This window comes from Cibotium barometz, chromosome 53 (assembly GCF_041138505.1).
Source record: "Cibotium barometz isolate CiBa-2024 chromosome 53, ASM4113850v1, whole genome shotgun sequence".
Classification (NCBI taxonomy): Eukaryota; Viridiplantae; Streptophyta; class Polypodiopsida; order Cyatheales; family Cibotiaceae; genus Cibotium; species Cibotium barometz.
Genome location: NC_141098.1, coordinates 16,902,820 through 17,046,998, shown reverse-complemented (window position 1 = coordinate 17,046,998; position 144,179 = coordinate 16,902,820). Strand labels below are relative to the sequence as shown.

Genomic DNA, 144,179 nt, shown 5'->3' with positions numbered 1-144,179 from the left:
AATCATGGGTAGCCTTCAAGGAAGCCTCTTGCCAAGCTTGCAATCCTTCCCTATGGCTTTCAACATAAAGTTCTTGTTGGAAGGTTTTCTTGCCAATGTCAATTAGATGCCCACCATTCCTCCCTTCATAATTGCTGACTTGAGGTTGACTCATGGGTTGGGTCCTCGTTAGGTCAACCTTTCCTCCATAACTCCCATCTTTGTAACCATGGTAGCAAACTTGGAGTTCAAAGTGTAGTTGATAGACTCCATCTTTTCCATGAGAGGTTTGAAGTCATGTCGATCCACCAATAGTTGAAGGAGGGCATCATTTGATGTGGGTTGTGGGGCTTGAGAGTTTGGCTTATGATCGCTTCCCACATTCAACTCTGAAAAGATGCAGGGAGGAAGAGAGCTTGATCTCTTGCAAGCACACACACTCACACAAACCCTAGAAGAGAAGACACAAGATGAGAGGCTAAAAATTGTTCTTCTTCTTCTCAACAAAAGGGTTCTACCAAAAGATAAGGGAAATATAACATAAGTACTAAAGTACTATATACATGTGGTCCATAATGTGAACACGCTAAGTGAGTGAGTTGGAAAGATAAGTATGCCATAACTCAATGGTGGACTAGTAGCTGGTGTAGTCCAGCTGTAGAATCACTGGGCCAAGATCTATCATGTCAGCATCCTACTAAACACGCCAGTGATGTAAGTGGCAAAAATGGTCACCCAAGCATATCATAAGTGTCAGCTCCTGTTGAGCTTGACATCTCAACACTCCCCCTTAAGCTCAACTCCATCTCTAGGACTCCAAGAATGGTCCAAAATCTACGAAGCTTCTCTGCTCCCAAGTCTTTTATGAAAATGTCAGTATCTGGTCCTCTATGCTAACATACATAAGATCAATGTCTCTTGGTAAGACCCTCTCTCTGATAAAGTGATAGTGGACCTCTATGTGTTTGGCCCGCTCATGAAAAATTGGGTTCTATATACTGCTAAGGTTGTCACAATAGATGACAACCTATCTGTCAACCTATAGCCCCAAATCACCAAGTAGCTTGCACAACCAAGCTACCTCACATGCTACCGTTGTAGCACTCCTATGTTCTACCTCTATAATCGACAAGGCAACTGTTGGCTGCTTCTTGCTGCTCCATGTCCTAGCTTGGTAGCTTGCGCAACCAAGCTACCTCCATGCTACCATTGTAGCACTCCTATGTTCTGCCTCTGTAATCGACAAGGCAACTGCTGGCTGCTTCTTGCTGCTCCATGTCACAGCACCACTCCCAAAAGAGAACATAAATCCAGGTAGATCTCCTATCTGCAATACTACTAGCCCAATCTACATCGGTGTATCCAAACACCTGCAACTATGTACCAGCCTTATAAAAGAGACCATAGTCTATTGTAGACTTCACATAGTGCAATGTGTGCCTCACACAATCCAAATGTGGCTTTCGAGGAACCCGCATAAACTGACTTTGCAATCCAACTGTATAGTTTAAATCTGGCCTGATGATCGTCATGTAAAGCAAGCTACCCACTATCTTCTTATACATAGTGGGGTTCTCCAAAATCTCACCCACAACTACGATCAACTTGCCATTTGAATCTAATGGCATAGAAATTGGCTTACAACAAGCCAAACCATATTTGGACAGCATTTTCAATGCATATTGCCTCTATGACAGCCATATGCCCTTGGCCATCCTAATAACCTCAATGCTAAGGAAGTACCTCAGCTCACCCAAATCCTTCATGCCAAATTTTTGCTTGAGGAGACAATTCACACTCTCAACTTCCTCTCCACTATCACCCCCAACAATCAAGTTATCCACATAGATTGTGATGACCACAAGGCCCTTATCACTCTTCTGCACATAGAGTGAATGATAAACATCTGCTACATGAAAACCAATGGTGATAAGATATTGTGCTATCTTTGTTAGTTAAAGAGGTTGAAAATAATGATTAGCAATAGTCATAATAATACTACAAATGATAGAGAGTAAAGATGCACAATTTCATTAATTTGATGCCTCTTAAATAGGCTCTGAATACATGAGGTTAACAAGTGCTTAGGCAAGTGATTAGGTACTAATTTTTTTCATAATCTCCTCCTCTAATAACTCCTTGATTTTCTCCACCTCTTTGCTCCAAGAATCTCTCTAAGGATGGTGGATGAAGGCGTGCAGATTATGGTGGTTTTTATGACCTTGTTACATGAGTTAAAGGAGCCAATGCTAATACCTTGATAACCTTTGAGTTTGAATCTTGACCAAGAGGAACTTCATGTGTGCATGTGATGGAGCATATCCAACATTCCCTCCTTGATTCATTCATGGAACATGCAAACATAATGCAATAGCATAGCTCTACATGAAATAAAAATGCATGAGTCTATGTATTTTCTAATCATAGTGAATCCCTCCAAAACCCCATCATAACTCCATGAAAACATTGTGCCTCATATGCACTATCATAAGTTGGGCATGGAGACCCAACACTCCCATCAATCTCCCCTTTGAGGACTACATGGCCAAGTGAGAGACAATGTGGGCATAGACATATCACAACCTACATCATAGGTGGTTAGAGGTGATTTTACATGTGGGCAATGGAGAGAATTACATGGCTTTAAAGAGCCCATGATGCCTCTTCATCATCATAAGATACATTTACATGGTTGCATAGTGTAACGTTTTCTTCAAGTGTAGAGGTTCCAGCAATGTTTGCTTCACTTTTGTTGTTGTAGCATTTTTTTGCAAGATGTCCTAGCTTTCCACATGTTGTGCATTGAAGCTTTGGTTTATCCTTGTGATAACAATTCTTTGTAAGATGGCCAATCCTAGCACAATGAGTGCATTGGGGCGGTTTGACATTCTTCTTTTGTGACATATGTTTGATCCATCAGCTTCTCTTCAAAGGTTTCGGGTCTTAGTTGTTTCTTTTTATATTCTTCCATAAGAGAGGACTCCACATCTTGAATTTTGAGATCCAAAACATTCAGAAGGGTAGTTACAATATTATCATATTCTTCAGGCATATTTTTTAGCAATAAAGCTATTGTAACTTCATAATTGAAAGGTGCCTTGCTATCTACTAGTTGTGCAAGGAGAGTTTTCATCTTATTAAGATGATTGGGAAAGGAGTCTCCAATCTTCATATTGAGCCTAAAGATTTGTAGCTTCATATTTATCTATGAATTCTTTCCACTAGCACCAAAGAGTCTATCAAGAGTTTCCCATGCTATTTTAGCTGACTCTATGTTTGAAATATGATGTAAATATTGATCGCGAAGCCTAAGTGCTAAAATACCAAGTGCCTTAGTGTCACAAAGTTCCCATTGCACTTTTCCTTCCCTTGTGGTGGGTCTATCATTTTTAGATGTAGTAATTACTTTCCACAAATCTTTCTTTTGAAGGATAAACTTGTGCCTAATCTGCCAAGTATGAAAATTTTCCCCAATAAATCTTTCTAACTGTGAAGTTTTAGACATGATGGCAAGGTCTTACTTGAGAGACTCTCTTCAAGCAGTGTCTAATGCCTTGTACAAGGACACTGAATTAGAAAGAGATTAGTTATCTATTCCACTTCCATACAAATGCATGTTTGTGGCATGAGAATCACCTAAACCAATATATTTGGCATAATTAAAATACCATGGTTTTCTATCGAGCCTTGATTTTGATTTTTTAATTACTTTTTTCTTAGGCTTAAGAGTAAGTTTAGGTGGCTGATTTATAGAAGCTGATTTATAGAAGCTTCTGAGTCAAATGAAATTTGTATGATTTCTTAAATGATTTCTTAAGAGTAAGTTTAGGTGGCTGATTTATAGAAGCTTCTGAGTCAAATGAAATTTGTATGATTTCTTAAATGAAATTTGTATGATTTCTCGACATGAGCTAGTCATATCATTAGTAATTCAAAGAGTATTGCAAAGAGTGTTCAAAGACTTGCCGTTCAAAGAAAACCACCTTGTATTTTGTTGTTGCAGATTTGGTTGAGTTGAGCGGGGCTGAAGTTCACCAAGGCGCGGCCATGGTGAGCAGATGAGAAACTAAAATTTTTTTAAAGGCCTTATTACTAAGGTTTATGAACCTTATAAAAAAGGCTTTACACAAAGCCTTAGTTAAAGGCTTAACAGCGTGATGGCCGCATGGCTGTATTAAGGTAACGTCACAGAAGATTAAACGGGCCGCGTGAGTCAGCTCAGGGTCAGCAGGTAGCGCCACTGGGCCGCGTGGCTAATCACAACAAATCGTCCTGCCATCAACAAATCACATCAGCTCAGGTGTTGAACGCAGCTAATTGTCTTGCTATCAGCAAAGAAGGAAATGATGAGAGAATGCGCAGGCTGCTCAAAATTCAGATGAAAAAAAATGCGCCTAGTCAAAGCTTCAGAATTTCTGTGATGAAAGAATGCTCCGGTCAAAGTTTCTCTGGTATCATGTTAATTAAGGAGGTTGAAAATAATGATTAGCAATAATCATAGTAATACTGCAAATGATAGAGAGTAAAGATGCAAAATTTCATTAATTTGATGCCTCTTAAATAGGCTCTGAATACATGAGGTTAATAAGTGATTAAATACATGAGGTTAATGAGTGATTAGGTACTTGTTTTCCCATAATCCCCTCCTCTAATAACTCCTTGATTTTCTCCACCTCTTTCCTCCAAGAATCTCTCCAAGGATGGTGAATGAAGGTGTGTAGATTATGGTGGCTTTTACGACCTTGTTACATGAGTAAATGGAGCCAATGCTAATACCTTGATAACCTTTGAGTTTGAATCTTTACCAAGAGGAACTTCATGTGTGCATGTGATGGAGCATGTCCAACAATCTAATCGTGGCATGCTCTCGGTGCCTGTTTCAAGCCATATAAAGCTTTACGCAACTTGCATATAAAATCACGGTGACCCACGTCTTGGTGGCTGATCCATATACACTTCTTCTTGCAAATCACCATGCAAGAACGTATTCTTAACATCCATTTGCTATAAAACCCATCCTTTTGATGCAGTCACTCTGCAATAACAGCTCTCATGGTTGCCATCTTGGTAACAAGACTAAACATCTCCTCATAAAATATCTGCAGCAGTTGGATAATCTCAAGCATCTCTGATGCCTCCTCATGTTCACCTTCAATGTAGTCCCAGGAACATTTTTCCATTAGAAAATTTGTTAATCTAAACCTCCAAGCATGGAAATTATTCTTGTCAAGCTTCTCTGCAATAATCTCGTTAATTATATCATTCGACATCTTGTCTACAACACAAACTCACCAAAAACAGCACTCTTGTTTGTCTTGCACAAACTGTTGTATTCTCTGTAGTGGTATCATACTGCACCCAAACTGTCATAATCAGTGACCTCAATTTTCATACATACACCCAATAGCACCTGTAATATCTCTTTGTAGTACACACAGTGTCGGCACAACCAATTTTCCTTCCTGTAGTTTCAAAAACAGAATTCTGTAGAGAATCGAAACTTACTCGCTCGCAGTACACGTGAACGCTTGCAAACTGAAAAACAAAGGTCAGGATGCACCCAAAACGTATTTTCAGCCACATTGTAGTTGCCCTGCAGCGCTCCGCTCCCATGAAGACAATTCCTCAATCCGAGTTCGTTTGCCGGTGCCTTCCGAAGAGCTCCCGATAAGGGTGTAATAGCCAACACAAAGGGGAAAGAGTAGGTGAAGCTCTTCGAAACAGAATTCTGTAGAGAATCGAAACTTACTTGCTCGCAGTACACGTGAACGCTTGCGAACTAAAAAACAGAGGTCAGGATGCACCCGAAACGTATTTTCAGCCACATTGTAGTTGCTCTGTAGCGCTCCGCTCCATGAAGACAGTTCCTCAATCCGAGTTCGTTTGCCGGTGCCTTCTGAAGAGCTACCGATAAGGGTGTAATAGCCAACACAAAGGGAGAAGAGTAGGTAAAGCTCTTACCCTCATACCGCTTCCTTGCTTCACTTGCTTGTAGCTCAGCTTCTTAGCATGAACTAAGCTCTGATACCATGAAAACGTGCAGGGAGGAGGAAGAGAGCTTGAGCTCTTGCAAGCACACACACACTCACACAAACCCTAGAAGAGAACACACAAGATGATAGGCTGAAAATTGTTCTTCTTCTTCTCAACAAAAGGGTTCTACCAAAAGATAAGGGAAGTAAAACATAAGTTCTAAAGTATTGTGTACATGCAGTACATAATGTGAACATGCTAAGTGAGTGAGCTGGCAAGATAAGTATGCCATAACTCAATGGTGGACTAGTAGCTGGTATAGTCTAGCTATAGAATCACTGGTAAAGATCTATCATGTCAGCATCCTACCAAACATGCTAGTGATGTAAGTGGCAGAAATGGTCACCCGAGCATATCATAAGTGTCAGCTCATGTTGACCTTGATATCTCAACAAACTCCTCTTCAAATTCCCTTGAATCTTGACCCATAGTGTCTTCCATATTGTCACACTGTGTCATTGAAATGGGAAAATACACGGGACCTCGAGAAGCATGCCAACCAAAAAACACAGATGCGAGAGAACACCAAATTGGGTCCCAACTGCCCCCCCCCAAAGCATGTGCCAAAAGCATCCCTGGCTGAGTATTTTTATTCCATCAAAAATAGATTACATGGCTATTTTAGCCCAAGCTTGCTCTACAAGATTTCTTTTCACAAAAATTGGATAATAAAATATTTCAAAAATCTCACTCCTATGACAGTCCTCCCGTTTTAAGAGCAACTAACCTTAGTTGCGTAGAAGATCACAGATCGGTAGCTTTGCAGAAGTAATTATAGTTCATATGTGGCGCACTAAGCTATAGTTCAGTCACACACCATACAAGTGTTGCGCAAAAAGCCGTGATCTGAGTACCCACAATAGAGAAAGAAGTGGCGCACTAAGCTATAGTGAAGTCTCACACTACATAGGTGTGGCGCACAAACCCTCAACTTACTACCCACCATAGTCACTCACCCTTAGGTGACGCACACAGCTGTGACTCACACGCAAAGTGTGATGACTATCGCACGAAGCTTGAACGCAAATTGTATTTCGTACGGAATCACCCGTGATACAAAGCATTCAATATTAAGGTTATCATAAAATATTAATGAAAATTTTGCAAGATGCTTAAACATCAATCGCAAAGGTTTTTCACGTGTGGTCTATGAATTCAAGATCGAAAAACATTAGAGTTGAGCTGGCACAATCAAATAGGCACATATACTTGAAAGGATACAAGTTTCTTAAGATTTCTGTTGATTTGTTGTTTCAAACAACTGAGTCAAGTGGTAATACAGAGTTGAGACTGTCTGAATCCACCGTCTTGTAGTAGAAATTTGTCAAGAGTCCGTGCATAAATTCCATCTAGAATATTGCAACTGGTATTGACCACTCCGTTCTCAAGGTCGCTTTTCTGTGGACGAGTTCTCAGGGCACTACTGTCTCACAAGACTTCTATGAATCCTCTGGTCCACACGAATAGACATCTTGGCTGACTTGCTTTGCAACATATACGTTTCCATGCACCTTAAGTATCTGATTGTCTTGAAATTGCCTTGAACGAGCCACCAACACCTCAGGCCCGTCCTCATCCCATCGATGGCACATTATTGAGGCACCACGCGGATGTGGTGCCGCTCAAGAGGGGGGACTGTTTCCCAGGATTACTTATGGCTTTAGGGTACGTCTTTTTTGTGAGCTCAGGCCCATGTATATATATTTTTACATGTTAATACAAAATTATAAAACTGTTAAGTTAAATTTAATTTTAAACTAAAGAATATTTATATACGACATGTAAGGATACATGTTTTCCCTGCAGTATTTAAACACATATAGTGACTGACAATAATCATTACTTTAATAGGAGAGAATGGTTTCTTTTTATTTTCAATAGGCTAGTAGGAAAACATTAAAATTATGAAAACATTCACTTACATGAATTTTCTACAATTTTCTAAGAATTAAAAGTATTTTACAAGTAATTTAATGGTTAGACAAATCATTAAATAATTAATTTAAAATAAAAATGAGAAAAACAAAACTATTGAAATTTTTCTAAGGGTCAATAAGCATGTAACCATTAACCCAAAATTTACTCACAATTTTCAGACTATTTAAACTAATTTTAATATAATTTTAACTAATTAATGAAATAACTTATTAATATTTATCAAAATAAATATGAAAATTTATTCTTTAAAAAAAGTATACAAATTTTTACAAATTTTCTAACATAAAAATGATATTTTTAGACAATTTTAACTAGAAATAATGAAATAAATGCTTTAAATAATTGTTTTAAGCTTAACAATTAAATGAATAATTATGAAAATTACTAATCATCACTAAAATAACATCAATGATCTATAAAACTTATTTGGCTTAAAGGATATGGCTTGAACAAATTTTTAGTTAATTATTAACCCGAACAAACAATAATAATTGATTAAATTAACATTAATTTAGAATTAACAATTAATAAAACTTTTTTGAAAAGTTGAAGCCAATCTTCAAGAATGAATTAGGATCTCATTAAAGAAAATCTAATTATAGGCTTCTAAGAGGGATTAAAAATAAATAAATTAACTAGCAAAAACTCTAATGAAATAAATACTAAAATGAATGAGAAGGAAATTCACTCGAAAAAAATTTGATGCATTGTTCTGATTAGGAAGCTATGCGAAAAGTTATAAATTTTCGCTCATCATATCCTTGGACCTTGCTTTAGCCTAGAATAACGTTGTCGTTGAGCTAGTAGAATAATTCTTTCTTTCTTCTCCTTCTCTCTCTTTTTCTTCTTCTTCTTCTCCCTCTTCTTTCTCTCCTTCTCTCTCTTCTCCTCTTCTTTCTCCTCTTCTTCTCTTTCTTCTCTCTTGTCTTCTTCTTCTTCTCTCTTTTCTTCTTCTTCTCTCTTTTCTTCTTCTTCTTCCCTCTCCTCCTTCTTCTTCTCTCTTCTTTCTCTTTCTTCTCTCTCCTCCTCCTCTTCTTCTTCCGCGACTCGCTAGAGGCTACCATGCAACATGCTATTATCCCATGTAGTGTTTGTGCTCTGGTGAAGAGGGTACAAGGGGAAGTTTGGATCCCCTTTGTCTATTGTCTGTTAGGAGACATCCATGATGATTGCAGTGGTGTTGATTGCTAGTGATGTGCCCTGGCGCGCGATCGCCGTGGAGTGGAGTTGTACAGCTCTGCGCTGATGTCGATGATGTGTGTTGGTAAAAGCATAATGAGTGATAATGCAAGCTTAATGTGAGCAAGGAATGATAAATGAGCTATGGTGGTTCAAGATAAGCCATGGTGGTCACATGAGCAAAAAGGTAATTAACTAGCACTTAATCAAGGATTAAGGGAACAAAATGGCAGCATAATGAGGAGCTTCACATAGCATAGGAACAAAATGGCAGCATAATGAGGAGCTTCACATAGCACAAAAATTCGTGTTTTTCTCATTAGGAGGGCCATCATTTTATAGCCATTGTGTACAAGGTTGAGTGACATCATTGCTTACATATCATCAAGGGCATCCAAGGCCATCTCCCCCCACATGGCTCCCTAGAATATAGCCTCCAGAGCATCTTCTGAAACTCACCTCTTCCAAGTGGGGGTTTACCCTTCATTCTCTTCATATTACATTGTCCTTTTACATTTCATTGTGTGCCTTAACCTTAGGCCATGACATTGATCACATATTCCAACACCCTCCCTTGATCATGGCATGGTATATTGCCCTCCCTTCATCCAAACATTACATGAAAGAAAAGAAGCTTAACTCATAAGGAGTATAGCTCTACAGTACATACAAGAAGTTAGCATAGCTCATAGGGAGCATGGCTTCTACATTGCGAAAAGAAAATAGCAAGACATGAAAACATTCCTCTCCCATACCCCATCATCATCATAGCATCATCATCATCATATCCATGGGCATCATCATCATTTGTTGGTCATGGAGACCCAACTCCCCATCAATCCCCCCTTGAGGGCTGCATGGCCTACTGAGAGATATTGTGGGCATCATAAAAATAACACATAACCTACATCATCGGTGGTTAGAGGTGTCCATACATAAACATTTGGGTAAGAGAGGGCATAAACATTGTTGGCTTTCTATGTTGGCTTTAGAAAGCCCAATCTGCATCTACCGCTTCATCAAAAGAGGTAGTAACATTGTTACATGCTTGAATTGCTTCTTCGGAATCATTCGAAGTGCTTGCCATATTTGCCTGGTTGGTGTAGCATTTGTCAGCGAGGTAACCTGGCTTTCCACATTTGGTGCACATTCGCTTTGGCTTGTCTTTGTAGTAGCAATTCTTGAGAAGATGGCCTGTCCTTCCACAATGTGTACATTGGAGTGGTTTGCCGGCTTGCTTTTGAACAAGGTATGCCTGGGTTGAGACAAGATCAATGGCCCTACCTTTCAACTTCTTTTCTTCCAAGAGAACACTCTCTATCCCCTCCAAAGTGGGATCCTGCATGTACTTTAAGGTCAGCATGAGTGTATTAGCCATTGTGTACAAGGTTGAGTGACATCATTGCTTACATATCATCAAGGGCATCCAAGGCCATCTCCCCCCACATGGCTCCCTAGAATATAGCCTCCAGAGCATCTTCTGAAACTCGCCTCTTCCAAGTGGGGGTTTACCCTTCATTCTCTTCCTTACCTTCACACAAAGGACCTGATGGTCCTGGGCCGTCTGAGTGCCAACAAACAAATCTTTTGAGTGACGGAGCGTACACCAGCTCTAATACCACTGAAATAGAAAAACACGCGGGACCTCGAAAAGCGTGCCAAAACCAAAAAACAAAGACGTGAGAGAACACTAGATTGGGTCCCGACTACCACCCCCTCCCTAAACATGTGCCAAAAGCATCCTCGCTTAAGTATTTTTATAGTATTTTTATTCCATCAAGATTACATGGCTATTTTAGCCCAAGATTGCTCTACAAGATTTCTTTTTACGAAAATTGGATAATAAAATATTTTAAAAATCTCACTCCTGTGACAGTCATGATCATTCATATCCCCACCATCCATTTCTTCAATGGCCAATGACAACTTCCTCGATCTCCCTTTTGGCTTGCCGGCCATGAGAATACACTTTTCCAAAAGTGGATGATCAAATAGAGTAGATATGTCGGAATGAGGTGATCTAAGACTTGTTAGAAAGCTCTTAAGATACCCTATCCATCTATGGAAAAATAGTGAAAATTGGATGTGCTCTAGTATTCTCTGTTTTAGGGTTATAAGGATATAGCTGAAAATGAAGATTTACTCCTAAAATCCTCAAAATTTATCAGAATTGAAAGATTCTTGGCTCTTGAAAATGCTCAAAGAGTGTATTAAACAATGGTATAAAGGGTTTGACCTTGGTCAATGTGCAACCATTCTCTATTTTGACTTTTGGGTCAAAGTCAATCCTAGAGATTTTACCATACAAATGACATCGGAATTGGGTGTACTTTAATTTGTTGTAGAGCCGTAAGGTGTACAACCATTCCACGATGTCAAATGCCCCAAACAACTTGTTGTTTTTTACTGGGCCAAAGATTGCCTTCCGGTGAAGTTTGGAGATTTGAAAAGTCAAATGGTGCCCGATTTAACAAGTTGATGGCTTGATACGAAGATCTAACGGACTACTTTGAGAGTATCTAAATGCCCAAACCTCAATCCAATTGTGTGAAAAGATGCAGGGGAGGAGATAGCTTGCTCTTGCAAGCACACACACACACACACACACAAACCCTAGAAGAGAACACACAAGGTGAGAGACTAAAAATTCTTCTTCTTCTTCACACAACAAAAGAGGTCTACAAAGAAGATAAAGTGACTAACACACATAATAGAGTATATACAAGCGGTCCATAATGTTAACACGCCAAGAGGAGTGGGTAGATGTGGACTAGTCGGTGTAGTCTAGCTATAGAATCTCTGGCAAAGATATGTCGGTGCCAGCTACCAAACCCACCAGTGATGTAAATATCGAACGGTCATGTAGGCACCTTGTGAGTGTCAGCTCATGTTGAGCTTGACATCTTAACACTCCCCCTCAAGCTCAACTCCAGCTCATGAACTCCAAGCATATCTCGAAATCTTAGCTCCCAAGGCCTTCGTGAAGATGTCAGTGACCTGATCCTATGTGCTAACGTAGGCCAAGTCGATGTCGCCTGCCAAGACTCTCGCTCTGATGAAGTGGTAATGTACCTTAATGTGTTTTGTCCGCACATAGAAAATTAGGTTCATGGCCAAGTGTATACTGCTAAGATTGTCACAATATATGACAACCATTATCTCCACATGCAACCCCAAATCAACAAGCTACAAGTAGCTTGCGTAACCAAGCTACCTCAGACACGTCCACCGCAGATCCTCTGTACTCTACCTCTGTACTCGACAAGGCGACTGTGGGCTGCTTCATGCTACTCCATGTCACAGCAGCACTCCCCAATGAAAAGATAAATCCACTGGTAGATCTCTTGTCTGATATGCTACCTGCCCAATCTGCATTTGTGTACCCATATAGCTCTAATGGTACACCTACTGCATAAAACAATGCATAATCAACACTGGCCCTCAAATACCAAAGTGTGCATCGCACACTATCAAGATGTGGTTTGTACGGGACCTACATAAATTGGCTCTCTAATCCAATAGTGTAACTCAAATCTGGCCTGCTGATTGTGACAGATCAAACTCCCCACAATCTTCCTCTACATAGTGGGATCCTCTAACACATAACCTGCATCTGCACTAAGCTTGCCATTTTGATCTAATGGCATCGAGATTGGCTTACAACAATCAGCCATCCCATACTTGGACAACATGTCCAATACATATTGTCTCTGTGACAGCCAAATACCCTCAGGTGTGCGAATGACCTCAATTCCCAAAAAATAGCGTAGATCTCCCAAATCCTTCATCTCAAACTTTCGTTTGAGAAGAATTTTCACATGCTCAATCTCATCCAAGTTGTCACACTAAGATCATCTACATATATGGTGATGATCACAATACCCTTATCACTCTTGTGCACATATAAAGAGTGATTTGCATCTGCCATATGAAAACCAATAGTGACAAGATACTCAGCAATCTTGTCATGCCATGCTCGTGGAGCTTGCTTCAGCCCATACAAGGCCTTACAAAGCTTACATACATACTCTGGGTGACGTGTATCCTAAAAACCAGGTGGCTGATCCATATACACTTCTTCTTGCAAGTCGCCATGCAAGAACACATTTTTTACATCCATCTGATGATGGAAAAACCAACCTTTAACTGCAGCCACCGCAATCACAACTCTCACAATTGCCATCTTTGCAATCGAGAAAAATGTCTCATCATAATCAATCCCATGTGTTTGTGCATATCCTTTGGCTACCAATCTAGCCTTGTACTTGCTTATACTACCATCATTGTTATGTTTTACCTTATACATCCACTTACAACCAATAGCTTTCTTGCCTTTAGGCAATGGCACCAAATCCCAAGTATCATTTCCATACAATGCATCCATCTCCTCATCCATAGCTTTCTCTCAACACACATTACCAATAGCCTAATCAAAACATGTGGGTTCTACAACCTTCAATAACTTTTGCCATATAAGCATAGTGATGTGCCACATAACCATCATAAGTCAACCTCTGCATAGGGTTTTTGACTCTTCCAGATCTTTGTAGCTTCGCATTCATGGTTTCCATAGCCTTCTTCACACAAGGTGTCCTCATTGCTGGAATCCCAAGCTCCTCATCAAGGCTCATCTCTAAGCCACTAGAATCTCCATCAACAAAAGAATGCCCTGCAAAAATATTAGGCATACTAAGGGCTCAACCACTTTCTCTTTGCCTTTATGTGAAATACCAACTACATTTTCAGGATTGGTATTATGACGCAGCCTTCCACTCCATGGTCTATCAACAAAACCGCTGGATGAGGACTCTCTTGGTCCACTTAATGACTATGATTGCTGACTTGCATTCTGTGCAACCACATTTCCACTTACATCAGTCCCAACAACATCTTTTCCACCAGCAGTATACCAGCTACTCATCTCATCAAAAGACATCAAGTGAGACAAATCAAGTTTCTTGCCAATAAACTTCTCCTCACGTTACATCATGTATGGCTACAGTAGGAGTCTTGTTCATGATATAAACTGTTGTAGACACAGCCTCATCCCAATAGCTATGTAGCATATTCTTCTTACCATCAATGTTCGTGCTATCTCTTCAATGTGCCTGTTTTTCGCTCAGCAACTCCATTTTGTTGCGGAGTGTATCTATATGTAAATTATCTCTGAATGCCATTCTTTTGCAAAAGAATTTAGAGAATTCATTGGAGAAGTATTCTCCCCCTCCATCTGACCTTAGGCACTTCACATGCTTTCCTATCTGTTTTTCAGCCACCATCACTTTGAAATTTTAAAAATGATTGAACACTTCACTCTTCTCCTTCATGAAATACACCCACACTTTCCTCATGTAGTCATCAATGAATGTTACGTAGTACCTGCAACTACCCATAGACATAGTCTTCGTAAGACCCCATACATCTGAATGCACAACATCTAGTATATCTACTCACATTTCTGTCATGTGGAAATACATGTTTTGTTTGCTTTCCAAATTGACATACTTCACAAACTTTCTGCATACCTTAAACTTTAAACTTAGACACCCTATCCTCACAATTTCTTTAGTTTGCATAGACTTCATTCTTTGCACATTTACATGCCCAATTCTCTTATGCCAATTGTCTGTATTATCTGCAACAACTCCTGAATCATTTGCAAACATTGCAGCACTCACTTTAGGCATATTTACATTCAATGTAAACATTCTGCCCACTCTATTGCCTTTTGTATACTTATCTTTAAAGTCTTCTACATAACAGCCCCATCAGGGTTAAACTAGACCTTCAAACCCTACCCAATCATCTGGCCAACAGAAACCAAATTCTTTGTAACGTTAGGAACATTGCAAGGTACTTCACCTTACCATCCTGCATAGACAATGGCACATCTCCAACATAGGCAATCGGATGAGCAGTGTCATTCCCTGTTTCAACAAACTTGGTCTTTCAAGACTCTTCATTTTCTTGAACCACTCACCATGACTTGTCATGTGGTTCGAAGCACCTGAATGAACATACCATACATCATCCTTACATGCTGCTACATCATTTCCAGGCATAGCATTAACTACATGTTGCATAACAAACAACCTCTCATTATCCTCATTATTTCTGCTAGAGGATGCATAGTTGTTTTGCTGCACTTTTTAGTTCCACATGTCACTTTGCTTCTTATAGCAATCTACATGCACATGTCCAAGCTTACTTTAGTAAAAAAAACCCTCATGTATCATTATGCTGCCTTTGGCAATTACCATGACCTCTTTGACTCCCCTTGCCTCTAAACTGGCCTCTTCCACATATGTGTGTTGTTGTTGTGAATCCTGGGACTGTTGCTGCATGACTATAATTCTAATTACATGTTCAACCACCACCTTGGCCACGTCCATGACCTCTACCTCGTCCTCTACCTGCATTGTGTGTAAGGCCTGCTGCTCTCTGAACTGTTTTTGTTTTGTGAAGACTGTTGATCTCTTCACCCAAGTTCTTCTCTTCAATGATCAGCATTGACACCAAATATGTGAAGTTGGGAATGTTCTCTTGAGTCTAAATAAACGTCTTGAATGCTTGTATTGTGGCCCGAGACCACATAGACACATTTCCACCTTATCATCATCAACAACAAAAACACCAATTGATGCAAGGAATTCCATAATGCCCTTGATCTTCAAGGCATAATCATTCACAGACATATTTTTCCTCTCCACAGTATGAATCTCATTCTTCAACTGAATCTTTTGTGCCTTGATGTTGGTTTCATACAGCTTCACCAAGGTGTCCCATGACTCCTTAGGTGACTTGGCATCCTATATATGCCCAATCATGGTGTTCTGTATACTAATAGAAAGCAAATACATGACTTTCCTTGCTCCTTGAATTCTCTGACATCTGCAGCAGCTGGATTAATCTTCGGTATCTCTGGTGCCTCCTCATATTCACCTTAATGTAGTCCTAGTACCCTTTTCCCATTAGGAAATTTTTCAATCTAAACCACCACGCATGGAAGTTATTCTTGTCAAGCTTCTCTGCAACAATCTGGTTATTCCATCATTCGACATCTTTTCTACAACACGAATTTACCAAAAACAGCACTCTTGTTTGATCTGCACAAATTATTGTATTCTCTACAGCGATACTATACTACACCCAAACTGTCACAACCAATCATACACCCAATGGAAACTTTAAGACCTCTTTGCAGTACACATAGTGTCTACACAACCAATCGCCCTTCTTGTAGTCCTAAAAAATAGAGTTGTATAGAGAATCGAAACTTACCCGCAATGCTCATGAATGCTTGAGAACTGAAAAACGGAGGTCCATACGCGTCCAAAACACGATTTCGGCCCAAAAATTTATCCAAAGGCCCAAATAATTACCATGTAGCTTTGTTCCCATGAAGAAAGCTACTCAATCAAAGTGTTTTTTGGTGCCTCCCGAAGAGCTCCGGACAAGGGTGTAGTAGCCAACACAAAGGGGGAAGAGTAAATGAAGCTCTTACCCTCGTACTCCTTCCTGTGCTTCTCTTGCTAACTACTCAGCCCTTAGTATGAACTAGGCTCTGATACCATGAAAAGATGGAGGGGAGGAGAGAGCTTGAGCTCTTGCAAGCACACACACACACACACACAAACCGTAGAAGAGAGCACACAACGTGAGAGGCTTAAAATTCTTCTCTTCTTCACACAACAAAAGAGTTCTACAGAGAAGATAAAGTGACTAACACAACAAATAGAGTATATACAAGCGGTCCATAATGTGAACACGCTAAGAGGAGTGGTGGGAAGATGTCGACTAGTCGATGTAGTCCAGCTGTAGAATATCTGGCGAAGATATGTCGATGCCAGCTACCAAATCCGCCAGTGCGCCTTGTGAGTGTCAGAGTGAATTGGGGTTTTCAATTTCTGCAAAAATTGTCAAAGTGACTCTAAAGTGACTCTAAAGGGCTTCCAATTGTCTTCCAATTACACTAGGTCATTCTCCCTTGCATCATAAGCATAATAAGCATTCCAAATCACATCATCATCACGATATTTTCCTTTAATCCCTTATGTGCATATAATTTTAGAAAATTTTTGGCATGTTCTCCTTTGCACTTGGAACCAAATCTCAATTTTCCTAATGCATCTAATCTAATATCCAAACAGTCACTTACACTTGCCACCACCATTGTAAAAGGCATCTTATTAGCTACGCAAAAGTGATAAGAGAGTAGCACTATCAACATTAGTAGATGTTTTTCTCTTTCAAGTTGACGTAGATCTCTACATCCTCTCTAATAAATTAGTTCAATCACGATTAAATCCCATATTCAGGCTTCAGCGGATGATGTGAGCAAAAAGAGCACCACCTTTTGCACGTGTGGTAGAGAGAGAGAGAGAGAGAGAGAGAGAGAGAGAGAGAGATCTTGGAGAGTAGCACTATTGATTGATTGGCTTCCCTTATGTGTTCCAAGGCTCAGCAAAGGAACGGCACAAAAGTGAAGAGAGAGGAGAAGTCAATAACAACCTTCTTCAACCCCCAACGTGGTAGAGAGAGAGAGAGAGAGAGATCTCAGACAGTAGCACTATCAATTGGCTTCCCTTGTGTGTTCCGCAACTCAGAAGGGGCACAGAAGTGGAGAGAGAGAGAGAGAGAGGAGAAGGCAATGCCTGGCAACTTGCGAACAGGGCTGCATAAAAGATCACACAAAATGATAAGGTCTTTTCATTTCAAACCCTATGGTTTACCACATTGGTGTTAAAAGACTGAAATAAGAGTGTGTTCATATGCTTGCCATGTGCACATACATATAGCCACACTCTTTTGCTTCATTGATCGAGAAGGTCTTTATTAATTCTCATCGGTAAAAACTTAGGTGACATCATTAACAATAACTCCACTCAAGTAATCATTAAACCCTTGAGACATACTCAAGTGCAAAGACCTTCTCATTCACCTCATTCACATACAATGGCAACCCCATTTGTGTTCAAAACATTCCCTCTCGTTAAGGGTTTCATACTTGGCAAGTCAAGGCCACGTTCTTGCTAATGAAGGAATCACTTTGGTGTGGAAAAAGGATGATTCTAAGCTATGCTATGGAGGATCAAGGCTGATGAAATCCATTATTAAGAAGACTTCTTAAAGATTAAGAGGTAAACGTGACTTGTACAAAATGAAGAGACTAATCACAAAATAGATAATACCATTGCATTTTTCTCTAATGAGAGAACCCAATTACATGATTTTATAGCTCTCAAGGAGCCTCATCCCACAAGATACATGCACCCTTGTGCCATCCATGTGTCAATAAATTCTCACACTCTATGTGCCACTGTGTGCTTTCCATGTGTTACACTTTTGACCATTGACTTTATCCGTAAGATACATGCACCCTTGTGCCTTGATATATAGCACACAGGCACTTGGCCAACGGGCACCTAACTAGCAGTTGGAGGTTGGACGGCTCCGTGTTCTAGATGTGGACACCCTCTGGAGTTACAAGGGCATTGCCTTTGGGATTGTCCAAAGGCATAGTAGGTTTAGTTGTGGATCCTCCACATTTTCACGATGGACTAAGCACCAGCCCCACACCATCACCTTGGGGGGCGGTAGCTTGGGCTTCCGAGACACCACCGACCTTGGCATATGAGGACAAGACTTTGCCCTTCTCCTCTCTCACCACCACAATATCATGACATTCCTCTTGAGTCTCATCTATTTATGCTTGTGTAGCTTGTTCATGTGTTAAGCACATAAATGATAGCTTAAGATAATTGTAATTACTCATAATTGATTGCATATTATCTCTTTGTGTGATCAAGCTCTCATCGTTTCTTTTAACATGGTTTGGAAGCTTCCTCTATGTGAGAAGTGTGTAGGTATGGCTGAGTGATTTGTTCACTAGCCTCCATTTCATCACATTTGTGTTAAAGATTCATTTGTGAACAAATCGCTAACCTCCTAGTGATTTATTCACTAGCCTCCATTTCATCCCATTTTGTGTGGAAGATTCATTTGTTGTTTGTTGAGCTAATTCATTGCTTCTTAAGTGACACTTTGAAGCATTAAGAAAGCCAACAATTTTAATTTCTTAGTGAGCATTGCTTTGTGACATGCATTCACCTCTATGCTTGTGTAAGTGGCATACATAGGAGTGAGAGAGGGAAAGCATTAATCTCTTCATCTTGAGTGGCACAAGAGAGGGAAGAGAAAATCATCTATGAAGAGATCTTTGTGAGTGAGAAGAACTGGAAGAGAAATCTCTATTTTACCCTTGTGTGAGGGATCATCACTTTGTGTGAGAGAGGGTGAGGAAATTTTACTCCTTTGGAGCTAAGTTTAGTGAACCTTTCCAAGCCATCATCAACAAGTAAAAGGTTGTGGAGAGCATTTTCTTCATCCAAATCCAAAGGAACATCAAGGACAACATCAAGTGCTCAAGAATTAGAGGTATAAAGTTTTATTTTTTTCTGTATCAAAACAAAGCCAAAATTACCTCTGTTTGGGGCTTCCATTCAACCTTTGTGCCCTTCCAAACTCGTCATTGGTTGAGGGCTTTAGTAGCCCATCTCAGGGTGACCATTCCTAGCTCATGAATCTATTGAAAACGGCCATAAATTGGCAAGTGTAACCTCATAACCAGGCAGCAAGAACTAAACCTCAATGTAGAAATTAGTGCCAAAATGGAGGGATTAATTAAGCGAGCCTTAATCAGCTGTGAATCAGTCCATAGTTATGTAGCTTTGGTAGTCTTCTCAAGGCGGTGAGCCCAGCCCAAAAGCCCTCTCAAAGATGTTGTAAATCATGTGCACAACAGCAAAACCGTAGTTGAGAATGAGCAACAAAAACCTGTGGTTAATAAGTGGATTAATTGAAATCTAATCGGGTGTTAATCAATATAATGAAGACTACTGGTGTGTGGCGCAGCTCAAGGCAATCCATCTCCAGCAAAAATCTCAAAATTTGATGTATAGGCCTGGGAGAAATTGACGCTCCACAGATCTCTACCTTGCTCCTCCATTTTAGGAGGGAAAGTGAGGTTTAAAATCCTTCACATTAAAATCTCTTCCTCATACCCATGAAGCCTGATGACTAAAAAAAACTCTATCTATTCTAGAGGATGACCCCATATATATATATATAAGACTGAAGTAAGTGTGTTCCAGGTCAAAGCCCCAAGGCCCTAATTTCCATTCCAGATGTCCTATTTCTTCTTCTCTTGTACCATCATGATTGTGCTTCCCCCACATCTGGCTAATTGCTAAGTGTCTATCAAAGTGGAAACCTCCTCTATGCCAGAGGTGTTAATTATAAATCTTGGAGGCCTGATTACAAATCTTGATCAAGAAAGTGTGCAAAGTTGAAATCTTAGAGTAGTGATTGCAAAATCTTAATTAAGAAGGGTGTAGAGTGAAGTTTCTGTGTAAATTTACCTACAGCAAGTTATTGGAGTGTAAGAATTAAAATGAGTGTTTAATCTTTCATCCTTTCTGTAGTTCTTACTAATTTTCTTAGAAAGAAGCATAAGGAAAAGTCTATTAGACAACAAGTAGATTTTGTAGAGATTAAGCAAGTTTGAGGTTTAATGAAGGTAATTAATCTTTCATCCTTTTTGTAGTTCTTACTAATTTCTTGCAAGCATGGAAAGGCTAAAGGAAAAAACTTAGACAGCAAGCAGATTATGTAAAGATTAAGTAAGTTTGAGGTTTAATCAAGGTGATTAGTAATAAATGTTGTATCACTTGGTGCTTAAGAATAGTTTCTTAATCAAGAAAAGAATTTAACATAATGAGATTAATGCTAATCTTGTTAAGATTAATGCCAATCTTGTCAGGATTCACTCAAATTATTAATATTAATGTGTAAAAGGAGGCTTAATAGTGCCACAATAGATTAACAAGAAGATTGCATGGCTGATCTCCCTAGGGACACATAAAAAGATTGAGAACCTTCTTGGATGTGGGGGAGCCCGCCGACTGGTCTCTTAGATTGCAATGGCCCCGACGAGCTCAGATTGCAGCAATCCAGCGATCAACGATCCAATGCTCTCAGATCACAGACGATCCCAGGTTGACAACCCGATGATTGGGCTCTCAGGTCATATAAACGATCAAGGCTTCTGATGATTCTCAAGCTCTCAGATCATATGGACGATCCAACTTTGGGCTCTCAGATCCAGCTCCCAACAATTTGAGCTCTCAAATCGTGGTGGACAATCCAACTTCTTACGATTCGAGCCCTCTCAAATCACAGCTTTTTGACGAGTCTGATATGTTTTACGATCCTGACAATCCTAGCGTCCTACAATCCTAACATTCAACAATCAAACAAACCTCCTATAGCCCCAACATTCTAACGATCCAACGATTAACAATGATTTCAGTATTCTCTAGATTTTCGGGTTATTGACAAGTCTCTTAGATCCTAGCCTAAGATCCTATAGCCCTAACATTCTAACGATCCAACGATTCTATTCTTTCAATGATTTCAGTATTCTCTAGATTTTCGGGTTATTGACAAGTCTCTTAGATCCTAGCCTAAGATGATCGATTCGAAGGTTCTATGTAATCCCAACCTAAGATGATCCGATGTAGCCTAAGATGATCGATTCGACGGTTCTATGTAATCCCAACCTAAGATGATCCGATTTTTAGTGAATCTTAGCCAAAGTTGATCCAACAGCTCTGTGCGATCCTAGCCAAAGATGATTCGAATGTTTTGTGTGATCCTTAGATTTGATCATTTTGTGCATTCCTAGCCAAAAATTGCTAATTAGCATCATTTTGTAAAATCCTAGCCAAAGATGATCTGCAAGTGCAAGCTTCGGATAAAGTGGGAGTGCAAGCATCTTTAAGAACTTAAATCCTAGACTTGTATGGTAACCCAAAGTGTAGGACTAAGGTCCTATGCTAGTATTAATGGCTTCTGCTTAGGACTTTAGTCCTACATTACTTCAAAAACAAAGTCTAGGACTCGATTTCTAGATTTGTGTGAAAGCCTAAAGTCTAGGACTTAAATCCTAGAATTGGATTGATGGTTTAAGCCTAGAATTTAAGTCCTAGGGGTTTGGTATGCTTGAGTATCTGACTAACCACCTTCACTACCTGAAGTCCAAAGTCTAGGACTTGATTCCTAGACTTGTGTGTAGCCCAAAGTTAAGGGCTCAAGTCCTAGACTAGTGTTGATGGCTCCAACCTAGGACTTGAGTCCAAGATCACTTCAATACCAAAGTCTAGGACTTAAGTCCTAGACTAGTGTTGAAGGCTTAAGCCTAGGACTTGAGTCCTTGATTACTTCGATACCAAAGCCTAGGAGTCAAGGCCTAGATTTGTGTGACGGCCAAAGTCTAAGACTTAACTCCCAGACCTAGGCCCAAACCTTAGGCCTTGTAATCTTGTGTGCACCATTCATAAGAGCTTATGAATAATGGCATTAATCTTAAAAGCCCTTAAAGTTTTATCCATAAGGTATAGTAAAATAGAATGACCGTAATGAGAAAAGAGAATCAAATAACTTGATAGAATGATAAGATTACCTCAAAGAAAATGAAGTTATAATATAACAATACCAACACTTTAAAAAGCTTCAAGAATTTATGGAGAAAGTCTTAAAGGCTTCAAGAATTTACAACTACAAAGAAAAAAAGATTATCTAAAAGATCAATAACGCCAAGAATCATTAATAATCTCCTCTTTAATGGATTGTTAACCTTTAATGACATCAACTTTTTAGTGCTGGCCACACTCTCCTTCAAGATCAACTACTAGAATAGCTATCATAATAACTACTCATTCAATAAGCAAGAAGTTGGTGCCATGTCTCACCAAATGAGCAAGCTAATGTGGCACATGCTACCTAATTCAAAATTCAATTCCACCTTGCTTTGAACATGCTGCCTTAGTTTTGTTTTGTGGAATTCTCTTTATTGATTCATGTAAAACTTAGTATTGTTTTGTAAATTTCTCTTTATTAAGTCATGCAATTAATGATAAAATTCCAAGTCAAATTTACAAACTATTAACAAGCTCATAAGAGCTTAACTTATGAGATCCTTTTTAAACTAGTCTATATATAAGTATACTATTATAAAAGTAACCAATCTATATAAGTATACCATTATAAAAGTATAAACAATATTATAAAAATATCTACAAATTTACAAAATCTATATATAAGCTAAGCTCATAAGAGCTTAACTTATGAGATCCTTTTTAAACTAGTATATTTATAAGTATAATATTATAAAAGTATGCATAATGTCACAAAAATATCCACAGATTTATGGTTACAAAAACTATTTCAACATGCTTCTGAAGAGATGTTATTTTTTCCCAACACAAGTAGCTGTAAGAAGAGGTTTGTAGCTTTTATATATGAGCATAACACTACCTAAAAATATATAAAATCTAGTTGACACTATAAACTTATCAGTCTTAGATTCTATGTTTGAAGCATCAAGACTTTATGGATAAAGTCTTAAAGGCATCACGAGAGAGAGAGAGAGAGAGAGAGAGAGAGAGAGAGAGAGAGAGAGAGAATGTTTGATGGTGAATACAATGCTATTGGGACAACTACTCAATTTAGCAAAATTTAGAAAAGATTATCCACAAAATTATTCTTTGGTGATATCTCCTAAAGATCTAGAAATTCTTGGAGAAGTAACTTCTTGGAAATCTAGCAACCAAAGAAACAAATAATCTAAGCAAGAAACCTTTGGTATCCAAACAAGCCCATAGTAAATAAGGCACAATAAAGGCAAGGTAGGTAATTGCCAACATTCCAATTTTGCTTTTCATCTTCTAAAAGGCCCAGTGTGTGGCATCACTAATAGATACATTTAAACCTAAAGGGAAGCCCAAATGTCTACCAATATTTGTTGGTGGAAAAGCATTACAAATGCCCACATAAGCATTACAAATGTTATCTATGCTTTTTGTATTCTAGGTATAAAACCATATTGGGCTTGATGTGATCCTCTGTGCAATATCTTTATGACTCTCAAGTTTTCATCTTAGTGATGATCTTATAAATAACAGGCATATGAGTAATCAGATGCTAGTCCGAAAGATTTTGATAAAGCTACTTCTTTTGAACTAGTTGGACTAGTCCTTCTTTCCACGATATGGCATATCCTATTGCCACGATTGATTAGTCATAAGTAATAGCAGATCTCAAAATTACAAAAAGAATTCCACAGTTAACCCATCACATCCATGAGATGTCCATTTTTCTAAAGTCTTGACTACATTGTGTATCTCCATAGACATAAATAGGCTTTCTAGTTCAAAGGCTTCCTGCACATCCATTATTTCTTTGACATTCTGAAGCAACTTTGTAAGAGCCTATGTTGTAGGGAAGGGTTTCAATAAGAGGCGATGTAAAATCTTACTAAAAGTGAGTTACACATTCTTGCTCTAGGTGCATTACATTTTGTGTCCACTCTCCATTCGTGAGATGCATTGTTTTTCTGGTTACATGTAAGCTTTTAAAGAAATCTTTGGATGAGCAATCCTTGTCCAAGATATAGGCTTTTGTCTAGACTTAACTTGCCACTTTCGCAACTTGACACTTGGCATAACATATCTGGTCCTCTTCTTCATCAAGAGACAAGGGATGAACATAACTAATTCCTTCAAGAGTTTGTAGGCTGCTGAATTTTCTCTCTTCTCACCAATATACCATTTACCATAATCTGTAGTCACCCTTTGCATTCTGAAAAAATGGTACCAACATATCTTCATAAATTTTATCTATCAAATCAACATGTCTTTGAAATATTGGTGCGTCAAATAACTATTATTAATCAACAATGATCTCTTAGCTGATAGCTATAAGTCATAACTGGTATGTCAATTTAGTAAAAACTTGGTGGAGCATGATCAAAGAGCTATAAAGAGTAATCCACAAACATTCTACATGTAAAAGGATCAATCCGAGCAACATTCAACAAATACCATCTATGAAGCCTTGCCCTATAAGTTTGTATATGCATTACGATGAAAGGTATACCCCTTCTTATTAGGGCACGCAGTTGCCCAAATGTCAAGTGCGTCCATGTGACTTATTGCATTTCTCCAAACAACTCTTTCAGATGTTGATAGGTTTTTTCGTGCTCAAAGAATATGTCAAATGGATGTGCCTATCTCGAACCCCAAGAAGAAATAAGCCCATAGATGTATGGTTGAAACTTTAGAAAAGATGACAGTTGCGTAGCCAAGTGGGTTAACGAAGGTGCAAAAATGAAAATGGAAAGAACATAGATGATCAAGAAAGACGGGCGGCACTAAGTTCCAGAAGAAATCAACACGACGACGAGGTAGAAGAAGGGGGACTTTGCAGGAGGTGGTTTTCATGAGTGTGGCTGGAGAGACCACCAAAGAGAGGTGAGTGTAGACTCTGCAGTGGAGTGTGTCTCCTGCAAGATTTTTTCTTTAATCAAAGGTTGCAAGCTAGAGTTCATGCAGTTTATTTTCAAAATAGCAGATAAAGACATCACAATGTGGGGGGATTGGATGTGTAAGAGCGGAGGGAGAGCTGAAGAATGGAGAGTTGGCTACTAGGAGGTGTATCCATCCCCTAGGCTCTCTGGGTAGCTTCTCTGTTAGAGACTTGACCCATTTCAATTCATCATCGACTGTAGCTGCTGAAATCAATCCTTTGAAGTTGTGTCGTTGGGGTTTACTTGGGGGGATCCTTGAGTTTCATTGGTGTTTTTCTTCTGATATGTGTGTGCCCAAGTCTCAAGGCTGTTGAGACGTTCATGTTTTTTTGCCTATCTGATGAATTCTATGAGCTTGGATTATTGTGAGACAGCAGTCAATCAGCTATGAATGGATACATAGTCTTTTTTTTTATGTTTTTGTTATTATGAATGAGTGATATTCTTTGAGTTCATGGAGATGAAGCCTCTGTGAGTATCAATCTGATGATTGGGGAATAGTTTGTGAGTTAGTGCTGACTCAAACAGCATTAGTTATGAAGGCACAGAGTTAGTTCATGGAGATGAAGCCTCTGTGAGTATTTGTTTTTGTTATTATGAATGAGTGATATTCTTTGAGTTCATGGAGATGAAGCCTCTGTGAGTATCAATCTGATGATTGGGGAATAGTTTGTGAGTTAGTGTTGACTCAAACAGCATTAGTTATGAAGGCACAGAGTTAGTTCTGTGTCAGTTGAATAGCAGTATAATCAGTTGATGGTGTAGACTGCTTAGTTTGGCTTCTCTGAGGTTGGGAGAAGTGTTTGTAAGTCACAGCTAGCTGTCGAAAATCTGTCAGATGGGTATGTGGTTTGAATGGTGTTTCTGTTTGGTAGTTATGAGTCAACTGGAGTCAATTGAGTGTCCATAAGGTTGGATTCTTACTTGGTTTGAGTGTCTTGAGGGTATAGAAGTGCCAGCGGCGGATGCAGAGGAGAGGAGACCTGAGTTAGTTGAGTCGGTTTTGGTCAGTTCAGATAGTTTGGGATCAGCTATTAGTCAGCTTTACTGTGTCAGCATGAAGTTTTAAGTGTGATATCCCTAAGAAATAAGTGTAGAAGTTTTGCGTGTGATATCCCTAAGAAAAAAGTGTAGCCTAAGGATCGGAGGATATCAGAGGACACCAGAGGAAAGGTTTTGTTTCAATTGAAGGTCTGAATCAATCAGTTCTGTGTCAAATTGTTGAGGCAATTTTCAATCAGGTAGGTGTCCCAACTGAGGGTTAGAAAAGAGTCTAGGAAGGTCCTAGAATTGTGAGTCTAAGGTTAGCTGATGTTGGAGGATCCAAGAGGATAGGTTTTCTAACTAGAGTCGGCATCAGCATTTGGAAGCATTTTACAGTGTGACTGTGTCAGCTAGAGAGGATTGTGGTCAGTTGAGGTTGGCTGAAGGGTTATAAGGGGCGATCGAGGCCACTAGAGGCCAGAGCTAACCTGGGAGGACCATTGGGGTAGTCTTTTAGGCTATTTTGAAGAGTTTAGAGTGTGCTCAGGCATCCACCGGTGTTAGCCAGAGATCATATATCATCAGCTGAGTGTACTGGTGCTTTCATTTGGTGTTTGTGCTGGGTTGTGGTGGTAGGTGGTAGTTCACTCCTCACGGTGGTGTGTTTTGGATGGGCTATAGAGGCAGGTATCCCCGACACATCATTGTTTTGGTGCCCCCACTACGGAGGTCTTTGAAGCACTCTTTCAAGTTGTTTACAGGTCCGAAAGTACTCAGTAGAACAAATAGCAACCATGATGACAAACCCGGTGTTCCATGGACATGCTGGAGAGGATCCAAAGGAGTTTTTGGTAGGGATGGAGTTGGCAAATTTCACCTTTGGGAAAGATAGAGATGAGGACAAGCTGACATTATTGTTTATGTTGCTAAAGGGAGATGCCAAATGGTGGCTGCAAACATGGAGAGCTCAGCTAAATCAAGGTCGGACATATGAAGACATCAAAGGGGCCTTGGTGCAGCATTATAAATAAGGTGAATCCCAAGATGCTCTGTGGCAAGAAATTGAGAAGTTAAATCGTAACCTGTCTGATGTGTTTGATAGATTTGTGGACCATTTTGAAGACCTATGGGTAAGATGGGATATTTCCTTGGGAACAGAGCACCCACTGGTTTTACTTAAGAAAAACATGTTTATCCAGTCTCTTCATCCAAATTTAAAGGAGAAAGTGGAATTGAAGAGACCTAGAACTTTTGACGAGGCCTTGAGAACAGCCAGAGAAGCGGAGTGGAAGCTACAGAGGTTGGCTCTAAATCAGAGGGAAGCTCAGATTGAAGGAAGGCCAGCTGTGCATGAGGATAGAAGAGTAGAATAAGGGAGGACTTTGCTCCAATAGTCTTGGTGGTTTCAGTCCAGCTGATGCAAGGTATACCTATCAGGAGGATGGGAGGTTATAGCTACTTTGTGCCACTTATAAGAGAAGAAATGCAAGATGTCAGGATAGGGGAAGATGTCAAATCATCAGGGGACAGGCAAGAGGTATCCAGAGACTTGGATGGATGATGTTCAATGCTTTAACTATCGAGTAAGGAGTCTTATGGCCCCTCAATGTCAGTAGCCAAGGAGAGCACCGGGTGGAGTCTACACTGTCCTTCAAAGACAAGAGGTCAATAGAGCTGTTGATTATTGGGATGAAGTTAGAGAGAATCAAGTGCCAAGACAACATCCACCCACTAGGTCGTCAGGTAGAGTGGCTATGTTTGATTTGCTAGATATTTGTCATGCTAATAGCAGTCCACAGGTTGTGGGTCCCTATGTGAGTCATGTGTCAATGGATACAAGGGCAATGGATCAACATGATTATGAAGTTATCGAAAGTGCAGGTTGTATGTCTGTGGACACAAAATTGGAGGTAGTAAATACTGGCGAAGAGATGAAGGTTTGCTCAAGGGTTGGTGAGTTGTTTGTAGAGGCGCAGGAGGTTCCTAGTAAGCTAAAGATATCACAGGAGCCTGAGTGGAAGATTGGTTCATTAGAGGCTGCCGGTATGGAGCCTGTAGATTTGTTTTATGATGTGATAGAGTGTGGGGGTGAGGGTCTGTTAGAATTGCCTTGGTATGATGACACATGTGATGAAGATGCTGGCATGGTTCAGCTTGCATATGTGCATGAATATATGGATGGTGGTGTGGATAATGATGTAGACGCCTTGTTGGATATCGCCTTGGAGGGTGTCCATGTTTTGTTTGAAAAATCTGAGGATCAAGGTGATGGTGAGAGCAAGTTGATGTTTATGTGGGTGCTGGATTGTGTGTTGATGTTGATGAAGTTTGGATGTTGTGAGCAGGTTGTGGGATGAGGAAGTCCTGGATGTTGATAAAGAGTTGATAGTCGGTCTTTGATTTGGGTTGTTTGGAAGATGGTGTTCAGGTTGCTCTGCTGGGACATTTTTTGTAATGATAAGGATGTATCGAGGGAATGGGATGTTAGAGTTGAGAAGGGCTCTAAGTTGTGTGAAGAACTCAGAGCTGACAAGGGTGAAGAGATTGGAATGAGGCTGGACACTAAATTTACATGCATGGTACATGTACAGAACTCAGAGGTTGTTTGAGGATTATGTGCAGATTTTTGATTCAGGTGGGTGGAACAATTTCATTGGTTGGTTTTGGAGAATGATGTTGTACCCATTTGACCCAGTGGAGAGTCAACAAGAATGAACTTAAGCTAGCTGTAGGGTTTGCAATAAGGTTTTGCCAAATAACTCGTTAAGCATAAAGACTCTAACCAAAGGGAGTTCTGCAAACTATGATAGGTTTTTTCATGCTCAAAGAATATGTCAAATGGATGTGCCTATCTCAAACCCCAGGAGGAAATAAGCCCGTAGATGTATGGTTGAAACTTTAGAAAAGATGACCATTGTGTAGCCAGGTGGATTAATGCAGGTGTGCAAATGAAAATGGAAAGAACATGGATTAATGCAGGTGCTCAAACGATCGAGGAAGATGGGCAGTGCTAAGTTCTAGAAAAAATCAAGGCGAGCGACGGGGTAGAAGAAGGGGAATTGGTGGAAGGTTTGGATTAAAGCAGGTGCACAAACGATCGAGGAAGACGAGCGACGCTAAGTTCTAGAAGAAATCAAGATGGGCGATGGGGTAGAAGAAGGGGAATTGGTGGAAGATTTAGGGGACTTTGCAAGAGGTGGTTTTCACAAATGTGGATAGAGCAACCACCAAAGAGAGGTGAGTGTAGACTGCAGTGGAGTGTGTCTCCTCTGCAAGATTTTTTTCTTTGATCAAAGGTTGCAAGCTAGAGTTCCTGCAGTTTATTTTTCAAGATAGCAGAGAAAGACACCATAGTGTGACGGGATTGGATGTGTCAGAACAGAGGGAGAGCTGAAGAATGGAGTGTTGGCTCTACGAGTTGTATCCCCTAGGCTCTCTAGGTAACTTCTCTATTAGAGACTTGACCCATTTCAATTCATCACATTGATTGTAGCTGCTGAAATCAATCCTTTGAAGTTGTGTCCCAGCGGTTTACTTATGGGGGATCCTTGAGTTTTATTGGTGTTTTTCTTCTGATATGTGTGCCCATGTTTCATGACTGTTGAGATGTTTATGTTTTTTGTCTATCTGATGAAGTCTGTGAGCTTGGATTGTGATAGCAGTCAGTCAGCTCTGAATGGATACATAGACTTTTGTTTTTTATGTTTTTGTTATGATGAATTAGTGATTTTCTTTGAGTTCATGTGGAGATAAAGCCTCTATGAGTATCAGTCGCGATGATTGGGGAACAGTTTTTGAGTTAGTGTGCTAACTCAGACAACATTAGTTGTGAAGAAATGCAGAGTCAGCAGTTCTGTGTCAACTGAACATCAGTATAGTCAATTGATGGTGTAGACTACTTGGTCGGGCTTCTCTAAGCGTGGGAGAAGTGTTTATGAGTCACAACTGACTATTAGAAGTCTATCAGAAGTCAAATGAGTATGTGGTCGTCTGAGTGGTGTTTCTGTGGCAGGTGTGAGTAATCTGGAGTCAACTGAGTGTCCACAAGTTTAGATTCCTACTTGGTTTGAGTGTCTTGAGGGTATACAAGTGCCAGTGGATGCAAAGGAGAGGAAGCTTGAGTTGGTTAAGTCAGTTTGGTCAATTCAGACAATTTGGGCTCAGTTATTAGTCAGCTACTATCAGTAGGAAGTTTTGAGTGTGATATACCTAAGAAATAAGTGTAGCCTAAGGATCGATGGATATTAGAGGACACCTAAGGAAAGGTTCTGTTCCAATTGAAGGCTTTTGAATCAGTCGATTGTGTGTCAAATTTCTGAGGCAGTTTTCAGTCACACAGGAAGGTGTCAGGCATGTGTTAGAGCTGAGGGTCAACAAAGAGTCCGGGAAGGTCGTGCAATTGTGAGTCTAAGGTTAGCTAATGCTAGAGGATTGTAGAGGATCCTAGAGGATAGTTTTTCTGACTAGAGTCGGCATTAAGATTCGGAAGCAGTTTACAGTCTCTTTGTGTCAACTGGAGAGGATTGTGGTCAGTGGTCAATTGAGGTCAGCTGAAGGGTTATAAGGGGAAATCAGGGCCACTGGAGGTCAGATTTGACCTCTAGTGGTCTTGATTTCCCAGGTCGAAGTTGACCTCCAGTGTCCTCCCAGGTCAGAGTTGACCTCCAATGCCAAGTCAGAGTTGACCTCGGCGGAGGACCATTGGGGTAGTGAGCTGGGATATTTTGAAGAGTTTGAAGTATGCTTAGGCATGCGCCAGTGTCAGCCAAAGATCAAATATCATCAGCTGAGTGTACTAGTGCCTTCATCTAGTGTCTGTGATGGGTTGTGGTGCTAGGCTGTAGTTCCCTCCTCACACGGTGGTGTGTTTCGGATAGGATATAGAGGCAGGTCTCCCCAACATATCAATGTAATCATGTGTGAACAAGTATTATCATCTCTTAAAATCTCCACATATGAGAGCATTCATCAACCAAGGGTAATGCTTCAATTGTGACCATATTCTAGCTCTTTGTGCACATTGAGCATATATTGCACAATGAGTAATCCGCCTTCTAGATCATTGTAAGAAATTACCGATTGCAATATTTGTTTAACAAGAAAACACAGACCAGAGAAAGTAGAATAACTAGCATAATATATAAAAGTATCCACAAAAAAATCCAGACCAACCAAACAAATCATGTTGCTTATGTTCTTGAAGACATACCATGTTTGGCTTCATTCTATGTACATAGTTCCAAACCAACCTCCATTTATTCAAGTTGCTTAAAACAATATAAAATATACTTTGAGAGTTTCCTTCATGATCATTTTATTGAGAGGTGTAAGTCATATAATCAAATTTTGCCTGCATATTTTGCTGCATATTCTGTAAAGTTTGCATTCCGCCTTGAACTATTGCAACCCAAAGCCTTCCTGTCGATCGATGAGCAAGCTTTACTCAAAAAGGTATAAGATTCGGTCCACATTCTAGACTATAATGGTCCAGGTCAGATAAAGATAATCTTTCAAGGGTTGGAGGTATGCCAACCTTCTGTATCTATCACATTCTTATCCTTATTTGCAGCATTTTTCACAATTTGTTAAGTTCTAGTAGGCATATGACTAGCTGCCTTACTTTTGCTCTTATTTACACACTTGTGTTAGCGAACATGCATTGTATTTGTTGTTTTCAACAGAATAGGCTTTGCCTACCCTATTGATATTTCCACAATTGGAGTCGGAGGAATAGAGTTAACTGGAGGCCCCAATGTAAGAGTAGGACAATTACAAGCCAAACTCCAAACTTATGGGGCAAGTGTAACATGCTCGTACAAATACTCCCCTTTTCAGTTCATAATATTTTTCTCCCATACAGACATCATCAACCTCCACTACCACATGGATGGTGGGGTGGGTTTATCTGTATCGCAAAATCTATTTCTGTTACCCAATATACGTGGGGAACAGATGGCAGCGCCCAACATTCGAGCCAATCCTAGCAATGCATCAGAGAAATCTACCGAGAAATTAGCCACCTCAACCCACACTAGGCGATGATGCTTTAAGAGGGCCTGATAGTCTTTTGTGGGTGTCCATGGAGGCACATGCACCATCTAACTTTGACAACCATAGAATAGTGGCGATTTTTCTAACAAGTGATGTTATGTATTGGTTCTGAAGCACCACTTCACAAAAAGCCACGTGCAGCATACTAAACCCCATTAACATAGCATCCACCCAAGAAAATTCTTCGCCCATTGAGCAACATCATTAACACTAGGCATTTTCCATGCCTTTAGGTCCATTTCCAAAATTTGAGCTTACACTCATCGATAGATGCAGCCACATGACCTCTTACCAGAGAAAGCGGTTGACCATTAAGCAAGAGAGAGAGAGCAACAATCTGTGGCATGAAAAAACAAAATGATAGCACATTCCAAGAATTCCATAACTTTTGATAGTATTATAGTCTACACTGGAATTTTGTATTTCAAATTGGGATTTAGGTTTATCCCATGCATTCTCGTTTTCCTCAAAATCATTCATTATGTAATACATCAAACAGGTACTATACATCATGGTTATCATGGTAAGTTCTTTGGGTCTCTTGGGATCCATTTCCTCCTACGTCCACGATGGCAGTAGACTACATGTTGCTGCGTATCCATTTTGAAAATCGACTTTAACCTTAATGCATATTAACCATTGCTTTAGGTATTTCTAATTTGAAACCCCTGAACCTTATTTATATGCAAACCTTTTACATATAAATAATCTTTTCTAGTCTTACCTTATAGTGTTTCTTCTCAGTCTTATATAACAGGGCTAGTCCTACACTAGCAAGCATATTGATCCCCATACAGAATCAACATCATTAGCAAAGAGATTAGATAATAATTAAGATGTGATTAGTGAGTAATTAATTGATAATTAGCAAAGAGATTAGATAATAATTAAGACGTGATTAGTGAGCAATTAACTAATAGCTTAATGTAGGCATGGATAATCAAAAACCAGCAAATTCTCATTAGGCCAATGCCTCAATTTATAGAGTTTACAATTAAGTGTGTGATTAAAGGTTCACTTTCCTTCATATCCAGTTTGTAGAATTGCATTAACAGATTTATCTTTGCTTGCTTGAGTGCCAAATAATTTATTAAGTTCATCCCATGCATCTTTTGCCCATTGTATCCCTGTGATGTGATGAATGATTTCATCATTTAAACTGAGTGCGATATTTCCTAATGCTTTCTCATTCCTACTCTTCCACTCCTTTTCCCCACTCACCTCTGGGCATTCATCTCTTCCCTCAACTAGCCCCCACAGATTTTTCCTCATGAGCAGATACATGGTTTTTGTTTGCCATGTATAAAACTACTCCCCATTAAATTTGGCTATCTCCTGTGCCGTGCTCATGATGATGTGAAGGGGGTCTTACCTCTTAATCCAATTTCAAGATTCAAGGGCAGTGTCTACCATTTTACAACTCAATCTGGTGTTTAGGTGGTGATGATTACAATAGATTTATCAGCATAAATTCACCAAAAATTACATAAATTCACCAAAAATTACATAAAACCAAGGGTAACAAATCTGTACTTAATGGTTGGAGTATCAAACCATCTCCGAATTGCAATCTGAAGTTATAGGGATCTGTATGAGATACCCAATAGTTAATTTGAACCCTCAATTGCACCAAAATACAGTGATTAGTATTGATTAATAATTGATTAGCAAAATAATCCTCTATTTTGTGTGCTGAAAACAGAGTATGCGGGGAGTCCAGATCTGGGGCCTTAGAGCTCAAATGAGCTCAACTCCTTTCAAAGCCATCAATAGCAATTAGTCTAGTAGAGGATTAACCCAAGAAACACAAGATTTGACCAAACATTGAATGCTTAATCTCTGTTTTACCAAAGTCACCTACAGATTTGATGCACAGCTTGGATCTCACTGTAGACTTGATGAAATCAAAAACTGTCTTCACCAGCTTGTAGAGCACCCTTGAAAACCCCTAGGGCCAAGAGGAATTAGACCCATTGTATCTGTGGAAGACAAGATCTCCATTTTCTTTCAGAAAAATGGCCCTTGAAGAAATGCGAAATTCTGTACAGCTGGCAGTTTGATGCTTTGTGTTGATGGGGTGAAGCACAAGGAGTATGGCTACATGTGGCTAAGAGGTTTTGGGCCAATGTTATGTGTGAAGGGAGAGAGAGCTCCTCCACCAACTGGGGGTATAGAGGTTAATTGAAAAAGAGCTAAAAATTTGATTTTTTTCTAATCCTAATTAACTAGGTGATTAGCAAGATAATGGGCTTATAAATTTGATGGATTCTAAGCTAGGCTCTGATACCATGTTAAATTTGCAGCACTGTGATGAGCTATGGTGGATCAAATGCAAGAATCAATATCATTAGCAAAGAGATTAGATGATAATTAAGATCTGATTAGTGAGCAATTAACTGATAGCTTAATGTAGGCATGGATAATCAAAAACTAGCAAATTCTCATTAGGCTAATGCCTCAATTTATAGAGTTTACATCCAAGCATCTAATCCCACTGATCTCTCCTTGATTCACTCCACCTCTTTTGCTTGATTCTCTCCACCTCTTCACTTTTCCCAGAAAATCTCCACACATCCTAAATCTTTTCATGCTACCCTTTATTCTCTCCCAGTAGATACCTCTCACCTTTTCACAGCTTCTCACTTATTTACAGATTCTCTTTTATAGCCTCTTGCTAAGGGCTTGTTCCCGCACACACCCTATTCACTTGTATATTTCAACACCCGCAGCACATGCTAGAGTGACATGGGGATATTCAGCCTTGAGCTTACTTATCATGTGACCAAGATCGGCTTTACCCTTAGCACCTTTGCTAACAGATTATTGACTTAGCATCACATGCAAGAGTGAGAGCGAGCAAACGACAAGTGAGAAAGAGTAAGAAAGAGCGCACAATGAGAAAGAGCATGAAACAACACTTTGCAAGAAGGAGCCAGGTCTGGCATGTATGCACTCACAAGGACTACTAACCTTCTGTCTACGCACAGCATGCGAGGACTTTGTAAAGATGCCTATCGGACCCTCCAGCTTGCCCCAATCAAACAGGCATCCAAATCGCAGTCTATTGAGTCATCGGACCCTTGTACCCACATGGGGATCTTCACACAAAGAGAATATTCTCAATCGGGCTCTGCATCTCCCTCTAAGGCACATAACTTGCATACAACCGTGCTAATAAAGCAAGTTAGAGATGCCTAAAAGGTTAAAGGAAAGCCACATGCCCAAGGTTGGCATTGTTAAACAGTATGAAAATTCACCCCTAAGCTGTGCAAGCTTTGTAATGCTTCACTTCTTTCCTCCACCATCACCATGCTTCAAACAAGAGGGCCGATTAGCCACTAACTCTTTAAGAAGAGGCTCATAATTTCCCGGATCCATTCGACCATTTCGACAAGCCACCTGCAGCTCTGGTTTACCAACGTGCATGCCATACCAGCTATACTAAATTCTTCTATTCTAATGGACAACCTAACTTCATTCACAACCACCATATCGGCTAGCCTCCTTACACATCAACGCTCAATTTCCTATCCATAACCATAAGATTCAAAGAAAAAGTAGAAAGATAAGAGTCAAAGAAAGCGGTGTGTTAGAGTTTTCACATCGGAAGGAGCTTCTACACGGGCACACATTTAGTTTGTCGCCTATGCACGACATCTCTTATAATATACACACGGGCTTTGCATTTAATAGATACACCTAGTAGGAATATACACTGACAATCTCAAGCACTTACACTAAGCCTTATTGTTCCACATCCGTCTTGTTAATTTTTAGATGGGGACCATGGTGAGCATAAGCCTAGCCCATGGTGCAATGACCATTGCCTGGATCCTCCTCGAATCTATTAAAATCTTTTGTGGCCTTTTCTTTGGCCACACCAATCATGTCGTTATCATATAGAAGTTTCCCATTCCTTTGCACATGTTAATACATCATTATCATATAAAATTTTCCCGTTCCTTTGCACATTGACTATTCAAATGCAAATCAGTGTATCAGAGTTTATATTTTGATTCTTTGTCATGTTATTATTTGAAGGTTTACATTTATTTGTTTCTTGTGATGCAAACTATATGCTAAATGGTTTCAATGAACTAAGAAGACAATTATCCTACATTAACACAGAATAAACACTCTATACATGGCATTTTTACACTTCCAATTATTTAAGTTAGGCTTTGGATTGTTTTAAACAAGTTTCTTCTTGAGGTTATGTCGATGAACATATCTCCTATAAGTGTCACACACACGTGGTGGATCTAGCTATGCAGTATAAGAAGTACTTTCTTTTGTAGGAAGGGGAATTTCTTGTTGCGATGTGTTGAACCTCTCCCCCCCTCCCCCTCTTTCTTGTTGTGATGTGTTGAACCTTTCTTTTGTAGGAAGGGGAATTTCTTGTTTTACAATGCGTTGAACCTCTCCCCCCCTCCCCCCCTCCCCCTGTTTCTTTTAGGAGGGGGAATTTACCCCTTCTTGTTTGCAAGTATTGAACCTCTCTCTCTCTCTCTCTCTCTCTCCATCCATCTTTGTGTGTCTCAAATTTTCCTTGGGGTTTTTAACTTTGAGATCACTAAAAATAAGGCACATTAAGCACCCAACATCTACTTTTACTATTAATTAATTAATAAAAAAAGTAGATGCCTTCGGGTGATTAAGGGTGAGTGGAGAAAAAAGTATGGGGTGATGATGAAGGTCGTAAAAGATATTTTTAAATGATTTATCTTATCATTTGATTATATATTTGCATGCCGTTTGACACATGCCCCTCCCCACGTTGTAATGGCATTGTTCAATAAAGCAGCCAACGTCTATTTTTGACACTTGCCCCTCCCAACATCGTGATGGCGGTGTCCTCGACCTCGTGCTCCGTGGCTTCCGATTGCTGCAGGTTCCTCAACCTCGTGCTCGCTGTCCCTGCCTTCCGATTCTAGGTAGTATTCGAGATGGACATCCTTGGCTTCCGATCTCGTAGGTGATATGTTTAGGATTTCATCATGTGCTCTCGTTCTTTCTCTCTCTATATCAAGTAGATGTTAGGTGCTTTATTTATCACGTTAATATGGTTCTTTGTATGTCATCGTGTGCTCTATTTTAGGGGTAAAAAATTTATGGTTGATTAATCTTGGCCTTCATGATGGCATTATTCAAGAAAGTAGCCAACGTCTACTTTTGACACTTGCCCCTCCCAACGTTATGATGGCGGTGTCCTCGACCTCATGCTCCATGGCTTTCAATTGCTATGGGTTCCTCGACGTCGTGCTCATTGTCCCCGCCTTTCCGATTCTAGGTGATATTCGAGATGGACGTCCCTGGCTTTCGATTTACAGGTTATATGTTGGGATTTCATCCTGTGCTTTAGTTCTTTCTCTGTTTGTATCAAGTAGACGTTGGGTGCTTTATTTATCATGTTAATATGGTTCTCTATCTACTATCATCGTGTGATTTGTTTTAGGGGAGGGGGAATTTATGGTGTGATTAATCTTGGACTTATGATTAATCAGGTTGATTAAGGTTATTGCATGGGCTTTTGACAGTTTCCCCTCTCTTGTTTCGCTCGGTCCTTGCACCGCTCTACTCCTTTTGGCTATGGTGTTTTAGTCATGTTCTTAGCGTCTCTTGTAATGAAGCAACAACTTTTAGATTAGGTCTAGAACCATGGTCATGGGCTCATGGGCCACTATTGTATCTTTTGGACATCTTTTGATATTTGGTGACTTTGACTCTTGTTCATACTTCGGCTTATGGAAGGTTATCTTCATTCTCATGGTGGGATATTTTTCCACTTAGTCATTATGTGTTATATGTGTGTGATTCTTAATTGCATGCTCATCTACATGATGGTGGGAGATTAAACCACTTAGTCATTTTATGTGGGAAATGTGTGTGATTCTTGCTAATTGCATGCTAATCTACATGATGTTTTTTTCCATGTCTTAGCTTCTTAATCTTGATTAATATTACTTGAATCTACATTAGTGATTCTTCATTCCAATTGGTATCAGAGATCTTGTGTTTTGATCTATCGTTCCATTAATTTTTGCACATATTTGGTTAGACTATGGTTCTTGGACCAAATCTGAGCACATGACCAAATTTTTTTAAGGCTATGGACCAAGTTTAAACTATAAGTGAGAGTGATTAGTTGTTAATATTATAATTATCTCATTTATACTTTCTCTCCCACTTTCCTTCAAGCTTTGAGCGGCTAGGATTCACCACACAAATAGCCATTTACAATTACAACATTGGGACTTTGTTCGGGGACATTCTTAGCATCACATAGAGCACCATTTTGAGGTTTTTTTAATCTGTGGATTTTTTTTTTTCCCTCTTCACATGATGCTAAGTAACCCTAGAAATAGAGATCTTAAGCTTCCAAGGTGACCAAGATCCATCCTACTCACCATCCAATACTCATTTGACACCCTTGGGAGCATTGTGTGCTTGAGCACCTCTTCCAAAACACCCTAGAAGCAAGTCATGAAATTCAAGGCTGCAAGGTCTTCTTCTTCTTCACATACAAGCTTGGCTATAAGCAATGATGGCATTTCTAGAATAGAAATTCTCATGGGAGGCCAAATGGGACATACACAAAACATTCCTTGAAGATCTTGGTGGTTATGGAGCTTCTTGAAGTGGACAAAATCAGAGAATAGTTCTTCATAAATCAACACGAAGAGAGGCTAAATCTTCATCAACTCCAAGAATTGGTGGTGCCTAAGGGTCATTGGTGATGAGTAGCTATTGCCAATCTTTGATTCAATGGTTATCTTCTTGAAAACTTCCATGGCATTTAGGGATTTCTCCCAAAAACCCTAATTTCTCATAAATTAGCCATTCCCTCTTGTTATTGGGAAATCATTGGGGCTATTAGAAGCATTATTGATGCCATAATGATTGCTTAAGCTTTCCCTTTTGGACATTGGGACAATATTTGGCTTATTTTGGTATCATTATGTTTGATTTTTGCACAACCACCCTTTGATTTTGAGGACGGAATCATTATAGGAGGGGATCATTTATAATGAAGCAACAACTTTTAGATTAGGTCTAGGACCATGATCATGTGGTCAAGTATAAAGGGGGGCTCATGGGCCACTATGGTATCTTTTGGACATCTTTTGATATTTGGTCACTTTGACTCTTGGAGCCTCTTGGCTTTCATACTTTGGCTTATGGAAGGCTATTTAAGTGCAAGTGCCCCCCTGGCCCATGAAGGGGGTGGGAGGGGAAGGGACATTGTAAGAAGTCCCATGGTGGAAGGGGTGAACCTAAGTGGAACTGACTCTACAGTCTAAGTTTCCATGCTATGGTTGTCGCCTACACTTCAAAATGCCCATGGTGTGCTTGGATGGATGTATGCAGGAGCATTTGTCTAACTGTTCGCGATGGACTTGGGTGGATGTGTGGAGGAGTATTTGTCTAAGTGTCCGTGTGGGTGGATGTGCGAGGAGGGGTATTTTTTTGCCAAGGTTATTGTTTGGATGCCCCCTCCTCTCTTTGAACCGCCCCTTTAGCGTCTTGGAAACGTGGAATGTTTGCAATATAGGAAACCTCCCCCTATGTTTTTCTTGTAGGGCCTCGGATTCGCCTCCTTTGATGTGGTGTAGTCATACCAATGCTAATTGTTAGAATTTATGCATCTTAGTGTTTTGGGGTTGTACAATTTATTTGGTATTTTATGTATTTTCTCCAACATTTATAGGTTGTGGACCTGTTGGCATGTTCTAGGAGCAGTAAGATAGTTCACACATGGACTATATAAGGAGTTCCCCCATTTCCCACTTTATTCATATACAGGATGTGTAGGAATTGGTCCCCTATAAGGCCTCAAAAGACTAATATGAAAAGAATTATGAATTCTCCAATTAGAAGGAAGTGAGAGAGGCATATGCTAGGTCATTAATCTTATGAGTAATTTTAAAATGACCATAAAAACGAGGAGCTAACTTAACAACAGGGTTAGTCTCAACACTTTTAAAACGTCTCTTTTCAATACGAAGCAAAACATATTGACCTTCTTGAAAAACCATGTGCTTCCTTTTCTTATTAGCTTGTTTAGTGTATTTCTGTTGTGCAGTAGAAAGAGCTTTACAAACATGATCATGAATGGAAGTGAAATCAATGGTGAATTGATCTGCAGCTTCAATAGTGTGTGACAAACGAGTGATAGGAGTTGGTAAAGCTTTTCCATACACAATTGAAAAAGGTTCCTTTCCAATGGATGAGTGCGGTGTGTTGTTATATGCAAATTGCAAAATATGGATATACTTATCCCATTGTTTAGGTTCAGATGAATCCAATATTGTGCTATTTGTCACTTCTATTTGACCATTAGATTCAGGATGAAATGCAGTGAAAAAATCCAATTTAGTGCCTAGATTATCAAACAATGTAGTCCAAAAGTCATTGCAAAACTTAGAATCTCTATTAGAAACAATCCCTTGAGTGGTAAACCATGATGTATGAAAATGTGTTTAACAAACAAATGTGCAGCTTGATGTGCAAGAAAAGTCTTTTTACAAGGAAGAAAATATGCTTGTTTGCTAAACCTATCTACAATGGTCCAAAGCATATCATTATGGTTCATAGTCAATGGAAAACCAGTGATAAAATCCATAGAAATGTGTTCCCAACAAGGAGTGTTAGGAATAGGAAGTGGCATGAGTAAACCAAGTTTCTCACCTTTATAACTTTTCGCTTTCTGATGACAAACATCACATTCAAACACAAATTTAGCTACATCATTTTTCATTTTAGGCCAATAAAAGTCATTAGAGGTAGTGTGGAATGTAGATGAAACACCTCGATGCCCTGCATAAGGTGGCTGATGTAATTTCTCTAAAATAGAACGTCTAAAAGGTCGAGTAATGCATAATCTTTTCTGGAAGAAAAGATATCCATCATCATAGGAATACTCAGCAAAAGGTGTCCAATGATTATCTCTCAATTTAGACCAAATATCACTAAAGTCAGGGTCTTGGTCTAAGTCTCACGCATAGAGTCAAAAGATGTATTCTTAATCACATAAATATTTTGAATGGAAGGTCTTCTACTCAAATGGTCAGCAAAACTACATTTTCTTTACCAGGTTAGAATTGAATAATAGGCTGAAAACTTTGAATAAAAGCTGCCCATCCATTCATAAGGTTTGGTTTTCTTGAGAAGTTAAGTGAGATAGTGTGCCTTATATGCAAAATTACGGACAAATTTGCAATAAGAGCTACACAACCCTAGAAAAAATCATAATTCATGAAGGTTCTTGGAATGTGGCCATGTCGTAATAGTTTCTATTTCTTGGGATCTACATGTATGCCTTTAGCAGAAACTATATGTCCCAAATACTCAATCTCACTATGGAAGAAACTATTCTTTTCGGGATTAATGTAAAGTTCATTTTCCTTGAGCAAATTAAATACAATTTCCAAGTGTTTTTCGTGCTCTTCTTCAAATTTACTAAAAACTAAGATATCATCAAAAAAGACAACCCACAAAGTTTTGATGTTCAAGAAAGATTCTATTCATCATACGACTAAAAGTTGCAGGAGCATTAGTAAGACCGAATGGCATCACTAAAAACTCAAAGTTACCAGTCTGAGTTCTAAAAGAATTTTTATAGATATCTTGCTCGGCCATCTTGATGATATCCAGATTTTAGGTCAATTTTGCTAGACACTAGCTCCCCTTAATTTTCAAGTAGATCATCAACTCTAGGAATTGGAAATCTATTCTTGATAGTGTTCTTGTTGAGAGTCCTATAGTCTACACACATACGATAAGTACCATTTTTCTTTTTTACAATAAGAACTAGTGCTCCATATGGTGAACTACTTGCTCTAATAAGTTCCTGAGAAAGCAATTTCTCAATTTGAGTCTGGATTTCTCTTTGCTCAAGAAGGTTAACTTTATAAGGTGCTCTACATGATGGCTGTGCACTACCTGGAATAATGTCTATGTGATGATCTTCAGGACGTGATCTAGGGAGTTAAGGAGGTAACTTATTGAGAAAACAATCAAAGAATTTAGAAATGAAAGAGTCATGGGATGTATCCCTAGGAAGTGGTTCTTGAGCACTAAGCTGGTTAACCAAAATTAAAAAGGTTTTCTCCCTCTTCTTCAAAGCCCTTTTTGCCTGAGTATGACTCAAAAGTGGTCGATCCTTATCTTCAGAAATTCCTTGCAAACAAACATTCCTTCCATGATGCATAAAAGACATTGTGTGCTTTGCATAATCAATTTGTGGTGTGTACTCATGTCAAAAAGGCATTCCCAAGATCATGTCAATACCATGCAAAGGTGCTACTAAGACAGTATGCTGATCCAAAAATTGTGCAATAGAAAAAGCAAGATTCTTTACTTTCTTAGTGCAATTATACTTTTGGTTTTGAAAAGCATCCTTTACTTTAAAACGAGAAGGAATCATGTCAAGATGAAGAGCATGTGCAAGACGTATAGAAATAAAATCGCGTGTGCTACCATCATCATGCAAGATTGTGAGTTCCTTATCTTGAATTTTTTCCTTCATTTTAAGTAAAGTATGTGTTGAAAAAGAATGAGGATCAAGGTTAGAAGTACCTTCTTGATCAGATTTACCATTGAATTCATTACCATCAGACTCTGTCGTAGTCGTTGTCGTCATAAGCATCATCGTTGTCTCCATTGCCAGTGTCTTCATCTCCATCCACCATGTTAAGCCGTGCCAGTGTCTTCATCTCCATCCACCATGTTAATCCGTGCCATTGGCTTCTTCTTATCGTTGTTGTTGTTGTTGGTGTCATTTATTAGCATAGTGTCCCCTCTGATGGCAAGTGTAACATCAACATTGCTTGCTTTTTCATCTCGAGTCAATGAATCTGGAACATCTATCTTCTTTGGTTCTCCACTCGCTCCATTGCTATTGTTGCCAATCTTCGTTTTGTTGTTGAACTGTTGGTGGCTTCTTTGATCTTGACCCTTGTTAAAAGGTCGCTTGAATGAAGAACGCCTGTCGAAACTGCTAGAAGATGTCGAATCTTTTGAGAATTTAGAAGTCTAATTCTCCTATTGGAACTTGGGCACACCATTTTTCTTTTCACAATTTAGAGCAAGAGATTTAGCTGAGGAAAGAGTGTGAGGACGAAACATATTAACCTCCTCTAATCTTTGGATCCAATCGTGAGATGAACTTTCTTTTAAGATGCTTTTTATGCACTTTTTCTATAGATTGCATTTGAATGAGAGCATTCCAAATTTTTTCAATATAGGTTTGGACATCCTTTCCTTTCAACTGCCCAAGAGTATCCCAATGCTGTCGAGCTTTAGCCTTGTACTGAGGAGGTAGAAAATGTTATTTAATTTCGTGCTGAGAATCCTCCCAAGTACGAGGTTTATGCTGACCATTCTTGGTAGCATTCTACCATAAAGCAGCATTCTGCGTCAAGTGATTCGCAGCACACTTGACCTTATCTTTCTCGAAAAATTTCTCTCCCGAAAAATAGTCGTTGAATTGGCTAAGTCAAGTCAAAAGAGCGCGTGCGTGCTTCTTTCCATCAAAATTCTGAAAAGCTAAAGCTTTTTGCGACTAATGCAAGATTCTTTTCGAGCCGTTTGAGCATCTAAAGTTGTTTTCACGATTCGAAGAATAGAATCTTCATCACTATCGCCTTCAGTGTCATGCTTATGCCTCTTACGTGATTTCAATTGGTCTTCTAATGCAAGTCTATGAGTTTGTTCATTGACCTATTGTGCTTGTAAAGCTGTGAGTTGCTCTTGAATAGATAAAAGTGCAAGTAGATCAGCCCCATGAATGCTAAAAAGAAATAAAGATAGGAAAAAGTTAGAAATACTTATATGATTTTTTCGCTCGTGGTAATGATTTTGAAGATCTTGAATCCTGTGGCGATTAGAAGAGCGGTGTGGCCATCCGACGCAATCACCAAAGTGCTTGAAGTAGTCTCAAAGTGTCGGAAGGTAGTCTGGTAGAAAAATATTGAGAATTGAGAGTGAATTTAAGCTTTGGGAAGGCGTAAAATAATCAAATTTGAAAATCCCGCAACTTTGAATTGCTGTAATTTTCTAAGCCGAACCAGAATAAGAAACTGAAAAATATTTCCAGTTCGAAGCCGGCCCAAATTCGAACAAATTCGGACTGATTTTGATGAAGTTTTGGCAAGCTTTGCGTATGAATCTCCTCTTATCTTTTTAGACCTTTTTTGTAAAGCAATTATGTATTTTTTCTCCACCCTTGATTTTTGCAGAGCTTTCTCCACCGTTGCAAATTCAAATGCTTGGATCTTCCACGAAACCTCTCATACAGGGTACAAGATTTGTGCAAGAGAACATACCGAACGCATTTGAGGGAACAAATGTTTGATTCAGTTGCAAAATTGTGAGCTGAATTTTTCCCAAGCAACTAGATGCGTCGTCCGGGGATTAGCAGCAACAACCGGCGTGTAGAAGCTTTTTTGTTAAAGCTAAACTTAAGCTTGTTTAAGCGTTGCTTAAGCTTAATATTATAATTTGTGTTAAGCTTTGAATAAAGCTTTTATCCCTTGGATACTTCCTTGATGTAACTTGAAAAAGAGACCTCAACCAAGCCTTCAATTCCCTTCTATTTTTTGAATTTTTCTTCTTTCTCAGAAATCAGAAAGTTGCACGTACCTTCTCTCTTTCTTTTGCAAGCCTTCCTCCCTTTGATTTTTTTCTCAATATTTTTCACCTTCTCTCCCTCTTTGCTCTGATACCACTGAAACCCCTCGGATCATGGGGAGACACACCATCCAACCAAATACCAACTGGTTCATCACTTCAATCAAATTACCATAACCGAAAAATTAATAAATATCATAAAAATATAACATAGCATAAAAACACAAGAGAGAATCATTGGGTGCAATCTATCCCCCCTCAAGAAGTGTCGGCTTCCTTCCACTTCTTGAGTATTTATGCTTTATTAATAAAAAATAGCCCATAAGCCAAAAATAGATGCACGCTTATGCATGGGCTTGCCCTTTACAAAAATGGGGGTAGCTTTTAACACAAGCTTAGCTAAAGTGTTCCTATCTAACCACTAAAGGATAATTACAAAAAAAACCACCCCAAAGGCTAATTCATGTGCAAATAAATAAATCCACGCCCAATATAACAAAAGTGGGCGACTCAATAGGTCCATGCCCGAATACATCAAAATGGAACGGCCAAATACAAAATCTCGTAGACACTACGACAAAAATATCAAGATGAGAACCATCCTGGTAATAGCTCACACCATATCGCCGCCATCACGTCAATCTCACCAACCTACAAGGTTGTCCATTCAAACACACTACAAGTTAGTAACACATGCTACAAGTCCACGGCAGCACATAAGTAATAAATCCACACTTAGTTCCAGCTATCCCTAATTTCATATGTCCTACACATGGAAAATTTGGAATCACCCAAGTGCCATGCTTTGAACATAGTGGTAATTAGGCGCCCCCAATTAACCATAGAAGGATGGACGGACAAACCGTGACATGCCCTCACACCTCGCAGCCCCCTCCCCCAAGCTGTGCCGTCCCACTCGCCCCACCTTGCAGCCCCCCTCCCCCCGCCCAAGCCGTGCCATCCCCCTCACCCCCCATGGAGACGTGCCGTCACCCCTCGGTGTGGTGCGCTCACACCCCGTAGCCCCCCCTCTGATGGAGACGTGTTATCACACCCTCTGGTGTGGTGTCGCCCTCCGTGCGGTGCCGTCCTCCCCCTCGGTGTAGTGCCCTCACACCTCGCAGTCCCCCCTCGGTGTCATGGACATAACTTTGCCATGTGCTGAATCTGAATCCACACGTTGTATTGCTCCTCATCAACGTGTACTTGTACAGTCTGCTTTGTGTGCATATTGTAAGCCCTCCTGAAGGAAACCAGGGCTTGTAGAACCTGCCCTCTATAAAAAAACAGAGCAAGGTTTGGTGAATCTAGTGAACCTTTGAAAGAGAAAAAATGTACATTTGATCTCAACGTGAATAACAAACTTGTGTCAAAAACTAAGTGACTGGAGCTCTCTATGATTGTTGGCATTTGAGAATGGTGATATGGACCTTGTGTATTGGGAACCACTGGAACAATTTATTCGAGTTGAATGTCACATAGGTTTGTCTCCACACATACAAGGGCATGTTAGGTTACTGTATAAAAGACTTGCATAAGCCACACTTCGGATTTTTTAGTCACAATGTCTCTACCGAAGAAATAACTAGGGGCTGTGAGCAATATGTGCTATAAGGCCAAGGGGATTTAAGAAACAAAGTATGTTTATGTGTTTAACCATGCATATGTCTACATGGATAATTCCGTTCTTAATAAGCTAGGAGCCAGCATGGAGTCTACTTTGTTGTGAATGCACTATATGCACACTAGATCATTCATAAAGTGGGGAATGGGATGGATAGAAAAAGGGGTACTATTGTTTGGTAAGTGAAGAAAATCCCTTATATCACTCAGTCTACTAATGTCGATGAAATTTTTTCCCATGGATCATCTAGGTTTTAGGTACTTCCTAGATGTGGACAGTGGTGGAGTTGAAGATGAACAACCAAAGAATGACGATGGTAATCCAAGATCAAGAAGCAACCCCATCCTTGTGGATAGTGATGAAGATGTGTACAACGAGCATGTAGTGAATGGGAAATATCACTCTCTTTTGAATCCAGTAAATATGAGAGAAGCACTAGAAAATGGTGATGATTTTGTATCGCTGTAGCCAAGGAAAAAAGTGGAAGATACTATCTTTATGTAAAAAATTTCAAAGATACATATGAGGATCTTTCGAATATTTATTTTTACGATCATCATTGTATAAACCATCACTTCTATTGTTGTAAAAATTCCCGGTACTATTGATACAAAAATATCTTTTTTGTATAATTTTCCTATTTCAACGGAATGGAGCAAATATTTTAAGCTATTTAATTAATTTCAAATTATGATAATATTTTTAAATTTTCAATTATTATTTATTATCTTTATCTTTAGTTAAAATAAAGTTTCAATTATTTTGTAATAACCTTAGAGGTTTAAGTTACTTTGTAATAACCTTAGTGAAACAAAGATTTTGTATTAATTAATTAATGCCGAGGCTAGTGAGCATTAATCAATAACAAAAGAGCTAAATAGGTATCCACGACAAAAAAAGCTAATAGGGTATTCCCTTGTGATATTGTTACGTTAAAGCTTACTCTAGTGTAGTGGTCTTTTACAATGTTTATATGTACGACTTGTATTTGGTTAAAAATTATGATTTTTGAAAGTACTTTGCGCTAACAAAAAGCCAATAATTTTACGATTCTAATTTCTCCAGCTACCACGTCTACGAAAGACAATTATCGTCACAGAACCTGCAGTGCCGTGGAGAATGGCGGATGCCCCACAGCAAGGAGGAGGAAGAGAAGATAGCCTCCGGAGCATGGTGGAGGAAGGCAGCGACGAGTTGCATACTAGGGTGAGTTGTTTTTTAATTCTTAAGCTTCTTCCAGCCTCTCGCAGGAGCTTTCTCTCTCTTTTCCCACGCACGCGATCGCGCCATACAAGCACCACATGCAGGTCAGAGGCACCTGTGCTGTTGACCCGCATAGATCCTCTTGATTCGATCGGAGACGACTGTTCTACTCCACTCAGCGACGCACTGTGTGAATTAATCCACGGGACGTTGCTCCTACGTACACTACGCCCTCGACCATAGCTCTAAATCCTCGTTCCAAAATTGATTTTTGTTTCGATCACATAGTCACCTGGGTTCTGCCGGGCAAGATTGATATAGTTCCAAATTGTTTCAGTTCAATATGGGGCCTTCCCCCGATGCCACGCATCAGCATAAATGGATCAATTCCTCCAAACGATTTTTTTTTTTTTGGGGGGGGGGGGGGGGGGGGATCTTAACTCGATATTTTGAAGGATGAGTAGAATCATGGTTATTATGACACTCTTAGAAGAGTGATGTGTGCCTTGTCATCCTGTCACATGCATCATCACTAGACAAGAGTGCATATGTTTTGGGGCAGACCAGGTTGGGGTTTAGTGAAGGTGAGCATAGGGATGCACAGGGGTAGTGTATAGGTTTACTTTTCTCTGATGAGAGAGACATGCTTGGAATGTCTGCACAGCAGAAGAAAGGGCAACAGTCAGCATGGACACCATGAACAGAGGAGGGAGTTGCCACATTTGGGCAGCCCTTTGCCAGCCCTCTAAATAAGGAAAGAAGGGGATTTTTTCCCAATTATGGTGGTCGTGAAGCAGGCTGACCAATAGACGGGTGGATCTGTCCACAATCTCCACCCCCCCCCAAAAGGACACTATCTATAGATAGATATCACTCCAATTATGACAATCCACTGAATAAACGAATTATTCGATCGATTCTTCTTCAAAGAATCGATCGAGGTCGAGTGTTGTGACACTAGACTAGTTCCTACAACTCATAGTTTTTACTATCATTGGGTAAGTATTAGACACAAATTCATATCACGGTTTGGAAGAGGTTAGATACGTTTGAAGCAACAGACTAATTTGATAGAGTCACTCGAGAGGTTTTCGGATACAACTAATATAGATATAGAAATCTTATTGATTTACATCCGGGGTGAAAGAAGGTGCTGCTATAACTCGTCCGGAAAGCGTGGGTGGGCATGCAACACTTCTTGACCATCAACAAGATGAAACATTTATAAATAGCACCACAGCAATAAAACATATCCACAATGATGAAAATGAAAATTGTGCACATGACTCCATGTTGCGGCCGACCCCCCCTTCGGAGTATTTTATTCTTGAAAGAAAGATCATCATGTACAAGCTTTGAGGGTCTTTCTTTCTCCTTTTTGCAATCCATCCAAGTATTGAGCAAGATAGAATGCCCATAAAACCATGTAATATACACAAAGGCAGCTTCTACCTGCAAGGGTATGGATCTTCCCCACTAATAGGCCTCCATTGTCACGTGCACCTTGCATTGACACAGTGGCATGAACATCAGTGCAACATTTGTATAGTAGTAATACCTTTTTCTAGGAATATTTGTTGTATGCCGTGACCCCATTGTGAGCCCTCAGTCCAGTCCAGGGATAGTTAGGCATGAGCTACGGAGGTCTCCAAGCCATAGATGTCAGTCCTCTTAACCCACTTGGAGAATTCATTAGATAAAGTGCATGTAGCAGTCAGTCATAGCTTAGGTCTTGCATTAGAAGCATATAAACAGCATATAGGGCATCCATGTAGTACTCTGCGGCCACGGGCCTCCAAGGCTCGGAGTGCGGGCTGAAATCCGGGCGAAGAGGATCCTTCCAAGGCTCACCACTTGGTAGGAGTCCTCTGACAATCAACTTGCCCATAGGGCACGGCTCTGTATAGCTGGATCGATGAGGCCAAGCCCCCCTATGCTACGTGGCTGAATGATCACTCTCCATGCCACCTTGGTCCTGGCTGATGTACCACATGGTGGCAAGCAGTACCTGGCTCGCCACCACCACTCTACCTGCTAGGGATAGCCTTGCCGAGCTCCAATATAAAGCTTCTTCCGAATACTTAGAAGAAGCGGAGCGTGCTTCATTCTAGAGAGATATCAATGCCAACTTGGCAACTGAGGTATCGGACTGGAGTGCCCCTCGGGATCCACTGGAAAGCCTCAACTGGTTGCCAAGTCGGGGTGGGTGCTGAACCTACCCAAAAACCACACAACTTGTGCCAGTTGATCTGTGCTGTTGATGCACTGCAAAAAATCTCTATCGCCTCCACGAATCTTTGGAGATTCCCAACATCTCCAGCAAGGTAGGCTGCTGTGTCGTCTGCCAACTCTGAGTCTAGCAGCTCCTCCTGCGTGCGGAGGGGAAGGCGCAATCCCTGAAGTCCGGTCTCTTGGGCGGAGAGAAAACTACTCATGGCCTCGGCGACAAATATAAAGAGATACGGTGCCAAAGAACAGCCCTGTTGATCCGAGCGGGAAAGAGGGGATACCTGGCTATGAGATGCTGAATAAAGTCCTGAGACTCCACAAATCCACTCCATGGGGAATCTCATCTGGCTCATAGTGCCCTCCAGAAAGCTCCAATCCACCTTGTCATAAGCTTTCTCAAAGTCTAGGAGAAGCACAAAGAGGTCTTGCTATCGCATCTTGGTCGAAGCTGTCGCCTCCTAGAAGGTACAGATGTTGTCCAGAATGATGTGGTCCTGAACAAAACCAGTTTGAGTGTCGTGGATCAAGTCTGGGAGAAATGAAATGAAATGTTATATTAACGTCTTCAAAAGGCCAAAGTGACCTATGAGACCAAAGTTACAACCATGTGACATCTGATACACTATGGAAAAGAAAAGAGATAGCCCCACAATACATCTGTAGGGGGGAAGCTAATGCTACTAGTCAAAATGGGGTACATGAGTACATGGATACCTGAATACATGAATATGGGGGAGTACAAAAGTGACAATGAGTACAACAGTATATGGCTGGAGTCGTAATCATCCTAGGAGCTCTAGCATGGGTCTCTGCCGGAGGCCTGGATATCTGCCATAGTGAGATGCCTGGTCGGACGAGCTCGATGCCTCGCAATGATGCTCTGAATCCTCCAGTGTAGGCACCGTCTCCGATGCGAGGATCCGCAAACCCTCGGGCGTCTGGATCTGCCCAACTAGATAGCTCTCTCAACTAGAGTCCCACGGGGTGCCCACTGCTGGGCTGTCGGTTGTGTGTCCTCCCGGGTAGTCCCTCTAAAGAAGTCAATAATCTGTCTCTGTGTGGACTCCCTGCCAGTCGGGCGTATGCTCCTAATAATGGACTCTCTGAGCCTCAGCCTGCGGATCTCCAGGAGATAAAAACCCAAGCATCGCTGATCACAATAGTCCATGACTCTAGCCAGTGGTCCAAATCCCTCTCTGAAAAGGCAATGGTAGCGCCCTTGAATCTCATAATATGCTGTGCAGTGTTAGATGTAGTGCTCCTCCGTCTCTGGCTCTATCCAACAAATCTGACAAATCCTGTCTCCTGGAGGTATTCCTCTAAATCTGCCTGTCTCTATCTCTAACTGATGTGAAGAGGTGCGGATGTGCCCAATGGCGCACCTCAATCCATGAGACAGATGGGTATCCATGTAGCTCGGTCTAAGTATAAAGCCATCCTCAGTGGTGCGGAGAAGATGGTCTCTATAGAAAGCCATCTTCGTCCCCAACTCTTGTGAGGGCTCTAGCCATGTCCTCCTAGTGTCCAACTGAATGAGGTCCTGTCTGATGACTCTACTAATCTCAGAATGTGTCAAGGTGAGAGAGAGTGCCTCCAGAGAGTACTGGAAGGGTGGAAGTCTGTCTAAACTGAAACCGTGGAGGTCAAACCAGGATGCTATCTGCGCATACCAACATGAAGTGTCTCCCTCCATGGCTAGCTGATGAGAGGACTCTAAAGCAAGTCGTGCATACCGGTGTCGGGGAAGCTCCCAGGTGCTATGAATGAAGGACACTGATCTGGCAAGAGCCTCGACTACGATCGGTGGTGCTCCCATCTCGGCTCTAATAATCTCATGGGGTACCGAGGCCTTAGCCTGAATCATCCTGGAGATCATGGACACAAGTGGTCTCTCCATCGATCTCCATCCATCGTATGTGCGTCCTAATCGACTGTGACGATCTAGGCTAGGCCCCCAGATCTGTACTCCATATAGCATAACCGATGTGACCAGCGTGTCAAAAAGCCACAGCTTAGTGCGTGGGTCCTGAAACTGTACCTGTGAGCACATCCTCTCTAGACCTCCTAGTGCTGCATATCCTCTAGTCAATCTGGCCTCTGCTGCCCCCCTCATGGAAAATGTGGGCCCAGTGAACACCACTCCAAGATATGTGTATGAGTCAACATACTCCATTGTCTCCTGCCCATATGTGAAAATAGGCGCGCTGATCTCCAAACCCACTGAGCTGTAGTGTTAAACACCATAACTTTGGTCTTACCAAGGTTAACTGAGAGCCCACTGTCCTGTGCATAAGCATGTAAAGTATCCAAGTGCCTCTGATACCCTCTGGTGAGTCTGCTATAAGCACAATATCATCAGCATATAAGAGCAGGGGTATCCAAGTGCTAGCCAACTGGGCTCCTCTGTCCCCTTGTGTCCCAATATATTCAGAGATCTCATCAATGTATAGTCCAAATAGAGTCGGAGAGAGCAGGCAGCCGTGTTTCACCCCTATAGTGGAGTGTACTGGCTGGGAGAGACTCTCTAAAGTCCGCACCTGCCCAACTACTGTCTCATAAAGTGCCATAATACTCCAAATGAGCTCACATGGAACCCCCAAGTCTTGCAGCCTGCGCATCAGTCTAGCTCTGGGCACTGTGTCAAAGGCCTTGTGGAAATCCACAAAGCCACAGTAGATCCTCCTCCCATGTGCTCTGCCCTCCTCAATGATAGCCCTGAGGGTAAAGATATGATCCAAAGTAGAGAATCTCCTCCTGAAACCGGCCTATCCCTGAGCTCGGACCCCTTGTCTCTCTGCCCATCTGCTCAACTCTTGCTCAAGAATAGAGGCATATAGCTTGGCCAGCGGGTGACCAATCATAATGGTGCGGTAGTTAGTCGGCAGGCTCGGATCTCCAGACTTGAGTACCGGCACAATCGTGGAAGTACTCCAAGTCCGAGGAAACCCCTCACACATGGCTCTATTAAACATGAGAGCTAGCGAGTCTACAATCATATCTCTAGCATGTATGAAATGCTCGGCTACAATGCCCTCATGATCCTGTGCCCTCCCTGTATGCAATCTGTTGATGGTGGGTGGACAAGGCTCTGGAGTGTTTGGTAGTGGTGGCTGCCATGGTACTGTGTAGAGGGAGGCTGCATACTTGCCCCATGTATCTGGAGAGGTAATGGCCAGAGGCGGGGGGTGCTCTCTAAGCAATCTCCAGGCCTCCCCAGAATCCTGACTCAAAAACAACTGATAGATGTCTCTCTCCAGCCGAGCTAAGAATGCTCTCTTCTTCCGCCGAATGAGGGATCGAAGATGATGCGTGACTATCTATATGTAGTAACACTTGTGGCTACCTCTCTCTGTAGCCGGGCTCTGAGCTCCCTACAGTCATCATCATACCAACTATTCTGGGGCATGCTCCCAGGACGTGGTCGTACTGTGGGCTGCGTGTGTGGGAAGGCCATCGCTGCAGCTGTATGTAAAGCCTTTGTCAGGATCTGTGCGAGCTTTGCTAATGGCCTCTGTGGATCCTCTGCACTCAACAAGCTGTAGATCTCTTTGGTGTATACTCCATCGGTCTCTCTACAGAAGGTATATCTCCGGTGATAGGAGGCTGCCTAACCTGGCGGGTACTGTAGTGGAGAGAAGGCTGAAGTCGCCTGCAGGTGACCTTGGCCAAAATCTTATAGGCTGTCCGGTGTCCCTAGAAGGGTGATGGGTCTCCATTGTCGGATCTCCAATCTATCACCACCCTCCTTGGGGATCAAATGTATGAAGTCCTCTGTGAGCCTCTCTGGCATGGCACCTGTGAGCATAATCTCATTCAAGGCAGCGTGAAGGCCACCTTCCATGAGGTCCCAATGTCGAAGAAAGAAAGAAACAGGAAGCCCATCCGCCCCTGGGTAATGCCTTCACCGCCTCCTCCAGCTCCTTTGAAGTGAAAGGGGTGAATAAGAAAGACCGAAGGGAGGGGGGAACCACCTCCCTCGTGTGCCTCTAGAGTCTAGACTCTCTCGCGCGCATCCATCACCTGGGGGGATAATGGGGCACCAGTGAGAAGAGATCGGAAGAAATCCGTGGCGATGGCTCACATGCGGGTGATCAGAAACAATAGCTCCATCCTGGCCACGTAGCCTACGAATATCGTCTCTCCTCCTGTGTTGGCCGGCTATCTCAAAGAAGTCTCCAGTAACTCTGTCACCGGCTTGAGTCCAGAATGAAGCCCTGGCATGGTATCTATACTCCACCCTCCTCTCCTCAATGGACTTAATCTCTGTGCGGGCAGTAGCGATCTGACTCTCAATCCATAGGTTGTTTGGGGAACTCTCTTGAAGACGCTGTAAAGAGGCTAAGCCCCTCCTCAAACTCCTCTCCTGCTCTTGAAATCCCTCCAATCTACTCTGGGCTGCCTCCTGTAAGAAAATACTGATCTCCCCAAGGCCATCATCCAAAGTGCATGCTGGAGAGCCTGAGGAAAAATCCAGTCTTACCCATATCTGCTCAATCCGGCTACAAATCTCGGGGTCCTGAATGAGGCTGTCTAAAAACCTGGAGCTCGCCTCCATGGGTCCTCTAGGGACATAATAATTGGGGCATGATCTGAAAATGTAGTGCCTGCCAGAATACCAACCATGCCTCCACGGCTGCAAGCCCACTCGTCGACATAAAACTGGTCCAGCCGAGAGAGGTTGGGACCAGTGCTCCGCCTATCCGATTGAGAGAAGCTAAGACTCCTAGGACTACGCCCAAACTCTGGGAGATGCCAAGGCTCCTATCCCCTAAGAATCAGTATCATCTCCTCCCATGTGTTAGCACTTTCATCCCCAGTTTCTGCCCTTTATGGTGCCCATTTGGTCCCCTTTTGTATGGCCCTTGCTTGTGGGCTGGCCACCCCTTTTTTACTATTTTTCTGGGATTTTTCCCAGCCATTCTGGCATTTTTCCAATCGACCATGTCCAACAGCTCCAGTCGGCCTGTTTATGAGCTCCAGTCGGCCAGCACTTCCCCACTATAAATAGTGGGTGTTGGCCTCTCATTTCACATTCAGTCTTGTACATATTTGCTCCCTCACTTATGAGACTAACACTGGCTCTTGCTTGGGACTGTTTTGGTTCAGTATATTCAGCATAGTTTGCTCCATATCTCTCTCTCTCTTGCACTCTCTGTTCAGCACATTCTAGTGCCACTCTACTTCCGCTCTGTGCACTCTTTCATGGTATCATCGCTCCCGGTTTAGCAACCTTTCTGCTGCCCCAGATTCAGCCCTGTTTTCAGCACCTTCTCCTCTGCGTTTTTCTTCCAGATCCATAGCTTTTGCTGCTGCGTTTTCTGGACAGCACTCTGCTGGTCGTTTTTTCTTCAGATTGGCTTCACCAATTCAGCCGTCTGGCTCTTGTTGATCAGTGTTTCATTGCCCACTTGGAGATTGGACTGCAGGCGGCCTGTTTTCTACAGGACAGCACTTGTTCACTGCTGCGTTTTCCTCTCCAGTGGTCCTTTCCCTTTGCAGAGGGGGCTGTGGTGTTGCAGGCTTTGGTGGCACTCTTGGTACTTGTGGAGGACACTTTTTCTCTTCAAAGTTTGTGCATTTCTTGAGATTGAGCCCAAGCTTTTGTGATGGCTGCTCCCACTTCTCTTTATATGTTTGCTGAGTGTGCCAAGTTGGATGGTTCCAACTACACCCTATGGAAGGTGAAGGTGAAATCGGCCTTGCGTGGCGTGGATCTCTGGGATAGGCTTGTTACACCAGCCAATGCCACCCCTCCCACCCTTGCTTCCGGTGGTGTGACTCAAGCACAGATTGATATTTGGCAGTCGAATGATCGACGTGTTTTCTCCTTCCTGATGTTGAACTGTCAGGATGCTGTTCTCTCTCATGTGCGTACAGCAGATGCTGCACATGAAGTTTGGAAGGCTTTTGTAGATCTCTATGAGATTAAGTCTCCGGGTCGGATTTTGGCATTGGAAAAGCAACTTATGAACTTATCAGTTTCCGCGTTTCCATCTTTAACTGCTTTCATCTCGAAGATGAAAGATCTCCGGGGACGAGCTTTCTGTTTGTGGCAAGGACATCTCCATAGAGGATATGGCTATTCGGTTGCTCTCCAAACTTCCAGAGAGGTTTGATGCATACTTTCAGTCTCTGGTTGCTTCTCCTCGTCCTGTTCCAGTTACTTGGGAGGAAGTTCTCCCCTCCATTATGCAGGTAGAGTCTCGCTTTGAGGAGCGGACTGGCACCTCCGGTGGCCCTGATGGAGCTTTGGCAGCATGAGTATTGAAGTGGAGGACATGGGTCCTCAAATTGAAGTAGGGAATGCCTTTGTTGGTAGAAAAGTGCAGGTCATGCCTATTATTGGCAAGTTGCGCATACACATTCAAGGCTATGTGGATCATGAGGATTTTCTTGTGGCGTCTTTGAATGGCTGTGATATATTGCTTGGAAAGCCTTGGCATACACGTATTGATTCATGTAAGGCTTACAAGACCAACAAGATCACCTTCATGCATAAAGGCCGAGAGTATGTAATTGATGCTGGTGAAGAGGGTGATACCATTCCTCTTGTATCTCATGTACAAATTAAGAAAGTAACGAAAAAGAGTGTTTTTGCGTACTTGATTTTTGTACGGGATCATGTTGAGGAAAATAATGTACATGTAAACACTCTTAGTAATGATAGGCTGAAATTCTTGCAAGAGTGCAATGATTGTTTTCCTGATGAGTTACCAAATGAGTTGCCACCCCTATGACCGGAAGATCATCGCATTGATCTTGTGCCCGGTAGCTCACCACCTACTAGGCCAGCCTATTGTGTAAGTGCATCCCAAAAAGAGGAGATCATGAAGCAGGTGAATGAGCTTCTTGAGAAGGGTTTAGTTCAGCCAAGCTCTTTCCTATATTGTTCACCCGTCCTCTTGGTTCAAAAGAAGGATGGATCCTTTCGTATGTGTGTGGATTATGGAGCTACACAAAACTGCTTTCAGGACAACATTTGGGCTTTATGAGTATCTTGTTATGCCTTTTGGTCTTACAAATGCTCCGGCTACATTAAATAGAATGATGGATCACATATTCCGTGGGTACATGAAATTTACAGGTGTCTTCTTTGATGACATCCTAGTCTTCTCGAAGACCGAAGAAGAGCATAGAGCTCATTTGGCCATTGTTTTTTAAGAACTCCGTAAGCATAAACTCTTCATAAATACAAAGAAGAGTGAGTTCTTCTTGTTAGAGATACATTATCTTGGGCATATTGTGTCCAAAGATGGAGTGTGGATGGATCTTGCAAAGATTAATGCAATTCGGAATTGGCTCGAATTGAGTTCCGTGCATGAGATCCGTAATTTTCTTGGATTATGCTCTTACTACCACAGGTTCATTCGGCACTTTGCATGGATTGCTTCTCCTTTGCATGATTTGACAAAGAAGAAGGCCGCATTCAAATGGACTAATGTAGAGAGGGATGCATTCCTCAAATTGAAAGATGCAACTACTCATGGTCCAGTGTTGATCATTCCGGATTTGCAAAAGCCTTTTAGTGTGGAATGTGATGCATCTGGAAATTGCATAGGAGCTGTCCTAAATCAAGAGGGACATGCCGTGGCTTATGAGAGCCGTAGATTGCATGATGCAGAGCTATCGCTTGGCATTTATGAGAAAGAGCTCTTGGTTGTAATTCATGCACTTACTATATGGAAACATATCTTCTTGGGGCTGATTTCATTGTGAAAACAGATCACCAGAGTTTGAGGTATTTTCTTATCCAAACTAAATTGTCAGAGAAGCATATGAGGATGGCCAATTTCCTCTCTATGTTTTATTTTCAGATCTTGCACACCCCAGGAAAGAAGAATGTAGTGGTAGATGCATTGTCATGAAAGCCGTATGTAGCAGCTATCTCGGTTGCTTCTCATGGAGACTTGTCTGCCATGCGTGATTTGTATCATACGGATGTTGATTTTGCCACTATTTGGGCTGATTTGATGGCTGGTCATGCACATGTCTCATATGTGATCAAAGAGGGTTATCTCATGAAAGATAATTGCATATGTCTTGACCTTGTGAAAAATGATGCACATGTTTATGGTTTTGGATGCTTGATAGTGTGATATTTTCTTTTAGGTTCTTTTGGGTCATTGCCTTTTCTTTCAATTTCCTTGCTTCATATTTCAGAAGTATAATAGCCTCTTTTTTCTAATTTGTATTTACTTTGATTGTTTTCTTGGTCTTGACTCTTTAAGATTTATGAATATCTAAGCAGATAGGGAATGGAATACCTTCAAAGTCTTCCATATTCTTCAGTGGACAAATACCTGAGGCAATTGTAGTTGCTAAAGCTGAGCAAAAGACCTTGATTGTGTACATTGCAGGTATTTATGATGCAGTTATATACCTTTACACAACTATGTTTTTGCTATTTACTATTTCAACAAATGCTTCATTATTTTTCTTTCTTCTTTCATACCTTTGTCTGTTTTGTTTTTTAAAATTTGTTTGAATTAGAATGCCCTGTTTCTCAATATATCTTGCTATTGTAAATATCTAATGTACATCAAGCTGAGTCTAGCTATTTGTGGCACTAGGCACTCTTTATCTCATTTTTGCCTTTTGAGGAACAGAGTTTGGGTTGCGTGCAAGGTGTTTAAGTTGTTTCAAATTGGCAGGGGAGAACGAGGATTGCAAAAAGCTGGATCAAATCACATGGAAAGATTGTAAGGTGAGTCTTATGGGAACATGCCAATTCTGTTTTGTTTGATTGTAGAGCCACACACACAAAGAGAGCTTTATTAACGTCTGGAATGACATATGAGACCATCTTCAATCCTAAAGACCATGAATGGCCTTGAAACATATCCAAAGAGATTGGGAGGGGCAGCTCTGTTGGATGTTTGAGTACACCTTCTTGCCCGTAGGTGGACTTTACTTTAGGCTATGTATGTTGATTCCTAGCCATAGATAGACATGATTGGATTTTTGGAGGATGTGGGTATTGTGCATGGGAAGACCCGGATTGTTGCATCTTGGTGGGATGTTCTAAATGCTTCACAATCTATGCGTGTATCTGCTTCTCCTCTGCTGGATCATTTGATTAAATCATGGCAGGAGGTGTTACGGTTCACTTCTTAGAGACCTCCAGATTCCCCTCGAGATGAGAACTCCCTCCCTGCTTGCAGAGGTGTTGGCCACCTCTCGTGATATTACTTGGCCAGAGAAGAATAATTGTAGATGGCAATTCAATCGTATGCTGAGACCGGGTGTTGTGAGGATGTTTGGTACTTTGTTGCCCGGGCGGCTCATTCTGCAGTGCTTGTCATAGATTTTGTGTGCCCCGAGGTTATAGGTGTATTTGGTGCCAGAAGCAACAAGTGCAGTCTCTGGGGCGCCTTCTTAGGATGGATTCTTTGCATGCATAGGATGATTGGGTGTTGGGTCGCAAGACCATGCTGTTGAAGGCTTCCGCTAATGTTATATATCATCTTTTGGTCCAAGAGAAGAGATTGCTTGCATAAGAAGCTAATAAAGTATGGAATGTTAAGAAAATGGCATCGTGGTGGAAGCGCATCCTATTGTGTGGTTGGCATTCCAAGCTTCCTTTTCAGGGCAAAGTGTTTATTCGGCGAGTCATGGTTTGGGGTCTACCTTTGGCCACCATCCTTTGGCGTTGGAGACTTTTGAATGGCAACTGTTTCTTCTGTTAGACTTGTCGAGAATCTAGTTGGCATAGGTTTATTTCTTGCCCGGTGGCTCGCCAGATATGGGAGTTCATCTCTTCAGTGTGGCAAATGGTGATTGGACACACTTCGTCACTCAGGCACTGAGTATTTGGACATGATCAGCCCGGGCGGAACAATCAGCAACATGAGGTTTTCTTTGTTTTCTTTCGATGGTTGGGTCTTTGGCATAATTGGCTCATGCGAAATGCTTTCATCTTTCATTCACAATCAGGGGTGAAAGGTCATGTCCAGTGTGTTCGTGGTCTATTGCTTTGGCAAGTTTCTTATTTGATCGATGCACATGTTATCACCAGGGCATTACATGCTCTTCGTACGGTGGACATGCCTCGTGTGGCCTTTTAGTGGGTGCGGTTTGACGCCTTCTATGTACATGTTTGTATAGCTGGTCATGCGACCTTTGCTTTGATTACATTTTCGTAATCTAATCAACCAAGCATTTTGAAAAAAAAAAGGAGAGAGAGAGAGAGAGAGAGAGAGAGAGAGAGAGAGAGATTTAGTGTCTACCAAAGACCCAATAGGCCTATGACACAAAGTGATACAGTCCATGGCATGGAACATGAAATAAATTAGAACAATCTCATTGGAGTGATATAAAAATGTCCATGGAAATCTCATCATGGAATACATGAAACATGAAACATGAGAGGAGCATCCAGGGTGGCCCTCGAGTGCTAGCTATCTCGAGGACTCCGAGGCAAGCCTTGGGTACCTGTGGGGATGCATGTCACTGATGTGATGGAGGTACGTGACTGTCTAGAAGAGTGCATCCCCAATACCATCGAGGCTGCAACAAACTCTACCTAGATAATATCATGTGGGATTGATCGTTTGTTGCGGATCATACGGGAGAACATCATGGCCTGGGGCCTCTAAACTCGTTGCCAATTAGGGCATCCGGTGCGGTTGATACAACAAGTACAACCCATCATAAAGGGTGCCAATAGTCAGGGAGAGGTGGCTGCAGCAGAAAAACAATATTGATCACAATGTATGAGCTGGTAGTGGCTAGTTTGCAGCAAGAGAGCCTCCTCTAAATGAAGAAAGAGGGCTCCAATTGTCTTGCCGCATGTCCCAATTTAAGAGATGGTTCGTGCCATAAACTTCACCTCTAAAAATATCCCAACTAGTAGACCTTTTGCCAAATGTGCTTTGACATGTCCCCCGTTTGCTTAGCTTACGGATGTAATGATGCGAACAGAATTTTAATTGGGGTTGTCCAAAGTGTCAGATTGGTGCATGCGGAAGCCACACTCATACGCACGTAGAGAGAGAAGTTGGCGCAGAGAGAGAGAGAGAGAGAGATTGGCGAACAGCTTTCTTTAGCAATGAATAGGTTATTAGATACAATAGTGGGCATGGGTATATATACCCTCAAAATGGAAATGGCCGACTTAGTTAGTTATGACTTTATTTCCACATGAGATACTCACTTTAACACCCTCTCTGTAGCTCATAGTGGACATAGATGAAGAAACCAAGTTGATGTAGATGCAACCATGGACACCTCAGTACCGGCCGGATACCGAATACACCTCGGAAAATGCACCAAACAACCTGTCTCCTCAAGAAAATGCCATCTTGAGCTTTAGCTGCCACATAGAATAATGAATTGCAGACAACTCCACATTTATGATCCCCCATTCGTTGAACTACGAACACATCACGTTCAAAAACATCCTCTGAACCTTGAACTGTTGACACACGACGCCCAAAATTCTGCTACATCCCATCCATAGTCTGCTACCAATGAACTACGAACACATCACGTCCATAGATTTGTCAAGCTGTTCCATGCCAGATGCATGTGCCTTGAACTCCGACACACGGGTCCAAATCACCAAAACGGGAGCACAGACTGCCCCTCTCTGCCACTCACATGCCTCTCTCTGGCTGAAGCACGTGGTAGCATCCATCCACCAAGCTAGAATGCTGGAGTATGTGCCAGTGAAGTCCTCGCCACACCGGCAGACGCCGTAGCATCCCTCTTAGAATCACTGTCACTGTCATCCTCGTCAGCTTTGCCTTTGCCTTTGTCATTCGTCGAGCCTTGAGCTTTAGCTTTGGATTTGCAATCCCGAGCCAAATGCCCTCGCTTTCCGCACTTATAACAACGGCTCCTGGACTTCTTATTAGATTCCGATGCAGCATGTGCCGATTCTACATCCTTCGGAACCCGAATCTTGCCTTGGGAAATGAGCACTGCTTCCTCCTCAATGAGAAAAGAGCTGAGATCATCAAATTCCAGCTTTTCCTTCGTGACTTGTAAGCGTAATGCCCTCGAGACCATCTCGTACTCCTCAGGCAACTTCGTAAGAACCAAGGCAGCTAACTGGGTACTAGTTAATGCACTATTCATAGCCGATAACTGATCATGGATAACCTTTGCCTTCATTAGAAGTGACTGCATAGAGGTCCCGGTTTCAAACTTGATGGAAAACAACTGGCCGAGAAGGGTTACTGCTCGCATTGTTGAGTCTCGATCAAACATTCCTGCAAGCTTTGACCACATTTCCTTGGCAGTCTTTAAAGTCTGAATGGCAGGGGAAATTTCCTTGGTGAGAGATTCTGCAATCGCCGACATCGCCTTCGCATTGTGAGCATCCCAATCCACAAGAGATTTGAGAAACTCCTCCTCCTGAAGACGTGTGAACCGATTGCTATCCCTTCGGGGACGTTCCTCCGAGCCATCAACAATGTCCCATAAGCCTTTTCTGCTAAACCATAGCCTCATGATCAAATTCCAATGCGCATAGTTGTCGCCATTCAGTTTGTCGTCCTTGCTTGAACACGGGAGACCCATCTCATAAACTCCGTCCAAGATCTCAGTCGAACCAAACCTCCTCTCCGTAGCCGACACACTTCTCGTTCCTCCTCTTGTAACAGTCAAAATTTTAACGCTGCACTTGATCGCTTGCTCCTACAAATTCCCTTTGTGCCTTGTTAAATAAAAGTGTGCCAGGCTGCAAGGCCGCATTGGACCAGCAGAGGCATGACAATGATCAACTGCACTTGTAGTGGGGGATTAGTGAGACACGTAGTGCTCCTTGCCCCTCGCCACATATGCTCGCATGGCCGCTTTGCTCCTCACAGTGCTGCTCGAGCCCCTCCTCGCCTTGTCTGCAGCAAAGCCGAAGCACAGCACACACGAGCGGCTGTCTCGCCTCGTTGCTCCACTTGGTGCAGTCGGGGTCCGCGCCAGGGCTGGTGGCGTTAGTCCAGCTGGTGGGCGTCAAAAAAGTAAAGCCGCAGGCGCTCGGGGGTCGGCAACAAACGGACTGGATGGAGGACAGATCGGCACCATAGAAATCTTTCAACTATGGCCACGCGACGCCAGTTGTGCTTCACGTTCTGCAGCACCCCGGCCTTGCAAGAGTTGCAATCGTAGCAGACAAGCCAACGCAGCTCTTGTTCTCAACTGCTCCTACCTGCGCTTGAGGATCATTGAGCCAGAAGCTCTGATACCATGTCAGATTGGTGCATGCGGAAGCCACACTCATACGCACGTAGAGAGAGAAGTTGGCGCAGAGAGAGAGAGAGAGAGATTGGCGAACAGCTTTCTTTAGCAATGAATAGGTTATTAGATACAATAGTGGGCATGGGTATATATACCCTCAAAATGGAAATGGCCGACTTAGTTAGTTACGACTTTATTTCCACATGAGATACTCACTTTAACACAAAGATAGTAACCCTCCTAGATTTTAGGAGTCTAATCCTCTGTATTCCAGGATAATCCCCCATTCCCAAAGCTTGTACTTTCCAAATATTTAGACATCCTAGAGTCCACCAGACACCTTTCATACTGGGAAATGTCTAGGCTGGTGACATGATCATTGACTTCCCGGACTGGTGTTGCCTAGGACTCTTCCTGCTCGAGCTCAGTAGACACAAGGACACTTTCTTGAGAGAGGCTCGACCCTAGCCACCTTGACACCTCCCTCACCAGCCAGCCAAGCTTCTTTCGAACCGAGGAGGAGGACACCCATAAACACTAGATCTCGTGGACCCACCTTGGGGTGCTCCGGACCCACCTCGCCCGAGAGGAGTTACCTCGGACCGAGCCTCCACGTTCTTGCTTACTCGACGCCCTCAGCCCCCTGGACATCAGCCACGTTCCCCTCGTCAGCTCCAAATCTAGGAGATGCTCCATCGCCATCGAGCTACCTTTGCACGTGACGTAGCTGAGGGAGACCTCTCGGCCATACTCATTAGCCCCATGCTTGATATTTTGGAGAGTTGTATGCCATCTAATGGGGGCTGATGCTCCTCTCATGTTTCATGTTCCTGGTATTCCATGATGAGATTTCCACGGATAGTTTTGTATCACTCCAATGAGATAGTTTTGTTTTGTTTCTATTTTATTTTCTGTTCTATGATGAGATATGCCATGGACATTATCGTGTCACTTTGGTCTTATAGGCCCATTGGGTCTTTAGTAGACGTTTAATATATCTTTCTTTCTTTCTCTCGCTCTCTGTCACTCAAACAGCAGTACCACATGGATACTCTCATGAGGCTTACAGGGGATGGTTTCATATTGAGTGCCAGATTTCTTGACATATACATGCAGGCGGATTGTAGTGGGCCAGTTGTGGGTATCATCGCACCCTGAGGATAGAGATAGGAAGAGCCATTCAGATACCTCGTGAGGAGAGGATATGGACTATGTGCCAGCGGAGGCCGAGTTAGAGGAGCACTTCATATGCAAGTGCACCATATATCATGAGATTTGAGGGAGGCTCCATTGTCTCTTTAGAGAGGGGTTTGGACTCTTATGTAGGATCATGGATTACCCATATCAGTGGTGCCTGGGCATTTTCTTGCTAGAGCTTCATTGCCACTCTCACTGATTAGGGAGTTGAGACTCCATGGGAGACATCCACCCCGGCCCCAGGCGACCATCATTTAGTTCTTCTGATCACGAAAGGACGCCTAATAAGCCATGGATTACATACCCATAGCCTCATCAAGTCACACAATCTGGAGTGCTTGCAACCCTCCACCAGACCCCACTGTGGTGTGGCTCTAGAGCGGGCACAGCGAGCCCGACATCCTTGACTCCCCGGACCTCGCCAACAACACAGACATCAGCCCCAGCTCGAGGAGATCTTGGAGAGGCAGAGAGCCACCTTCCCACGCCTGGCGAATTTGCAGAGTCTTCTACAGGCTAACCCCATGCTCGATACCCTTGATGGCCCCCTTCCCCTACCAGGGGGTTAGCTGCATAGGTTGTATCATGATGATGGTCCCACTTTGTATCATATGGCTTGGATTTGACATTCCCAGCTCACAGCTCTAGTCTTTGTTTTCTTTTGTACCATGATGAGATTACATGGACACTATTGTATCACTTCTGGTCTCATAGACCCACTGGGTTTGTTGAAGATGTTGAATATAACTTTCTTTCTTTCTTTCTTTCTCTCTCTCTTTATCTCACACACACACACACACAAAAACACACATTAGGATGCAGGCAGGCCACTTGTCTTCCCATAACTTGTTTCTTCCCACTCTTGCAATTGCCAAGTCTGGATGTATTAGTGCTTCCAACCTTTTATCAAGTTCTTTACCTTGAATTTGTAAGAAGGATGGTTGCTTTCCCTCATCAATGTTGCTGATTGGAGGTACAGTTTACAATGCTTCAAGTTCTCTACTTGTGGTAGAAAAGACTAAGTAAGCTCTTAGCTTGGGCATACTCGGGACTCCATCATGAGGACGTAGTATTGATTACCAATTTAGAGCTAAGTTTTGCACAATGTTCATAATGCATGCTAAGTGAAGGTTATTGTCTTGTTATATGATACAATAAGTAGAAGCGTTCCCTTTCCCCCTCTTTTTTAAATCTACCCAAATTTTGATTTGCATGTGAGTATCTTTTTTGTCTTTAAGTCTCTTCTAACCATACCGTTTGATTTGCATCTCTTATTTTTACGGTGCAGGTTCAAGAGGCACTCTTGCAACAATTTGTGACATTGCATCTTTGGCATGGAAGTACTGATGCTGCTCATTTCGCAGACATGTGTATCCTTTTTGCTGGTGTTTTTAATGGCATATCAAGTTTTTACAATCAATCGTGAAAAAGCATTAACTCTTTGTCATTCAGCTGTGCAGAAAGAGAAAACGTAACAACCCACGAATGTCATCTATAAATGATTGTTTTTCCGTTTGCCACACCCCCTGCAAGATCTGTGAGATCTACAAATTTAACCTCTGATATTTTTTCTCCTTTACATAATGAAAACAGTTCCATACCATGAAATTCCTACTATAGCTGTAATCAGTCACAAAGGCATGCTGCTCAAAAAACATGGTGGGTGCGATCAACTTCTTTGTTTATGTAAGAGGAGAAATAGTGCAACTGTAGAGATATATTATTTGATGTCGACAAAATGCTAAATATGCTTCTTCTTTGAAGATGCAAATTTTCTTTCACTCTCTCAGAAACTGATGTGATGAGCTTGGAGTAAATGTTACTTAAACTAATTTATCTTCACAGAGAATGTAAAATCCGTCTAATGTAAGTATTTTGAGAACATGGTTATTTCAACAGGGGGATATATTGCTCCAGCAGAGTTTCTTGTCAGCCTTGAACAGTCTTTAGCCATGCAGGTGCTTTTGAGTCCACAGCTTTGTTAATAAATAAATAAAAAGTTCTGCAACAAATAGTACATAAATGAAAGTTATTAAATTGCTAATGAGACTCAAATTCAATGTCTTCATTGTTGCAAGAATACTGCTGCCATGGTAGCTGCTCTTGCTTCAGCTAGTGCAGGTTCATCCATTCCTTTGACAATGGAAGATGAAGTCGAGAATGTACCTTACAAACCTGGAACTTCCAATGTTGAGGAGGCAGGTTCTTCAGCATTGTATGATGACAGCAGTACCCCATGTGCATCTGCTGCTCAAATAGACAATACCTTGCCTGTGGAAGATGATACTGATCAGCTAGAACATATTCTATCAGCTCGAGAACATATGCTGGCCACGGGCAAAATATCCGAATTTCCAGATGATGATACAAAACCTGGAGTTGATGCTGCAATAGGTGACAAGAATACGCTGCAGAGCACCGCTGCATCAGGAGTTTTGGAAACCTTGGCACAAAACTCTTCGATGGAAGGCAATGCTTCAAAACTGTCTGAAATGAATGAGACACTTTCCTGCACTAAGGCATTGGTTCCAAAGAATAAACAGAATGTGGAAGCAGTTCTCTTGCAAGTGCGTCTGACAAATGGTGAAAATATACGCAAGATTTTCAATTCCAACGATCGTTTGGCAGTGGTGAAAGAGTTTGTAGACGAGAATCGGACTGATGGAAATAACAGCTATTCTCTTGCCGTGCTTTATCCAAGGCATCTTTTCAGCCAAGAAGGTACTTTTTCTCTAGTCAATTAATTTACTATGAGAAATTTATGCAGTGTCATTTATGCTAGTTCCCAACTTCTATGTTACTATTATATAGTGTCTTACGACTTAGCCTTTTCTGAGTGGAATAAAAGGATTGGACCCTTTATGAAGCCCATCCTCTTTTAGGGAGAGGATGTAGAGGGACCCTGTAGTTTGTTCCAAATAGAGTGAATTACTCTGACGAGAATCTAGATGAAGAGAGTGAATGAACAAGGGAGATTTGAATGCATTGAGAGGAGAATAAGGCAACTATGTCAAATGGCATTTTGAATTACCTCATGGTGCACTTTGATAGCTCATAGAACAACTCTGTGAGCCCTGCAATCAATCCCCATTTTAATGAAAATATTTTTCTTTGGATTGTGGAAAAAAGTGGAAGCAAGCCCCAGCCATAGGCTCTTTGCATCCCAAATATAGTGGTCGATAGTGTGTGATAGAATATCACATCTGGGACAAGAACGACACTATGTCCGTTGGTTCCTTCCTGTAAAAAATATGAAAGCAATAAACTAGAAATGAAATGATAACAAGACTGAAAGACCAAAGGTTACCTTGAGATGAGTGTAGACAAGACACAAGCTTAAGATTCATTGATGTGACACCTACAATTTATAGGTGAGTACAAGATTGAGTAGACTCACTTATGGGATAAATGTAGAGGTGCCACATGGCACTAGACTCAAGACACAAAGACTGAACTGAAACTAGACTAGAGAAATAGTACACCTAGTGTGCACTTATTTCCAACACCCTCCTTAAGTGGACACTAGGAGGAAGACAAAAAGACAAGACTAGAAGACAGACATAAAGACTGATAGACTGAGAGACAAGACATGAGAGACAAAAGATCCTGAGACACCCCTCCTCAAGTGATATCCTCATATGGGTCCACAAGGATAGGGACAAGATGGATCTAAAACAAGACACAGTCAGATTGATAGACAGATAGATAGACAACAGATAGACAGACAGACAAGACTAGATAGACAGAAAACTGACTGTAGACAAACAGATGGACCTTGAAGACATCCCCTCCTCAAGGGCAATCTCTGCCTCTTGGGTAGGGACAAGAGAGAGGTCAAAAAGCATAATGAGTAAGACACTAGAACCCCTTGACCTACATCATCGGTGGTCAAAGTGGTAGACAAGAAAGGTGAAGTAATCAGAAAGCCCATTCCTCATCATGTGAGGAATGAACAGCAAGATCTGCTGTTGTAGATGCTGCAGCAACATGTGCTGAGGCAAATGCAGGGGCTGATGTAGAGGTTTTAGAGTAGCAGTCCTTCTCCCGGTGATTATCACGGCCACAAATGGTGCATGGATGAGCCTTGAAGCAGTCCTTCTCCATATGATTAGTTTTTCCACAATGGGTGCAAGGCTTTCTTACCTTAGAACCTCCTTTCTTTGCTAAAAATGCAGTGTCAGTTACCTTTTGTTGTTTTGTTCTTTCCTCTTCTTGGAGAGCATTGATGATACCTTCAAGAGTAGGATTATTGTGATACTTGAAGGTAGTGACAAGAGTAGCATAGGTGTCAGGTAAGCTTTTGAGAAGCACAGCAATAGCAATATCTTCGGAGATGGGGGACTTCACTGATGCAAGCTGAACCATAAGACTGCGAAAATAATTGACATGAGAGGCTATAGTAGCTCCCTCCTGCATATATAGATCAAAGAATGAGATCATAAGTGCAATCTTAGAGTTTTTAGAGTGGGGTCCAAACAGGGTATCCAAAGTGATCCATGCTCGAGAAGCAGACTGTATGTCGGAGATGTGATGAATGTAATCATCTCCAAGACCGAGCAAGATGATAGCATAGGCTTTGTCATTCTTGGCAGTGGGAGCATAAGTGATAACTTGCTCAATGTCAGAATCTTCGGGAGTAGCATGATGAACAACATCCCACAGGCCTTCTTTCATAAGATGGCACTTGATTTTGATTTGCCAAGTATGAAAGTTGGACCCATTGAATTTGTCGATAGACATGAGAGAATGGGTAGAAGATGCCATGTGGGAAGGTCTTACCTCTTGCTAATGATGCAAGGGCAGTGTCTATTCCCTTACAAGAGAGAGTTCAGTTTTGAATTAATTTTGAAGAAAAATAGAACTGAAAATATTGAAGTATACCACTTTGGTTTTTTTCCTCAGGTCTTCCACCCTTTCAGGGGTAACCCGAGAGAGAGAGAAAGAGAGAGAGCTGCGAACAGAGATTTTTGCAAATAGAGAGAGATGTAGTACAGGGCCACGATACCTAGAGAGACCGGAGAGCGAGCAGAGGTGGAGAATTTGTTGCAGAACCTCGGGCAGCTCCTGGAGAAGTGCAGCCTGTTGAAGAAGTTGGCGCAGAATTTCAGGAGCAGCACGGGGGCCAGGAGCAGGAGCAGATGTCGGGGCAGATACAACGCAGAAAATAGCAGACAGAAATCTGCGCAGATAGGCAGCAGAACGGCGTCTTCCAGAGCAGCTGCGCAGATCCAATCTTGATGAAGAGGTATAGAAAGGGGGGGCAGCAGATGTAGAGGCTTGCGCAGCAAATGGCGGGGTAGAAATGGGAGCAGCTCCGGGAGAATGGCGGGCAGCAGCAGGGTAGTGGCAAGACTAGGGGAGCAAACCTTGCTCTGATACCATGTAAAAAATATGAAAGCAATAAACTAGAAATGAAATGATAACAAGACTGAAAGACCAAAGGTTACCTTGAGATGAGTGTAGACAAGACACAAGCTTAAGATTCATTGATGTGACACCTACAATTTATAGGTGAGAAGTACAAGATTGAGTAGACTCACTTATGGGATAAATGTAGAGGTGCCACATGGCACTAGACTCAAGACACAAAGACTGAACTGAAACTAGACTAGAGAAATAGTACACCTAGTGTGCACTTATTTCCAACACTTCCAACGTAAGAAAAAAGCGAAAATGCATCATAGAGCTATTTGTTGTGAAAAAAACAAAAGTAAACTATTTTAACCGAAAAAAACGAAGTAAGTTTTTTGCGTTTGCTTTTTGTTGGTTCCGATAAATAACACACTACCCCTCACTTCCCGCCTCTTGGCTTCTTCATTGAAGCGTTGAGAGGACGTGGCTCTAGTTTGCCTCAAGCTTTCACTGTGCAAGCAATGCAATTTACAAAGGTTTTTTTTTTCTGGGAAAGAGATCCTTCTATTAGTTACCAAACAAAACAGCCATAATGGCTAAGTACAAACTTAGCTCCATAGCAAAGTGAGAATCAATAAAACTGAAAAGGGGGAAGGATGCTCTTCTCCCCCGGCTGGCCACTTTGGGGGAAGGCTATTTGGGGGGGCGGGGGGGGGGGGGGGGGGGTGCAACCACACTGGTAGTCTAAGTGCCAAGTGTGCTCACCACCATTGTTAGTGAGAAAAGGACCGTGATGCCAAATCCTCGAGAAGGCCTCGCAGCACTTTTGCATGGGGTTGGAGCCACCCTGAAGCTTCCCCCACTGTCCACGGAAGGTATGAATGATATCAAAGCTAGATGCTTTGGATGGTCTCGGCTGGCGGGGTGAAGGTGCCCTTGATGGCCTTGCTACAACAAGCTCTCCAAATGTGCCACCAATTTACAAAAGTTTAAGACCCCGTGGATGCCCAAACTAATGTGGACGACCTCAACCCCGGCCTTGTTGTTGCCTGAGCAAATCCTCGTGTATACGTATCAGATTTCCTACCTGGTGTGCAAACGAACCAGCAACTTCAAACACAACTAGCTTTCCAGCAAATTCCTATGGTGCTATGCACCTTTTCGGGGGGGGGGGGGGTGGGCGGGGGAAAGGGGAAGACACTTGAGTTTGTGTGTACACAAGGTTGCAGGATTGGAAGTCCAAGATAGCCTCACTCTCCATTGATTGGGAAGATTTTAAGCAAAAGTGTGTAGAAACCTTTGCCCAATCTGAAGATGATTACACAAAGTTTGCTAAATTTTGTGATCTCTCTTTTAAGGGGAGAACTCTTCGGGCCTGCGTGAATGACCTGAGGGATTTGTTTTCCGCTCTCCCTGACATACCGCAAAGGGTATGGTGCCTCAAGTTTGACCATGGATTAGGCAAAGATCACCAAGATGAGGATCGTAAGAACAAACCAATAGATTTGTGTTGTGCTCTTCACTTTGCTAAAATGTGTGATGATAGAGTTGGATCCACAATTGTTCATTCATGAGAGAAAGGAGACCATGTACTGACGAGCGAGAGCTGGAGCTCCCCCCTTGCGGTCCCGTCGCCTCCCCCTCCCCCTTGGGCAAAGCTGTGCACTACCCACTGCCCTTGCCTCCTTCACCCGTGCCTCCCCTTCGCCTGCGCGGACAAATTTGGGATTTGCTTTAGGCAACCCTCATTGGCAAGTCAGACAAAATCAGTGATATCCATTTTCTTGGGCTTGGCTACTCGTAGAATCTCTGGTACAACAAGTACAAGGGTTGGAACAGTAAGTACAATGGTTGGTACAGCAAGTATAGTGGCTGGAACAGCAGGTACAGTGGCTGGCACAGTACATACAGCCCTCAAATCAGCCGGTACAACCTCCATCAGTACATAAATCAGCCAGTACAGGGATAGTGCAGCCATCAAGAGGCTAAAGAAATAAAGAAACCTTATGTTGAGGGGAGTGAAGGAACTCTCCACAAGTAGTAGTTGATGGGAATGTAGACATCGAACATGGTAGAGGCTAGCGTGCAGCAAGAGAGCCTCCTCCAAATGAAGAGAGAGGGCTCCAATTTATAGATTTGGGCCTCCCATGAGCTAAAATGGCAAGAGAAGGCTATAATGACAAGTGGAGACTCGAGAACCACACGATAGCTGAAGTGACAACTGTGAGGCCACTTGTCTCACTTTGATCCACTTTCTTGCCACGGTATTTGTTCAATTCCAAACGTAATCACGGGAACAAAATAGTCTCAGGAGGTCTACCCGACCACTGAATATACTGCAGAACAAGCTTCTAGTCTGCAAGGAGATGAGACATATAAGGGAATCCACAAATCTTACCCTCCACAGCCAAACAAAAGTTACACACACACTTTTTTTTTGGTGAAACCACTGTCACGTTATAAAAAAACAATGTACATTCATAGCTGTCCTGGAGTGGGGCAGCTGCTACTTAATTCAGAAACTGTGGGAAAACACTTCTAGTTGCTGGAAGGAAAGCTCTCCGATTTCATGAGAATCTCGGAGGGATTGTAACATAGATGTCAGGTACGAAACGAATGTATTCAAAAACGGTACCAATACTGCACACTTAAATTTTGAAAAATAAGTTCGATTGCGGTACGGTCCACTTAAAAAACACTTGGAAAATAGATATTTGTACACTTTTGGCCATATTTTGAGACTTGGTACCATACCTTGAGCCCTCCTTTATATTTTCAGTACCTGAAACAAATCATGGCGCCATACTCTTCTTTACTTTTCATACTTTCAGACTGGGGAGCCGGGGCCATACTTTCAGACTTGGCACCATACCCTCCTGTACTTTTTTAGTACCTGAAACAAATCATGGCACCATACTCTCCTTTAATTTTCATACTTTCAAACTAGGGACCTCATACTTTTTCTTTCGTGTGGAGTCCAAACCTCATTTCCAAAGAGAGAGAGGGAGGGACTCGAGAGAGCCTAGGTAGTAGGCCCTAGAGACTCAGAGAGCTTGAGAGAGAGATGGGGCCCTAGCGACGAGAGAGAAAGAAAGAAAGAGAGAAAGAAAGATTTTATTAACGTCTTCCAAAAGACCGAACTCGGCCTATGAGACAAATCGGAGTACCTGTATGGGGTATCCTCTGTCATCCCAACAAAATGAAAAAGTACTGAACAAAAAGAAGCTGAATCTGGGTGTGCAGGGGATGGAGCTCTACTACTAGGAGAATGCAAAGCTATATGCATGGAGTATACAATCATGATATGCAACCTAGCTAGCTCCATCCTGTACCATACTGGGGGTATAAAATGGTATACATCAGTGAAGGGGGTGTCCACAGCTCCCTGAAGAACATGCCTGGGTGTGCTCTGAAGCGAGCCAGTCGCTCCGCACCCTCTGTGAAACTGAGCTCTAATCTCTGTCATCTCTCTCTGGTATAGGCGTGGTGTCCGAAAGCCAAGTGTCCTCTGTCTCCTGCGGGCTCTAAGTGTCTCTGCTCTCTGGAGAGTAATTCCCTGCCGTGTAGAGGTTGGGAGGGGGATGGATCTCTGAAAAAATGTAGTAATCTGTGTCTGTCGCCCCCCCTCTGGAGCTGTCTGAGCCTGTAATAATGTCTCTCTGTGGCTCTGTATGTCTAGAATGTATCTCCCCAGTATGCGCTGGTCTGCTGTCTCAAAGATCTGGCGTAGGGAATGTGGCTCTCTGAATAAAATGGGATATCTCTCTCTGATGGCTGTATATGCTCTGCATCTGCATACATAATGCTCCTCACTCTCCACCTCCTCTCTGCACAATCTGCATACCCTCTCCTCTCGGGGGATCCGTGCTGCTCTGCCAGTCTCAATCTCCAATCGGTGTGATGAAACTCTGAGCTGACCAATAGCCACTCGGGAGCCGTGTGGTAAAAAGCTCTCCATGTATCTAGGCCTCTCTATAAATCCATCATCAGTGATACTCATGAAGTGATCTCTGTAGTATAGCATCTTCGGTGGAAGAGGCTGTGTAGGCGATATCCATGTCTCTCGTGTATAGAGCTGCCATAGATCCTGTCTCAATACTCTGTTCCTCTCACTATGAGAGAGACGGATATGTGGTGCATTCCTGTCATACTGGAATGGTGGTAGATGATCCATGTCTAGGCCATGCTGTGAGAACCAATGTGTGACCTGTGCATACCATGATCCTCTGTCTCCTGCCTCAGCCAGCTGTCTAGATGCCTCAAAAGCTCTGTATGACAATCTGTCCTGTGGCATCTCTCTGAATCTGTCTAGCAGGCATATAGTCTGAAATATGGCCTCTACCATCATAGGAGGTGCAGCAAACTCTGCTCGGATAATGTCATGAGGTACTGACGGTTTGCTGCGTATCATGCATGCCATCATGAGGGCCTGTGGTCTCTCTATCTGTGTCCACCAATGGGTAGCAAGGCCTGGCGCCCATACCGCTGCTCCATACATCAATGCCGGTGTGACTAATGTGTCGAATAGCCACCCCTTCGTCCGGGGCTCCTGAAAATGCGCCTGGTGGCACTGTCTCTCTAGCATAGCCAATGCTGCATATCCCCGTGTCAATCTAGCTCTGGCTGCTGAACCCATGGTGAAGCGTGTGGCTGCTGCAGAGAAGGTAACCCCTAGGTACACGTATGATGTCACCACCTCCACCTGGCATCCTGCGAGAGTGAATGTCAGCTGACTCCTGCCCTGTCTCGATGTATGAAAGACCATAACCTTGGTTTTCCCAAGGTTCACAGTAAGACCCCTCTGTGTGCAGAAATCATCGAGTGCATGTAGATGCTGCTGTAGACCACCTGGAGACTCAGACACTAATACAATATCATCAGCATAGAGCATAATATGTACTGAGGTACCTGCTAAATCAACTCCATCTCCGCCTCCCCGTGTAATGAAGTCAGCCACCTCATCAATGTATAACCCAAATAGTGTGGGGGAAAGTGGGCATCCTTGCTTCACACCAATGGTGCTAGCAATAGTCTCGGACATACCTCCTGGACATCTGACTCGCCCAAAAACCTGCTCATATAATGCATAGATGCCCCATGTCATATCTCCTGGTATGCCAAGAGACTGTAGGCGCTGAAAGAGCCTCTCTCGTGGTACTGTGTCAAATGCCTTGCGGAAATCCACAAAGCAGCAATAGAGCTTTCTCTTCCTCACTCTGGCCTGATCAATCATACATCTCAAAGTGAATACCTGGTCAGTGGTAGAGAAAGCTCTCCTGAAGCCTGCCTGCTCTGATGAGCGTAAACCTGCTCGCTCAGCATATAAGCTAAGCTCATGCTCCAGCACTGCACCATAGAGTTTGGCCAGCACGTGGCCAACCATAACCGTCCTGTAGTTGCTCGGATCGAGCATATCCCCTGTTTTGTGAATCGGCACAATGGTGTGCATCGTCCACTCCGCAGGCAAACCCTCTGCTAGTGCCCTGTTAAACAGGTGTGCAAGAAAAGGAGCTAAAGAATCTACTGCATATATGAGATGCTCACCCTGCAGGCCCATATGGTCGGCGGCCTGTCCATGCTGTAGGCGGCGGATAGCTTCCTGTACCATCGAGTGGGTAAAGAAGCTAGCTGTGGTAGGTCGAGGCTCCTGTGGCTGAGGTATAGGTGGCTGCTTCTGCATATGTGTGCCATGTCTGTGGGTCTGCAATAGGTGTCGGGGTCCGGGGCTCTCTGAAGTGCCGCCATGAGACAGGGCTATCTCTACTCATGAAGAAATGAAAGATCTCTAGCTCCTGTATCTCTGCGAAGGCCCGCCTTTTGCGGCGAGTAAGTCTCCTCATCTCTCTCCTCGACTCCTGCTCTGTGATGGCTCCCAAGGCTCTCTGTATGCGGAGCCGTGAGTATAGGGCTCTGCACTCGTCATCATACCATCTGTTCTGGGGCATAGTCCCAGGTCTCGCAGGCTCTCCTGAGTGTACACGATGTGGGAAGCTCTGTAATGCAGCCGTGTGTAGGAGTGATGCCAGCTGGGCTGTAATGGTATCCATAGGTGCCAGGGGATCCATGAGTAGGAGTCCATCCTCTACTCTGCCAGTGTATATGTCTGCCATGTCATGTGTGAAGTAGATGGTAGTGTGTGGCGTCGGTATGTGGGGGACTGGTGATACTGGTGATCCGACTAGTGAAAATGCCAAGTATGTATGATCTGCCCCAATAGGACGAGGTGGAATGAAGAATGAGGTGACAAGCTGTGATGCCTCCACAGACCCCATAATGTAGTCTACCACCGTGCCTCCGGTCCGTGTATGACCCCCATGTGGGAAGCATGTCAGCCCTCCTGATCCCGGCCACTGTAACATCCCGTTATAAATAACGAGACGATGCCTGGCTCCCAACTCTAGTAAGTGGTCCCCATAATGTCCTTTGTCTGGTCCAGTGTCCTCTGATGCCCGACTAGCCCCTATCTCCTCTGGATCCACAGGGTGGAGGATCTCCATGTCATCATAGTCATACACCTCACACTGTCTGCTCTGTGTGTGGGCATTGAAGTCGCCCGTAAGAAATACTTCCCCTAGTGTAGAATAATGCATAATCTCCTCTGACAGACAAGTGTATGGCGAGGCTCCTGTCTCCTCCTCCTGTGGCATGTCCTCTGTAATGACATAGGAGGATCCTGATGGAGAAAAGTAACATAGAGCTATGTATATAACCCTGTCCTGTGAGAGCTGTAAGCTGATCCACATGTATCTGGCCTCTGGATCCTGTGCTACCACTCTCAGTCTCCCCTGTAGCCCCCGTCTGAATAGGACTGCTACTCCCCCCGACCCTCTCGAGGTACCCTGGCGTGTGGTCCTCCTGTATGCTGACTCCCACTGGAATCCCTCTACTCGAGGTAGCCCTCTCTCTGGGCTCTGATGTGTCTCTGTCAGCAGCATGATGTCTCTCCCCACCATAACATGCTCCAGTCGTCCAGGCTGCACCCATAGTGAACCATTACAGTTCCATACTGCCATGTGTATCTCTGTCAGTTGCCTGGTCTGTGTCCCATAGGCCCCAAACCGCTAATCCATGGGCCGGCCATCAATGATGACCCGACCATCTCGATAGAAGGCCTTCTTGCCTTCTCTCCTCGCGTGTGAGACTCGTGGCATGCAAGTTCTCCTATGCTCAAGCTGCATCCTGGTGAGATCATCATCCAAGAAAATAGGAGCTCCCTCTAAACCTCGTAGTATGACCCTCTTCCTCATAAAGGTGACCCTCTCCGTCTCTCCTGCAAACTGTAGGATGAGGGCTCGCTTGCGTGTTGAGTCTTTCCCGGCTCTCCATGCTTTGGTGAAGGGGAGAGGTGCTCTTCCTTGTAGCCGAGCTTCATGCATAGAAGCTGTCCATCTTTCTCGGGAGTGGAGTCGGGTGTCTCGGCTATACCTGTGACTCGAATGTTGAGGCGGCGGGCATGCCTCATCTTCTCCTCCTCAATGGTGGTGTGAATGATTTGATGTTCTTCCCTTTGAGTCTCCTCCCTCACTTCTTTACGGATGTTCTTCTTCACCACCTCGACCCATCCTGACTGCTTGGCTTCGAGCTTTCCCTCCATGTCCTTTGTGATCTCCTTGGAGATCTCGTCTTTGATGGCCGTGAGAGTGTTGTCATTGATCTCCCCTTCTTCCTTCTCAGCATTCTTGATGGCTACCATTTCCACTTTCAATGCACTCACCTCCTCCTTGAGTGCCATGTTCTCTTGTTCGAGGTTCGTGACCCGTGCTTCGAGAGCTATGATGTGCCGATGTAGTTTGTTTTCCACCTCATTGAGGTTGGAATCGGATGTCTTCTTGTTCTCCTTGATTAGTGCCTTCATTGCCATCTCAAGGGCCTCGAGTTTCTCTTGGAGACTCGGGGCCATCCCTCCAGGTCACTCTGCAGTCCTTCCCACAGGCAGGGAGGAGAGAGAGAGTGTTATGTTGCTGCCTTGGGGGCCTGAGCAAGGGTGAACTGGCGGAAAGGCGGAAAGGGGTACAGAGGCGAAATGGCGAAATGGCGGGCACAGTCAAAATGGCGAACTGGGGCGAAGAGCCAAAATGGCGAACTGGCGGAAAGGCGGAAAGGGGTACAGAGGCGAAATGGCGGGCAGTCAAAATGGCGAACTGGGGCGAAGAGCCAAAATGGCGAACTGGCGGAAAGGTGGAAAGGGGTACAGAGCCTAGGTAGTAGATATAGAGAGCTTGAGAAAAGAAAGAAAGAAAGACATATTAAGCGTCTACTAAAGATCCAATGGGCCTATGAGACCAAAATGATACAATAATGTCCATTGCATATCTCATCATGGAATGGAACATAAAACAGAAAGAAAACATAAATATAGCTATCTCACTGGGGTGATACAAAACTGTCCATGGAAACTCATCATGGAATACTAAGAACATAAAAACATGGGAGTAACATGAGCTCCGAGTAGATGGTATACCACTCTCCAAAATGTCAAGCATGGGGCTGACGAGTATGGCCGAGAGGTCTCCCTCAGCTATATCACGTGGAAAGGTAGCTCGATGGCGGTGGAGCATGTAATGGATCTTGAGCTGATGAGAGAGGGGAGGAGAGCCTAGGTAGTAGGCCCTAGAAAGCTTGAGAGAGAGAGAGAGATGGGGTCCAAGCGGGCTGCCTTGCTGCCTTGGGGGCTTGAGCAAAGGGTGGGTGGTAAAGGCAACAGGACGACCGGCCTATAGCAGCGAAAACACAACGAGCAAAGGATGGGTGGTAAGGGCAGAACAGGGCGGCCGGCCTACACCAGCGAAAAAACAACGAGCAAAGGGCGGGTGGGGAAAGGGCATCGAGCACAACACCAAAAAAAAACGAGAAAAAATCATCTTTTTTTTATCGTACCGTACCGGTCAGGTACGAAACTGTACGAAACGTTTAGCAAAAGTGTCATGGAAAAAAAAACGTCTCGAATCTCGTACCGTACCTCCATTTCGTTTCGTACCAGTCTTTGTGTCCCTGTGGTGCGGTACGCGTCCCGCATACAACTATGGATTGTAAAAGGACTCTCTGGAAGTAAGCAAAGAGCTGAATAGAATCTCCAGAGAAGAGCAGCTAATTCCAAGCATGGCAGATGGTGCACAATGCCCAAAATCTAGTCCAGTCAAGGAAGTCTGTATAAGCTGGTAGTGGAGGAGAAAGGGAGCCAAAAAGCCGAAACATTCGCTTGAAATGCCTCTCAGGAAAATGAGCCCGGAAGTGTCCGAACAATCATCAAGAAAACCCCAAGAGTGAAAGCAATACCAAAGAAGGTGAGGCACCGTCTCTCTAGGATGGGAACACCGCCTACAAGATGCAGTGGCAATATGCCTCCATGCCTAAAGAGTTCTCACTGGGAATACCTCAACTTGAGATCTCCATAGAAACAGTTGTTGCTTAAGAGACAATCTGCTCTTCCAAATTCTTTTCAATGCAGCTTTCCACCAAGCAAGAGATTTTGACATATGCTAGAGGCGATTTGCATGATCCTCAAGGCGGTAAGAGCATCCTGTAAGTCTTGGCCGCAGATAATTGGTAAAAAGGCACATGAGTATATCCTGGAAGCTGCCTATTAAAACGCCAATCTCGAAGTCTCTCTGCCTCAAGCATTGGGACTGGCTAAAATGGTGCATCATTTCTGAAATGACTCTCCAGATTGGCCTATGATGCATCTCCAAATTACATTGCGCGACGGCTCGTGGAAAGGTGAAAACACGACCATTTTCATTCACACTGTCACGTACCAACATTGAGTTACCCTGATTCGGAGGCCTGCTAGGCCATCGTAGATGACATAGTATAGCTTGCCAATCTTGAATAAGAGCAGTCGCATATGATGAGCCCGGAATCATAATTGATAATCCAATGCTCATATGCATTTGTAGGCATGTTAGTGCACATAGCTCCCAATATGTGTGCCCATGGCTTGACTTGCTCTATAAAACCAAGTAGAAGAGTGGCCGGCCTTGCAAGTATATGATAATGAATATTAAGGACATTGAGCCCACCATGCATTTGGGCAAACATGTGAGCTCTTGCCTTAAGAAACGTAGCCCTTTTTTATCCGCTTTGGTTTTCCATAGGTATTCCATTGCTTTAGACATGAAATTATCAATTTGTTTATGCGACCAAGGTAGTAGCAAAAGATAAAACTGCGCGTATGGCATTATTATTGAGTGTACTATCTGCAATTGCACATGTAGAGGCCATGTAGATAATTTTCAATATTCATTTTTCAAGTGCAATTTGCCCATCACCCATTGAGTCTCATCCTTCAAAGACAACTCCCAACCAATGGGGTAACCTAGATGCGTGCCTATCTCATTAGGTGGCAAGATGTGACCCAGCCACAAAATCTGATGCCAATCATAATTTTTCAAGGGAAGCAACTTGGATTTTCAAAATTCACATGCAATCCTGTAGCCAAACCATAGAGGGACAGTGCTTTCATGAGAGCCGTTACATCAATCTCCGTATTCTTGGGAAAAGAGAGAGTCATGAGCATATGCCTACTCCACAAATGTACCATCTACATTTTTCTATTCTAGGCCCAAAGCCCATTCTATCCATTACCTGAGCTATAAAGTCCCAATGCATTGTGTCAAACCCCTTGGCTATGTCTACTTGCATGATAAGAACATCCTGTTGCATATACTTGGCATATTCAATGCCTATGTATGCATTTGCTATATTGTCAGTGATTTGTCTTCTAGGGACAAATCCATATTGCACTTGATGTAAACGTGCATGTAGGACACGCTTTATTCTATTAACAAGCATCTTGGTGACAAATTTATATATGATAGGCATTAAGGAGATGGGACACCAATCCGATATAGTTTCAATGAGTTGTTTTTTGGGCAACAATTTCAGCAAACCTTCTTTCCATGAGCATGGCAATTGTCCAACATTCCAACATTGATTTACCACAAGTAAAATTGGGGATTTCAAAATATTTCAAAACATTTGAAAGAACTCCACAGTCAAGCCATCCTAGCCTCGAGACTTCCATTTGCCTAGACCTTTTATAGCATCATCCAATTCTCCATCTGTGAAGGGCTCATCCATGTTGTTAGCCTCTTGCTGTGTGATGATAGGCATAACTTGTTGTAAGAAAAGTTCTCGCGCATCAAGAGCCTCCCTCGAAAGTGGTAGAGGGGCAACAAACATGCAGGAAAAGTATTATTGGCAAAAGCATCCGCAATCTTTATTCAGCTCTCTAAGCTGGCTAATTTCAATGTACTCTTGCATTGCAATTTTCGCTTGTTCTACTTGTCTTCTATTCTCGCCCATATACCATCTGCCATAGTCATGTATCGCAGCCTGCATTCGCTGTACAAAACTGAACCGAATAATATATATATCCTCTTGCATATGCATGACAAGGGGATGTGTAAAATCCCCAAATTTCTGGCTTGTGCGTGTGAACCTTTCCTCCTCCCCACCTTTGTATATATAAATATCATTTTTTAAAGAATGGAGGAGGCTGCCTCTCCCCCTCGCCCCCTCCCCCCCTATTCTTCTCGTTGTTTTTCTCCACCACCCATGCTGTCTCGCTTGTCTCTTCTCCCACCAGCAGCCAAGCATGCACCATCTTTTGTCTCTTCTCCCACTCTCCCACTGACCAGCTGCGCAGATAGTCCGTCTTCAGTTTGTCTTCCTTTCCACCGACCAGCCATGCCATTGAGCGGTTGACTTCTCCTCTCTCTCTTTGTCACTCACGTGACACGCACACGTGTAGCAACCCTCCTACTTAAAACCCCCCCTCTCCTCGTAGTGGCAACAACACGCAAACCCCGCCCCCCGCGGCTCCCTTCCCTCTGGTGAGACCCCCTCCAACTCTTTCACCGTCTCTCTCACTCACCCTCTCGTTAGTCCCTCGCGGTCTGTCCCCCTCTCTCACTCAACGTTCTGTCAACGCCTCGTAGCAGCCTCTCACTCCCTCTCCCACTTTCGCTCTCTTTCCCTCTCACGCACTCTTCCTCGCTGCTCCTTTCTCTCTCTGGCTTCCTCCCCAACCACCCCCTAACCACCTCACTCTCGCTCCCTCTCCACCCATTCCTTCACCCGCCTTCTCACACTCACAGTCTCCCCCTCACCAGCCCTCTCACTCCCTCTCCCCCACCCTAACTCATTCTCCTTCTCGCTCTCTCCTCCCTCTCTCTCCCCCCCACATTTCTCTCTATTGGGTTTTGTTTCTCTCCCTCTCCCTCACGAGCTGCAATTCGTATCACTGTAGTAGCTCTCAATAATAATGTCTTCTTCATCTTTTCCTAGGTTGCCACTCTCATGGAGGTGGTGTGAGAAATTTACGCTCGTGGTAGTTGTCACGCGTTGCCTTCTCGTCGCGCACATGCCCACTTCAGAGAGTCTTTGGCACACCCACATGAGCCAACTTCCTGGCAAGCTGTCTCAAAAGGTAGTAGTTTCAAGTGTGCCTCTTTGGATGAATGAGACTGTGGATCACTTCAACCCTCAAGACACTCGAACATTTCAACAACATTTCTATGAGTTTCTTGACTATTTCGTTGACCCTCAAGGTCTTATATTCTTGGTGATCCGTACAGAGTCATCATATGGAGGGATAGGCAACGACTACTACCTGGTAGGATAACTAAGAAGAAGAGAATTGATAATTACTAGTACAAGTACGAGATGGGGTGATCAGAAAAAGGTAGACTACGCCCAGGCAACATACAATGTGAATGTAGATTATCAGCTAGTACTTGTATTCATGTTAGCTATCTTCATTTCTATTCAGAACTGCAAGTAAGTCGATCTTAATTCAAAATCTTATTAGTTTCCTACTTGGGAGCATAGTTTAAACTAGTTTTGTTTTTGAAAAGTAAGCTAAGTGATTTTTTTGGTGAGGAGTTGAGTTGATTGATGAAATGATACAAAATGAGATTTTTTACCTTGGTTAATCATTTTGGGTTGTGATCAAGTTGGCTATAGTTCACGTGTCTATCACAGGATAGAACTTGATTTCTAGGGATTAATTTGTATCTAAGTCTTTGTGATTTCCTAAGTGCTAGGATTTTGCTCGGGAATGCCATTATTAGCCATTGATTAAAATTAGGATTTTTTACTGCATATTATAGAGAAGTGACCGTTCTTATAGAAAGGTGATTATCTTATATGGGATTCTTTATTTTGGTTTTATGAAGATGTTGACAAACATGGTTTCAAAATGTGAATGATGAATTTGTGAACTACCATTCCGATGAGATCGGTATGGGGCAACCATTCCGATGTGATCTGTTTAGTGATCGGTCTAGAGCAACCAGGTACTCCCTACCCAGGATAACTGACTCTAGAAATACTCAGAGATCGAGACAACTGTCTTGGTTAGGTAACCAAGCACGGAGCGGGACAAGGGTTCTTTCTAGTAGTTACAAGCCTGAGCTGGAAAGGTCTTCCATAGTAAGAAGAGGGTGAAGGGACATTTCTCGTTCTACTATGCGAGTGATTTTTCGCCACGACAGTTGTAAACTCTAGATTGTTTTGTGACTTGGTGAGCCAAGGGATGGAAGATGGATGTAACTCGGGATTGGAGATGGATGTAACTCGAGATACGTATGGCTTGAAATTATGATTGTTTTTATGATGAATTTCGTTTCGTGTGTGAAATGACTTGATTGGAAAAGAATGTATTCATTAAGGGATAAAGAAACCTGTGCACAAGAATGAATAAATGAATTGTGTTGTAACTTGCATCAATGAAAACAATGAGTTGGGTGCTTTCTTACAAGAGACTAGAAACCAAAATGAATTGTATTGTAACTTGCATCAGTGAAAACAATGTGCTTAGTAACTTAGGAAAAACCTCATAATAAATGAACGGTTCTAGTCATTGGGAAGCGGGTGGTTTGGTGGACTTGATGAGTCCAGTGTTTCCTTATAAGAGACTAGAAACCAAAATGAGATCCTTTGACATATTAGGTAGAATCCTCAACTTTGTGGAAATTACTTATAAATTGGATCATCCAGAAGAGGCATCGATGAGATAGCTCTCACAATGGATTGGGATTGATCTTACCAAGTGGGGTGCCTCTCTATCCCTGGCGACAGGATGGGCGACGGATATCTTACAGGTGGTATCAGAGTTGTGGTTTGTGGGAGTAAGGACTCTTAAATTTATTGTTTCGAATTGATGAGTATGGTCTTGTACTAGCGTCGATGAGACCGAATTGGTATAGTTTAAAGGGACTATTTAACCATTTGGTAGTTAGACTAATTGTTGACGAAAGGCCTGGGAAAATACTTCTTGGACCATTACCAACCATCATCAGTGACTAGAATGGAATTTTTACTGTCCTCGTCTACTCATCAATGCAAGTAGAATTAGGAACCTAGATGCTGAAATATACATGCCCCTAGTTTTAGAAAATTTGGCGTTTCTAAATACTTTATACTTTCGGAGTTCTCATAGAGGGTAAGGCCTTAGAGGTAATCAGAAAACCAACCCAAGACTACATTTCATGTGACATTGTTAGGTAATCTTGGCATGGATTGGTTAGAAGCAAATAATGGCAACCTCAATTGTGAGACTGGAAAAGTCTCAAGTAGTAACCTCAGGGAGAATTGGCAGACCCAAGTCACAGTTAATAAAAATAGGCAAATTTAAAAAGGACCTTAGGAAAATCAAAGGGGTTTTGTAGTTGAACTCATCGAAGGCAATGATGATATTAAGAAGAGGGATCCAGACTGACAACATGAGTTTGAGAATCCCTTCCTAGAAGAGCTTATCTAGATACCGTCCGCATGGGGAAAATTGACCATGAGATAGGGCTTATTCAAGGAGCACAAGCAGTGGCTAATGGGCATACAAAATGTCAGTGCCTGAGCGCATAGAACTCAAAGAACAAGCAAGGATTCATCAGGACGAGTGTATCACCTTAGGGATCCTATTTTAGAAGAAGAGTGATGGAAGCGTACGGTTATGTTTTGACTGTAGGGGTCTAAATCAACTCACTGTGAAAAACAAGTATCCTTTTCTAGGATTGATGAACTTCCTAGATTGGCTTCACAGAGACAGTCTTCACAAAGATTGATTTGAACTCTGGTAACTATCAGACTAGCGTCACGGAGGAAGATATCCCAAAGTCAACATTCAGCTTAAGATACATGCATTATGAATACACCGTGATACCAATTGGGTTGAATAATGTCCCAACAATCAATAGACTCATGCAAGATATATTCAGGAAGCAGCTAGATAATCATGTCTTGGTGTTCTTTGATGATATTCTTATCTACTCTAAGGATGAGAAAGAGCACGAAGCCCAAGTTAGAGAAGTTTTAGAGATCCTAAGGGAGCACCAACTCTTTGGTGAAAAGAGTAAGTGTACGTTCTTTGCAGACAAAATTGAATATCTGGGATTCATTGTTTCCAGAGACCAACAAAGGTACAAGATATAGTGGGACGGCCTCAACCGACCAAGGTCAAGGAAATCCGAGGATTTCTTAGTATTACAGAGTGATCCGTATCTTTATTCAGAGCTACACCTTTAACCAAGCTACTTAAAAAGAATGCTAAAGTAGTTTGGACTAAGGAGCATCAACAAAGCTTCGACAAGGTGGCTCTCACAATTGCACCCATCCTTTAACTACCGAATTTTGATACAAATTTTGAAGTAGTCATTGATGCTAGTGGATTGGCTATCGGTGGAGTCCTCTCACAAGAGGAAAACCAATAGCTTAGAGTTCAAGGAAACTCAAGGATTATGAGAGAAACTAAGCTACTCATAATCTAGAACTTTTGGTCGTAGTTCATGCCCTTAAGCTATGGTGACACTACCTACTAGGCAAGAAATTCATGCTTACTACAGACCATAAGAGCTTAAAGTTGATTTTTACCCAGCTAGATCTCAACATGAGGTAAAGGCGCTAGATAGAGGTCTTATCAAAATTAGATTTTGAAGTCAAATATAGACAAGGCAAAGATAATGTAGTTGTTGATGCATTGGGTAGAAAGTCCTTTGTGGTTGCGTTCTCTATGCCAGGTAACCTTTGCTTATGGAAGTGAAGGACAAAATAGCCTTAGATAAAAATTTGGGCATATTTTAGAACTCATGGCCTAAACAACTCACTCTAAAAAAGGGAGGAGAATAATAAAAAAATATACTCTTAGTGATGGATGTTTATTCTATCAACTAAAGATGCGTATGCCAAACATTAAAGAGTTAAAAAGATCGAATCACATATGAAGCTCATCATGCACCATCAGCCAAATATCCAAGATATGTGATGATATTGAATGTTCTACGAAGGAGTTTCTTTTGATTGGGATTGACACAATGCTTAGCTTGTCAGAGGAACAAGGCTGAAGAAGTAAAGCTGATGATGAGAACATAATTATGCCATCCCAAAGCACTTTGGAAATTCAACCAAACAGAATCCTTAGTTTTTGCGCGAGCATCATTATGATCATGGAGAGCTTCTTCTTTGCCCATCGACACCTTTTCCAACTTGCTTTTCAAATGTACGGTCAGCCCTAGACTTGTATGGGCATATGCATGGGTGATACGGATGCGTGTATGGAGCTGTGCGGACATGTGCAGAGCTACACGGACTGATAATATCAAAAACCCTAAAACTGCTCCAGAAATCCTAAAAACTACTTTTTGGAGGTTTTTATCTCCCGAAAACCATTAAAACAGGTTGTATATCAGTTGTCTTGCCAGAACGAGCTTTTCCATGGTTCTCTTCATCGACAAGGCTGTAAGAGTTGTGGAGATTACTCATGGGATGAGCGAGTGATTCTTGGACTTGAACTTGGACTAGAATCTAGACTTGGATTTGGATTTGGACCTGGAACTTGAACTCGGATCTAGACTTGGATTTGGATTTGGATCTGGACCTGGACTCACATTTGGATCTGGACTTGAACTTGGACTTGGATTTGGATCTGGACTTGGATCTGGACTTGGACTCGGATATTGGATGTGGTACTAACCCGGTGAGAGATTCTTGTGGATCATCCCCATGGTGTGCTCGACATCAGAGATCTCGTGCCGCCTCGACACCGACTTCAACTCGGGGATTTTACATCGGTATATATGTTTTCTTTTGTATTCATTGTTGTATTGATCTTGGCCAGCGTGCCTGTGGATTGTTCGTGAATAATTTCTTGAAAGGGAGCGGGGCCTGTTTCCTACTCAGTGTGGTGTACTGTGTAAGTTCCCTATTCCCTTCTCTCTCCCCCCTTTCTCTCTATCATTATATCTTGGACACGTGGTTGAATCTGTCACGGCACGCCCCACTGGGCTTATAGTGTTATTAGAGTATGATTTCTCTTGAAGAAACTTTCTTGGGGTGACAGAGTCATTTCAAGAGATGAGGGAAACCAAGGGCCTAATGAAGAGAACAATTATGAGGCTGATCCAGGACTTCAGGATGGAACCAGGGTCATCGATCCATTACTCATGGGACCGTGGCCATGTCATCAGAAGAGTACGATGACTTTTAGCAGATCAGACGACTTCTCAGAGACGAAGAATTCCTTGCTTGGAGAACCAAGAGAGAACATGACCAAAGAAGGGCTCAATTGTTTGAAGATTTTATCAAAGACAGAGTCGTCGAAGTCGAAGGAGTTGAAGTTGCTAAAGTCTATCTTCGGGCCAAAGGAGTCACCATTGGAGAAGAATCTAGAGCTACCAGTTCCACTTCTCGTGGAGGAGACAGGGAGGCTATCCCTAGGCTTGCTCTCTGTGATGTAGCCTCTTGAGGTCAAGCAAGAAGATAGAGAGACCGGAAGATCATTAGCTTGACGTCATGCCACGAAGTTCATCAAGTGGTTTGCAGCGGATACTAGACCATTGCAAGTTTTGACAAAGAAAGCCATGGGATCTTTGTGGACCAAAGTTGAAATAGAATCCTTTGAAGCATTGAAACTTTATGCTAGCAAAGGATCAATGTTGGTTATTCTAGACCTTTTTGTGGTTGAACATGATGAGATTGCATTGGAGTAGTCTTGAATCAAGAAGGCCATGATGTGGCCTATGAACGTCAAAAGACAACAAGGTAGTAGATGCATTATCTTGGAGACCCCTGAGCCATGTAGTTTCTATGGGTTACCATATGAATTTCACTTTGATGAAAGATCCTTATGCTACCAAGTCAAATTTCAAAAGATGTTTTGGAACAGATTGCATCCTGTTGCCTTTACACGTGTGTATATTTGCTACATCTTCTTATGCTTATCGCTGGTGCCGTTATAGAGCTATGCTTTGCTCTCTTGTTGTCATTGATCTGTATTACATGCAGTTCAGTTTGGCATTTAGATGCTTACCTTGAGGAGGTATTATATTTACTTTTTCTTACTTGAGGATTTTATAACACACCTTCTCCTATTGCAGCTTATGTGATGCTTCTTGATTTGATGCAGTTGATGTCCTCATGATCTTTGACATGCATTTCAGGTGATGCGTTTATGTACTACTGTGCTCTAGCTTTAGCACTATGACATTGGGGTTTTTCATCTTCCCCGTCATATAGTACTTGCTTTTCCCATTGGCACTGTAGTTCATCTTTGCCACCGTGATCCCTCTTGATCACTCTTGCTGTGGAGCACAGTGCAAGGTAGCATTCACAGCTTTATCACCCTGCTACCCGTTCACACCGTTTACTTGAGGGGGGTTTGTTGTCATGTCCACCCACCCACTCCTGGCTAGTTCAGGTGTGAACCGAGGTTACTCACGGGCATTTTTCCCTACTATGGTTTGACATAGGTTTTTTCCTCGTGTGAACACACTCTTGTGTTGGGCACTTAGTCCTAGGCTTTTAGTACTTTCATTACAACATTATCAAGTACGTTTCCAGCAGCATGCTCTCCCTCATGTTTTCTATTCGAGCTCTCTGTGTGTGTGCGCATATCGTTGCAGCAGCTCTCAATAATAATGGCTTCTTCATCTTTTCCTAGATTGCTACTCTCATGGAGGTGCTGTGAGAAATTAACGCTCGTGGTAGTTGTCACACGTTACCTTCTCGTTGCATGCTTGCCCACTTCAGAGAGTCTCTGGCACACCTACATGAGGGGAATTCATGGCAGACTATCTCAAAAGACAGGAGTTTCAAGTGCCCCTCTCTGGATGAATCAAACTGTGGATCACTTCAACTCTCAAGACACTCGAATGTTCCAACAACATTACTATGAGTTTCTTGACTAATTCGTTGACCCTCCAGGTCCTATATTCTTGGTGATCGGTGGAGAGTCAACATATGGAGGGATAGGCGACAACCACTACTTGGTAGGAGAACTAAGAAGAGGAGAATTGAAGATTACTTGTGTATGTACGAGATGGGTGATGTGAAAAGACGAAGAAAAAGGTAAACTATGTCCAAGCAACATACAATGTGAATGTAGATTATCGGCTGCTACTTGTATTTAGGGTAGCCATCTTCATTTTTATTTAGAACTGCAAGTAAGTCAATCTTAATTCAAAATCTTTTTAGTATCCTACTTGGGATAATAGTTTAAATTGGTTTTGTTTTTGAAAAGTAAGCTAAGTGATTTTTTTGGTGAGAACTTGAGTTGATTGATGAAATGTTACAAAATGAGATTTTTCACCCTGGTTAATCGTGTTGGGTCATGCCTAACTGTCCATAGTTGGCCTGTCCATCACAAGATAGAACTTGATTCCTTCTAGGGGTTAATTTATACCTAAGTCTATGTGATTTCCCAAGGCCTAGGATTTGTCTTGGGAATGCCATTGTACTAGGACAAGATCTTAATTGTTAGCCATTGATTAAAATTAGGATTGTTAACTCCATGTTATAGAGAAGTGACTCTTCTTATAGAAAGGTGACTGTCTTATATGGGATTCTTTATTTTGGTTTTATAAAGATGTTGACAAACATAGTCTCAAAATGTGAATAATGATGATGAATTTGTGAACTCGGGAACTTTCCGTTGGATAACCATTTTGACGAGATCGATATGGGGCAACCATTCCGATGTGATTTGTTTAGTGATCGGTCCCGAGTAACTGGGTACTCCCCACCCAAGGCAACCGACTCTAAGAGATCGGGGCAACTGTCTTCGCTGGGTAATCCACCACGGGATGGAGCGAGGGCTCTTTCTAGTAATTATAAGTCTGACGTGGAATGATCTTTCATAGCAAGAAGAGGGTGAAGGGGACACTTCGTTCTACTATGCGAGTGATTTTTCGCCACGATGGTTGTAAACTTGCTCGGTGAGCCGAGAGATTGGAGATGGATGTAACTCGGAACACCAAGGGCTTGAAATTATGGTTGTTTTTATGATAAATTTCTTTCTGTGTGTGGAATGACTTGATTGGAAAAGTATCTATTCATTAAGGGATAGAGGAACCTGTGCACAAGAATGAATAAATGAATTGTGTTGTAACTTGCATCAGTGAAAACAATGTGCTTAGTAACTTAGGAAAAACCTCATAGATGAACAATTCTAGTCACTGGGAAGCGGGTGGTTAGGTGGACCTGATAAATCAGGTGTTTCCTTCCAAGAGACTAGAAACGAAAATGAGATCTTTTGACATATAGGTAGGACTCCCAACCTTGTGGAGATCGCTTATAAATCGGATCGTCCAGAAGAGGCACCGATGAGATAGCTCTCACAATGGGTTGGGATTGATCTTACCGAGTGGGTTGCCTTCTTATCCGTGGTGACGGGATGGGGTGGTATCTTACCGGATGTGCAGTTGTACTTGATGGGCGGGTATCTTACAGAATGTACAGCTGTACGTACAAAGAAACAATCTTTGTTTTAAGGCCAGCTTACTTTTCTATATACCTTGGAGGTGTTCTTTCCACTATCTTTCACTCTTTTGCATACCCCATAGAGTGTTGCCATGTGCGTGAATCCAAGGTGGTGGAAGCAATTGATTATACATGCTAGCTACAGTTATCTTATCCAAATGTAATTCTTGAGTATTGTCGGTTTGCCCTTTCATTTTCCAGTCATGCAGCCTGTCATTTTCAACCAATGGAGAAAATGGTTCACATGGCTACAATAACCTTTTAATCTTCCTCCAAATCAATCTATGATGTAGACCCAAGTTATGTTTAGTGCATGCATGTGGAAAGGATAGCACATTTCCTGTATCATCCACAACATCATGAAGCGTGCGTATACCCAAGGATGCTAAAAAGCATGCTTTATGTGGCTCTTGCATAGCTAGCAGTTCTGCAAACAAAGAGGACTAGTGCAGACTTTCCAATCGCATAGAGTTACCGATCCACCCACTTTTTTTAGTAATGATATATTACTATTGGGAAACTTTAGTGAGAGGTGAAAATCCACAAAGGAATATGCATTGTACAATGGCGAGTCCGAAAAGAACCCATACTAGAGTTCCTCAGAAACAGTCAAAGAAAAGTGAGAAAGTCTGCAAATCAACATCGTGGCTCGCATAACAACAATGCAGTGTCTGCCTCAAGGAAAGCTAGAAGGAGGAGGTGTCTGACATATGTTGTCGGAACATGAATCGGTTCTGGCTGCTCCAAATTGTCCATAGAGCCTAGAACCGTTCCCAGGAGAAGAATGCAGCATAAGGCTGGAGCGCAACTGTCAGCACTCCAAATATCCAGAATTGTTTCCCAAAAAAGTGTGCGGGAAATCTAATGTGCAAGCAAGCTGAAACCCTGTCCAAGAGTAGTTTGGAATGTGGTCAGGTCCAAAGGTGCAACACTGTCTCAGTCTACACGCCACAGCCTCAGCGAATTCCCTTGCACCATGTCGCGGCTATGCCACTTGTAGTCCAAATAAATAACAAAATTAATTGGAGCTAGAATGCCCCAAAACTGAAATGAAATCGACACCTGTTGGCCCCAAAGCTTGGCGCCCCCTTCGGTATTTCTTTATTCAAATTCAATGAGATGTAAAACTGAGTACAACAAAGCCAGCCAGGAGAATAAACCTGTATGACCAATCTGGCAGCCCTCAAGACCTCTTAGCACAGAGGATTCACACACAGATCTGTGACCCACAAAAGCAACACACTGTGCTTTCCTCTGATCAACCAAGACAATTCAGCAGGGCAGCCTTGAGCACACATCTGGCATATTCCATGAACATGGTTCCGCAACTCAGTTTAAATATACATCCACTGTCCAGTCTCTGTTTCCACCCTTTCAAACTGCCATACCCCTCCTCTCACAAGGGGCTAGATAACACAACTCTGCAGCAGACATAAGCCAATGGAAAGATAGAAAGATGAACAAGTTCTGAGCTTACCAAATCAATGCGAGGTTTTGCACCCGTGGGACTGATCGTACCAGTCTGTACTTGACAAAGACTGTCTGTACTCTCTTCCCTGCAACCACCTGATTGATGTACCAACTATGCTCTGATAAAGCACCGCCTGCAGCAGCTGGAGATGCACCACCTGCAATCTGCAGGACTGAACAGTACGGAAGCCGGCTGTACCTGCTGCTGTCTGTACTCTGCCAGCATCGCCTAAACTAGCCTGTGCGCAGTAACTCCGTACCTGCGGTCGCACAGCAGCCAACAGTACGGATTGTACTTGCTGTCCGTACCTGCCAGTGCCGCCTGTACTTGTAGCAAATCCAGCCGACTGTACCTGCAGCTGTCGACTGTACCTACTTGCACTAGAACTGCAGCCGCCTGACTGTACAGCCTGTTTTCCACGTGCTCTGTATGGCCTGTCTCTGTACGGCCTATCCAGCAGTCCACTATGCAACCAGTCGATAGTCTTTCTCCTCCCTTCCCTGCACGTAGCTTGCACGCTTCCCCAAAAGCGAGAGAGAGAGAGAGAGATGAGAGAGGCGTGTACCAAAAGTGGAGTTTCCTCCCTCCAAAAATATCCTAAGGCCCTTACTTTCATGTTTATTAAAGTTCCTAAGGGCCACTTAGGCCTAGGGGCCACCCATGGTTAGAACATTAAAAATATTAATGTTCTTGGTCCCCCTTCACACCTGAAGATGTCCACACATCATTCCCTTTGTCCGGGCACCCCAAATATGAATCATTTAATATTTATTTTGCTCAGCAACCACCATGCCTACACTTGTGCTGTTCCATTTTCACAGGGTCATGACACACCACCTCCCAGTGCGTAGTAGTCTAGTCACCAAAGCCCGCATGGCCACTAGCATCCGTGATCAAGGCTACCGCTGCGCTGCAAAATCTGACAACAGAGTAATTTTCTATGCAAGGACATGTATATGTATGTTGAGGATGATCATTCCACCATGCATATGGGGAGTACATAGCTTTGCCATTGACAATAGCCCGAGTGCTTTCTTATGGTGTTTTGATTTCCAAAAGATCTCTAATATTTCCGACATAAAGGCATCAATCCGGTCCGGGTTACCGATCCACTCACACGCACGCACGCACGCACATGTATAGTGTGTGCATGTGTGTACGTATGCATGTGTTTAGACACACATGCACACACGTGTAGTGCGTGCATGTGTGTACATAGATAGATATAAGGACTTATATATATAATAATTAATTACAAATTACAGAGATCATGAGTACAAAGGTGTTTGAACCACCAGATGGAGTAATGAGATCGTGAGATTACTAAACTATTGCAAGGCCCATTCTATAACCCCCAACTGAGCTTGCCACTACTGGATATATTTCTGCTATGCCCCTTGACAATTGATCATGGCCTGCTGTGGTGGTGTCAAATGATAAAGAGGGTATGGTCATGCATAGCACTCTCGTGCCACTTATTTGAGCCCTAGTAGCATACTCGGGGTCATCACATGTGGCTGCTAATTCAATTTGGCATGGCAGCTAAGAAGGATCCTGTGGTGGAACTTATTATCCGTTATGGGTCTTTAAAGTGTGCCATTATTTAGTAGCCAATCATGGGTCTTGTTCTTAAAAAACTCTTCAAAAAGGACACATTTCTTTCCACAGAGCGTTCTGTTCGTCAGAATGTTTCTGAATACTTTGCGACTTTATCTTATCTTAAACTAAAACAACTTGTTTGTTTTGCATACATCTTCTGCCATTCATCCATCTTTCCATCCTTCTCCTTCATGCCACATGGCTATGCACTACTATTTTTTAATTTGATGCATTCTCCAGGCCCCTCTCTGATCTTCATTCCCTATGCATACCCATTGTCCCTTGCTTATTAGGGGGTTCCCACTAATCCCTTCCTGTGTCACTTATTCAATACCCGAGGAACCGACTCTCTCTCTCTCTCTCTCTCTCTCTCTCTCTCTCCACTTAGGCGGTCCCACATTCCCAGGGGGTTCACAGTGGATAGAGCACATTAGCTGCAGGGGCCAGGGCACCTGGCCGCCCTGTACCACAGGCCCCATGGGACCAGCTCAGATCTGTGAGATCCTTTATAGGCACAGGGAGACCCCCCCCCCCCAACAAAATATATATATATATATAATATTATATTATATTATATAAATTAAAAGAAATGGAGGTGGACATAGAAAACCTATATGAAGTCATAGAGGATGCACCCACAAAGTGAAATTTGTCATGTGGCTATTTTTTTGTTCTGAGAGGTTTATCTTATCTCAAATGATCACCATTATACATGTAGCTAGTTGTTTATATTTTTCTTTTCCATGATGGAATTACCTCATGGAACTTTTGTAACACTTTTCTCATAGACCCTTCCGGTCTTTTGTACTCACTCTCTCTCTCTCTCTCTCTCTCTCTCTCTCGTTTTTGAAATCGTAACTTTTGTTGAGTGGTGGTAACTTTAGACCATATGGTTGTTGTTTTTACTTGTAGATATGGAGAGGACACTTTGGGAACTGAGCCTGGAAGACCGTGCGACTTTGATTCTTGTGACAAGTCCATTGCAGGAAACACCCATCACTTCTACAGAGCGTAGTGCTCGGGCACCAAGTTCACAGATGATGGATGCTGGCAATAGTGGTGTGATATGGAAAATTCTATCATACTTGAATCCTTTTTCTTATTTCACAGGAGGCATTGCTAATACACACAATGGTGGATCAGGAAGTTCAAGCTGGCAGTATGGTATGGTCTCTCTTAGCTACTTTTGAATGTTGTAGTGAAGTCTTTTCTGCAACAACTGCACTTCCAATTTTGGCACTCTTACTGGTGTGTTCCGTTATGAACAATGCGATGCAGAGCCAGACCCAACCCTTCAACAGAGTTTGAGGCAGAGTACTGAAAGACAAGGTACGATTCAGCCAGATATTGATCAGATGAAAGTATCCAAAAGGAAGAAACATGGTAGCCCCAGTAACAGCCCACAAGATAGAAATTGGGGAAGTAATATTCACACACTTCAACACAATGACGACGATGATGCATTCAAGCAAGGCAATGCCTTTTGGAATGGGAACTCCACTCAGTATGGAGGAGATGACTCCAAAAGACAGTAGTTTGTAAAACTTTTTGCTGTTACTCAACTTGTTTGACTTTATGATGATTGATTACATTTGTTGATCTGTAAAATGTGAAACATGCGTCAGAGAGGACCATTAATTTGTGACTTGTCATAGTAGCAAGTGAGATTGATTGATAACCCACGCTCCCCCCCAACCTCCTCTCTCTTCATATGCATGTGTGTGTGTGTGTGGGTATGCATGCGCACGTGTGTGTGTGTGTGTGTGTGTGTGAGAGAGAGAGAGAGAGAGAGAGAGAGAGAGAGTGGACATTGTCGCAATCAAATGTACCAACATCAAATGAGTTGCCCTTATTCCACCAAGCTTATACATGACTAGAAAATGCTTCTTTGTCATCTTTCTCTGTCGGGCAAACCTTGAGATCGAGGCAACTCTTTGCGAAAAGAAAGTATTCATTGGAGTAGGGCTTTTCAACACTCATTGGCTGCACTACAACCCAAAAAAGCATACTTCCTCTCCAACTTTGATGTTCGCTTAGTTGATAATGTTGATGATTAAGGCAATGTATTTTCCTTTCCACAGGCTGCAGGAGATACAATCCGGGTATGCATCACAAGCATGTATGGCATGAAGTAATTTCTATATTGCAAGATTTTTAGTTGGTACCTCCACCAGAGGAGGAGGGAAGGTTAAGAGACTGGAAATTCGATAGGCAGCTTCGAGGTTACTCTCCTTTCTCTTTCCATCACCTCATGGCAACTAGAGCCTATAAAATTATGCTCCCTCTACCTTGGATACAAACACATGCAAATCAGTTGTGGCATGTAAACAAACCTCTTTGTTGGTGGAAGGCCTCCTTGACCACAGTTTGCAAGAACAAATTACCTCTCAAACGATGATTTTTCTTGTGGAGATGCATTGTGCGTGCACTTCCGGCTGGCACCTTCTTAGCTAAGAGAAACATTGCACTTGCCTCTTGCAAGAGGTGTTCTCATCGCCAAGAGATAGTTATTCATTTGTTATGGGGATGTCCCTCTTCTCGTGCTCTCTTGGACAGAATATAAGGGCACTTGAGAATAGGATTTCTCTACAACCACTTTAGGAATTTCTTCTGGATGCTTGATCGCCTTTCGTCGCCTTTGCCAAATTACATAGTTTTCCTTTCTTGGACTAGATACTGGGCTTTGTGGACGCAATCTACCGAAATCAATGATTTTTTATTATATGTTTCGTTTTTTTTAAAGGAGGTCTCTTTACCTCTCACTCTGAGATTCTTTTGACCTTGGAGATCTCTTTGTACCATGCAATCCTTAATGAATCAGTGGTTTCATAAAAAAAGTGTGTGTGTGTGTGTGTTCACGTACTTGAACACAATGATGATGATGATGCATTTAAGCCGGGCAACACCTTTTGGAATGGAGATGACTCCAAAAGACAGTAGTTTGTAAAACTTTTTGCTGTTACTCAGCTTGTTGGACTTTATGATAATTGATTATATTTTTTGATCTGTAAAATGTGAAACATGCGTCAAAGAGGACCATTAACTTGCTATAATTGATTATAGCAAGTGAGATTGACTGATGACGTACCCTCCTTCCTAGCCTCCTCTCTTTGCACATGCATGTGTGTGTGTGTGTGTGAGAGAGAGAGAGAGAGAGAGAGAGAGAGTGTGTGTGTGTGAGCAACGCGCGCGTAGCTTGTAGTCCACCTTGTTTTTAATTTTTTTTATTATGAAATCACTGGAGTGTAGTTGTTCTTCACCTTTTCTCCAAAAAAAAAAGGGAAAAAAGAAAAAAAAGAAAAGAAAAAAGTGTGCGTGCGGGTATGTGTGGTCTAGTCATCGTATGCTTCCTTGCTAGTAATCGGGATGTCAGATGTTCTTGCTTCAGAGAGGATTGTCGCCTCTTCTTCTGGTGAAGTCTTCCTCTTGTCGTTGTTGACTGCTCTTGCTGCAAAGAGGTCCATCACTTGTTTTCTTGCCAAAGACCTGCTACTGTTGGTCGTTGCCATCTGCTTTCTCTTGCTTCTTTCTACGGCTAGTTCCTCTCCCGCCTTTTGGCTGTCATTTCTGTTCATCGTTGTTGCCTTTGCTTTTGTGTAAGAGTGTGTGTGTGTTTTGTTCTGATCTTTTCCATAGATTTTTATCAGCCAATATTTCAAGGACGTGTCTACTCTCGAGGATGTGTGTCTTGCAACGGTGAAAACCTTAAATGGGTGAAAGAATCAGCCCCTCCAATGCTGGGACAAGCAACCTAAACCCACATTAAAATACAAAATATCTGTACAGATAATCTTACCTAAGGGTTAGTTTTCTGAGAGTGCAATTATCTTGTTTTTTCTTGGAAAAATACCTTTAGCCATTGATATTGTTCAGTGGTTGAAAAATATGCTCCGAGGATGTTATGTAGATGAAGTGTATTATGTTGCATGAGGGTTTTTTGACATGGTGCTTACAGATCCTGCATATAAACAAAAACTAATGGAAAAATCATCATTGTTTTATGGTAGACAAATGGTCCATGTGCTCCCATGGACTCCAACCAAGGATTAGTAGACACTTATCAAAGCATCATTGTCTTGTGTCGGTTGAGGTACTTAGTTTTCCAATAAATTTCAATAAGGCTTTGCTTGGCCTTGCTCGACAGTTAGACATTGTTATTTATGTTGGGAAATCGTATCGTTTTTGTATACTTTGGGACATCGACAAACCCACTCCTCCATCTGTTGTTGTGGGAATTGATGCATCATGTACAAATGGAGGAAAAATGCTTTGAACTCAAATGGGGAGTTTTTGCAAGAGCTTGTCACAGGTTTGGGCGTCTGGCCTCCGAATGCTCCACATCGACATTGTGTACTCCGGCTGATTTAGTCCCTCCTATTCCGATCATGAATGATTCGATGCCTCAAACCAAACCCTCTTCCATTAAGATAGCTAATCCACCTCATGTGGTTAATATGGATATCCATACTAGAAATAAAGCTGGACTGCAAGCACAAGTGCGTTTTGAGCCACCTTAGAAATCTGATGTTGCAAAAGAGAAGCATGTCGGATGTAGAGGGTTGGCAAACCCCACATCCAAGAAAAATGATCAATGTGAAACCTCTACCAAGGCACTCCCGCACTTGGACGGAGGCCACTACATCCCAAAGTAAGGCATTCACTTTTACCCATGTCAATGCTGGAATGCGAAAATTATAGAGCATGCAAGTTGATATTGACATGGCTTTCATGTGATGAATATACATGCACCAATAAAATGTCTGACACATAATATACATGGGTTAAATAACCCGCAAACTTGGAGATTACTTTAGAACTATGTATATAGGAACATAGTTAGCATGCTCTTGCTAGACAAACTGGTTATTCCCATGACTATGATATATATTATGTAGGCTTGACTACTTTTTCTGGTGTTTGTGTACTTATACGGCATGCTTTACACACAACAGTGACTTATAATGATCCAAATGGTAGACTGATCATTGCACATTGCATTTTAAATGAGTGGACTTATGAATTTGAATATGTTCATGCTCCTCTGGTATCTGCTCGCACCGTGCTTTATTTGGTAAAAACTTATGCAGTATCCATGGATGACTAATGCTTTCTTGTTTGTGATTTTAATAATTCACCATCACGAGAGGACAATACTCGTGGTCGCTCTCACATGATTGCAGCTGAGAGGATCTCATGGACAGATGCATTTTGTTGTCTGAATGCAATAGATATGTGGAAAGAAACTTGTTCGGATGTAAAAGGGTTTACATTCTATCACACTGCTCTTACTGATTATCATGCTCTTTTGGATCATTGGTATATTTTAAATACTAATCATGCCGATCCTCATGTTGTCATATGTGAGTTGCCTATTCACTGGGACTCTCTAATCATGTTCCCTTATGGATGGTTCTTTACTTGGATGATCCTATTGATGATATACAGTTTCTCACCAAACGGCTTTGTATGGTAAATAATAGTTATCTCACTCACCCCATGTTTTAGGAAATGGTGTGTGCTATTGTGGATGCCCTAAAAGCTTAAATGTATGAGGACATAGACATTGCTTGGCATCATTTTGCAGTGTGAATACAAGAGGTGATAAAAGATTATGGAAAATGGTACTTGGGAGGAGAAAGACAACTAATCATTGGGCTGAAAAATGAATTGCAAGTTCTTGAAGAGCTTAGCCATATTCGTTTGTTATCATCCTATGAAGAAATGTAGGTGAATTATGCCTAACATGAATCGGATAAAACTGATCAACAAAAGTAGCAAAAATGGCAAATTTGATCACGAGACAAAAACCCCTACTTGAAAGGATTGTTCCTCCAAAGCTTTCTTCAAGAGTTTGTATTCAACATGGCAAAAGCAATGCATTTCACAAGCTCAAATGTAAACTGGTGAATGGACGTAAAATCTTATGTAGTTAGAACAAGAATGCATTGTTTATTTCAACATTCTTTTACTTCACCTGCTCCATTTTGAGGTGGTGTCAATTATGGATGCATAGGAAGTAAGACACCTGAACTTCCTTTTGTAGTTTTAGAGCTCGTTGGTGCCAATCTTTAGGCTGGTGGAAATCGCCAAGTTGGGATGGTTTGACTGTTGAATTCTTTCTTTAATTTTGGGAAATACTTGAGTAGCCCGTGTTGCTTATGACCAATCAAACATGGTTGCAAGGAATTATGCCATCTTCTTGGCAATAAGGGCTCATAAAACTGGTGCCCAAAAAATAGCCATGTCAAAATTGATCTAATTGGTGACCCATTACTTTGATGCAAGTAATGTATAAAATGATCACGAAAATGCTCACTGACAGACTCAAAAAGATTTTGAATATAAGCCTCCATCCTGCATAGTATGGCTTTGCTCCGAGATGACAGATCACTTATATCTGTAATGCTTATGTGGAGATAGAATATGCAAAATATACAGAGCATGATCTCTTATTACTGCAAGTTGATGTAGCAAAGGCATTTGACACTGTTCATTGGGATTACATTGTTGCAGTCATGACAAGGCTTGGGTTTGGGCTTGGGATTACATTGTTGCAGTCATGACAAGGCTTGGGTTTGGGCAAAACCTGTCTAATGTTTTTCATTGGCTTTATGAAGATAGTATGGAACACTATATACTAGGCAAAGGATTGTTCTCTCAATGGGTATTGGGAAAATCTATTAGATAGGGATGCCCTTTAAGTGCTTTATTATATGCAATTGCAACTCATCCTTTAGTTCTCTACATGAATAAACTTACTAATACTAGGAAGTCACATGGGTTGCAATTACTAAATGGGTGTGCTTTGGTTGCTCTTCCCTAAGAATACACCAAATGATCTTAAAGTACTTATGCAAGATCTTGAGCTCTTTGGACAAGCGGTTATTCAGGCCACTTACATTGTTCGACACTTGGGAAATCCTCTAGGCTGGAATGTCTTATCGAACTGCTACTGATTGGTTCATGCAAAGGCTGTAAGCCAAATTGGATTATTGGTACTTATCTCAACATTCTTATGGTTGACATTTAGTTCTTCTTGCCACTTTTAATATGGTCAAAACAAGAGATTCTCCACTTTATGTCAAATAGCATGGAGGTTTTATGATGATACAAACATCATCAGAAAGCACCATGCCTTCTGAGATTTGAAAGAATATGCTCTTCCAAGCTATATGGTGGTCTTAATGTCCTTGATGTTCATTATCATATGTTAGCATGCAAAGAAACCATGCTACAAACTTTTTTGGCTCAACAAACTACCAGGATATACTAGTTGGACATGTCCAAGGCAAGATTCCTAGCTGCCCATACACAAGCCTACTAATTGCTGATTGGAAAGCAGTATTGCAATATGGTTTGGAAGACCCCCTTCAGATAGGAAATTCATTTAGGCAGCAAAACATACATTGGAGTCATGCTTTTGTTGCTCCATTGGCGATTATAACTTTTAGATCAGCTTACTTTCTATTTATCAAAGGCATATGGACTGTGCAAGATGTCATATTAACAGAGGGATGTGTTCTATCTTTCTTGTAGGATCAACAAAGATGGGGTTTGAGTATGCATTATAGGCCTACATGGTAGAAAATCCAAACATGATTACAGCACTTTCAGAATGTTATACTAGACCCTGGTGGCTAGGATAGACAGGAAGCTTAGATATTCCATAGAAAGGAGAGCCTTTTTTTGGGTGAAATTCCTTTTTCACATATCACAATAGCAAGGATCCATACCACCACCATGTTTTTGAAGCATGGAAATATGCCATGGAATATGAATACGCCAGGGATATGGTGGGAAAGAAACTTTACAAAGGCTATGGAAAAGCAAGGTACCTCTCAAACAGAGAATCTTCTTTTCATTATGCATTGCTAGAGTACTTCTTGTTTGGTAGCCTTTTGGCAAGAAGAAAGATTGCTTCTACTCATTGTCCAAGATGTTCTTGCTTGAATGAGACCAGTCACCACTTGTGGTGCTACCTTGACACACATGATTTCTTGCTTCATTTATCTAGATGCTTGAATGCCACATTTCTAGGTGCACATTTTTCTCAGCATTTTTAGATATTTGACAGACATCAGCAAATATTTGCACATCCATTTTTACAATGGAGTCGATTTTGGGATCTCTGGACAGTTTGGATTACTCGTAATCGATTGGTTTTCCAGTCGACATCAGCATTTCCATCAATCGCTCTGCGACAATCTCTGCATGATTGCTATCATCTACAACAGTTAGATCAATCTCTCATTTGGATTTGTTTTTCCATTGTCTTTAGTTTTCCTCATCTGGGAGACCTCTATTGCTGTGTGACCGGATCTCTCTCTGTACATTTGACCTAATAAGAACAATGGTTTTTACCCCCCCCCCACGCGCCCCCCTCCCCCCCAAAAAAGTGATAGAGATTTGGACAAGACGTTGGGTGTGCGTGTGTGTGTACGTTCGCAAGAGGCCCGTTTGTCTGTGTTCCTGGAGTGAGGATCATTGCCTGCTTTTGCTAGATTAGAGATGTCGAGTGTTACTGTTATGCTGAAACGGACGTTGCCTGCTCTTGTAGGTAAGAGGGTCGTCACCTGTTTTTGCAGAGGGATGTTGCCTATTCTTGGAGAGGATCACCGCTTCTTCTTGCTGGCCGGTTGACTGTACCTGTTGGTATTGACTTTTCCTACTCTTGTTGACTTTTCTTGCTTCTTCTACAACTGCCTCTGCTCTGGCGTCGCCTGTTTTTATTCATAGCTAGTGTCTCTGCTCCGCCTCTAGGCTTGTGTGTGTAGATGGTGCAAATGGCCCAAAGGTCACAGAAGTAGGTGCCCCCTTCTAAGGGTAGTTGAAGAGGCATTGGAAAGTGAAAAGGCCATGCCTAGCCAATGAAAGGTCAAGGGGTTGAAGTTGGAAGGTCATGCATCACTTAGGTCTATAAGATCATATGTTTAGGGTTTATTTGGGATATGGTTGGGTGGAGAATCAAAGTTCTAGTCTTACAAGTCCTCAAGCTTATAATGCAAGGAGCATTACAAGCCCCACCTAATCTGTCAATGAATCTCGAGATCTCATCAATGTAGAGGCCAAAAAAGAGTGGGTGATAGAGGGCAACCTTGTTTCACCCCAATAGTGCTGGAAATCTCCTGTGATGTATCGCCTTGGGCTCTCACTCGTCCGATGAGAGAAATAGACTCAGAGGGTGATGATGCTCCAAACCATGTCAGATGGGACTCCTATCTCATGTAGAAGGTGTAGAAGGCAGGCTTGGGGTACAATATCAAAAGCTTTGCAAAAATCCACAAAGCAGCGGCACCAATAAATCCTCTGATGTCGGGCTCTACCCTCCTCGATGGTGGCACAGAGGATGAAGATGTGGTTGAGGGTAGAGTAGCTCCTCTGAAAGCCTGCTTGTCCTGAGGCTCTACATTCCTGTCTCTTTGTAAATGAACTGAGCCCCCACTAAGGGAATGGCCAGTTACCAAAGATGGTTGGTTAGGCGACTATTACAGGCATCGGTGTAAGCGATGGTAAATCGGGCGTTGGCAAAAAAAATTACATTCAAAGCTTGTAGAAAATTAAGGACGCCGGTAACTGCGCTGGTATCAGTGCCAGTATATTCGTCGGTATAATCGTCTTGAAAATAACTTTAATTATTATCGACATGATACCGATGCGAATACAAGCACAAATACAAGCGCTCGTAAAAGTTACAAAACTCTACTGCACGACCATTTCCTGTTTCTTGAAGTACAGAGTTGGATTCAGAAGTGAAGACTCCTAAATCCCTTCTTTTTTTCATGTTTCCCTCCTTGTTGCCATGGATTTACTAATTTGTGTGTTTGTGTGTGTGTGTGTGTGTATTTGTATGTGTTTGTTCTGTTTTGAAGGTTTTTTTTGTTCTTCTCCTTCTCTCACTATTTAAGGTAATGGTGTCAAAAGCAAGGGCCTTTGTTTCCTTTGCCTTCCCCAGCTCTATTAATGGTCTGATTTGCTTGTTGGTTTGCTTATGTTGTGTGTATTTTTAGGTTTGCCTATCTTTACATAATCTTTTCACTTCCAAGTATGGACTGTAAACCCTTACTGCTTTTGTTATTTTTCTCTTTTTTTTCCTGTATACAAGAGGCCCCGAGATGGGGAGGTGGATAGATAAAGCATGATGTATAGACTTTTTTCCTTATATAGAGTTTATGCAAGAAGCTCATGCATAGAGCTTGCATAGGATTCTTTTGCAAGCTCTATGCATATGCTTCTTACAAGGTTATGCATAGAGCTTGCATAGGCTCCTTGCAAGCTCTATGCATACGCTTCTTGTTGCAAGCTTACATGAAGCTTATGCATAGAGCTTGCATAAGCTTCATGCAAGCTTGCAAGAAACCTATGCATAGCCATTATAAGAAGCCTCTTGATTAGGTTTACCTCTATGCAAGATCTATGCATAGCCTTGCAAGCTCTTGCTTAGGTTTACCTCTATGCCTCAAGTTTAGCTCTATGAAAGCTCTATATCTATATAGCCTTGCAAGCTCTTGCTTAGGTTTACCTCTATGCCTTCTATGCAAGCTTAGGTTTACCTCTATGCAACCTCTATGCATGCTTCTTGCATTAAGCTAGATGCATACAGCGTAATGGTCTAATTTGTGCTTGTTGGTTTGCTTGTGTTGTGTGTATACAAGTGAAGAACTTTACACAATCTCTTCACTTCCAGGTATGGGCCGTAAACGCTAACTGCTTTTGTTGTTTTTTCTCTTTTTTTACTTGTATAAAAGAGGCCCCGAGATGGGGAGGTGGGTGGATAAAGCATGCTGTATAGGATTTTTTCCTTGTATAGAGTTTATGCAAAAAGCTCATGCATAGGCTTCTTGCAAGCTCTATGCATAGGCTTCTTGCAAGCTCTATGCATAGGCCTATTTCAAGCTTATGCATAAAGCTTGCATAGGCTTCTCGCAAGCTTTCATGAAGCTTATGCATAGAGCTTAATGCATGCATACTTCTTGCATAAAGGTCTATGCATGCATTAAGCTTTATGCATCTAGCTCTTGCATCGAGCTCCATGAAGGTTGTTTCCTCTAGCTCTATGTAGGCTCTATGCATAAGGCTCTTGTATCTAACTCTATACACCTAGCCCTATGCAAGCTCTTACATACATGCTTAATGCATCTATCTCTTGCATGCAAGCTTATGGCTCACCCTAACCCCCTTAAAACACATCCAACAAGAGATTACATGGTGAACCGCAACTGTCGTGAGGATCTTTCCAATGTGGCTAACCTCGTAACCCTTGAGGTCTCCAAGCTCTACAACTCCTTGAGAAGCAATTCCACCGTGCCTCCCGTGAGAGCGTTGTCGCACCGACACGTTACACTATAGGTACTCGTCCCTCCTCTCACCTCACTTCACTCACACAGACTCGTTAGCATGCATTAGGGAGATAGATTAGCAAGTGTAAGACTCAATTGCACAATGGGAGAGGATATTGTATTATGAGAGAAATTCACTTATATACATGGCCATAAGTGTTTACACTCACTTAAATTGTGGCTAGCCGGGCACTTTAGGCTCATAAGAGGCCTAATTCTATTACAATGACTACTCATAATATATCCATGAAGTAGTACATCACTTGGGACTTCATCCTACATGGGACTTCATCCTACATGGGACTTCATCCTACATGCTACCACATGCTTTTGAAATGGGAATTGTCATAAATACTCTGTCACACCATTACGGGTGCCCGTCTAAATTGTAGATTTGGACACCATTGCTTCATATCTTGAATGTGTGATCCTTTGGTGTATCTACCTTGACTCGTTGATGTAAGGTAATGGTGGTAGTTCTTTTTAACCCTAGGAATGGGTTAACATTTCCCCCTTCCTAATGCCGATCGCATCCTCGTGATCACGTAGTAGAAGACCTTTGTGTGGGGAGAATTGACATGCTTGTAGATGGCTTTAATGTTGATTGGCGTTCAATGGTCTTTTGTTCCTTCGGAAGGAATAATTAGGACTAGTTAGTAAATGAAAAGTTTGGTGGTTTATTGGGAATTCTTAACGGGGTGGGAGGAGGGGTTTTTTGCGAGCGATTGCATTTTTATATTTGTGTGAGCATTTTTTTTTCGAGTTTTTTGCTCACTTTGTTTTTGGCAATCATAAGCAAGGTTACATTTGATTTGTGTTAATGGGGACGCTAAGAGATATTAATAATGGGAGAGAAGAGAGGGAAGGATCCGGAGGAACGTAGACATAATCATTAGAAGGAGATGATGATTCTCAATTCCTTATTTGATTCATTGAAGTAACATTCATCATTTGAAGAAATGAAGTCCCTTTGTGTGGTGGGATTCTTGTCAAATGATATTGAATAGGACATGTTCCTACATGCTTCTTCCCATGTGCTTTTCATTCTTTTATGTATATTTAAGTGCTTTTATGAAGTAGATATACATGAAGTACAAGAAATGAGTCATATAGACTCTTATTAAACTTCTCTCTATGAAGTAGCTACTAGTTGGCGATGATTGAAAGAATTATGTCGACTTGCGAGACTAATATAGATATCTTCACTAAAGATTAGAGATCATTGATTTGTGAAAATGGTAGCGTCGTTTAGAGAGGTTTGTAATTTGAAGAAAAAATCCAGGCGATGGGTTGTACCATTGACCAAGCTTTCACCCACCATGGCCGCCCATCTAAAGATGTACCTGGAAGTTGTCAATGGTGTGTTTTGTATTTGTGGAGACTTTCTACTGTGATAGGAGTTTACAAATTTTGGAGGAGAGTAGTGATCTTTTTTCAAAGATCCTGTGAGCAGAGTTGATTTTGTCCGAACATGTGTTCTTTGCAGTTTTTGCAGAACAAGGAGGGTGTTTTTCCCTTTGAGGTGTGATCCTTTCACATGGATCATTTATTTGTTGCTGATTCTTGGGATCTGATTCTACTTATGGAACAGTCTTCTGCTATCTGTGATGCTTTTAAAGACTTTGTTACCACTGCAGTTTACATTCCTTCTTTCCTTCCTCATTGTGATGAGAGGAGCCTACCTCTGTATCTCTTTTTGATGCTTCTGAGGATGCCCCTCCCCCCTACCAATTCTATAGGCTTGTTGTTTTGGAGGATGCCTTTTTGGACCCAGTGGGATGCTTTGGATCTGTGATAACCGTGCTGCCTAGGGCGCACAGTGGTACTTCCAGAGTTTTTTGGATTTGAATCAGAATCAAGTTGGGCTTGTACCAGTCCGACGATATCTTTTTTCAGAGGGGGATGTGGAGTCCTTTCATCTTGCAATGCCCACCTCACTGGAGTGTACTTATGTATAGCATTGGGCAACTCATGGTACGGAGTTTGGGCAGATGGACCCCATCTTTTCTACATAGTCTTTACATCTTGCGATGCCGACATTTTCAAAGGATGCTTTTGTACAGCATTTGGCTACTCTTGGTACAGAGTTGGAGCAGATTGACACTATTTATTTTTAGGGTTCCAGTGAGGAGCAGTTTGCTTATCCCAGGATTGATTATATACAAGATCTGATCTTGGTTGGTTATGAGGTTTTTCATACCTTCTCCAGGCTGGTGGATACACAAAATTCGACTTTGGGAGTGTTCTTACACTTGGGTTTGGAACCATTATTTCGAGCAGCACGTCGCAGCCTACTTGGTTGTTTTCTTCCAGAGGAGCGGTGTACCTGACAGCTTGTTCTATTGATTTTGTAGTTGAGTTGCTAAGGAGATTGCTTGTGGAGCTTTCTTGGTACCTGTTTCTGCAGTCTTTCATCTTTGATCGAGGATGGCGTCTCTGGCTTCTTGGAGTTCACTCTGCATCCGGTGCTGAGAGGGGGTGCTAAACATCATCCCCTTCTTGCTGGCCAATAATTTTGAATTCCACCAAACCTATCTTATGGCATTCCAAACCTATATTTTTTCAAAAAAAATTAGCAATTTAATTTACCAAAATACCATTGATATATTAAAAATACCAATTTTTAGGATTTCGGAATTCAGAAAGCCAAAAGGTTTTTCGGGAATGCGGAAAGCCAATAGATTCTAAGAAAATAATTTCACAAAATTTTCAGGGAATTTTTTTTTCTCAAAATTCAAATTTTCTCTATTTTTAAGGCTTTTTTTCAAACTATTTTTTGAAAAAAAATTCAAAAGCTTTTTTTATTGGAACTTAAACACTAATTTTCCTAAAAATTCTAGAAATTTAGGGAATCCATTCTACCAAAAATATCCATAGTAAAATATGTGGTATTTTTGTAAGATTTTCCATTGATGCTTATTTTAAACCACAAAAAATAGGAAAAAATATTATAAAACTCATGGAATTCTCCTACAACATCGATTCGTCCATTGAATAGTAGTAACACGCGTTCTAATCGCTATATCGACAATCCACGTGTAAATCATCAACACAAATCAACAAATTAATATTTTTATTAGTAAATATTAAAATTTACTTCAAAAAATGCTTAAAAAAATTTATAGTAAGAGAAAAAATAACAATAATTAGCTAGAGATTGCTTTGATACCACTGTTAAAACCCTAAGATCTCTCTAGATAATTGTTATGCATAAATCAGGCATAAACTCATCCACCCGACCACCCCCGAGCCCAAGGGATGCACACATGAATTATAAATGAAATACATCATACCTCTACCTTGATGTCCCATACCATCAAGAGGTATAACTCCAATCCAATAGCATGTAGCTATAGTGTGAAATCGTAGGTGAGTAGATATGATCCTCTACACAAGAGACCATAGCCTAAGCCCCCAAGCCTCCAAGCCTCCCTTGAGTGTGTCCCATGTCCCTATTATATAGGAGGACTCTCAAGTGACTCTTGACTCTCCATTTCCCATGTGTGACCCTTGCATGCCTGACACTAACCTTAAGCCTTAAGGTTAGTCCTAACCCATGCTCCACTAGAGCTTATTCCCATGCTCCCATGCTCACAAGCCTAATGTGGGTTAGCCTCCTAGTATATGCACCCATAATGTGCATATAACATACTTTCCCTCTCTCAAAACATTGCACTCTTGCAATGAAAAGAAGGAGAACTGCACTGAACAATATCAACCGACTCCCAAGTCGAATCCTCTATTTTCCTATCTTTCCACCTAATTTTAACGTCAGGGATTAGTCAACTACAAAGTTTCCTTTCCTTGAATTCAAGTACCTTATGAGGTTCACCTGGAACATAGGATAATTCTTTGACTTCAACGAGTTCTTGAGGAGTAACTATGTTATCCTCACCTCCCAGTTTCCCTTTCAATCTATTGATATGAAAGACTGGATGAACTCTAACATGTGGAGGTAGTTTAAGTTCATACGCAACTGTGCCAATCCGATGTATAAGTCAAAATGGACCACAATATCTAGGAGATAAATTCAAGCATTTTCCTTTTGGCAAAGTTTGAGAAGGTTTAGGAAATTTTAAATAAACCAATGCTCCTGGTTCAAAAGACCAAGTTGAGCATTTTCTATCAGCATAGAATCGTGTCCTATCTTGAACACTCCTGATAGAATCCCGAGTTTCGGTCAGCATTTCCTACATATCACAAATCCCTCGATGCATCAAGCGCGATGTCCTTAAGACCCACATCAATAGGTGCCCTGGGTTGATACCCATACATAAGCATGAACGGACTAAAACCAATAGTCGTATGTTTAAAACTGTTATAGGCAAATTCCATCATTGGAAGATATTTTTCCCAATTTGATGCTTTTCCAGAGACATATGCACGAAGAATATCCTCTATAATCTGATTCATCAGATTATGGATGATCAGAGGAACTCATACTCAAAGTAGTTTCCTCGTTGTAAACCATTCCGAATAAAGTAGGAAAACATGGCATTATAACAGCAGGAACCAGGGATTCATCGGCGCCCCGACATACCCACATCTGCACATGGAATAATCAACATCCCCAGTTACCCATATCAGCATAGAGAGTCATCAGCGTCTCGATGAGTCACATATGTCCATCCATAAACCATCAGGTTGATTGTATAAATCACCTAAAGTACGGAACTAGAGAAAGAAATGTCAACAAAGAAAAAATCCAAATTTTCTTAATCTGAACACAACAAGATAAACTCATTGAATTCTCAAAGAAAAAGATTTCAACAAGTGAAAATGCCGACGAGATTACCCTCATCAAAACATGCAGGCTATCGATAAAAGAAGTTTATCTAGAGAATGCCAACACTATAACTTTAAATGAATTCAAAAAATGAGATTGTCGTTGAATGTTGAGGTCAACATACTAAGTGATGTAAGCAAAGCAACAATCTTGAGCCCAAATTATCCCATAAGATAATATATGTGAGGGATCGCTAGCGTCCCATACCACCATGATACCACCCATACATACCTTATTAATTTGAAACTCCCTAGTATGCCGTCTAGGAAAAATGAATAAAATCATGTATAAAAGGAATAAGATGGCCTTATCCCAGACTTTCACATACTAAAATCTGTCTCTATATACCTGAGACCATATCAGGGAATAACTCTTTTCGAGTACATCATTAGAAAAGAAATTTGAATTATTGGCGCCTTTCTAATGATAACTACCCAATAAACACAATAAAGCTAGGGTAGAAAAATAACTCACCTAGATATATAAGCAACTAGGTATCCAAGTTGGAATATGTACAAGAGTACAAGGAACATAGTCCAAAATTTTGTGCAAAAAACGAAGGCAAATGCTACCTTCAAAGCACAAGATATTATCCAAAAGACCAAAAGATCCTTAATAAAACCATGGATAAAAGGATAGAAGCTCCTTAAATCCATGAAAACCATAGTTGATCATAAAAAATCAATGCATACCATCTAATGGACATTAATCATGCCAAAAGAAGCATTAAAATTGGTGGCCAACTCATCAAACCGAAGTATATGAACGTAGTGTCATTCAAACAAAACTCCAAAGTAAGCAAGTGAAACACATGTGTGTAACACTCATTAAAAATCCTATAGACACAAGTGATCTAGGCAAAACCTGATGAGTCCATATAAAACTTGAAAAACATCCAATAAAATTCACCAAAATAAATCGATCAACTAACCCATGATGGAATTTATCTTAGGCTTAAAAAATTAAGCATAGACCACACTTAAATAAATGTAAAATAAATTATCATGAAAAAGTGTCAAAGGTGAAACACACTTTGAACGTAGATTCTAGCCATCATTGAAGAAATTAAGGAACATGTCCATAAAGAATGGCTAAACAATGGTAAAAAATCATAAGAACATCGTTTAGAATTAATCCAAATAAAAAATAACTACTAACACGAGGTACAATTGTATTAATAATTTTCCAGGGTTATTTAATGTTAGTATATTTTCTCGTATTAATAATTTATCAACACGAGAAAATGTACTAACATTAAATAACCCTGGAAAATATTAAATTCTTGTGAAAAAAGAATTATCATGATTTTTTTCAAAATTTTCCTAATTTTATAGGGCCCCAAATACGATAATTTTGAATTCCACCAAACCTATCTTATGGCATTCCAAACCTATAATTTTTCAAAAAAAAATTAGCAATTTAGTTTGCCAAAATACCATTGATATATTAAAAATATCAATTTTTAAGATTTTTAAAAATAATTTCTAGAATATTCCTAATTTTTTCTGAGAATCCCATCGTTCACGAAATTTCCAATTCCACCCGACAATTCTCAAATCCAATGAAAATTTTTAATTTTAATGGTTTTTTTTATTTTTTGAGTCAAAAAATATATTATTCAAGGAATTTAAATGGTCACGAGCGCCTGAATGGACACACCACATGCCAAACACCAACTCCACATTTTTCAAAAATTTAAAATAATCTTTGTCTAATTTTTCACTAATTTTTAAGAATTTTTTAAAATTTTTAATTAATCCCGAATGCATTTAGAATACGAACGGTCAAAAAATTTCTGAATCCCAAAACGATTTTCTCAGAATACAGAAAACCAACAGTTTCGAGAAAATGAAAGACAAGAAAATTTGGAATGTGAAAGGTCAAATGTTTTTGGAATCCGAAAGGTCAAAAGATTTTCCAGAATTCGGAAATCCAAAAGGTTTTCCGGGAATGCGAAAAGCCAAGAGATTTTAAGAAAATAATTTCACAAATTTTTTTCTCAAAATTAAAATTTTCTCTATTTTTAAGGCTTTTTTTCAAACTATTTTTTGGAAAAAAAAAATTAAAGCTTTTTTTATTGGAACTTAAAAACTCATTTTTTAAAAAAAATAAAAAAAACTTAATAAGCTTTTATTAAGCTTATAACTCAAAAAAAAGTTTAGGGGGAGGGATCATTTTTTTACCGGCGGGGCGGCGGCCGCACCCCCCCCGCCTATGCGTAGAAAAATGAGAGAGAGGGAGAGATTATCTCTCCTCACTGTTCTCTCCTCTCCATCTTCTCCACTCCCTTCTCTCTCCACCCTCTCCTTCTCTGTTAGAGAAGAGGTAGATTAAGATTTAATTAATCTTTTTAATTAAACTAAGCCTATTTATAATTAGATATTAATTATGAAAAAAAATCCCTTTTAAGAGAAATTCACACGGGTGAGATGAAAGTAGACGAAAAAATTCAGATTTGAGAGGCGGAGAGGGTCCCACGCACACGGGAGAGCATTTCGTGCATCAACATGCTGCCCCCTACTGCATTTCACCATTAAATTGGCATAAATTTGATCGCATACTCGCGGAAAAACCCGCAAAAATGTATTAAAAGTACATTTCTTACCATAAAAATGCTCAAAATAATTCTAAAAAAGTAGGAAAATATTCCTAAAAATTTAGGGAATCCATTCTACCAGAAATATCCACAATAAAATATGTGGTATTTTTTTTAAAAAATCCATTAATGCTTATTTTAAACCACAAAAAAATAAGAAAAAAATAGCATTAAACTCACGAAATTCCTCTGCAACGTCGATTTGTCCATTGAATAGTAGTAACACGCGTTCCAATCGCCATATCGACAATCCATGTGAAAATCATCAACATAAATTAAGAAAATATTATTTTTATTAGTAAATATTAAAATTTACTCAAAAATACCAAAAATTACAATAAGAAAGAAAAAATAACAATAATTAACTAGAGATTGCTCTGATACCACTGTTAAAACCCTAAGATCTCTCTAGCTAATTGTTATGCATAAATCAGGCATAACTCATCCACCCGACCACCCCCGAGCCCAAGGGATGCACATGAATTATAAATAAAATATCGCATACCTCTACCTTGATATCCCATACCATCAAGAGGTATAACTCCAATCCAATAGCATTTAGCTATAGTGTGAAAGGGTAGGTGAGTAGATATGATCCTCTACACAAGAGACCATAGCCTAAGCCCCCAAGCCTCCAAGCCTCCCTTGAGTGTGCCCCATGCCCCTATTATATAGGAGGGCTCTCAAGTGACTCTTGACTCTCCATTTCCCATGTGTGACCCTTGGATGCCTGACCCTAACCTTAACCCTTAAGGTTAGTCCTAACCCATGCTCCACTAGAACTTGTTCCCATGCTTCCATGCTCGCAAGCCTAATGTGGATTAGCCTCCTAGTATATGCACACATAATGTGTATATAACATACTTTCTCTCTCTCAAAACATTGCACTCTTGCAATGAAAAGAAGGAGAACTGCACTGAACAATATCAACCGACTCCCAAGTCGAATCCTCTGTTTTCCTATCTTTCCACCTAATTTTAACCTCAGGGAGGATTAGTCAACTATAAAGTTTCCTTTCCCTGAATTCAAGTACCTTATGAGATTCACGTGGAATATAGGATAACTCTTCGATGTCAACGAGTTCTTGAGGAGTAACTATGTTATCCTCACCTCCCAGTTTCCCTTTCAATCTATTGATATGAAAGACTGGATGAACTCTAACATGTGGAGGTAGTTTAAGTTCATACGCAACCGTACCAATCTGATGTATAAATCAAAATGGACCACAATATCTAGGAGATAAATTCGAGCATTTTCCTTTTGATAAAGTTTGAGAATGTTTAGAAACTTTTAAATAAACCAACTTTCCTAATTCAAAAGACCAAGTTGAGCATCCTCTATCAGCATAGAATCGTGCCCTATCCAGAAGCACTCCTGATAGAATCCCGAGCTTCGGTTAGCATTTCCTGCATATCACGTAAGAAATCCCTCGATGCATCAAGCTCGATGTCCTTAAGATCGACATCAATAGGTGCCCTGGGGTGGGTTGATACCCATACATAAGCATAAACGGACTAAAACCAATAGCCGTATGTTTAAAACTGTTATAGGCAAATTCCATCATTGGAAGATATTTTTTCCAATTTGATGCTTTTCCAAAGACATATGCACGAAGCATATCCTCTATAATCTAATTCATACGTTTTGTTTGCCCATCAGATTGTGGATGATCAAAGGAACTCATACTCAAAGTGGTTTCCTCGTTGTAAACCATTTAGAATAAAGTAGAAAAACATGGCATTATAACAGCAGGAACCAGGGATTCATCGGCGCCCCGACATACCCACATCTGCACATGGAATAATCGACGTCCCGAGTTACCCATATAAACATAGAGAGTCATCAACGTCTCAAAGAGTCACATATGTCCATCCGTAAACCATCAGGTTGATTAAAGAAATCACCTAAAGTACGGAACTAGAGAAAGAAATGTCAACAAAGGAAAAATCCAAATTTCCTTAGTCCGAACACAACAAGATAAACTTGTTAAACTCTTAAAGAAAAAGATTTCAACAAGTGAAAATGCCGACGAGATTACCCTCATCAAAACATGCAGGCTATAGATAAATGAAGTTTTTCTAGAGAATGCCCACACCATAACTTTAAATGAATTCAGAAAATGAGATTGTCTTTGAATGTTGAGGTCAACATGCTAAGTGATGTAAGCAAAGTAACAATCTTGAGCCCAAATTATCCCATAAGATAATATATGTGAGGGATCGCTAGCGTCCCATACCACCATGATACCACCCATACATACCTTATTAATTTGAAACTCCCTAGTATGCCGTCTTTGAAAAATGAATAAAATCATGTATAAAAGGAATAAGATGGCCTTATCCCAGACTTTCACATACTAAAATCTGTCTCTATATACTTGAGACCACATCAAGGAATAACTCTTTGCGAGTACATCATTAGAAAAGAATTTTGAATTATTGGTGCCTTTCTAATGATAACTACCCAATAAACACAATAAAGCTAGGGTAGAAAAATAACTCACCTAGATATATAAGCAACTAGGTATCCAAGTTGGAATATGTACAAGAGTACAAGGAACATAGTCCAAAATTTTGTGCAAAAAATGAAGGCAAATGCTACCTTCAAAGCACAAGATATTATCCAAAAGATCAAAAGATCCTTATAAAACCATGGATAAAAGCATAGAAGCTCCTCAAATCCATGAAAACCATAGTTGATCATAAAAAATCAATGCATACCATCTAATGGACATTAATCATGCCAAAAGAAGCATTAAAATTGGTGGCCAACTCATCAAACTGAAGTATATGAACGTAGTGTCGTTCAAACAAAACTCTAAAGTAAGCAAGTGAAACACATGTGTGTAACACTCATTAAAAATCCCGTAGACACAAGTGATCTAGGCAGAACCTGATGAGTCCATATAAAACTTAGAAAACATAAAAAATATTGTAGTAAGATAAGAATGCCACATGTGATATTGTATGGTGTGTGAGTGTGACCAAAAGAGTGGAAAAGGAGTTGCCACATGGATAATAACATGTAAAGTGGAATAAGGCTAGAAACCCTATATCATTGTATGGTTCATTTGTGATAGTGCAATAGAATTGAGTGTTGAGGGTGCAATCTCTATCTCTCTCTTATGGAGTTCTTAGTGTGGTTTAATCCACCCTAATTATGTTTCTTAATCTGTCTTTTACCATGATCAATCCCATTTTTAGGATTGTTTAACACTCTTGTGTAGAGGATTGTATCAAATTATATACCATTTCACACTAGAGCTATATGCTACTGGAATGAAGTCATATCTGCTGATCTTCAACGGAGATTCCATTTTGATAAGTGAATATATTGCCGGTTACTATGAGCTAGGAACTATCGAAAAGACCCCCTGAGTGGATAGGTGGTGAGTGTTCTGGTTGCCGATGATGCCATAGGTGCACCGATGAAGGAATGATTGGAATTAAGGATTCAATCGGAGATTTTGAGGATTATGATCAGTGACTCTATGATTTCATTAAATGTTTGTTCTAAAGATAGCTGATTCTGTGAAAAAGATAATTTCATATTGGGTGTGTAAGTGGTGTGACTAATTTTAAGTTTGCATGTATACCCAGCTAGGGAGCCTAGGAACTCTTTTCCCTGGTACCCGGGGGCAAAACCTAACTAAATTCTTAATTGGATCCCATCACTATAGTGGTTGGGTGGTTAGCTAACCCATGGGACTGGATGGGGTTAGGCTGGACTGATGGATCCCTAAATTAAGACTTAATTCTGTTATGATACGATAAATGAAGTAAATCCCGGACAAAAATTGTTCTATGGAAAAGAATCAACGGCTGTGCCTCTCAATGCACGAGAAAACGTACTCCAACATTAAATAACCCTCGAAAATATTAAATTCTCTAGAAAAAAAATTATCATGATTATTCCTAAATTTTTCTCTAATTTTATAGGGTCTCAAAATACAATAATTTTGAATTCCACCAAACCTATCTTATGGCATTCCAAATCTATATTTTTCCAGAAAAATTTTAGCAATTTCATTTGCTAAAATACCATTGATATATTAAAAATATCAATTTTTAAAATTTTTAAAAATAAAATATAAAATATTCCTAATTTTTCTTGAGAATCCCATCGTTCATGAAATTTCCAATTTCACTCGACAAATCTCAAATCCAATGAAAAATTTTAATTTTAATGGATTTTTTAATTTTCTAGGTCAAAAAATATATTTTTAAAGGAATTTAAATGGTCACGAGCGCCTGAATGGACACGCCTGAATGGACACACAACATGCCAAACACCAACCCCACATTTTTCAAAAAAATTAAAATAACCTTTGTTTAATTTTCCACCCCTTCGTCCCTGGGGCTCCTGAAAAATGTGCCTGGTGGCACTCTCTCTTGCATATCCAATGCTACATATCCCCGTGTCAATCTAGCTCTGGCTGTTGAACCCATGGTGAAGCGCGTGGCTGCTGCATGGCCTCAAAATACGATAATTTTGAATTCCACCAAACCTATCTTATGGCATTCCAAACCTATACTTTTCCAAAAAAATTTTAGCAATTTAATTTACCAAAATACCATTGATATAATAAAAATACCAAAATTTTCAAGAATTTTTTAAATTTTTTAATTAATCCCGAATACATTTAGAATACAAACAGTCAAAAAAAATTTTGGAATCCCAACGGTTTTCTCGGAATACGGAAAGCCAACAGTTTGGGAAAAATGAAAAGACAAAAAAAAATCAGAATGTGAAAGCTCAAAAGTTTCTAGAATCCGAAAGGTCAAAAGATTTTTCGGAATTTGGAAAGCCAAAAGGTTTCCAAGGAATGCGGGAAGCCAAGAGATTCTAAGAAAATAATTTCATAAATTTTCAGAGAATTTTTTTCTCAAAATTTAAATTTTCACTATTTTTTAGGCTTTTTTCCAAGCTGTTTTTTGAAAAAAAAATTCAAATGCTTTTTTTATTGGAATTAAAAAACTTATTTTTAAAAAAATGAAAAAAAACCTTAATAAGCTTTTATTAAGCTTATAACTCAAAAAAAAATTTAGGGGGAGGGAGGGATCATTTTTCCGCCAGGCGGCTGCTACACAACCCCCCCCCCCCCCCCCCCCCGGGCGCCTGTGCGTAGAAAAATAAGAGAGAGGGAGAGATTATCTCTCCTCTCCATCTTCTCCACTCCTTTCTCTCTCCATCCTCTCCTTCTCTGTTAGAGAGGAGGCTGATTAAGCTTTAATTAATCTTTTTAATTAAACTAAGCCTAATCATAATTAGATTTTAATTATGATTAATATTTAATTTTAAAAAATCCCTTTTAAGAGAAATTCACACGGGCGGGATGAAAATAGACCAGAAAAATCAGATTTGAGAGGCAAAGAGGGTCCCACGCACACGGGAGAGCATTTCATGCATCAACATGCTGCCCCCTACTGCATTTCAGCAGAAAATTGGTAGACATTTTATCGCATACTCGCGAAAAAACCCGCAAAAATGTATAAAAAATATATTTCTTACCATAAAAATGCTTAAAACAATTCTAAAAATTCTAGAAATTTAGGGAATCCATTCTACCAAAAATATCCACATTAAAATATGTGGTATTTTTGTAAGAATTTCCATTAATGCTTATTTTAAACCATAAATAATAGGAAAAAATAGTCTCACGGAATTCCCCTGCAACGTCGATTCGTCCATTGAATAGTAGTAAAACGCGTTCCAATCCCCATATCGACGATCCACATGCAAATCATCAACACAAATTTAAAAAATAATATTTTTATTAGTAAATATTAAAATTTACTTCAAAAAATATCCCAAAAATTTTACAAAAAGAAAGAAAAATAAACATTAATTAACTAGAGATTGCTGTAACACCACTGTTAAAACCATAAGATCTCTCTAGATAATTGTTATGCATAAATCAGGCATAAACTCATCCACCCGACCACCCCCGAGCCCAAGGGATGCACACATGAATTATAAATGAAATACATCATACCTCTACCTTGATGTCCCATACCATCAAGAGGTATAACTCCAATCCAATAGCATGTAGCTATAGTGTGAAATGGTAGGTGAGTAGATATGATCTGCTACACAAGAGACCATAGCCTAAGCCCCCAAGCCTCCAAGCCTCCCTTGAGTGTGCCCCATGCCCCTATTATATAGGAGGGCTCTCAAGTGACTCTTGACTCTCCATTTCCCATGTGTGACCCTTGGATGCCTAACCCTAACCTTAACCCTTAAGGTTAATCCTAACCCATGCTCCATTAGAGCTTGTTCCCATGCTCCCATGCTCACAAGCCTAATGTGGGTTAGCCTCCTAGTATATGCACACATAATGTGCATATAACATACTTTCCCTCTCTCAAAACATTGCACTCTTGCAATGAAAAGAAGGAGAACTGCACTGAACAATATCAACCAACTCCCAAGTCGAATCCTCTATTTTTCTATCTTTCCACCTAATTTTAACGTCAGGGATTAGTCAACTACAAAGTTTCCTTTCCTTGAATTCAAGTACCTTATGAGGTTCACCTGGAACATAGGATAATTCTTTGACTTCAACGAGTTCTTGAGGAGTAACTATGTTATCCTCACCTCCCAGTTTCCCTTTCAATCTATTGATAATGAAAGATTGGATGAACTCTAACATGTGGAGGTAGTTTAAGTTCATACGCAACCGTGCCAATGCGATGTATAAATCGAAATGAACCACAATATCTAGGAGATAAATTTGAGCATTACTTTTAAATAAACCAACGCTCTTGGTTCAAAAGACCAAGTTGAGCGTCCTCTATCAGCATAGAATCGTGCCCTATCCTGAGCACTCTTGATAGAATCCTGAGCTTCGGTCAGCATTTCCTGCATATCACGCAAGAAATCCCTTGATGCATCAAGCTCGATGTCCTTAAGATCGACGTCAATAGGTGCCCTGGGTTGATACCCATACATAAGCATGAACGGACTAAAACCAATAGCCGTATGTTTAAAACTGTTATAGGTAAATTCCATCATTGGAAGATATTTTTCCCAATTTGATGCTTTTCCAGAGACATATGCATGAAGCATATCCTCTATAATCTAATTCATACGCTCTGTTTGCCCATCAGATTGTGGATGATCAGAGGAACTCATACTCAAAGTAGTTTCCTCGTTGTAAACCATTCAGAATAAAGTAGGAAAACATGGCATTATAACAGCAAGAACCAGGGATTCATCGGCACCCCGACATACCCACATCTGTACATGGAATAATCGACATCCCGAGTTACCCATATCAACATAGAGAGTCATCAGCGTCTCAATAAGTCACATATGTCCATCCGTAAACCATCAGGTTGATTGTATAAATCACCTAAAGTACGGAACTAGAGAAAGAAATGTCAACAAAGGAAAAATCTAAATTTCCTTAATCCGAACACAACAAGATAAACTCGTTGAACTCTTAAAGAAAAAGACTTCAACAAGTGAAATGCCGATGAGAATACCCTCATCAAAACATGCAGGCTATAGATAAAAGAAGTTTTCCTAGAGAATGCCCACACTAAAAAACCCGTAGACACAAGTGATCTAGGCAAAACCTGATGAGTCCATATAAAACTTGGAAAACATTCAATAAAATCCACCAAAACAAACCGATTAACTAACCCATGATAGAATTTATCTTAGACTTAAAAAAGTAAGCATAGACCACACTTAAATCAATGCAAAATAAATTATCATGGAAAAGTGTCAAAGGTGAAACACACTTTGAACGCAGATTCTAGCCATCATTGAAGAAATTAAGGAACATGTCCAGAAAGAATGGCTAAACAATGGTAAAAAATCATGAAAACATCGTTTAGAATTAATCCAAATAAAAAATAACTACTAATACAAGGTACAATCGTATTAATAATATGTGAATAACCTACATCTATCTAATGTCAGCACGAGAAAACATACTTCAATATTAAATAACCCTCAAAAATATTAAATTCTCGAGAAAAAAGAATTATCATGATTTTTTCCAAAAGCGTCCATATACTGCTATCCCATACATGAGTGCCGGTGTGACTAATGTGTCAAATAGCCACCCCTTCATCCGGGGCTCCTGAAAATGCGCCTGGTGGCACTGTCTCTCTAGCATAGCCAATCCTGCATATCCCCGTGTCAATCAAGCTCTAGCTGCTGAACCCATGGTGAAGCGCGTAGCTGCAGGGTCTCAAAATACGATAATTTTGAATTCCACCAAACCTATCTTATGGCATTCCAAACTTATATTTTTTCTAGAAAATTTTTAGCAATTTAATTTACCAAAATACCATTAATATATAAAAAATACCAATTTTTAGGATTTCTAAAAATAATTTCTAGAATATTTCTAAATTTTTCTAAGAATCCCATCGTTCACAAAATTTCCAATTCCGCCCGACAATTCGCAAATCCAATGAAAATTTTTAAATTTAAATGGATTTTCTAATTTTTTGGGTCAAAAATATATATTTTAAAGGAATTTAAATGGTCATGAGTGCTCGAATGGCACCACATGCCAAACACCAATCCACATTTTCCAAAAATTTAAAATAACCTTTGTCTAATTTTTCACTAATTTTTAGGAATTTTTTAAAGTTTTTAATTAACCTCGAATGCATTTAGAATATGAAGGGTCAAAAAATTTTCGGAATCCCAACGGTTTTCTCGGAATACGGAAAGCCAACAGTTTTGGGAAAATGAAAAGACAAAAAAAATCGGAATGTGAAAGGTCAAAAGTTTTCAGAATCCGAAAGATCAAAAGATTTTCTGGAATTCGGAAAGCCAAAAGGTTTCCAAGGAATGCGAAAAGCCAAGAGATTCTAAGAAAATAATTTCACAAATTTTCAGAGATTTTTTTTCCTGAAAATTTAAATTTTCACTTTTTTTATGGCTTTTTTCTAAGGTGTTTTTTGAAAAAAAAATCAAAAGCTTTTTATATTTGAATTTAAAAACTTGTTTTTTTAAGAAAAAATGGAAAAAAACTTAATAAGCTTTTATTAAGCTTATAACTCAAAAAAAAATTAGGAGGAGGGGGTATCATTTTTCTGCCGGAAGCACCCCCCCCCCCCCCCCCCCGCCTGTGCGTAGAAAAATGAGAGAGAGGAAGAGATTATCTCTCGTCACTCTTCTCTCCTCTCCATCTTCTCCACTCCTTTCTCTCTCCACCCTCTCCTTCTCTGTTAGAGAGGAGGCTGATTAAGCTTTAATTAATCTTTTAATTAAACTAAGCCTAATCATAAGTATGATTAATATTTAATTTAAAAAATTTCCTTTTAAGAGAAATTCACACGGACGGGATGAAAATAGATGAGAAAAATCAGATTTGAGAGGCGGAGAGGGTCCCACGCACACAGGAGAGCATTTCAGGCATCAACATGCTGCCCCCTAAGCAGAAAATTGGCAGAAATTTGATCGCATACTCGCAAAAAAATCTCGCAAAAATGTATTAAAAATATATATTTCTTACCATAAAAATGCTCAAAATAATTCTAAAAAATTAGAAAAAAAAATCATAAAAATTCTAGAAATTTAGGGAATCAATTCTACCAAAAATATCCACAATAAAATATGTGGTATTTTTGTAAGAATTTCCATTAATGCTTATTTGAAACCACAAAAAATAGAAAAAAATAGCATTTAACTCACGAAATTTCCCTGCAACGTTGATTCGTTCCAATCGCCATATCGATGATCCACGTGCAAATCATCAACACAAATTAACAAAATAATATTTTTATTAGTGAATATTAAAATTTACTTCAAAAATTACCAAAAATTTACAATAAGAAAGAAAAAATAACAATAATTAACTAGAGATTGCTCTGATACCACTGTTAAAACCCTAAGATCTCTCTAGATAATTGTTATGCATAAGTCAGGCATAAACTCATCCACCCAACCACCCCCGAGCCCAAGGGATGCACACATGAACATACATCATACCTCTACCTTGATATCCCATACCATCAAGAGGTATAACTCCAATCCAATAGCATGTAGCTATAGTGTGAAATGGTAGGTGAGTAGATATGATCCTCTACACAAGAGACCATAGCCTAAGCCCCCAAGCCTCCAAGCCTCCCTTGAGTGTGTCCCATGTCCCTATTATATAGGAGGGCTCTCAAGTGACTCTTGACTCCTCCATTTCCCATATGTGACCCTTGGATGCCTGACCCTAATCTTAACCCTTAAGGTTAGTCCTAACCCATCCTCCACTAGAGCTTGTTCCCATGCTCCCATTCTCACAAGCCTAAGCCTCCTAGTATATGCACACATAATGTGCATATAACATACTTCCCCTCTCTCAAAACATTACACTCTTGCAATGAAAAGAAGGAGAACTGCACTGAACAATATCAACCGACTCCCAAGTCAAATCTTCTATTTCCTTATCTTTCCACCTAATTTTAACCTCAGGGATTAGTCAACTACAAAGTTTCCTTTCCCTGAATTCAAAAACCTTATGAGGTTCACGTATGGAACATAGGATAATTCTTCAACTTCAACGAGTTCTTGAGGAGTAACTATGTTATCCTCACCTCCCAGTTTCCCTTTCAATCTATTGATATGAAAAACTGGATGAACTCTAGCATGTGGAGGTAGTTTAAGTTCATACGCAACCGTGCCAATCCGATGTATAAGTCGAAATGGACGACAATATCTAGGAGATAAATTCGAACATTTTCCTTTTGACAAAGTCTGAGAATGTTTAGGAACTTTTAAATAAACTAACGCTCCTGGTTCAAAAGACCAAGTTGAGCGTCCTCTATTTGTATAGAATCGTGCCCTATCCTGAACACTCCTTCGATCAGCATTTCCTATATATTATGCAAGAAATCCCTCGATGCATCAAGATCGATGTCCTTAAGACTGGCATCAATAGGTGCCTTGGGTTGATACCCATACATAAGCATGAACGGACTAAAACCAATAGCCCTATGTTTAAAACTGTTATAGGCAAATTCCATCATTGGAAGATATTTTTCCCAATTTGATGCTTTTCCAGAGACATATGCACGAAGCATATCCTCTATAATTTGATTCATCAGATTGTGGATGATCAGAGGAACTCATACTCAAAGTAGTTTCCTCCTTGTAAACCATTCGCAAATAAAGTAGGAAAACATGGCATTATAACAGCAGGAACCAGGGATTCATCAGTGCCCTGACATACCCACATCTGCACATGGAATAATCGTCCCGAGTTACCCATATTAGCATAGAGAGTCATCAGCGTCTCGATGAGTCATATATGTCCATCTGTAAACCATCAGGTTGATTGTATAAATCACCTAAAGTACGGAACTAGAGAAAGAAATGTCAAAGGAAAAATCTAGATTTCCTTAATCCGAACACAACAAGACAAACTCGTTGAACTCTTAAAGAAAAAGATTTCAATAAGTGAAAATGCCGACGAGATTACCCTCATCAAAACATGCAGACTATAAATAAAAGAAGTTATCTAGAGAATGCCCACACTATAACTTTAAATGAATTCAGAAAATGAGATTGTCTTTGAATGTTGAGGTCAACATGCTAAGTGATGTAAGCAAAGCAACAATCTTGAGTCCAAATTATCCCATAAGATAATATATGTGAGGGATCGCTAGCGTCCCATACCACCATGATACCACCGATACATACCTTATTAATTTGAAACTCCCTAGTATGTCGTCTAGGAAAAATGAATAAAATCATGTATAAAAGGAATAAGATGGCCTTATCCCAGACTTTCACATACTAAAATGTGTCTCTATATACCTGAGACCACATCAAGGAATAACTCTTTTCGAGTGCATCATTAGAAAAGAATTTTGAATTATTGACGCATTTCTAATGATAACTACCCAATAAACACAATAAAGATAGAGTAGAAAATAACTCACCTAGATATATAAGCAACTAGGTATCCAAGTTGGAATATGTACAATAGTACAAGAAATATAGTCCAAAATTTTGTGCAAAAAACGAAGGCAAATGCTACCTTCAAAGCACAAGATATTATCCAAAAGAGTAAAAGATCCTTATAAAACCATGGATAAAAGCATGGAAGCTCCTCAAATCCATGAAAACCATAGTTGATCATAAAAAAATCAATGCATACCATCTAATGGACATTAATCATGCCAAAAGAAGCATTAAAATTGGTGGCCAACTCATCAAACCGGAGTATATGAACGTAGTGTCGTTCAAACGAAACTCCAAAGTAAGCAAGTGAAACACATGTGTATAACACTTATTAAAAATCCCGTAGACACAAGTGATCTAGGCAGAACCTGATGAGTCCATATAGAACTTGGAAAACATCCAATAAAATCCACCAAAACAAACCGATCAACTAACCCATGATAGAATTTATCTTAGGCTTAAAAAATTAAGCATAGACCACACTTAAATAAGTATAAATTATCATGGAAAAATGTCAAAGGTGAAACACACTTTGAACATCTAAATAAAAAATAACTACTAACACAAGGTACAATCGTATTAATAATTTGTGAATAACCCACATCTATCTAATGCCAGCACGAGAAAACATACTTCAACATTAAATAACCCTCAAAAATATTAAATTCTCGAGAAAAAAAATTTATCATAATTTTTTTCCTAATTTTATAGGGTCTCAAAATACGATAATTTTGAATTCCACCAAACCTATCTTATGGCATTCCAAACCTATATTTTTCCAGAAAATTTTTAGCAACTTAGTTGTCCAAAATACCATTGATATATTAAAAATATCAATTTTTAGGATTTTTAAAAATAATTTCTAGAATATTTCTAATTTTTCCTGAGAATCCCATCGTTCATGAAATTTCCAATTCCGCTCGACAATTCTCAAATCCAATAAATTTTTTTAATTTTAATGGATTTTCTATTTTTTTAGGTCAAAAATATATTTTTAAAGGAATTTAAATGGTCACGAGTGCTCGAATGGACACATGCCAAACACCAACCCCACATTTTCTAGAAATTTAAAATAACATTTGTCTAAGCTTTCATTGTTTTTTAGAAAATTTTTAAAATTTTTAATTAACCCCGAACGCATTTAGAATACGAGCTGTCAAAAAAATTTGGAATACCAACGGTTTTCTCAGAATACGGAAAGCCAAAGTTTCAAGAAAATGAAAAGACAAGAAAATTCGAAATGTGAAAGATTAAAAGTTTCTGGAATCCGAAAGGTCAAAAGATTTTCCGGAATTTGGAAATCCAAAAGGTTTCCTAGGAATGCGTAAAGCCAAGAGATTCTAAGAAAATAATTTCACAAATTTTCAGAGAATTTTTTTTCTCAAAAGTCAAATTTACTCTATTTTTAAGGCTTTTTACCAAGCTATTTTTTCTCTATTTTTAAGGCTTTTTACCAAGCTATTTTTTGAAAAAAATTCAAAAGCTTTTTTTATTGGAACTTAAAAACTCATTTTTTTAAATGAAAAAAAAACTTAATAAGCTTTTATTAAGCTTATAACTCAAAAAAAATTTAGGGGGGGATAATTTTTCCGCCAGCCTGCCCCCACCCCCCCCCCCCCCCCCGCCTGTGCGTAGAAAAATGAGAGAGAGGGAGAGATTATCTCTCCTCGCTCTTCTCTCCTCTCCATCTTCTCCACTCCCTTCTCTCTCCACCCTCTCCTTCTCTGTTAGAGAGGAGGCTGATTAAGCTTTAATTAAGTTAATCCTAATCATAATTAGATATTAATTTAAAAAATCCCATTTAAGAGAAATTCACACGGGTGAGATGAAAATAGACGAGAAAAATCAGATTTGAGAGGCAGAGAGGGTCCCACGCACACAGGAGAGCATTTCATGCATCAACATGCTGCCTTCTACTGCATTTCAACATAAAATTGGTAGAAATTTGATCGCATACTCGTGAAAAAACCCGCAAAATGTATAGAAAAATACATATTTACCATAAAAAATCTCAAAACAATTCCTAAAAATTTTAAAAATTTAGGGGATCCATTCTACCAAAAATATCCACAATAAAATATGTGGTATTTTTGTAAAAAGTTCCATTAATGCTTATTTTAAACCACAAAAAATAAGAAAAAATAGCATTAAACTCACGGTATTCCCCTGCAACGTCGATTCCTCCATTGAATAGTAGTAACACGCGTTCCAATCGCCATATCAACATCATCAACACAAATCAACAAAATAACATTTTTATAAGTAAATATTAAAATTTACTCAAAAATGCCAAAAAATTTACAATAAGAAAGAAAAAAAACAATAATTATTTTGAGATTGCTTTGATACCACTATTCAAACCCTAAGATCTCTCTTGATAATTGTTATGCATAAATCAGGCATAAATTCATCCACCCGACCACCCCCGAGCCCAAGGGATGCACACATGAATTATAAATCAAATACAGCATACCTCTACCTTGATGTCCCATACCATCATGAGGTATAACTCCAATCCAATAGCATGTAGCTATAGTGTGAAATGGTAGGTGAGTAGATATGATCCTCTACACAAGAGACCATAGCCTAAGCCCCCAAGCCTCCAAGCCTCCCTTGAGTGTGCCCCATGCCCCTATTATATAGGAGGGCTCTTAAGTGACTCTTGACTCTCCATTTCCCATGTGTGACCCTTGGATACCTGACCCTAACCTTAACCTTTAAGGTTAGTCCTAACCCATGCTCCACTAGAGCTTGTTCCCATGCTCCCATCATGCTCACAAGCCTAATGTGGGTTAGCCTCCTAGCATATGCACACATAATGTGCATATAACATACTTTCCTTCTCAAAACATTGCACTCTTGCAATGAAAAGAAGGAGAACTGTACTGAATAATATCAACCGACTCCCAAGTCGAATCCTCTATTTCCCTATCTTTCCACCTAATTTTAACCTCAGGGAGGATTAGTCAACTACAAAGTTTCCTTTTCCTGAATTCAAGTACCTTATGAGGTTCACGTGGAATATAGGATAACTCTTCGATGTCAACGAGTTCTTGAGGAGTAACTATGTTATCCTCACCTCCTAGTTTCCCTTTCAATCTATTGATATGAAAGATTGGATGAACTCTAACATGTGGAGGTAGTTTACATTCATACGCAACCGTACCAATCCGATGTATAAATCGAAATGGACCACAATATCTAGGAGATAAATTCGAGCATTTTCCTTTTGACAAAGTCTGAAAATGTTTAGGAACTTTTAAATAAACCAACGCTCCTGGTTCAAAAGACCAAGTTGAGCGTCCTCTATCAGCATAGAATTGTGCCCTATCCTGAGCACTCCTGATAGAATCCCAAGCTTCGGTCACAGCATTTCTTGCATCTCATGCAAGAAATCCCTCGATGCATCAAGCTCGATGTCCTTAAGGACCAACATCAATAGGTGCCCTGGGTTGATACCCATACATAAGCATGAACGGACTAAAACCAATAGCCGTATGTTTAAAATTGTTATAGGCAAATTCCATCATTGGAAGATATTTTTTCCAATTTTATGCTTTTCCAGAGACATATGCACGAAGCATATCCTCTATAATCTAATTCATACGCTCTATTTGCCCATCAAAGGAACTCATACTCAAAGTAGTTTCCTCGTTGTAAACCATTTAGAATAAAGTAAGAAAACATGGCATTATAACAGCAGGAACCAGGGATGATCAGAGGAACTCATACTCAAAGTAGTTTCCTCGTTGTAAACCATTTAAAATAAAGTAAGAAAACATGGCATTATAACAGCAGGAACCAGGGATTCATCGGCACCCCGACATACCCACATCTGCACATGGAATAATCGACGTCCCGAGTTATGCATATCAACATAGAGAGTCATCAGCGTCTCGATGAGTCACATATGTCCATCCATAAACCATCAGGTTGATTGTATAAATCACCTAAAGTACGGAACTAGAGAAAGAAATGTCAACAAAGGAAAAAATGCAAATTTCCCTAATCCGAACACAACAAGGTAAACTCGTTGAACTCTTAAAGAAAAAGATTTCAACAAGTGAAAATGTCGACGAGATTACCCTCATCAAAACATGCAGGCTATAGATAAAAGAAGTTTTTCTAGAGAATGCCCACACTAAAAAACCCGTAGACACAAATGATTTAGGGAGAACCTGATGAGTCCATATAAAACTTGAAAAACATCCAATAAAATCCACCAAAACAAACCGATCAACTAACCCATGATAGAATTTGTCTTAGGCTTAAAAAATTAAGCATAGACCACACTTAAATCAGTGCAAAATAAATTATCATGGAAAAGTGTCAAAGGTGAAACACACTTTGAACACGCAGATTCTAGCCATCATTGAAGAAATTAAGGAACATTCCATAAAGAATGGCTAAACAATGGTAAAAAATCATGAAAACATCGTTTAGAATTCATCCAAACAAAAAATAACTACTAATACGAGGTACAATCGTATTAATAATATGTGAATAACCCACATCTATCTAATGTCAACACGAGAAAACGTACTTCAACATTAAATAACCCTCGAAAATATTAAATTCTTGAGAAAAAGGAATTATCATGATTTTTTCCAAAAATGCCCATATACCACTGCTCTATACATTAGTGCCGGTGTAACTAATGTGTCAAATAGCCACCCCTTCGTCCAGGGCTCCTGAAAATGCGCCTGGTGGCAATGTCTCTAGCAAAGCCAATGCTGCATATCCCTGTGTCAATCAAGCTCTGGCTGTTGAACCGATAGTGAAGCGCGTGGCTCCTGCAAGACCTCAAAATACGATAATTTTGAATTCCACCAAACCTATCTTGTGGCATTCCAAACCTATATTTTTTCAAGAAAATTTTTAGCAATTTAATTTGCCAAAATACCATTGATATATTAAAAATACCAATTTTTATGATTTTTAAAAATAATTTCTAGAATATTCTTAATTTTTTCTGAGAATCCCATCGTTCACAAAATTCCTAATTCCGTCCGACAATTCTCAAATCTAATAAATTTTTTTAATTTTAATGGATTTTCTAATTTTTTGGGTCAAAAAATATATTTTTAAAGGAATTTAAATGGTCATGAGTGCTCGAATGGACACACCACATGGCAAACACCAACCCACATTTTCCAGAAATTTAAAAAAAACTTTGTCTAATTTTTCACTAATTTTCAAGAATTTTTTGAAAATTTTAATTAACCCCGGACAACGCATTTAGAATACGAACAGTCAAAAAAATTTCGGAATCCCAACAGTTTTCTCAAAATACGGAAAGCCAACAGTTTCGGGAAAATGAAAAGAGACAAAAAAAATCTGAATGTGAAAGGTCGAAAGTTTCTGGAATCCGAAGGTCAAAAGATTTTTTGGAATTCGGAAAGCCAAAAGGTTTCCGAGGAATGCGGAAAGCCAAGAGATTCTAAGAAAATAATTTCATAATTTTTTAGAGAATTTTTTTTTTCAAAATTTAAATTTTCACTATTTTTATGGCCTTTTTCCAAGCTATTTTTTGAAAAAAAAATTTAAAAGTTTTTTTAATTAGAATTTAAAAACTTCTTTTAAAAAAAACTTAATAAGCTTTTATTAAGCTTATAACTCAAAAAAACAATTAGGGGGAGGGGGGATCATTTTTCCGCCGCAAACGGCTGCTGCGCAACACCCCCCCGCGGGCGCCTGTGCGTAGAAAAATGAGAGAGAGGGAGAGATTATCTCTCCTCACTCTTATGTCCTCTCCATCTTCTCCACTCCTTTCTCTCTCCACCCTCTCCTTTTCTCTGTTAGAGAGGAGGCTGATTAAGCTTTAATTAATCTTTTTAATTAAACTAAGCCTAATCCCTTTTAAAAGAAATTCACACGGGCGGGATAAAAATAGACGAGAAAAATCAGATTTGAGAGGCAGAGAGGGTTCCATGCACACGGGAGAGAATTTGATGCATCAACATGCTACCCCCTACTGCATTTCAGCACAAAATTAGCAGAAATTTGATCGCATACTCGCGAAAAAAACTCGTAAAAATGTATTAAAAATGTAATTTTTTCCATAAGAATGCTCAAAATAATTCTAAAAAATTAGTGAAAATTTCCTAAAAATTCTAGAAATTTAGGGAATCCATTCTACCAAAAATATCCACAATAAAATATGTGGTATTATTGTAGGAATTTCCATTAATTTTTATTTTAAACCATAAAAAATAGCATTAAACTCACGGAATTCCCCTGCACCATCGATTCATCCATTGAATAGTAGTACCGCGCGTTCCAATCGCGCCATATCGATGATCCTCGTGCAAATCATCAACACAAATCAATAAAATAATATTTTTATTAGTAATTATTAAAATTTACTTCAAAAAATGCCAAAAAATTTTAATAAGAAAGAAAAAATAACAATAATTAGCTAGAGATTATTGTGATACCACTATTAAAACCCTAAGATCTCTCTAGATAGTTGTTATGCATAAATCAGGCATAAACTCATCCACCCGACCACCCCTGAGCCCAAGGGATGCACACATAAATTATAAATGAAATACATCATACCTCTACCTTGATGTCCCATACCATCAACAAGAAGTATAACTCCAATCCAATAGCATGTAGCTATAGTGTGAAATGGTAGGTGAAGAGATATGATCCTCTACACAAGAGACCATAGCCTAAGCCTCCAAGCCTCCAAGACTCCCTTGAATGTGCCCCATGCCCCTATTATATAGGAGGACTCTCAAGTGACTCTTGACTCTCCATTTCCCATGTGTGACCCTTGGATGCCTAACCCTAACCTTAACCCTTAAGGTTAGTCCTAACCCATGCTCCACTAGAGCTTGTTCCCATGCTCCCATGCTCACAAGCCTAATATGGGTTAGCCTCCTAGTATATGCACACATAATGTGCATATAACATACTTTCCCTCTCTCAAAACATTGCACTCTTGCAATGAAAAGAAGGAGAACTGCACTGAACAATATCAACCGACTCCCAAGTCGAATCCTCTATTTCCCTATCTTTCCACCTAATTTTAACCTCAGGGATTAGTCAACTACAAAGTTTCCTTTCCCTGAATTCAAGTACCTTATGAGGTTCACGTGTGGAACATAGGATAACTGTTCGACTTCAACGAGTTCTTGAGGAGTAACTATGTTATCCTCACCTCCCAGTTTTCCTTTCAATCTATTGATATGAAAGATTGGATGAACTCTAACATGTGGAGGTAGTTTAAGTTCATACGCAACCGTGCCAATCCGATGTATAAGTTGAAATAGACCACAATATCTAGGAGATAAATTCGAGCATTTTCCTTTTGACAAAGTCTGAGAATGTTTAGGAACTTTTAAATAAACTAATGCTCCTAGTTCAAAAGACCAAGTTGAGCGTCCTCTATCAGTATAGAATCGTGCCCTATCCTAACACTCTTGCTAGAATCCCAAGCTTCGGTCAGCATTTCCTACATATCACGCAAGAAATCCCTCGATGCATCAAGCTCGATGTCCTTAAGACCAACATCAATAGGTGCCCTGGGTTGATACCCATACATAAGCATGAATGGACTAAAACCAATAGCCGTATGTTTAAAACTGTTATAGGCAAATTCCATCATTGGGAGATATTTTTCCCAATTTGATGCTTTTCCAGAGACATATGCACGAAGCATATCCTCTATAATCTGGTTCATCAGATTGTGGTGGATGACCAGAGGAACTCATACTCAAAGTAGTTTCCTCGTTGTAAACCATTCGGAATAAATTAGGAAAACATGGCATTATAACAGCAGGAACCAGGGATTCATCGGTGCCCCGACATACCCACATTTGCACATGGAATAATTGACGTCTCAAGTTACCCATATCAGCATAGAGAGTCATCAGCGTCTCGATGAGTCACATATGTCCATCCGTAAACCATCAGGTTGATTGTATAAATCACCTAAAGTATGGAACTAGAGAAAGAAATGTCAACAAAGAAAAAATCCAAATTTTCTTAATCTGAACACAACAAGATAAACTCATTGAATTCTCAAAGAAAAAGATTTCAACAAGTGAAAATGCCGATGAGATTACCCTCATCAAAACATGCAGGCTATCGATAAAAGAAGTTTATCTAGAGAATGCCAACACTATAACTTTAAATGAATTCAAAAAATGAGATTGTCGTTGAATGTTGAGGTCAACATACTAAGTGATGTAAGCAAAGCAACAATCTTGAGCCCAAATTATCCCATAAGATAATATATGTGAGGGATCGCTAGCGTCCCATACCACCATGATACCACCCATACATACCTTATTAATTTGAAACTCCCTAGTATGCCGTCTAGGAAAAATGAATAAAATCATGTATAAAAGGAATAAGATGGCCTTATCCCAGACTTTCACATACTAAAATCTGTCTCTATATACCTGAGACCATATCAGGGAATAACTCTTTTCGAGTACATCATTAGAAAAGAAATTTGAATTATTGGCGCCTTTCTAATGATAACTACCCAATAAACACAATAAAGCTAGGGTAGAAATATAACTCACCTAGATATATAAGCAACTAGATATCCAAGTTAGAATATGTACAAGAGTACAAGGAACATAGTTTAAAATTTTGTGCAAAAAACGAAGGCAAATGCTACCTTCAAAGCACAAGATATTATCCAAAAGACCAAAAGATCCTTATAGAACCATGGATCCTTATAAAACCATGGATAAAAGCATAGAAGCTCCTCAAATCCATGAAAACCATAGTTGACCATAAAAAATCAATGCATACCATCTAATGGACATTAATCATTCCAAAAGAAGCATTAAAATTGGTGGCCAACTCATCAAACCGGAGTATATGAACGTAGTGTCATTCAAACAAAACTCCAAAGTAAGCAAGTGAAACACATGTGTGTAACACTCAGTAAAAATCCCGTAGACACAAGTGATCTAGGTAGAACCTGATGAGTCCATATAAAACTTGGAAAACATCCAATAAAATCTACCAAAACAAACCAATCAACTAACCCATTATAGAATTTGTCTTAGGCCTAAAAAATAAGCATAGACCACACTTAAATAAGTGCAAAATAAATTATCATGGAAAAGTGTCAAAGGTGAAACAAACTTTGAACGTAGATTCTAGCCATCATTGAAGAAATTAATGAACATGTCCACAAAGAATGGCTAAACAATGGTAAAATATCATGAAAACATCATTTAGAATTAATCCAAACAAAAAATAACCACGAGGTACAATCGTATTAATAATATGTGAATAACCCATATCTATCTAATGTCAGCACGAGAAAACGTACTCCAACATTAAATAACCCTCGAAAATATTAAATTCTCGAGAAAAAAAATATCATGATTATTTTTAAATTTTTTCTAATTTTATAGGGTCTCAAAATACAATAAATTGAATTCCAGCAAACCTATCTTATGGCATTCCAAACCTATATTTTTCTAGAAAAATTTTAGCAATTTCATTTACCAAAATACCATTGATATATTAAAAATACCAATTTTTAGAATTTCTAGAAATAATTTCTAAAATATTCCTAATTTTTTCTGAGAATCCCATCGCTCACGAAATTTCCAATTCCTCCCGACAATTCTCAAATCCAATGAAAATTTTCAATTTTAATGGATTTTCTAATTTTTTGGGTCAAAAATATATTTTTATAAAGGAATTTGAATGGTCACGAGCACCCGAATGGACACACCACATGCCAAACACCAACCCTACATTTTCCAGAAATTTAAAATAACCTTTGTCTAATTTTTCACTAATTTTCAAGATTTTTTTGAAACTTTTAATTAACCCTGAATGCATTTAGAATATAAACGGTTAAAAAATTTTAGAATCCCAACGGTTTTCCCGGAATACGGAAAGCCAACAGTTTCGAGAAAATGAAAAAAAAAATCGAAATGTGAAAGGTCAAAAGTTTCTGGAATCCGAAAGGTCAAAAGCTTTTCCGGAATTTGAAAAGCCAAAAGGTTTCCTGGGAATGCGGAAAGCCAAGAGATTATAAGAAAATAATTTCACAAGATTTCAGATAAACTTTTTTTCTCAAAATTTAAATTTTCTCTATTTTTTAGACTTTTTTCAAGTTGTTTTTTGAAAAAAAAAATCAAAAGCTTTTTTTAAACTGGAATTTAAAAACTCATTTTTTTTAAATGGGAAAAAAACTTAATAAGCTTTTATTAAGCGTATAACTCAAAAAAAAATTTGGGGGGGATCATTTTTCTGCGGGCGATTGCTGCGTATCCCTCCCCCTCACTTGTGCGTAGAAAAATGAGAGTGAGAGATTATCTCTCCTCACTCTTCTCTCCTCTCCATCTTCTCCACTCCCTTCTCTCTCCACCCTCTCCTTCTTTGTTAGAGAGGAGGCTGATTAAGCTTTAATTAATCTTTTTAATTTAACTAAGCTTAATCATAATTAAATATTAATTATGATTAATATTTAATTAAAAATCCCTTTTAAGAGAAATTCACACGGGCGAGATGAAAATAGACGAGAAAAATCAGATTTGAGTGGCACGCACACGGGAGAGCATTTCATGCATCAACATGCTGCCCCCCTACTGCATTTCAACATAAAATTGGCAGAAATTTGATCGCATACTCGCAGAAAAACTCACAAAAATGTATAAGAAAATATATTTTTTACCATAAAAATACTCAAAACAATTCTAAAAATTTAGAAAAAAATTCCTTAAAAATCTAGAAATTTAGGGAATCCACTCTACATAAAAAACCCACAGTAAAATATGTGGTATTTTTGTAAAAATTTTCATTAATGCTTATTTTAAACCTTAAAAAATATAGAAAAATAGCATTAAACTCACGGAATTCCCTTGCAACGTCGATTCGTCCATTGAATAGTAGTAACGCGCGTTCCAATCGCCATATCAAGGATCCACGTGTAAATCATCAACATAAATCAACAAAATAACATTTTTATTAGTAATTATTAAAATTTACTTCAAAAAATACCAAAAATTTTACAATAAGAAAGAAAAAATAACAACAATTAACTAGAGATTGCTCTGATACCACTGTTAAAACCCTAAGATATCTCTAGATAATTGTTATGTATAAATCAGGCATAAACTCATCCACCCGACCACCCCCGAGCCCAAGGGATGCACACATGAATTATAAATGAAATACATCATACCTCTACCTTGATGTCCCATACCATTAACAAGAAGTATAACTCTAATCCAATAGCATGTAGCTATAGTGTGAAATGGTAGGTGAGTAGATATGATCCTCTACACAAGAGACCATAGCCTAAGCCCCCAAGCCTTCAAGCCTCCAAGCCTCCCTTGAGTGTGCCCCATGCCCCTATTATATAGGAGGGCTCTCAAGTGACTCTTGACTCTCCATTTCCCATGTGTGACCCTTGGATGCCTAACCCTAACCTTAACCCTTAAGGTTAGTCCTAACCCATGCTCCCATGCTCACAAGCCTAATGTGGGTTAGCCTCCTAGTATATGCACACATAATGTGCATATAACATGCCCCATGGTGGCAACTCCAAGATGGGTATAATCCCTATTTTGTCCAAGGCTTGCCTTGTCTATTGGTTCTCAAGTGTTAGCTTCTTACACTTTGGTGTGGGCACATATCAAACATACTTAAGCTTAGCCGAGTTGGGTGAGGAGATCCCATAAGTGGAATCTAAGGATGCTACCCCCCATTGCTTGCTCTCTTTCTTTATATAGCTCTCCTTATCTTCATTGAGGTCCATATCAAACATACTTGAGTTGGGTTGAGTTGCGTGAGGGGATCCCAAAAGTGGAATCTAAAGATGCTGCCCCCCACCACTTGCTCTCTTTCTCTATATAGCTCTCCTTATCTTCATTGAGGTCCATAATGGCATAGGGTTCTACATTAGTCTCCTGGACCTTGTTTTTGCTTTTAGGGTGTGGGCTGGTCTTTGCCTTGTTTCTTGCTTTTAATGCTCTTGGAAGTTTTTGCCACTTGGGTTATAAACATAGGGCTAGCCTAATCTTGTTTTGTTGGGTGGCACCCTAGTCACAATCCTCACTGGTACTAGTTGTTCTTCCTCTGAAGAAGGTTGGCCTATGAGACTAACTATCTTAAAGCTTGCTAGTGATGCTTACAATGCGATGGTAGATGGATTTGGAGTGGTGGGCTTGTGCTAACAGTAATTAATCAAGTGACTATGCCATGCTAGATACACCGTCTATCCAACCATGGGCAAATTTGTTAATCTCTCTCTCACTCCTCTACACATACATGCATAGAGAAGGAACATGCACTAGAGTATAGAGAAGGAACATGCATAGAGAAGCAAGCAATAGAGGGTATCCTCGAACCTAATGTCCATGTTTGTAATCTCTCGATGCTATTTGCATTAAAGTAGTCGATTTTTGCATATCCCACATCATTAGTCTTGGTTATCCCAAATGGTATTTACTTCTAGGTGGGCTTCTAGAGATTGAATCTAGATAGTCAACGTAAAATTTTGACATACGAGAGGATTCATCTGAAATGTGTTCCATACCACTTAGCCTTGTAAGCATGGTTCTTCCTGGAGGCATTGGCTACAGTGGTAACATTGGAGGTAGCACATTTGATGTTTTGTACGGGTCTCTTGCCAACATAAGGTTCATTGCAGGTAAAGCCAATGGCAGGGTAGGTAAAGCCAATGGATGAGGAGCTGTTGGTAATGCAGACACTTTTTTCATTCTAGCCATTTGTTGTGCATGGTAACAGTTAGATTATTCATGATTTCCACATCTTTTATAATACCCGCACCACTGGCTCCCTCTTGTTCTCAAGATCGGGCACTCATGCACCATGTGGTTACTTCTGCAAACCACATGCCAAGTCATTTCCCATCTTGGAGCTAAATGCATATTCCCTATCCCCTTAGGAGAGGATTTCCACACTTCTTATAGCCCCTAGCACGATGTCTTTAGTGCTCTTGGGTTCTTTGGTTTTCCTAGTTTCTTAGATTTTGACACTAGGTTCTGTTTTAGCTAAAAAGTATGGTCTTCCTCTTTCCAATCGTCAAAATCTATTATGTCTAGGCAACACTCCACTAGCATGTGTGTTCGAGAATACAATGCATCATGCAATTGTTACTTCCCAATCATTCTAAGAACAATAAAATCAGATTGGTTTGGCTTGGTTGTTCCTCAACAAGACATTTGTTGGTCAGGTTCTTTAGGTAATTGATATAGTCTCTCAGAGACTAGAGCTCAAGCTGCCTGAATTGATATAATTTTGTAATTGAACTATGCTTGACACCAGTCTTAGAGAAGCTCGTGGTGGTAAATACTAGCTCGAGATCCTCCATGGTACCTTTTTGTGAGCCTTATCGCATTTGAAACCACAATAATACATTCCCTTATAAGGTAAATCCAAAGGCATTTATCTTAGTTATAGGATCAGTTACGCTCTCAACCATAAAAATTTATCTAAATATGGCTAGGTGGTTGTATGGATCCCTTGATCCTTCAAACTTTGACACTAGCTTGGATATGTGTGAGGCTCTAATCCTCAGATGGCCATGCTCGGATTGGTTTCTTATTCTTTTACGTGATTTGACCACCATGGGAAAAAACCTCTTGTACTCTTCTCATTTTGTCAGGAATACAAGCTCGTGCTCTAAGTTCTATAGGCTCAACTGTTGGTTATGGAGCCATCGGGGCTATGTATTTGGGTTTGACTTTGAGAGGTATCGATGCGTATGATAGTCACGTGTACCCATAGGCTAGTACTCCAACTGATCATAGGCTAGTACTCCAACTGATCATTCTAGTAATGGTTTTGGAAGTACATTTGTCATGTGCACAACATCATTGGGTATCCTACCTACTGGGATCCAAGCTCTCTGTTCATGAATGTGTAGTCTTTCAGTTTCCCAAGTTCCTTGAGGTAGTCCTCTAGTCTCTAAGGGATTGGTTATCCTTATTCTTTCGACAGGTATTGCCTCCTCTGGATGGTATTATTTTCCCTCGTTCTTTCTTCTCTGATTAGGTCCAATGAGGAAGGAACCTGGAAGTTGGCATCTTGTCTGCTGCCTCTTGTTGAAGTGATTTCCTCCTGAGATATTCTTGCTTCCCTTCCTCCTGTTGTTCTTTTGATTTGGTAGGCTAAGGGTGGTGTAATAACCCCTATCTAAATCTTTTTGTAGTTCTTACCTCCTCGGAAAGCCTTGGGATATAGATGTTGCCTTACTCATCAACTTATGTCATTTGATCAGTGGTTTGCTAGTAACATTTGCTCACTAGGGGTGCATCAGGGAATCAAAATAACCCCTGCAAGTCCCTAGGAATATCAACGATTGTGTAGAGGTTGCGTGAGGCATCCTCATACATCACCATTCCTTCGTTATTGACTTTAAGCCTCCTTAAGAAGAATTTATCGATGACATTAGGGAACTTAGTTCTTATACGCTCTGTTTGAGCTCCAGTAGCTTCATGTAATCTTCTGTGTCTTTCTATTTCATCGGCCAATGCCCAACCTTCTCGATGTCCCTTGTTGAGATGTACATTGTTCTATAAGAGTCTAGACATAACTCTTGGTTCCCATTAGCCGCCACTACCACGAGTTGTCCAAGAGGTTTAGCTCAATTTCGTGAACTGACAGCATTGGCTATTTCTCCAATAATATATCTTGTTTGTGTCAATGAAGATTGGGACTTGGTTAGTTGTGTAGAGGCCGTAACATTGTAAAATGTAAACTTCATTGGTTCCAATGTTGTTGGCTTGGCCGTTAGCTTGTTTGCTTGTGGCCTTCCTTCTCTCACCCATGGGTCTTCTGGCTTGGGGCTTTCAACTCCTTCTAATGACTCTCCTCTGAACACTACATGAGCTCGTTCGGCCATATCTGAGTTTGGATGTTGAATTGGGCTTATGCCCCACAATCTTGATCTAGTATCCTCCGTTTGAAGGATTCCTAGTCTGCTTCGAAATTGGAGATCAACTCTTGGTCTTGACTCACTCCCTAGTGTTGGCACGTACAATAATGTTTTGTGTTCAAAAGTTGGATTTGAGTATGAAGTTGTAATGATTTGGCCTGAATGGAAATGCATAAGCACTTGGCCCAATGCCAGAATCACTTGTTGAGGTTCTTTTAATAATTTTCTTTGAATTTTTCATGTTTTTAGGTTTTTTGAAGGTTTTATATTTTTAATGGTTTTTTTTTGGATTTTTCAAGTTTTTGGTGTTTTAAGAGATGACTCTAGTCTTTAGGAGGTCCTTAGGGCTCACACAGATTGGGAAATTAGATCAAGTCGCTCATTGGAACTTAAAAAAATTTTGTCCTTGGAATCTCTAATTGAACGATTGGGCTAGTCTCACTATGCAATTGAACTTCGATGATTACACTTCTTACTGATCGGACTTGTATACGATTGAACTTTACCAATTGCCAACAATCGAACATCAAATGACTTGGGTGATTAGGCTTTTTGGGAATGCAACTAGTTGTACATGATTGCTTGTGCATGATCGGTCATACTTGACTGAATTGAGCCCATGATTGTATAATTTATAGTCGACCATTGAACTAGTCTGATCAGGCAATTGAATTGTTAAACGATTGCACTTTCTACGTGTCAGTACCTATGCCGACTGACTATCAGTTTGGTAGTTTCCTTGGATTTTTGTGCATTCAATGTGCACGTCCCCTCAATATCCTCTATCAAATCCGGTCAATAAATGGCATAACTACACATTTAGTAGATTCTTTCACCATTTATAGCTCTACATATCATAAACTGCAAACGATTGGACTTTAGAGTCCATGCTTGCTTAATTCTGAGTGATTGGACCCTTGACCCACCAATGATTGGGCTTCACAGACTAATGATTATACTTTTGAGAGAGTAGTTTTTTCCTGGCATAGTCTTAGCTATGCTCTCCCTTTTGGACCTGATTTGTTCCTCGACCACTTAATTTCCTAATTAGCTTAATTAAGCTAAATTTAGACAAAGTTGAAGCAATTCTTGATAATGAAAGTGGTATATAGGGAGGTCGTGGGACCTCAAGCTTAGCACATGGAGGTTTGCCCTTTCTTCTTCCATTACCCATTAATCAGAATCATGAAAACAAAGAAAAAGAAGATGGTTAGAGCTAGCCAAAATCACCATACTCCTACTCTAATCACACTTTCACCACACTTATCACTCCAAATCTCAATACTGAGTCAACCTACCATAAGTTTTGTAACTGATGGGCAAACTAAACAAACAATGGATTAATAGAATGCTTTTATTCCACTTAGCACTAGTTCTACTCCTTACTAGCATGCTTCTATTCCACTGTAGCACTAGTTCTACTCCTTGGCACCAAGCGACGCCTCTTATTTAGGGAACTTGTAGCTTCAAAATAAGCATAGTCTTCACCAGGGAGTATAATCCATTTAAAGCATGAAAGCACATTGAACATGGATATGGAAACCTGAAGGATGGTCAAGCCCTCGAGGTCAACCAATCCACAATGCTTAGACCTTCATAACCCAATCACTTGTGGGGGAGAATCTAGCAAGCTTCCTCTCTCTCTCTCTCTCTCTCTCTCTCTCTCTCTCTCTCTCTCTCTCTCTCTCTCTCTCTCTCTCTCTCTCTCTCTCTCCACACCTAGTTAATCACAAGTAAGCTTACCTCAAGCACGCACGCATGCACGCGCGCACACACACACACACACACACACACACACACACACACACACACACAAGCAAGCAAGCTTACCTCAAGCACACATACACGCAAAGACACACACTTAAGCAAGAATGAAGCAAACTTACCTCAAGCTCGCGTGTGCACACACACACACACTCACTCAAGCACGCACACATACAAGCACGGAACTTATCAAGACTCCATAGCTAGTGACAACTTAAACATGAAAGCATGTAAGAATTGAGAAGAGATTAAGATAAGCAAGAATGAAGAAGCTCCTAAGCTTTAGCTCAAATGTAGATTGTACTAGCAAAAAATGTCTTTGCACACTCTTGTAAATCACTTTATACAATTGGGCTTTGCCCAACCACCCACATTTATGGGGTGCCCAAAACATGTTCTCATGTTACAAACTCAACCCTTATATGGGTTGGCTTTTGTTAGTGGCAGGCCTTTAGCCATGTACAATGTGAAACATGTACGCTAGGGAGGGGATTACAAAGAGTGTATGGAAAGGAATAACACTTATGTATCACCTTATTTTATGTGCTCCCTTTGCACTCATGTCCGGTGCTGCTCTATACTCATGTTTGTAATTATCCACCATCATTTATGCTTGTGATTGTCCTCTACTCACGTTGTGAGTGTCCCTGCACTCACATGCATAACTACAATCATCATTTATGCTTGTGATTGTCCCCTACTCACGTTGTGAGTGTCCCTGCACTCACATGCATAACTACAATCATGTCATGACTATCTGTCATTCACATTCATCATTGTCCTTCTCCTTATACTCACGAGCACATACTTATTGAAGACTTTTTTATATAAGCACATTTGTAGTTCTAAAGATCTGCATGTTCACTTATACAAAACTCACCACATTTGTAGTTCTAAAGATCCACATATTTACTTGTACAAAAGTCACATCATGTACATCACTTCCTTGGCATCAATAGTTTACACCCTCGAATCTTTAAGAGGAAGTGCATTCCTAGATATCTAAGAAGTGCATTCTTAGAATCTAGTTATATTATAAAAGTAGTAGAATAGGATAAGAGAAACATCATTGGTTTAGACATAAGGACACAAGTGCTTTTACACATTGCATAATATGCTTTAGGCTCTTAACCTATGTGAAAGATAGAGTTCAGAGAATTAAGATTACCAATGATACCAAAGCTGTTACAAAAAATATTTGTGAGGGAATATGAAGATGGTGTCCATAATCGTTGCCTAAATCAGGTGATGTATAATGTTTCCTCTATGTTAGCTTTATAGAAATGATACATAAGTTATCAATCCTTTGTCGTAACAAAGGGTGGCGGTTTGGAATGTGTGTGAATGGCCCAAGGTTGATTTCACAAGTTGTTGGAAATAAATGCTTCACGTAGCAATGATAATGGTTTACTCTAGCTTGTAAGGCCCTCTTCATTATGAGAAGCCTTGTTTGAACAGCTCGCATACTTGTTGGTAGACATGGTTTAGACACTGGATGATAGATACTGGTGGCATGATGGTTTGAGATGGTTGGGATAGGTTTGGTACATTACCAAACATGTTACATGTAAGTACATGTGTAATATTACCATACCTGACCACACTAAGGGGGTAGAGGGAGATATTCCTGGGTGCATTGTCCTTGAATTGTGGGGCTCGCCATGACGAGTCTATGTGCCTATGTGAGCCTATTTGGACTCGAAGCCCATTTAGACAAGTCTAGATGGGCTTAAGTAGTCTAATATTACTCCAATGGGGGATAATATGGTTAGTGGGTCAAGCTGGACCAAACCATAGGTGGTTGCGCTATGACCACCATTGGAGAGACTATTTATAGGCATGTAGCATAGCGTTTCATTCATCATATGCTCATCTACCTTTATTGCTTGTTCACCTTTGTGTTCTCAGTGCACTTAGTCTTTATCTCTGTAGTTTTCAAACACCCCATCGAAGCTCCTATTGATAGGAATAGACAGGTGGGAAGCAAAAATCATCAATTTTTAAAGTAGTAATTCATGATTATTTTCCATCTCTTTCGTTCGCAAGTTGTGCCTTATGCGTTATGTGTTTTCATATATATACTATATGTAATTTCTTATACAAGCACGAGGAGATAGAAGGGCGCTTTAGAGATCAAGAGCATTTGGATCTAAGTGGAAGCACCCAATTGTGTTCACAAAGCATCCGGATGACTAGTCTTAGATGTCATGATACCTCATGGATTAGTTTTTGCTTCAAATTTATCAATGTTTTTACACAAGCCTTTGGACATAAGGTTTGTTTCCATTTCTAAGCCTGGCCACCAACTAGCAGCACCCGGTGGCGTCAGTAGGCCCTTCAAATTTTGGGCTCGTCCCTCTCGCTTACATTCATTTTTCCCTTACGCTCGTCTGGAAAACGCGGGAGGGAAAATCCTCTCCCTCCCTCTCTCTCTCTCTCTCTCTCTCTCTCTCTCTCAAAATCAGGAAGAAAAGGAGGAGGAGGACAGCGCCTCGTTTGTTTATTCCGGCCAGCACAAAGCTTGCAGTGGGGGATCCGGCCAATAAGCGGAGCGGTCGCCAGATCTGCGAGGTGCGCATCAATGCAGCTTCCCTTCAACCGCTTACAACGTTGCGCTTGTCATCACTAAGGAAGCGTATTGCGCCGGCCGTCTCTACCTGTGGGGTTACGTCACCGACGTTCATGTTGAGGAGCACTCGTCCGGAATTCGGCCATGCTCGCAAATAACAGGACGGCTACTGCAGGCTAGTTAGGCGGGTCTGCCCTATCAGAAATTGCTTTTCTCTTACACTGAGCTTAAGAGTTAATTTCACAACTTTATAGTCATAGGTTAGGAAACAGCCCTGGCTTGTCGTTTTGGTTCTCTGAAGTGCTTAGCTAATCCAGAGAATTTTACACCTTGTGCTCCCATCACATTGGACAAACCGTCTTCTTTCTAAGCCATTCTAGGGCATAAGCATGCATGAATGTGCATGTTCATATGGCCATCATGTCATTTTATTGCGTTAGAGATGCAAAGGCAAGTAGGAACTTTTTGCCTAGTTTTATATTTTTTCCTGC

General features: G+C 40.7%; 2 protein-coding genes across 9 annotated transcripts in view; both read left to right on the top strand.

Annotated features, from left to right (window-relative positions):
• The first annotated feature begins 47,849 nt into the window (after window positions 1–47,849).
• On the top strand, window positions 47,850–95,500 carry LOC147608367 (Ubiquitin-like superfamily protein). Of its 2 annotated transcripts, XM_086789548.1 has the most exons (9): window positions 47,850–48,050; window positions 58,525–58,633; window positions 58,928–58,980; window positions 65,938–66,019; window positions 66,243–66,308; window positions 66,549–66,607; window positions 66,728–67,370; window positions 94,735–94,986; window positions 95,101–95,500. In XM_086789548.1, exons 1-9 carry the CDS (start codon window positions 47,964–47,966, stop codon window positions 95,355–95,357), a joined length of 1,608 nt encoding a protein of 535 aa, XP_086645674.1. In that variant the 5' UTR covers window positions 47,850–47,963; the 3' UTR covers window positions 95,358–95,500. The 2 variants fall into 2 exon arrangements, with proteins under 2 accessions (XP_086645674.1, XP_086645675.1); XM_086789549.1 differs by lacking the exons at window positions 58,525–58,633; window positions 58,928–58,980 and having other exon boundaries at window positions 47,890–48,050.
• Window positions 95,501–143,403: 47,903 nt separating this feature from the next.
• The window catches only part of LOC147608366 (polycomb group protein EMBRYONIC FLOWER 2-like), a 152,748-nt gene continuing 151,972 nt past the window's right edge, over window positions 143,404–144,179 (top strand). The window contains exon 1 of one of the 7 annotated variants that reach the window (XM_086788903.1): window positions 143,404–143,863. The gene's annotated coding sequence lies outside the window, so the exon portion shown is untranslated. Of the gene's footprint in view, window positions 143,877–144,179 lie in introns of all 7 variants that reach the window. The other 6 variants (XM_086788901.1, XM_086788897.1, XM_086788895.1 and 3 more) reach the window with 6 other exon arrangements.

What these genes read in the sequence shown, in the direction of transcription:
- LOC147608367 (XM_086789548.1), top strand. Translation starts at nt 47,964, where the DNA reads ATGGCGGATGCCCCACAGCAAGGAGGAGGAAGAGAAGATAGCCTCCGG. An exon ending in CTTGATTGTGTACATTGCAG is followed by an intron (nt 58,634 to 58,927) that starts GTATTTATGATG and finishes TCAAATTGGCAG; the next exon opens with GGGAGAACGAGGATTGCAAA. An exon ending in GCATCTTTTCAGCCAAGAAG is followed by an intron (nt 67,371 to 94,734) that starts GTACTTTTTCTC and finishes TTTTACTTGTAG; the next exon opens with ATATGGAGAGGACACTTTGG.